Source organism: Chiloscyllium plagiosum, unplaced genomic scaffold, assembly GCF_037043375.1.
Source record: "Chiloscyllium plagiosum isolate Xiang-an unplaced genomic scaffold, Cpla_swu_hap1 HiC_scaffold_27, whole genome shotgun sequence".
In the NCBI taxonomy this organism is placed as follows: domain Eukaryota; kingdom Metazoa; phylum Chordata; class Chondrichthyes; order Orectolobiformes; family Hemiscylliidae; genus Chiloscyllium; species Chiloscyllium plagiosum.
Window position 1 is genome coordinate 15,015,496 of NW_028270165.1, and position 144,179 is coordinate 15,159,674.

Genomic DNA, 144,179 nt, shown 5'->3' on the forward strand with positions numbered 1-144,179 from the left:
CTCAACTCTGATCTGCAGTCCTCACTTTCTCCGAGATATCCTAAATTAATCTAGTCCCATTTGCCAGCACTTGGCTCATATCCCTCTAAACTCTTCCTATTCCTATACCCATCCAGATACCTTTTAAATGTTGTAATTGAACCAGCCTCCACAACTTCCTCCGGCAGCTCCTTCCACGCACGCACCACACTCTGCATGGAAACGTTGCACCTTAGGTACCTTTTATATCTTTCCGCTCTCAACCTAAACCTATGCCCTCTAGTTCTGAACTTTACCGCTACACTGGGGAAAACACAGAGATTGAGCAGCCAGACAAAATGCCAAAACAATAAAATGTCAAGCCATGTGGGGGAAAAAAAAATTGTGGCTCTATCCTTTTTTTTCTCCTCTTGGTATTTGGACACTTAATATCTGTCAGTAACACTAGTATCGCCACAGAGCATATTGCAGGGCGCGTGTTCAGTAGTGTCACCAAAATATTGGGCATGTTCCTTGCTGTCGGCAGAAAAGGCGCAAGATCTTCTTTTGATGGACCGATAAGGGGCACTGGAGAACCTGAAGGTGACTTGTCCTCTTGACAACTAGAGCTCCCCTGCTGTCTGAAAGCAGAAGCTGGACCATGACCTTCTGAAGCTGAAGCTGCTGCTGCTCCACTCTCTCAGAATGAACATTGAGCTTCAGCCCAGACTGCAACTTCCTTCCTCTGTCTAACATCTGTGAATACAACACTCTTTTCTCACCCCTTTTTCTATTTATTTTTCATTCTGGGGTTTAATTGTTGACTTGCAGCAACTGAAAGGAGAGGGAACAAATCCAGAGAGGGGGCAGACTCGGGAAATGTTGGTCCAGGTCTGTGTCTCAATTGGCAAAATAGACCAGCAGGAGGCTGGAAGAATGCAGCAAGCCAGGTAGCTTCAGGAGGTGAAGAAGTTGACGTTTCGGGTGTAACCCTTGTTCCAGACTGAGGATGGGTGTAGGGGAAGGTGCAGAACAAAGGTGTGCTGGGGACAGGGTGGTGAAGTGGAGATAGCTGGAGAGAGGTAGAGGGTACAACCTGGTTGATGAGTGGGTGGAAGGAATCTGGTTGGTGGAAAGGAAGAGTGGAATGGGAGGGACTGGGAAGGGAGTCGGTGATGGAAAGGGAGGTTATTTGAAATTGGAAAACGCGGTGTTGAGGCCTCCGGGCTGTTGGCTGCCCAGGCGGAAGATGAGGTGTTCCTTTAATTTACGGTTTGGTTCGTTGTGGAAATGCAGGAGGCCTAAGGTGATTGTCAGAAAGGGAGTGGGAAAGGGAATTAAAATGGGTGGTGACTGGGAGGTCCATTCGGACTCTGCGGCTTCAGCTGTGGACCATTCCCCAAGTTTACGTTTGGTCTCCCCGATGTAGAGAAGACCACATTTGGCAAACGCATGGCAAATACAGTACCGCAATTTGAAGTTATTGCCTTTGCTGTGAAAAAAAAACAGAAAGGAGGTGCATTGTTTAAATGGTGATATATTGGGATGTGGAGAAGGTGAGGTCTGCAGATACTGGAGATCAGAGTTGAAAAGTGTGGTGCTGGAAAAGCACAGCAGGTTAGGCAGCATCCGAGGAGTAGGACAGTCCACGTTTTGGGCATGAGCCCTTCATCAGGAATGATGTATGGATGTACAAAGGGGGCTCAGCGTCTAGCGATCGCCAGTTGTCAGACAGGTGCAGCAATCAATGAGCAAAGCAAGTGGTACATTAGCAAGAGGAACTGAGTTCAGAATTGGGGATGTCTTCCTGCAGTTAGGGGCTCATTGAATATATTCAAGGCTAGGTTCACTTGATCTTTGAACAACAAAGAAGTGTATGTTTATGGGGGAAAGCAGAAAATGGTTTTAAGATCAGTACAGAACAGTTAGAGTCATATAACACAGAAACAGACCCTTCAGACCAACTACTCCATGCTGACTATGTACTGAAACTAAACTAGTCTCACCTAGATTGGCCCATATCCCTCAGAACCTTTCCTATTCATGTACTTATCCAAATGCCTTTTAAACATTGTAACTGTACCTGCATCCACCACTTCCTCTGGACATTCATTCCACACAAACCACTCTGTTTAAAAAAAAAAAAATCATGCCCCTCATGACTTTTTAAACCTTTGTCCTCTCTCCTTCAAAATTGCTCTCTAATCTTGAAACCCCCACCCAAGGGAAAGGACCCCTGCCTTTCATCTCATCTATCACCTTCATGATTTTGTAAACCTCTATAAGGTCACTTCTCAATCTCCTGTGGTCCAGTAAAAACGAGTGTGGTGCTGGAAAAATACAGCAGGTCAGGCAACATCCGAGCAGCAGGAAAATCTACGTTTTGGGCATAAGCTCTGATGAAGGACATATGCCTGAACCGTCGATTTTCCTGCTTTTCAGATGCTGCCTGACCTGTGCTTTTCTAGCACCGCACTCTGGACTCTGATCTCCAGCATCTGCAGCCCTCACTTACTTCCAGTGAAAACGTCTCAGCCTATCCACCGAAATGGAAGTAGATTCATATCCAGTTATGATCTGTTCAATGCTGGTCCAAGCTCGAAAGACCAAATGGCCTACTCCTGCTCCCAATTCTGACACTGTGTCCAGGACATCAACAGACCACAAGACACAGGAGCAGAAATAATGCTATTCTGCCCATCAGCTCTGCTCCATCATTTTATCATGGCTGATGAGTTTCTCAAACCCATTCTTCCACTTTCTCCCTGTAACGCTCAATCCCCTTGATACTCAAGAACCGATCTGTCTCCGTCTTAAATTTTCTCAGTGACTTGTCCTCCACAGCCTTCTGTGGCAATGAATTCCATAGATTCACTGCTCTCTGGCTGATGAAGTTTCTCCTTGCCTCTATTCTGAAAGGTTTTCCCTTTACTCGAAGGCTGTGCCATCGAGTCCTAGTCTCTCCTACCAGTGGAAACACCTTCCCAATGTCCACTTTGGCCAGGCTGTTCAGTATTCTGTATGTTTCAATTAGATCCTCCGAGTGTGGACCTGTTCATTGGAATGATCCAGACCCTTCAGGATGAGGTTCAGCAAAATAAAAATGGAGGGAGTGTGTGGGGGATGGAGATTTTCAGCTTCTCAGGAATAAGAGAGGAAAGAGAATTCATTACGAATTATAATTTATCGGATAGGCCAATGGGCCGAGGAATGGTAGATGGAGTTTAATTTAGAGAAATGTGAGGTGTTGCATTTTGGAAAGGCAAATTGGGACAGGACTTCTACACTTATACATTAAATGGTCAGGTCCTGGGGAGTGTTCCTGAACCAAGAGACAGGGAGTGTAGGTTCCTTTCCTTGAAAGTGGAGTCACAAGTAGGGATGGTAGTGAAGAAAGTGTTTGGTATGCTTTCCTTTATTGGTCAGTGGATTGAGTATAGGAGTTGGGAGGTTATGTTGAGGCAGTACAGGAGGTCTGGAATACTGTATACAGTTCTGGTCTCTCTACTATAGGAAAGATGTTGTGAAACTTTGAAAGGGTTTTGAAAAGAGTTACAAGGCTGATGTCAGAGTTGGTGAGTTTGAGCTACAGGGAGAGGCTGAGTAGGCCAGCAATGTTTTCCCTGGAGCATTCAAGGCTGAGGTGACCTTTAGAAGTTTAAGGGGCATGGATAGGGTGAATAGGGTTTGTTACCAGGGTAGGGGAGTCCAGAACAGGAGGGGCATAGGTTTAAGGTGGGTGAGGAAAGGGACCTGAGAGGCATTTTTTTCATGCAGAGGGTGGTGTATGTATGGAACAATCTAACAGAGGAAGTGGAGGAGGCTGGTACAATTACAACATTTTAAAAGGCATCTGGCTGAGTACATGAATAGAAAGGGTTTAGAGGGATGTGGCCCAAATGCTAGCAAATGAGACGAGATTAATTAGGATATCTGGTCGGTACGGACGGGTTGGACGGAAGGGTCTGTTTCCTTGCTATATGATTCTAATCGTCTTCGGTGAAAGCAGAAATGTGGTTATGAAGAATGGACTTTTTTGCCCTTAGTGGGAGCAGAAGTTAAAGTAAAATCTTTCAATTGTGAGACTGCAACTGAGTACATCCGGGATTTTGGTGGGAGATGGGAATTCATTGCACTGTGGAATGCAGCCCTACCCTATCCACACATTTCTGCTGGTGGATGAGACCAGTTCTCAAGATTAGGGGGAGTAGATTTAGGACAGACATTAGGAGGAACCACTATTCCCAGAGAGTCATGAATCTATGGAATTCTTTGCCTGTGGAAGCAGTAGAGGCAGCTTCATTAAGTATATTGAAGACACGGTTGGATGGGTTTTGCATGGTCAGGGACTTAAGGGTAGTTGGGACAATGCAGGGAGGAGGAGCTGAGACGATGGATAAATCAGCCATGATCTTAATAAATGGCAGAGTGGACTGGGCGAGCCAAATGGCCTACTCTTGCTTCTATGAAACTATAACCCTGCATTTCCCATGGTTCACCATGGCATGTTGGAACCGGCGACCAATGAGTTGAGCATCCCTGAATACTTCTAAGTGCCCGTCATGTTCCTCCTCATCTGAACAGATCCTGTGTATGCGTAGGACTTGTCCATAAGGGGATGGCTGTTTTGGGTGGAAGCTGGAGAAGTGTAGCATCGTGAGGTTATGTGTGGGTTTGAGGTTGTGTGTGGTGCTGAGTTGCTGCCCATCCTTGATGGAGATGCAGGTGTCCAAGATTGAGACAGATAGTAGAGAATAGTCCAAAATGAGTTTGGTGGGATGGAACACGTTGATATCACTGTATAGCTTTTTCTGTGACTCCTCTCCATGTGTCCAGAAGAAGAAAGTGTCGTCAATGTACCTGGTGTATAGTGTTGGTTGGAGGTCCTGCGTAGAGAAGTCGTCTTGTTCGAACCTGTGCATAAAAATGTTGGCATATTGGGGTGCAAATTTGGCTCCATGGTCTGGATGAAGAACTGGTTGTCAAAGGTGAAGATGTTGTGATCGAGGATAAAGTGGATGAGTTGTAGGACAGTGGTCTGAGATTGGCAGTTGTTGGTATTGAGTAATAAGGCTGTTGCCGTGATGCCAACATTGAGAGTACTGGTCCATGGGTGCTGAGTTTCTGTAAGAAATCTGTAGTGTCGTGACAGAAGCTAGGGGTTCCCTGAATGATGGGTTTCAATGCCTTTGACATTGTGTGAGAACCTCTCCAGCTGAGTCGTATTGCCAGGGATGTGCAAGTTAGGATGGATTAGCCATGGGAAATACGGAGTAAGGGGGTAGGTATGGGTGGGATGCAATATCAAGGGCCAGAATGGAATAGATGGGCCGAATGACCTGCTTCCACGTTGTCAGGATTCTATGACGCCCCCAACGAAGGAAAATTTTTATCTGCATCTATCCTGTCAAGCCCCTTTCAGAATTCTACTGGTTTAGATTAGATTAGATTAGATTACTTACAGTGTGGAAACAGGCCCTTCGGCCCAACAAGTCCACACCGACCCGCCGAAGCGCAACCCACCCATTCCCCTACATTTACCCCTTTTACCTAACACTACGGGCAATTTAGAATGGCCAATTCACCTGACCTGCACATCTTTGGACTGTGGGAGGAAACCGGAGCACCCGGAGGAAACCCACGCGGACACGGGGAGAATGTGCAAACTCCACACAGTCAGTCGTCTGAATCGGGAATTGAACCCAGGTCTCTGTGAATAAGATCATTTCTGGTTCATAGAGGTTTACAGCATGGTCCAACCCCTTCATACCGACCAGAATTCCCAAATTAAACTAGTTCCATTTGCCTGTATTTGGCCCATATCCCTCTAAACCTTTCTCTTCATGTACCCATCTAAATGTCGTTTAAATGTTGTAGCTGTACCTGCATCTACCACATCCTCAGCAAGTTCAATCCACATGCAAACAACACTGTCAAAACGTTGCCCTTCAGGTTCCTTTTAAATCTCCCTCCTCTCACGTTAAAACAATATGCCCCACCGTTTTGAGTATCCCGATGCTAAGGAACAGCCCTTTGCTATAATCCTTACCTCCACTCCTCAGATTTTATAAATCTCAATGAGGTCACCCCTCAACCTCCTGTGCTCCACCCTCTCCTTATAACTCAAACCCTCCAGTCCTGGTAACGTTCTGGTAAATCTTTACCAAACCCTCTCTAATAGAGTTCTTCCTATTACAGGGTCACCAGAACTGTACTCAGTACTCTAAAATGGCCTCACCAACATTCTGTACAATCTCTACATGATGTCTCAACTCAGAAACTCAACAGCGTGAACAATGAAGGCATTTGTGCTAAATGCCTTCTTAGCCACCCTATCTACCAGTGATGCAACTTTCAAAGAACTATGTACCTGAACTCCTGCTCCCCCATGTCTCTCTGTTTTACAACAGGGCCCTACCATTAACTGTACAAGTCCTGCCCACCCTTGTTTTAGCAAGGGATAACATTACAGCTGTGCTGAGGGAGGATATTACCGGAAATACATCTAGGGAAGTTATTTGGGTGGAACCGAGAAATAAGAAAGGGATGATAACGTTATTGGGATTGTATTATAGACCCCCTAATAGTCAGAGGGAAATTGAGAAACAAACTTGTAAGCAGATCTTAGTTATCTATAAGAAAAATAGGGTGGTAATGATAGGGGATTTTAACTTTCCAAACATAGACTGGGATTGCCATAGTGTTAAGTGTTTAGATGGAGAGGAATTTGTCAAGTGTGTACAAGACAATTGTCTGATTCTGTATGCGGATGTACCTACTAGAGAAGGTGCAAACCTTGACTTACTCTTGGGAAATAAGGCAGGGCAGGTGACTGGGGTGTCAGTGGGGGAGCACTTTGGAGCCAGCGACCATAATTCTATTAGATTTAAAATAATGATGGAAAAGGATTGACCAGATTGTAAATTGGAGAAAAGCCAATTGTAACGGCATTAGGCAAGAACTTTTCAAAACTGACTGGGGACAGATGTTCGCAGGTAAAGGGACGGCTGGAAAATGGGAAGCCTTCAGAAATGAGATAGTGAGAATCCAGAGAAAGGATATTCCTGTTAGGGTGAAAGGAAAGGCTGGTAGGTATAAGGAATGCTGGATGACGAAAGAAATTGAGGGTTTGGTTCAGAGAAAGGAAGCATATGTTATGTATAGTGAATCCTTAGAGAATAAAGGAAGTAGAAGTATACTTGAGGGAAATCAGGAGGGCAAAAAGTGGACATGAGATAGCTTTGGCAAGTAAAATTAAGGAGAATTCAAAGAGTTTTTACATATATATATTAAGGACAAAAGGGTAACTAGGGAGAGAATAGGGCCCCGCAAAGATCAGCATGGCGGTCTTTGTGTGGAGCGGCAGAAAATGGGGGAGATACTAAGTTAGTATTTTGCATCAGTATTTACTGTGGAAAAGGATATAGAAGATATAGATTGTAGGGAAATAGATGGTGACATCTTGCAAAATGTCCATATTACAGAGGAGAAAATGCTGCATGTCTTGAAACCACCTAAAAGTGGATAAATTCCCAGGACCTGATCAGGTGTACCCTAGAACTCTGTGGGAAGCTAGAGAAGTGATTGCTGGGCCTCTTGCTGAAATATTTGTACCGTTGATCGTCAACAGGTGAGGTGCCAGAAGACTGGAGGTTGGCTAACGTGTTGCCACTGTTTAAGAAGGGTGGTAAGGACAAGCCAGGGAACTATAGACCAGTGAGCCTGACATCAATGGTGGGCAAGTTGTTGGAGGGAATCCTGAGGGACAGGATGTACATGTATTTGGAAAGGCAATGACTGATTAGGGATAGTCAGATTGAGTTTTTTGAGGAAGTAACAAAGAGGATTGATGAGGGCATAGTGATAGATGTGATGTATATGGACTTCAGTAAGGCATTCGACAAGGTTGCCCATGGGAGACTGATTAGCAAGGTTAGATCTCACAGAATACAGGGAGAACTAGCCATTTGGATACAGAACTGGCTCCAAAGGTAGAAGACGGAGGGTGGTGGTGGAGGATTGTTTTTCAGACTGGAGGCCTGTGACCAGTGGAGTGTCACAAGGATCAGTGCTGGGTCCTCTACTTTTTGTCATTTACATAAATGATTTTGGATGTAAGCATAAGAGGAACAGTTAGTAAGTTTGCAGATGACACCAAAATTGGAGGTGTAGTGGACAGAGAAGAGGGTTACCTCAGATTACAACAGAATCTTGACCAGATGGGCCAATGGACTGAGAAGTGGCAGATGGAGTTTAATTAAAATAAATGTGAGGTGCTGCATTTTGGGAAAACAAATCTTAGCAGGATTATACACTTCATGGTAAGGATCAACTAGGCAAAAGTGAGGACTGCAGATGCTGGAAACCAGAGTTTCGATCAGAGTGGTGCTGGAAAAGCACAGTAAGTCAGGCTGCATCCGAGGAACAGGAAAATCGATGTTTCAGACAAAAGCCCTTCGTCAGGAATAAAGCTGTATTCCTGATGAAGGGCTTTTGCCCGAAACGTTGATTTTCCTGTTCCTTGGATGCTACCTGACCTGCTGTGCTTTTCCAGCGCCACTCTGATCGAAACACTTAATAGTAAGGTCCTAGGGAGTGTTGCTGAACAAAGAGACCTCGGAGTGCAGGTTCATAGCTCCTTGAAAGTGGAGTCGCAGGTAGATAGGATAGTGAAGAGGACATTTGGTATGCTTTCTTTTATTGGTCAGAGTATTGAGTACAGGAGTTGGGAGGTCCTGTTGCGGCTGTACAGGACATTGGTAGGGCATTGTTGGAATATTGCGTGCAATTCTGGTCTCCTTCCTATCGGGAAGATGTTGTGAAACTTGAAAGGGTTCAGAAAAGATTTACAAGCATGTTGCCAAAGTTGGAGGATTTGAGCTATGGGAGAGGCTGAACAGGCTGGGGCTGTTTTCCCCGGAGAGTTGGAGGTTGAGGGGTGTCCTTATAGAGGTTTACAAAATTGAGGGGCATGGATAGGGTAAATAGACTAAGTCTTTTCCCAGGGGTCGGGGAGTCCAAAACTAGAGGGCATAGGTTTAGGGTGAGAGGGGAAAGATATAAAAGAGACCTAAGGGGCAACGTTTTCACGCAGAGAATGGTACGTGTATGGAATGAGCTGCCAGAGGATGTGATGGAGGCTGGTATAATTGCAACATTTAAGAGGCATTTGGAAGGGTATATGAATAGGAAGGGTTTGGTGGGATATGGGCCAGGTGCTGGCAAGTGGGACTAGATTGGGTTAGGATATCTGGTCGGCATGGACAAGTTGGACCGAAGGGTCTGTTTCCATGCTGTACATCTCTGTGACTCTATGTTCTGGGATTTACATATTAATTAACTGAAACCCGCAACCCATTCTAAAAGAGGAAAGACTGAATAGCAACCGAGGGTTGTTCAATATATCCTATCAGTTGCATGACACTCTGATCTTTTGCTATAAAATCTCTGTCTTATGATCATGCACTACAGCTCCCCGATGAAGGAGCAGCGCTCCAAACGCTAGTGCTTCCAAATAAACCTGTTGGACTGTAACCTGGTGTTGTGATTTTTAACTTTACCCACCCCAGTCCAATACCGGCACCTCCACAACATTTCTAGTGAACACAGCCCACACCTCCTGGTGTTGCCAGGAAACATTACAATGCTGATGAAGCGAAGCACTCTGCACTCCTGAAAAACTTACAATTTCAAACAAAACTAGGTACTCATTCACTGCTCCTGCTGATACATGACATTGGAAATTCAGTGCAGGAGGCTGAAAGAAAGGATCAGCTTTAAAACAAAACTCCTTGGAATTCAAAGCTTTCAATGAGAGTCTGAGCCCGGCGATAAGTTCAGGTAACCTTTATTGCAACCCAACTTTGTTACAGCTTCAGATCTCCTCAACAAAAAGGCACAGAAAAGATAGCTGTTTTTTAAACAGCTCAAGGTCAAAGCTCACACACTCCCCACTCACGTTCTTTACTATTGGTCGCCACCGAGTTGTCCCTTTGTAATTGCATCCTTGGTACAACCGTAACCCGGAGGAGGTATTGCCTCACCCAGCAATTTCATCCCATACACTGCATCCGAGTCAGTTTCTCCCCACTCATTTGCCCGGATGGGGCAGTCTTGAGTCAACCATATTGCTGTGGGTCGGCAGGGCACAGGCATGGGTAAAGCCCTTTCCACACTCTGGGCAGCTGAAGGCCTCTCCCTAGTGTGGACCCACTGGTGCCTCAACAGAACAAATAACTTGCTGAAGGCCTTCCTGCACTCTGTGCAGAGGAACAGCCTTTCCCGCAGTTGCCACACTTCCATGGTTTCTCCATGGGGCAGGATTCCTCAGGTTTCTCCATGGCCAAAGCTTCAGCCGCATACAAGTGAGTGAGTGTATAGCAACTTCATGCCGTGAATTCCTCTTTCCGGGCTGTTTCAGGTTCCATACTCCAAGGTCATATTGCGGCTGTATAGGACATTGGTTAGGTCACTGTTGGAATATTGCATGCAGTTCTGGTCTCCTTCCTATCGGGAAGATGTTGTGAAACTTGAAAGGATCCAGAGAAGATTTACAAGGATGTTGCCAGAGCTGGAGGATTTGAGCTTTAGGGAAAGGCTGAACAGGCTGGGGCTGTTTTCCCTGGAGCATCGGAGGTTGAGGGGTGACCTTATAGAAGTTTACAAAATCATGAGGGGCATGGATAGAATTAATAGACAAAGTCTTTTCCCTGGGGTCAGGGAGTCTAAAACTCGAGGGCATAGGTTTAGGGTGAGAGGGGAAAGATATAAAAGAGACCTAAGGGGCAACCTTTTCACGCAGAGGGTGGTACGTGTATGGAATGAACTGCTAGAGGAAGTGGTGGAGGCTGATATAATTGTAACATTTGAAAAGGCATTTGGATGAATAGGAGGGGTTTGGAGGGATATGGGCTGGGTGCTGGTAGGTGGGACTCGATTGTGTTGGGATATCTGGACGGGTTGGACCGAAGGGTCTGTTTCCATGCTGTACATCTCTATGACTCTTATGATAATTGGTAAACAAGTTAAGTCATAAAGGTTAGGTCATCTTTATCTTGAGATACAAAGGACTTGCATCTTGCAGAGTGTGGTTAGTACTTTCTCATTGGTCTACTTCTGCATTCTAGTGATTTTAGTAGTTAGTTGTTTATACAGCTACAGACACAAGCAGCAGCTCGTCACGTAGCAAAGCAGAAGCTATCTTGTGCAGCTCCTTCAGCCATTTTATCCTACCGTCCAGAGGCCCCATATCCCCTCTCACTCCCTCCATTCTCACTTTGTTGAACCTAATCCCTGCTGTACCTCATCCTAAAGTGTCTGGTTCTTGCTGATTAACAGGTGTCACAAAGCTAGTACCTTTTTTTCCTAAAAGATGTTCCTTGGCTCAAGGAGACTGTGTCTTTGACTTTTTTCCCAGAGGGGTAATAAACTGGGTCAATCTCCGATCAGTCTGGTTTGGTATTGAGATGAAAAGGATTTTAAGAGGCCTTTTGTTTATATGTAAACTGATGAGATTTCAGGCCAACATGGTCATATTTTAGAAGTGACCTGTATTAAAAAAAAAAAGGGGGCGTAGTCAGCTTTCAAACTGGTTGGAAATTCAACAGGGAGCTGTGTGGAAACTTTCTCTCTCTTTTCTGCCTCTCAACTTCAATCTGTAGGCATGTGTTCTATTTATACTGGTTTTCAAATTGAGTTTGCTTATTCGGACTGTTGTATATATTCGAACAGCATAATTAAGTCTAGTTGGATAGGCTGAGTTCTGTAGGGGTTCTTTATTCTGATCTTTGTGTTTAATTGTGTAATTTTGTGAATAATTATTGTCTGTTTTAAAATCTAGTAATCAACCAAGCTAACTTACTCCAGGTAATTTTTACTGTACACTTACTGAAACAAATTGCAAAGTTATGGTGTGGGGCTGCCTGCTTAAGAATGTTTTGCATGGTCTGGTTTAGTTCATAACACAGGCCCCCACACAGGGGAGATCTAATTGAAACATACTGAACGGCCAGGGCAGAGTGAACGTTGGGAAGATGTTTCCACTGACAGAAGAGACTAGAGACCGAGGCCCCAGCCTTCGAGTAAAGGGAAGACCTTTTAGAACAGAGATAAGGAGGAACCTTTCAACCAGAGAGAGGCGAATCTATTGAATTCATTGCCACAGAAGGCTGAGCAGGCCAGGTCACTGAGGATATTTAAGACTGAGATAGATAGGCTGTCGAGTATCAAGGGGATCGAGAGTTACAGGGAGAAAGCGGGAGAATGGGATTGAGAAACCTATCAGCCACGATTGAATGGTATGAAGATACCTGATGGGCTGAATAGCCTAATTTTGTGCTCCAATGTTTTATGGTCTCTTGCTGTCCTTAGACTCATGAGGGTGAGAATTGGGAGCAGAGGTAGGCCATTTGGTCTTTCGGGACTGCACCAGCATTGAACAGATCATAACTGGATATGAATATACCTACATCGAGGTGGATATGCTGGGACATTTTTCACTGCAGCACAAGAGGTTGAGAGGTGACCTTAGTTTATAAAGTCAAGAAGGGATATTGATGTGCATGGCAGATGCTGTTTCCTTCGGGTGGAGGTTTCAAGATTAAGGAGTACATTTTTAAGGTGAGAGGAGAAAGATTTAAAAAAAAAAGACATGAAGAGCACCTTTTTCTTTTCGTTTACATGTGGAATCACTCTCTTTCAATGTTCTGAGAAATGGTGGATGCAGGAACTGTCAACATTTAAGACATTTGGATAAGTACATTAATAGGAAAAGTTTGGAGGGATATAGGTCAAACTAGATGGGACTAGGTTCGTTTGTGAATATAGTCAGCATGGACTAGTTGGACTGAAGGGTCTGTTTCTGTTCTGTATTACTTTGGAACTATTCTGTACTGGTCTTAAAAACTTTTTTTTTAAACTTTCCCCCATCACCATCCACTTTGTTCAAAAATCAGATGAATTCAGCCTTGAATATATTCAATGAACCTTCACAACTGCAGGAAGACATCCCCACTTCTGAACTCAACTCCTCTTGCTAATATATCACTTGGGGAGAAAGTGAGGTCTGCAGATGCTGGAGATCAGAGCCGGAGATGTGTTGCTGGAAAAGTGCAGCAGGTCAGGCAGCATCCAAAGAGCAGGAGAATCGCCGTTTCGGGCATGAGCCCTTCTTCAGGAATGAGGAGAGTGTGCCAAGATAAAAGGTAGGGAGGAGGGACTTGGGGGAGGGGCATTGGAAATGCGATAGGTGGAAGGAGGTTAAGGTGAGGGTGATAGACTGGAGTGGGGGCGGAGAGGTCAGGAAGAAGATTGCAGTTTAGGAAGGTGGTGCTGAGTTCGAGGGTTGGGACTGAGACAAGGTGGGGGGAGGAGAAATGAGGAAACTGGAGAAATCTGAATTGATCCCTTTAGGTTGGAGGGTTCCTAGGCAGAAGATGAGGCACTCTTCCTCCAGCTGTCGTGTTGCTATGGTCTGGCGATGGAGGAGTCCATGGACCTGCATGTCCTTGGTGGAGTGGGAGGGGGAGTTAAAGTGTTGAGGCACAGGGTGGTTGGGTTGGTTGGTCCGGGCGTCCCACCAACCCAACCTCCACTCCCGGCACCTTCCCCTGCAACCGCAGGAGGTGCAAGACTTGCGCCCACACCTCCCCCTTCACCTCCCTCCAAGGCCCCAAAGGAAACTTCCATATCCGCCACAGATTCACCTGCACCTCCACACATATCATCTATTGCATCCTCTGCACCCGATGTGGCCTCCTCTATATTGGGGAGACAGACCGGCTACTTGCGGAGCGTTTCAGAGAACACCTCTGGGACACCCGGACCAACCAACCCAACCACCCTGTAGCTCAACATTTCAATTCCCCCTCCCACTCCACCAAGGATATGCAGGTCTTTGGACTCCTCCATCGTCAGACCACAATAAAACGACGGTTGGAGGAAGAACGTCTCATCTTCCAGCTAGGAACCCTCCAACCACAAGGGATGAACTCGGATTTCACCAGTTTCCTCATTTCCCCTCCCCCCACCCTGTCTCAGTCAAATCCATCAAATTCAGCACCGCCTTCCTAACCTGAGATCTTCTTCCCGACCTCTCCGCCTCCACCCCAGTCTGACCTATCACCCTCACCTTGACCTCTTTCCACCTATCACATTTCCGACGCCCCTCCCCCAAGTCCCTCCTCCCTACCTTTTATCCTAGCCTGCTGGACAAACTTTCCTCATTCCTGAAGAAGGGCTTATGCCCGAAACGTCGATTCTCCTGTTCCCTGGATGCTGCCTGACCTGCTGCGCTTTTCCAGTAATATATCACTTGCCTTGCTGATTGCTTCTTTCACCTGTCTGACAATTGGCATTGACTAGTGTAGAAGGACGCTGAGCTGAAAATGTGTTGCTGGAAAAGCACAGCAGGTCAGGCAGCATCCAAAGAGCAGGAGAATCGCCGTTTCGGGCATGAGCCCTTCTTCAGGAATGAGGAGAGTGTGCCAAGATAAAAGGTAGGGAGGAGGGACTTGGGGGAGGGGCATTGGAAATGCGATAGGTGGAAGGAGGTTCAGGTGAGGGTGGACTGGAGTGGAGGCGGAGAGGTCAGGAAGAAGATTGCAGGTTAGGAAGGTGGTGCTGAGTTCGAGGGTTGGGACTGAGACAAGGTGGGAGGAGGGGAAATGAGGAAACTGGAGAAATCTGAATTGATCCCTTTAGGTTGGAGGGTTCCTAGGCAGAAGATGAGGCACTCTTCCTCCAGCTGTCGTGTTGCTATGGTCTGGCGATGGAGGAGTCCAAGGACCTGCATGTCCTTGGTGGAGTGGGAGGGGGAGTTAAAGTGTTGAGGCACAGGGTGGTTGGGTTGGTTGGTCCGGGCGTCCCAGAGGTGTTCTCTGAAACGTTTCGCAAGGAGGCGGCCTGTAGAAGGCCTTTTGTACATCACACATCATTCCTGATGAAGGGCTCATGTCTGAAATGTTGACTCTCCTGGTCCTCGGATACTGTCTGACCTGCTGTGCTTTTCCAGCGCCACACTTTGACTCTTAATCTCTAGCATCTGCAGTCCTCACTTCCTTCACATCCCAATGTGTCACTTTTAACAATGCAACTCCTTTCTGCTTTTTATTCCACAGTAAAGGCTATATTATCACATTTGTGCTAATGCAATTGCCATGTGTTTGCCGACTGAGAACGACCTGGACCAACGTTTCCGTAGTCCGTCCCCTCCCTAGATTCACTTCCTTTCACTTGCTGTAAGTCAACAATTGAAGCCCAGAATGCAAAACAAGAAACGGAAAAGAGAGTGCTGTACTCACAGATGTTGGACAGAGGAATGAAGTTGCAGTCTGGGGTGAAGCTCAACCATTGTTCAGGGAGAGATTAGCAGCTTTCAAAGCTCATTGTCCAACTTCCGCATTCAGAGAATGGGGAGCTCTGAATGGCAGGAGGTCCAGTCTCTTTCCGATTCTCCAGGGCTCTCTATTGGTCCATCAAAAGAAGGTGGCAAACCGTTTGTGCAGAAATCTAGGAGTATGCGCAGATTTTTGCTGACACCGAAGAGCATAAGCGGTCCGTTGCTGACTCTGTGACTCTTGTTCTACATAGTTGGAACCTATATCACAAGACTAGGAATTCACCCATTACAGCCTGTACTCAACTGTGGCCTAACTGCGCATATTTCAATGCAGGTTCAGAAAGGTGCCTGCAGCTTTTTAATAAAATTGAAGATGCTTTAATGATGTTTCTGAATATATCATTTTAGCGATTCTTCATTTTAAAGATCAGCCATTTCTCCTACACCCCCATCTCTCATATAGACTTATCAACATCCATTCTCTCTCTCTTTTCTTAGAAAGTATTGATACAGCAATCAAAGTCGTCTTGAGGCACAAGAAACAACAGGTGCTGGGGGAAGTAAGGAAAGAGAATGGCTGGGGGTCGAGAGAGAGAAAATGGACAAGAGTTGGGGGGACAGGGAGAGAATGGACAGCGGGCAGCGACACCACAAATCCCACCTTTCCCAGGACCACAGCAGTCACTTCTCAATATACACGTGGTCATGGTAGCAGAATCATATAATCCGTGCAGGCTATTTGACCCATCTAATTCACACCAAACTTCCAACCAGCTTCCCACCAGACCAACTCACCTACCATATAGCTCTGCAGCTCCCCCTGGCTTATTACCCTAAACTGCAGATTGTTGGACTGTGGGTAGAAACCACAGCACCCAGAGGTAAACCATGCACAAAGTCCACACAGACAGTCCCCAGAGGCTGGAATCAAACCCAGGTCCCTGGCAATGTGAGGCAGCAGCACTAGCCACAGAGTCACTGTGCTGCCCATAGCTTTGGGGTTCTGCTTTGTCTTTGTAGTTTCTGACTAGCTGTCTCCTCCTGACATTGTTGAACCACACCCACTGCAGCCTCCCTTTCCCACTTCTCCAGCCCTGAGCACGTTGGTTCCTGAATCCTGATGCCATCTGGCCTCCTGCTGCCAACTGCAGAGAACAGAGATGATGTCTGTCACTACTCTGTCCTTCTCAGAGGCTTATACTCCATCACACAGACAAACGTTACCAAGCATACACACTTGCAAACACATACATATGGGTCGATGTGGTGAATTTGCATTTGCAGATACATTCGATGTGCGCTTTGAGCAGAAATCGGCAGGTAGTCAATCCATGTATTATTTTATAAATTCCTACTTTGGTAATAGAACCAGTCTGATTCAAGATTCGGATACAGACACATTCAAACTTCACACCTTTCATACATTGTGAGAGCTGAGATGTCACCTATTTTTATAAAACCTTAAGTCATCTCGAGACTGACTTAAAAAGTGTTCTGGGATTTATACATTAATGAAGCAAAACCTGCAACCCATTCTAAAAGATGAAAGACTTAACAGCAATCCAGGTTTTTTTCAATATATCATTTCTGTTGCATGACACTGTGATCTTTTGCTTTAAATTCTGTGTCTGATGATCCTGCTCCACAGCTACCTGATGAAGGAGCAGTGCTCTGGAAGCTAGTGCATCCAAATAAACCTGTTGGACTATATCTTGGTGCTTTTTAACTTAACTATGATTTTTAACTTTACCCACCCCAGTCCAACACCGGCTCCTCCACGTCGTTTCTAGTGAACACGGCCCACACCCTTTACTGCTGCCAGTAAACTTTACAATGCTGATGAACTGGTGCAGTACTCATTACAGCCTGAAAAATGTACAATTTCTAATGATAGTAGCTACTCATTCACTGCTCCATTGATACACGACATTGGAAACTTAGTGCAGGAGGCTGAAAGAAATGAGCAGCTTTAAAACAAAAACCATTTGGAGCTCAAAGCTTTCAATGAGAACCTGAGCCTGACGTTAAGTTCAGGTAAACTTTACTGTGACCCAACTTTGTTACAGCTTCAGATTCCCCCCAGCAAAAAGGCATAGAAAAAGTAGGTTTTTTTAAAAACAGCTCACGGTCAAAGCGCACACACTCTCCACACCCAACACCGCCACCACCAACCCCTCCAACCCATTGCTCCTTCAATCCTCGTGAACTCGCTGGTGGCTCCGCAGGTTGAAGGAGCGGGTGAAACCCTTCCCACACTGAGAGCAGGTGAAGGGCTTCTCGCCCGTGTGGACCCGCTGGTGGTTCAGCAGGTTGGAGGAATTGCTAAAAGCCTTCCCACACACTGTGCAGGGGAACGGCCTCTCCCCTGTGTGGACCCGCTGATGGGTCAGCAGTTGGGAGGAACTGTTGAAGGCCTTCCCGCACTCGGGACAGCTGAAGGGTTTCTCCTGTGTGTGGACACGCCGGTGGGTCAGCAGGTTAGAGGAATTGCTGAAGGCTTTCCCGCACTCTAAGCAGCTGAAAGGCCTTTCACCCGTGTGAACCCGTTGGTGGTTCAGCCTGTAGGAGGAACTGCTGAAGGCCTTCCCACACTCGGGGCAGCTGAAGGGCCTTTCCCCGGTGTGGACCCGCCGGTGGGCCAGCAAGGCAGAGGAATAGCTGAAGGCCTTCCCACACTCCGGGCAGGAGAACGGCCTCTCCCCCGTGTGGACCCGCTGGTGCTTCAGCAGGTCAGAGGATTTGCTGAAGGCCTTCCCGCAGTTGGGACAGCTGAAGGGCCTTTCCCCTGTGTGGACCCGCCGGTAGGTCAGCAGGGCAGAGGAATCACCGAAGGCCTGTCCGCAGTCAGGGCAAGAGAATGGCCTCTCCCCTGTGTGGACCCGCTGGTGCTTCAGCAGGTCGGAGGAATTGCTGAAGGCCTTCCCACACTCTGAGCAGCTGAAGGGCCTCTCCCCTGCCTGGACCCGCTTGTGGGTTAGCAGGGTGGTGGAATTGCTGAAGGCCTTGCCGTACTCAGGGCAGCTGAATGGCCTCTCCCCTCTGTGGATCTGGTGGTGCTTTAGCAGGTCGGAGGATTTGCTGAAGGCCTTCCTACAGACTGGGCAGGAGAATGGCCTCTCCCCGGTGTTGCTGCGCTGATAAGCCTCTGGGGCAGACGGGGCACAAAAGCCTTTCCCACAGTTACCACACTTCCATGGTTTCTCCACAGTACGGGATTCCTCTGGTTTCTCCATGGCTGAAGCTTCAGCTGTACGCAAACACTTGTACAGCCCCTCCCCACTGTGAATTCCTGTTTTCAGGCCGTATAGCTGTTACACCCTCCACGCTCAGTGCGCTGCAACAGGAGGGTCTCTCATCCAGTCCCACTGATGCTGAAAAAGTACTCAAACAAGAACCAAAAAGCTTGTTTCCTTCTCACAGAATCATAGTTGAAAATTGTTGCGGTCCTGATGGATTGGGTGACTGTCAGACATTGATGTCAAAGTGAGGACTGCAGTCGCTGGAGTCAGAGTCAAAAAGCGCAGCACTGGGAAAGCACAGCAGGTCCGGCAGCATCCGAGGAGCAGAGAGTCAATGTTTCCGGCATAACGCTTCCACCTGTTCATTTTGAAACTTCTGTCTTCAGATCTTCAAATACGCTGCAAAAAGAAATTATAAAATTCATCACTGTCAGTGCAGGGTAGAAATTCAGAACAAGCAATTCTACTTTCTGCAGAATATTCTTTTCTTATTCCACAAAATTGAAAACACCATCCCACTCTCTCTCCCCCTCTGTTTTCACTCCACTCTAACTAATTCTTACGGGGCAACCAACAAGGTGACTTTGTCACTTTATAAGTTCAAAATTAATATGAAAGAAGTCTTCGATAAGCTGTTGGCACTTAGAAGTTGACAAGGCACTGGGACTCGATGAAATGTATCCAAGGATCTTGAAGAAAGGGACGACAGAAATTATGGGAGCACTCGCCATAATTCAACAGTCTTCCATGGAATTGGAGGAAGTGAATGGAAAACTGCAACCATTGCAGCCTTGTTTAAGAAAGGTCGTAAATATATGCTCAGCAATTATAGGGCAGCCAGTTTAAATTTGGTGGAAAAGCAGAAATAGTTATTCTGGTCAAAATTTGTAGTCACACGGAAAAAGGTGGATTAGGAAGAGTCAGCGTGGGATTGCTGAAGGGGACATTGCATTTAACTAACTTGATGGTGTTTTTTGCAGAAGTTACAGGCTTGAGGAGGATAACACCTCAGCTCTCCTGTTTGTTATCCATCCTGGCTGTCCTAGGGAGTCTGGTACACCTATAGCCTTTACGTAATGCTGAATTTGAGGGGATTAAAGCACCAAAGTGTGACTTCAAATTACTTGGCTACACGGGTTTTGCTATCATATCTCTCCCATAAAGGCTGACAGAACAGGTTGTGAGCAGGAGTCTGCTGGGCACCACCTTCATTAATCAAAAGGGTCTTGGCCTCTATGTACATGTTGGGAGGCATGCAAGGAGATGTTTATATTTTGCTTCTGTACTTAGAATTCATAAATTGAAGCCAGTGTACATTTTTAAAATCTTCAAGATTAAAAGTACAGAGATCAATATTATACAACAATCCAACAACCCCGTCCCAAGACAACAGGCGCCTGACCCTCACAAAGTTGGCGGCCGGTTGCCCGGGCAACCCGAGAGCTCCTTCGCCGGTGAAGTAAACGCTGGGCCTGTGGGGCTTCTATTGGAGGCCTGAGGCCTCCCCCTAGGAGTTTATAAACTCCCCAGTCTCCCTCCTCCCGCGGTTCCCAATCCTACCCTGTCTCACTGTCTCCTCTCCCCGGGGGCAGGAGCCAGGTCTTGGCGCTCGGGCCTGGCGACCTCCCCGGGATGTTCCTGAAACCTGGTCCTGTTCTGAAGGAGGATCACCGGACCCGAAACACCTCCTCACATTCCTCCCGACACGAGCTGCCGGACCTGCTCAGCTTTTCCAGCGGCTCCTGTTCTTGCTCCTTCATCCGCCGGCGCCATTCCTCTCCCACACTCAGTAACACTGTCTTTGTCACATTGCACATGCGCCAACTCAAAGGGGGCGGGGTACCTCCTGGTGACGTCATCACCCGCCGAAGTGGCGCGGTCGGAGGAGTTCTCCAAGAATTCGGAGACAATGGGGGCGGGGCGATCGTTTTCCCCGCCCCCAGCCATTTGAAAGGTGAGTTTCTTTTAAGTTTGAACGTATTTTCTTTCAATTTTCAGCAATGTTATTCCAGACCTCTGGAAGGCTGAAGCATTGAGAAACTTTCAGACATAAACAAACGGATATGAATAAAATTCATAAAAATAGGTAAGGTAAATTGCGAAATAAACCCAGCACAAAATATCAAAAAGAATAGCAAGAGCTGGTATTGGTATGCTGAAGGGAACAAAATCGCTGAAGTAAATATTTGTCCCTTGGAAGATGAAACCGCTGAGTTAGTGGGGGGAACACTGAAATAGCAGAGCTGCTAAATCAAAACTTTCCTCAGCTTTCACATTGGAGGACAGCAATACTATCCCTATTGGAACCGGCAAGTCAGAGGCTATCGAAAGGGTAGAACTTAAACAATTAACGTCGATAGGTACACTATCAGGATTGAGGGCAGACAGGTCCCCTGGGCCTAATGGCCTACATTCTAATGTACTAAAGGCAGTGGATACGTTAGTTACAATATTCCAAAATTCCTTGGACATAAAATAAACTCAATGAATCTTTCTTAAGACTGAGATAGGTAGATTCTTGATTGTCAAGGTGATCAAAGGTTACGAAGAGAAAGCGCTAGAAAGGAGTTGACTTCAGCCATGATTGGATGACGGAGCAGACTTGTTGGGCTGAATGGCCTCTGATATCTTATGAATCCACTGGAGTGGAAAAATACTAATGTAACACCTGTATTCAAAAAGGAAGAGAAGCAATACGTGAGAAATTGAAGACCAGTTAGTTCAACAGCTGTTGATGGGCAGCTGTTAGAATCAATTATCAAGAAAGCAATATCAGGATGTTTGGAAAGTCAAAAATCTTTAGATAGCTCCTTTCAAACTACTACCGTTAAGGTCAAGAGCAGCAGTTACATGGGAGACCATTACCTGCAAGTTCTGTTCAAAGACACTCACTATTGGAGCAGCACACTCATCTCAACATACAGAGATTACAAAGATAAAGATGGGAGAAACCATTGGAGAGATTTGAAGACTAAAATGAGAATTTTAAAATTTGGTTGTTGCTTGAATGGGCACCAGCACAGGTCAGTGGACACATGAGCCACAGAGGAATGAGAATTGTTGCCATGAAACAAGAGCAAAGTCTTAGATGATTTCAAGTTTACAGAAGGGCAAAAGCGTAAAATTATTGATTGCAGCAGTGAAGTAGTCAAGCCTGGAGGTAAGGAAGGGACCAAAGATGATTCCGGCAGCAGCAGCTATTTTGAGAATGGGACAGGCTCGAATGAGATGACAGAGGCGGATACAGGAGGCTTTGTGCTGGCACAGGTCAGAAGCTACTCTCAGAATCCAATGCAGCAAGTTATGAACAGCCTGGCTGAATCTGAGAGTTATAAGGGAGAGAGATGGAGGCTGAGGAATGAAGATGGATGCAAAAAATTGGAAACCAGTGGCTTCATTCTTCCCAGTGTTTAATTGGAGTGGATCCATCAATATGAAGAATCTCAGCAACCAGATTGGACCATGAAACTGGTGAGTTTTGAGAAGGTTTGTAGCTCAGGGTGAGGTTCTGGATGTAGGTTTGCTTGCTGAGCTGAAAGGTTCATTTTCCATCACTAGACTAGGTAACATCTGCAGTGAGCCTCCAGATGAAGCACCAGTGGTGTAGCCCACTTTCTATTTAGATGTTTGGGTTTCTTTGGGTTGGTGATGTCATTTCCTGTGGTGGCATCATTTCGTATGGCAATGTCATTTCCTGTTCTTTTTCGGGGGGCGGGGTGTAAATGGGATCCAAGTCAATGTATTTGTTGATAGAATTCTGGTTGGAATGCTATGCTTCGAGGAATTCTCATGCATGTCTCTGTTTGGCTTGTCCTGGGGTGGATGTGTTGTGCCAGTCGAAGTGGTGTCCTTCCTCATGCATCTGTAAGGATACTTGGGATAGTGGGTGATGTCTTTTTGTGGCTAGTTGATGTTCATATATCCTAGTCGCTAGTTTTCTGCCTGTTTGTCCAATGTAGGGAACACCACATCCATCCTCGGATAAGGGTCTGTTTCTGTGCTGTCTGACTTTAATTCTTCTTTTACTGGTCGTCACAACCATTTTCTTGCCTTCCCCAATACCCATCCAATTCATTTTTGTTTAAAATATCAGATGAACTCAGCCTTGAATGTATTCAGTGACCCCATACCTGCAGGAAGACATCCCCACTTCTGAACTCAGTTCCTCTTGCTAATATACCACTTGCCTTGCGCATTGCTTGCTGCAGCTGTCTGACAACTGGCATTGATTGGTGTGGAAGAATATGTTGCTGGAAAAGCACAGCAGGTCAGGCAGCATCCAAGAAGCAGGAGAATCAGCCCAAAACGTCGATTCTCCCGCTCCTCTGATGCTGCCTGAACAGCTGTGCTTTTCCAGCAACACTCTCAACTCTGATCTCCAGCATCTGCAGACCTCAATTTCTCCTGGTGTGAAAAAATGCTGAGACCTCTTTGTCCATCCACACAACATTCCTGATGAAGGGCTAGTGCCTGAAACATCAACTCTCCTGCTCCTCGGATGCTGTCTGACCTGCTGTGCTTCCAGTGCCACATTTTTTGACTCTGATCTCCAGCTTCTGCCATCCCAATAGATGATCATTTAAACAATGCTTTGTGCTGTTTTCTTTTTCCACAACACCGGCTATAACTTCACACTGAGGTAATGCATTTGCCATGTGTTTGCCAATTGAGACACAGACCTGGACCAACTTTTCCAGTCTGTCCCCTCCTGGATTCCCTCCCTTTGCTTTTAGTTGCTTCAAGTCACAAATTGAACCCCTGCATGAAAAAAAGAGAATAGAAGAGGGGGGAGAGAAGAGAGATCGCTGTGCTCACAGATGTTGGACAGAGGAAGTTCCAGTCTGTGGTGAATCTCAATCTTCATTCATAGAGAGAAGCAGCAACAGCTTGAGAAGCTAATGGTCCACTTTCAGACAATAGAGAGGCTGTGTTTAACAAGAAGACTAGACTCCTACCGGTCCTCCAGTACTCCTCATTGGTCCATCAAAACAACATAGCGCCGTTTTTGCGGACAGCTACAAGCATGGGCGGTGTTTTTGCTGACACTGAGGAGCATGTGTGGTAGACTCTGTGGAGATGGAGTTACTGACAGTTTCTAACTATCCAAAGGCCAATGGGAGAAAAAAAGATAGAGCCTCAATGACCACCACCACCACACACACACCTCTCCCACCCCTCCCCCCACCCCACCCCGGTAGCTCGACATATCAACATTTGCACCTCGCTATTTTTGCTAATAATTTTACTACACCTCTCATGATTTTGTATATCTCAATAAGGTCACCCCTCAACCTCCTCTGCTCTAGTGAAAGTCTCAGCCTCCCCTTATAACTCAAATCCTCCAGTCCTGGCAAATCTTTTCCGAACCCTCTCCAATAGTATTCTTCCTATAACAGGACAAACTGTACTCAGTACTCCAATAGTGGCCTCACCATCATCCTGTATAACCTCAACATTATGTCCCAACTCCTATACTCAATGGTGTGAACAATGAAGGCAAGTGTGCTAAATACCTTCTTAACCACCCAGTCTACCAATGATGCAACTTTCAAACTACTGTGTACCTGAACACCCCCAGATCTCTCTGTTCTACAATACAACCCAGGGCTCTCCCATTAACTGTACAAGTCCTGCACATCTTTGTTTTAGCAAAATGCAAGCTCTCGCTTTTATCCATACCTCTCAAACACACACCCCAACACTCTCAACTCCTGAGGCTTGTACTCCAACACACCCACACTTTACAAAGCATGGTACGCGCACTCTGATGCACAAGGTGCAAATTCACAATGGGGTGAATTTGCATTTGCAGAATTACATTTGCAGATACATGCAATTTCACTCAAAAAAGCACACAATCTGCAGCCAGTTAGTGCAGGCAGTCAATCCATGTAGTATTTTATAAATTCCTACTTCAGAAATGAAACCAGTCTGATTCAAGATTGGGATACAGACAGACTCAAGCCTCACACCTGCCATGCATTGTCTGAGCTGAGAAGTCACCTATTTTTATAAAACCTAAGTCATCATGAGATTGTAACTTAAAAGAAATTCTGAGATTTATAAATTAAGGAAACCTGCAACCCATTCAAAAAGATGAAAGACTTAACAGCAATCAAGGTTTGTTCAATATATCCTATCAGTTGCATGACACTGTGATCTTTTGCTATAAAATCTGTGTGCTTTGATCCTGCTCCACAGCTACCTGATGAAGGAGCAGCACTCCGAACGCTAGTGCTTCCAAATAAATGAGTTGGACTATAACCTGGTGTTGCGTGATTTTTAACTTTATCCACCCCAGTTCAAGACCGGCTCCTCAAAACAGTTTCTCGCGAACACATCCCACACCTCCCAGTGCTGCCAGTAAACTTTACAATGCTGCTGAAACAATGCAGTATCTGCACTCCTGAAAAATTTACAATTTCTAATGATACAAGCTCCTCATTCACTGCTCCATCTGATACATGACATTGGAAACTTAGTGCAGGAGGCTGAAAGAAATGAGCAGCTTTAAAACAAAAACTACTTAGAGCTCACAGCTTTCAATGTGAGTCTGAGCCCAACGGTAAATTCAGGTAACCTTTATTGTGACCCAACTTTGTTACAGCTTCAGATCCCCCTAGCAAAATGGCATAGAAAAAAAAGTAACTGATTTTTTTTAAACAGCTCAAGGTCAAAACCCACACACTCCCCCCACTTTAGATTAGATTTCTTACAGTGTGGAAACAGGCCCTTCGGCCCAACAAGTCCACACCGCCCCGCCGAAACGCAATCCACCCATACCCCTACATTTACCCCTTTAACCTAACACTACGGGCAATTTAGCATGGCCAATTCACCTGACCTGCACATCTTTGGACAGTGGGAGGAAACCGGAGCACCCGGAGGAAACCCACGCAGACACGGGGAGAACGTGCAAACTCCACACAGTCAGTCGCCTAAGTCGGGAATTGAACCCGGGTCTCTGGTGCTGTGAGGCAGCAGTGCTAACCGCTGTGCCACCGTTTCTTTACTATTAGTTAGCACCTAGTTGTCCCTTTGTAACTGGATCCTTGGTACAGCCTTTACGCATAGAAAGTATTGCTTAACTCAACAATTTCAATCCATACCCTGTATCCAAGTAAGGTTCTCCCTGTGAATGGGTGGGGGGAGCTGTGTAGAGACAACCACACTGCTGTAGGTCTGGAGTCAGTCATGCGTAGGCCAGACCAGAGAAACAATGCAGCTGGGACGACTGAGTGAATGCTTTCCCCTAACAATAGTTTTCCTTCCCTAAAAAGGACATGAGTCAGTCAGATGGGAGTTTTCTTCGCCCCGAAAAATGATTTCATCATTAAATACTGAACTCCAGGTTTCTGACCGAATTCCAATTCCGTCATCTTCCGTGGCAGGATTCGCCGGAACTGGGTTGTTAGTCCAGTTCACAATGTCACTAGGCTGTCATTCCTTCAACCCCCTGCGATGGCAAATGAACTCGCTGGTGCCTCCGCAGAAGGGAGGAGCAGGTGAAGGCCTTCCCGCACTCGAGGCAACTGAAGGGCCTCTCCCCCGTGTGGACCCGCCGGTGGGTCTGGAGATTAGAGGAATCGCTGAAGGCCTTCCCGCACTCGGGGCACCTGAAAGGCCACTCCCCCGTGTGGACCAGCTGATGTCTCAGCAGGGCAGAGGAATCGCTGAAAGCTTTCCAGCACTCGGGGCAGCTGAATGGCCTCTCCCCGGTGTGGAGCAGCTGGTGCTTCCGCAAGGCGCCCACTTGACTGAATCCCTTCCCACACTCGGGACAGCTGAAGGGCCTTTCCCGCGTGTGGACCCGCTGGTGGGTCAGAAGGTGGGAGGAATTGCTGAAGGCCTTCCCGCATTCGGGGCAGGGGAATGGCCTCTCTCCTGTGTGGACCCGCTGGTGGGTCAGCAGGATGGAGGGCCGGGTAAAGCCCTTCCCACACTCGGGACACCTGAAGGGCCTCTCCCCTGTGTGGCGCCGCTGGTGCCTCAGCATGGAGGCGGCCTGGGTAAAGCCCTTCCTGCACTCAGGGCAGGAGAATGGCCTCTCCCCCGTGTGGACCAGCTGGTGCCTCAGCAGGGTGGAGGCCTGGGTAAAACCCTTCCTGCACTCGGTGCAGGAGAATGGCCTCTCCCTGGTGTGACTGCGCTGATGAATCTCCAGGGCAGACGGGACACGGAAGCCTTTTCCACAGTCGCCACACTTCCACGGTTTCTCCACAGGGTGAGATTCCTCAGGATTCTCCATGGCCAAAGCTTCAGCTGCACACAAACACGTGTATAGCCACTCCCTGCCGTGAATTCCGCATTCCAGGCCGTATCACTCTTCCAGGCTCCACACTCAGTGCGGTTCAACAGTAGAGTCTCTCATCCAGTCCCACTGATGCTGAAAATGTACTGAAAGAGGAACCAAAAAGCTTTGCTCCTTCTCACAGAATCTAAGTTGAAAATTGCTGAGGTCCTAATGGATTGAGTGACTGTCAGATATTGATGTCAAAGCGAGGATTGCAGATGCTGTACAGTGAGTCGAGAAGTGTGCTGGAAAAGCACATCAGGTCAGGCAACATCTGAGGAACAGGAGAGTTGACGTTTTGGGCATAAGCCCTTCATCTGTTGATTTGAAACTTCTATCTTCAAATACTCTGTAAAAAGAGAGATTACAAATGTCATCACTGTCAGTCCAGAATAGAAACTCAGAACAAGCAATTCTACTTTCTGCAGAATATTCCCCAAAATTGAAAGCACCATCCCACTCTCTCTCTCTGTTCTCACTCCATTCTAGCTAATTCTGAAGGTACTGATTCAGGATCTTACAGGGGCAGAAAAGCAAAATATCAAGACTGACACCTCTCTGAAGTTTGGATGACTCCACCTGAAAGTTAATATCTTCCACGACATTGGGATGCTGCTGAGAGCGAGCAGGTCTAATTTTGGGAAGCAAACAAAAATGTTAATTCAGGGTGAACCTGCCATGCAGCTTCTTGAGGAACAACCAGACACAAAATGGTTAACGCACCCAGGAAGAGGGGAACAAAATGAGACATCAAGGCATTAACACTGACACCAGAGAGAAACTGAACATACAGATGTGGCAAACATTAGTAGAAAGCCAGAGTCATACAGCACAGAAACAGACCCTTCAGCCAAAGTCTTCCAGATATCCTAAATTAATCTAGTTGTATTTGCCAGCACTTGGCCCATATGCTTCTTAACCCTTTCTATTCATACACCAACCCAGATGTTTTTTACATGCTGTAATTTTACCAACCTTCATCAGGGAGGGAAGGGGGGGGAAGAGTGGGGGGGGGGGGGGAGGGGGAGGGATTGGGGGGTAGGGATTGGGGGGTAGGGATTGGGGGGTAGGGATTGGGGGGTAGGGCAGACCTAGAGGGGATATGTTTAGGGTGAGAGGGGAAAGATATAAAAAAGAGACCTAAGGGGCAACCTTTTCACATAGAGGGTGGTACATGTACGGAATGAGCTGCAAGAGGAAGAGGTGGAGGCTTGTACAATTGCAACATTTGAAAGGTATCTGGATGGAATATATGAATAGCAAGGGTTTGGAGGGATATGGGCTGGGTGTGAGAAGGTGGGACTAGATAGGTTGGGATATCTAGTCGGCATGGACAAGTTGGATTGCAGGGTCTGTTTCTGTGCTGTACATCTCTACGACTCTATTTCAGCTCAGACAATGCATGAAAGGTGTGAGATCAGAGCCTGTCTGTATCCTAACCTTGAGTCAGGCTGGTTCTATTTTCAAAAGTTGAATTTACATAATACTATATGTATTGACTGCCTGGAGATTGTTCATTTTAGGAGCAAAATAGAATGTATCGGCAAATATAATGCTGCAAATATAAATTCACTGCCATGGACTTGTGTGTACACACACACACGCATGAGAGAAATAAAAAATCTATTTCTGTGCTGCATATCACACAGACATTGAGAAACAGATGCTTTATTTCTGTGGTTGTAAATGTTGTTGTAAATTATAGCTGGGTACTAATAGATGTAAGGGACAGAATTCCTCAAAATAGGGTTCTCCCAGGATTCTTATAGTGCCCTATTCTGGTTTACTTACTAGTGAACAAACATTAAGCACGAGTATCTATTTATTTCTAATTTTGATTCGTTTTTCTTGTTTGATTCCCTGCTATGACAACACTGTATCTTGATGGTTGACAGGCTGAGAGATGGTGGGTTGGGTCTCAATTGACTCAATGTTTTATTGTTCCAAATGGTGTAAAAATGGGTGTCAAAGCTTCAGCAGAAATCCAGCAGAGCTGACAGACCAACATCTTACTCTAAGCGAACAGGGAGATCAACAGAGGACAGAGAAATCAGGACCTGAAATCTGAGCTGACACCAGACTACCCTGTGATCAGTGCTTTGATTAGCAGTGCCAACCCTCCACCTTTACCTAACTTCCCATTTAACTACCCCTTCAATATGTAGGATCCAATCCTTGTCATCCTGAAGCTGGGTTAGCCATGGGAAATGCAGGTTTATAGTTCCATAGTAATAAAAGCAGGAGTAGGCCATTTGTCCTGTCAGGCCTACTCTGCCATTCATTAAGATAATCGCACCATCGCAGCTCCTCCTCCCTGCATTGTCAAAACTACCCTTAATTCACCAACCATGTCTTCAATATACTGAAGTGGCCTCTACTGCTTCACTGGGCAGAGAATTCCATAGATTCACTACTCTCCAGGAAAAACAGTTCCTCCTAATCTTTGTTTGAAAGCTACTCCCCCTAATCTTGAGGTCTAGTCTCACCCAACAGCAGAAATGACTGGATAGGGAAGGGCTGCATCCCCAAAGTGCAATGAATTCCCACTTTCCCCCAAAATCCCGGATGTACTCACTCACTCAGTTGTTTGCTCATAAATGAAAGATTTCACTGTTACAACTTCTGCTCCCAGTCAGGGCAAAACATCTTTGACAGCTGCTCTGAAAGTCCAGTCTTCACAACCACACTTGTGAACCATTCTCCTCTCACCTCAAATATGCACCGTCTAGTTTTGGACTGCACCATCCTGGGGAAAAGATCTTGGGTATTCACCCTATCCATGCCTGTTACAAACGTCCATAAGGTCACCCCTCAGTCCCTGATGCTCCAGGGAACATATCCCTGGCCTATTCTCCCTCTCCCAGTAGTTCAATTCCTCCAAGTCTGGCAACAGCCTTGTAAATCTTTTCCAACCTCTTTCAAAGTTTCACAACATCTTTCCTATATCAAGGAGACTAGAATTGAATGCAGTGTTCCAAAAGTGGCCCAACCAATTTCGTGGACAGCGGCCACATGACCTCCCAACTCCCATACTCAATGCTCTGACCAAGAAAGGAAAGCATACTGAATGCCTTCTTTACTATCCTAGCTACCTGAGACTCCACTTTCAAGGTCTTTATTCAGCAACACTCCCCTTAACTGTGCCAGTTCTGCCTGGATTGCTTGACCAAAATGCAACTCCTCACATTTGTCTAAATTAAACTCCATCTCCCACTCCTCGGCCCAATGACCCATCTGCTAAATTCCCATTTATAGCAAACTCTCTTATTCCCTCGAAGCTGAAAATCTCCATCCCACACACACTCCCTCCATTCTCACTTTGCTGAACCTAATTCCTGCTGCATCTCACCCTGAAGGGTCTGGTTCATGCTGATACACAGTCCCACACTCTAATTGAAACATACAGAATACTGAATGGCATGGACAGACTGGATGTTGGGAAGATGTTTCCATTGGTAGGAGAGACAAGAACCTGAAGGCACAGCCTTTGAGTAAAGGGAAGGCCTTTTGGAACAGAGATAAGGAGAAACTTCTTCAACCAGAAAGTAGTGAATCTTTGGAATTCATTGCCACAGAAGGCTGCAAAGGACAGGTCATTGAGAATATTTAAGACGGAGGTAGACCGGTTCTTGAGTATCAAGGGGATCAAGGGTTACGGGGAGAAAGCAGGAGAATGGGGCTGAGAAACTTATCAGCTGCGATTGTGTGCTATCAGCAGACCTGATGGGCTGAATGGCCTAATCTCAGCTCCTATGTCTTATGGTCTCTTGCTGTCCTGGACACAGAGGGTGAGAATTGGGAGCAGGACTAGGACATTTGGTCTTTCATGCCTGGACCAGTATTGCACAGATCATAACTGGATATGAATATACCTACATTTTGATGGACAGGCTGGGACATTTTTCATTGAAGCATAGGAGGTTGAGAGGTGACCTTACTGAGGTTGATTAAATCATGACAGATATAGCTAACATGAATGGCAGGTGTCCTTTCCCTTGTGTGGGGGTTTCAAGATTAGGGAGCAAATTTTGAAGGAGAGAGGAGAAAGATTTGAAAGACATGAGGGACATTATTTTTCATTTTACACAGAGTGGTTCGCGTGTGGAATGAATGTCCAGAGGAAGTGGTGCAGTTATAGCATTTAAAGGACATTTGGATAAGTATCTGAATAGGAAAGATTCAGAGGATATGGACCAAATACTGGCAAGTGGGACTAGTTCAGTTTGAGAACATAGTCAGCATGGACTAGTTGGACTGAAGGGGCTGTTTCTGTGCTGTCTGACACTGTAACTGTTCTATGCTGGTCTTGAAACCATTTTCTTAATATCCCCCATAAACATCCATTTCATTGTTGTTCAAAATATCACATGAACTCAGCAGTGATTACGTTCAATGACCCCCCCCCCCTAACTGCAGGAAGACATCCCCACTTCTGAACTCAATTCCTCTTGCTAATATACCACTTGCCTTGCTGATAGCTTGCTGCACCTGTCCGACAACTGGCAGTGACTGGTGCAGAAGGACACTGAGGTCCCATTGTACATCTACACATCATTGTTGATGAAGGGCTTGTGCCCAAAACATCAACTCTCATGCTGCCTGACTAGCTGTACTTTTAGGAGAAAGTGAGGACTGCAGATGCTGGAGATCAGAGCTGAAAATATGTTGGTGGAAAAGTGCAGCAAGTCAGGCAGCATCCAAGGAGCATGAGAATCGACGTTTCGGACATGAGCCCTTCTTCAGGAATGAGGAAAGTGTGGCAAGCAGGCTAAGATAAAAGGTAGGGAGGAGGGACTTGGGGGAGGGGTGTTGGAAATGCGATAGGTAGAAGGATGTCAAGGTGAGGGTGATAGGCCGGAGTGGGGGTGGAGTCGGAGAGGTCAGGAAGAAGATTGCAGGTTAGAAAGGTGGTGCTGAGTTTGAGGGTTGGGACTGAGACAAGGTGGGGGGAGGGGAAATGAGGAAACTGGAGAAATCTGAGGTCATCCCTTGCGGTTGGAGGGTTCCTAGGCGGAAGATGAGGCGCTCTTCCTCCAGCCGTCATGTTGCCATGGTCTGGCGAAGGAGGAGTCCAAGGACCTGCATGTCCTTGGTGAAGTGGGAGGGGGAGTTGAAGTGTTGAGCCACGGGGTGGTTGGGTTGGTTGGTCCGGGTGTCCTAGAGGTGATCTCTGAAACGTTCTGCAAGTCGGCGGCCTGTCTCCCCAATGTTGAGGAGGCCACATCGGGTGCAGCGGATGCAGTAAATGATGTGTGTGGAGGTGCCGGTGAATTTGTGGTGGATATGGAAGGATCCCTTGGGGCCTTGGAGGGAAGTAAGGGGGGGGGGGGAAGGTGTGGGCTGAAAATGTGTTGCTGGAAAAGCACAGCAGGTCAGGCAGCATCCAAGGAGCAGGAGAATCGACGTTTTGGGCATGAGCTCTTCTTCAGGAATCTGAAGGTGTGGGTGCAAGTTTTGCATTTCTTGCGGTTGCAGGGGAAGGTGCCGGGAGTGGAGGTTGGGTTGGTGGGGGCTGTGGACCTGACAAGGGAGTCACGGAGGGAGTGGTCTTTTCGGAACGCTGATAGGGGAGGGGAGGGGGTCCGTTTGGAGGTGGCAGAAATGACGACAGATGATACGATGTATATGGAGGTTGGTGGGGTGGTAGGTGAGGACCAGTGGGGTTCTGGCCTGGTAGCGATTGGAGGGACGGGGCTCAAGGGCGGAGGAGCGGGAAGTGGAGGAGATGCGGTGGAGAGCATCGTCGATCATGTCTGGGGGGAAATTGCTGTCTTTGAAGAAGGAGGCCATCTGAGTTGTTCGGTATTGGAACTGGTCCTCCTGGGAGCAGATGCGGCGGAGACGAAGAAATTAGGAATATGGGTGCGACTCTGATCCTCAGCATCTGCAATCCTCACTTTCTCCACATCCCAATGTATCACATTTAAAAACGCACCTCCTTTCTGCTTTTGTTTTGCCACAGCAAAGGCTATAGCTTCACATTGAGGTACTGCATTTGCCATGTGTTTGCCAACTGAGACACAGACCTGGTCCAACATTTCCTGAGTCTGTCTCCACCCCAGAGAATCACTCCCTTTCCTTTCAGCTGCTGCAAATCAACACTATATGAACAGGGATATCGGCTGGGTGCTGGCAAGCGGGACTAGATTAGGTTGCAATATCTGGCCGACATGAACGAGTTGGACCGAAGGGTCTGTTTCCGTACTATCCATCTCTATGACTATAATTGAACACCAAAATGAAAACTAAATGGAATAGGGGGTGAGAAAAGAAAGTGCTGTACTCACAGATGTTGGACAGAAGAAGCAAGTTACAGTCTGGGCTGAAGCTCAATCTTCACAGCAGCTACAGAAGCTTATGGTCCTCCTTCTGCATTCAGACAATAGCGGTGTTCTAACTGGCAGGAGGACCAATCTCCATCCGGTCCTCCAGGCTTTACCATTGGTCCATCAAAAGGAAGTCGCGTGCCGTTCTTCGGACTTCGAGGAGCATGCGTACTACTTTGCTGACACCGGTGAGCATGCGCCTTCCTCGCTGACACCTCGGAGCATGCGCAGTGTGCGCTTTGGTGACTACTGTTACTGACAGATGTAAAGGATCTAAAGGCCAAAAGGAGAAAAAACGGCTGGAGCCACAAGTTTATTTTTCCCTGTAGCTCGACGTTGTATTCTTTTTGCATTTTGTCTGGCTGCTCAACTTTTGTAAGTCTTTTCACCAGGGCAGATGAAGTTGTAAACTGGAGGGCATCGGTTTAAGGTGAGGGGAGAAAGATTTAAAATGGTCCGAAGAAGCAACTTTTTCGCACAGAGGGTGGTGTGTGTACGGAATGAAATGCCAGACGAAGTGGTGGAGGCTGGTGCATTTACAATGTTTAATAGGAATCTGGATGGGTATATGAATAGGAAGGGTTTAGAGGGATATGATTAGGTTCGGATATGATTAGATTAGATTCGATTCACCAAAGTGTGGAAACTGGTCCTTCAGCCCAACCAGTCCACACCAACCCTCCGAAGAGTAACCCACCCAGACCCATTTCTCTCTGACTAATGCACCTAACACTATGGGCAATTTAACATGGACTATTCACCTGGCCTGCACATTTTTGTACTGTGGGAGGAAACCGGAGCACTCTGAGGAAACCCACGCAGACACGGACAACATGCAAATTCCACACTGACAGTCACCAGAGCCTGGAATCGAACCTGGAACTTTGGTGCTATGAAGCAGCAGTGCTAACTACTGAGCCACCGTGCCGTCATTCAAGTAAATTTCTCCCCGGGGGGAGGAGGGACAGTCAAGAGTCAACCATACTGCTACATGTAGGCCAGACTGGGTAAAGAATGCAGCTAGGACAACTGAGTGAATCCTTTCCCACAACGGCAATTTCCTTCCCTAAAAAGGATATGAGTGAATCAGATGTCTTTCCCTCCCTACCAATTCTGAATTCAAGACTTCTGACCGAATTCCAATTCCGCCATCTGCCGTGGCAGGATTCGAACCCATGAGTCCCCAGAACTGGGTTGATCGTCCAGTTGATAATGGCATTCAGCTGTCACTCCTTCAATTGCCCTGCGATGGCACATGAACTCACTGGTGCCTCTGCAGGTGGGAGGAACTGGTGAAGCCCTTCTTGCACTGACAGCAGGTGAATGGCCTCTCCCTGGTGTGGATTCGCTGGCGTGTCCACAGGGTTGCACATCTGACTGAATCCATTCCCACACTCCGGGCAGGTGAATGGTCTCTCCCCAGTGTGGACCTGCTGGTGCATTAGTAAGGTGGAAGAATCGACATATCCTTCCTGCACACACAGCAGGTGGACAGTCTCTGGTGGTGTGGTTTTGATCCCCCAAACTGAGTAAATCATTAAAGTGCCTTTCACAGTCAGTGCCCTGAATCTTCCTCACTTGCGTATCTGTGTCTCAATGTTCTTCCTGCCACACCAGTATCCAAAATCTCTCACGCAGACAAAAACAAACATTTCTTCTCGATTGGTATGGGTGCTGATATTCTAGTCCCAATGAATCAAGTGGCTATGTCAAAAGTCGATGTATCATTTGCTTTCAGATTTCTTTCCGTATGTCTTCCTGCAAAAAAAAAACAAATTGCAAAATAAGTGATCATGGTCAGTACAGTTAAAGAAACATAACATTGGTGGCAATTCTTGTAGATTGCCAGATGCCTGATGATCACATATTATCCAGGACACAAACCTGAAAACCCTCATGCAGCCAGATAGCCCTAAGTGTATATGGAGAACTTCCTAAAGGAGCCAATAGGAGCTACAGTGACAGGTACTGATATTCCATGCTCCAAACAGCTCGTCTGTCATTGGCCAGCTGCCTGGAATCACACAAGACTATTGTTCAGGAATGTAATATTAAACAAATTTAGCTTAAATCTTTCATCTTTTCAAAAGATGAATTAGTTTTGGTTCCTTCATATGTAAATCCCAGAACTTTTTAAAAAGTTACATTCTCAAGATAGCTTTAACAATAGATGCCATCTCAGCTCAGATAATGCATTGAAAGTATGAGGTTAAAGTCTGTGACCCAATATTTCTAACCTACCCATGCCCATCATGATTTTATAATCCCCTATAAGGTCACCCCTCAGCCTCCAACGCTCCAGGGAAAACAGCCCCAGACTTTTCAGCCTCTCACTATAGCTCAAATCCTCCAACCTTGGTTACATCCTTGTAAATCTTTTCTGAATCCTTTCAAGTTTTACAACATTCTTCCAATAGGAAGGAGACCAGAATTGCATGCAATATTCAAAAAGTGGCCTAACCAACATCCTGTACAGCCGCAACACGACCTCCCAACTCCTATACTGAATGCTCTGACCAAAAATGGAAGGCATACCAAACATGTTCTTCACTATCTTATCTACCCGTTTCAAAGGGAGACTCCCTTCCTCTGGGCAACATCTGGGAACAAAGCAATGTCTCCCTCTTTCCATTCCTTATCCTGGGGAGGGGGGGGGGGGGGGTTTGGACTCGCCCACACTGGGGAAACAGCATCAGTATTCACCCTATCCATACCACTCATGATTTTGTAACCTCTATAAAGGTCACCCCTCAACCTTTGATGCTTCAGAGAAAACCAGTCCCAGCCTATTCATCCTCTCTCTTTACCGCAAACCCTTCAACCCTGGCAACAGCCTTGTAAACTTTTTCTGAATCGTTTAAGTGTTAAATCCTTCCCAAAGCAGAGAGACTAGAGCTGAACATAGTATTCCAGAAATGGCCTCATCAATTTGGGATATCTGGTCGGTAAGGACGTGTTGGACTGAAAGGTCTGTTTCTGTGCAGTGGAGTTTTATGGCTCTATGGTAGGGACATAACCCATGTCTACATTCCCCCCTCCATCCTCCACTTGTTGTGTGGTTCAAACCGTGGATCTCAGTTGGTCACCAGACTCTGACAATGTCCAAATACCTTGAGGCATTTCTCACATAAGCTACCAGGATTGTAGCCGCAGTAAGAAAATTTATTTTTTCCTAATTTTAATTATCCAACCTTCAGCACTGGAAGAGCTCTCTCTTTTACCCATGTAATCATCCTGACAGCCTCACTGGGAAGGGAGAAAGTGGAGCCAATCTTTACACGGGCAGATTTCGTCACAGACTCAGAGGCAAGGACTGCAGATACTAGAAGGTCAGTGTCAAAAAGTATGGCGCTGGAATTTGATGAAGGGCTTATGCTCGAAACATCAACTCTCCTGCCCCTCGGATGCTGCCTAACCTGCTGTACTTCTTATAATGCCACACTTTCCAACTCAGATTTCTTCAAAGAGTCAAACATTTCAGGTATATACCTCCTGATGTCACTGCATGTTCCAAATCATTAAGAGACTCTAAATAGATGCTCAACTGACCAGTGAATGTGTGCTATCTTGAATACTAATACAAGTCACACCTACACAAAGAATTAAAAAACTCTCTACTCGGTGTGGCTGAAGAGGTGTCTCAGTCGATGGGACAACCGACTGAAGGCCTTCCCACACACTGAGCAAGTAAATGGCCTTTCTCCGGTGTGAACACACTGGTGTATCTGCAGGGCAGAGGAATCTGTGCTCCCTGCAGGTGGAGCAGGAGAATGGCTTCTCGCTGGTGTGAATGTGCTGGTGAGTTAGCAGGGAAGTCGAATGGGTGAAGTCCTTCCCATAAACTGAGCAAATGAATGACTTCTCCCCGGTGTGAACCCACTGGTGAGTCACCAGGGTGGATAGGTGAACGAATGCCTTCCCACGCACTGAGCAGGTGAATAGCCTCTCCCCGGTGTGACCACGATGATGGGAATCAAGCAGACACAGGAATTTGAATTCTTTCCTGCAATCCTCGCATTTCCACAGTTTCTCCATCACGTGGAAGTCCTGATCTCTCTCCAGGTTTGACAATCAGTTGAAAGACCACTCACATGGAATGTGTTCTGTCTCTTGCCACTGCAAATGGGATGTTGCTATTTCAGGCTGTGTATCCGCTTAGAGCTCTTCCCACAGTCAGTTCACTGGGACACTCTCACTCAGGTCTGTGTGCCTCAGTCTCACTGATGATTGAAACCTTTCGAAGCAGACAGGGCAGCAGAGAAATAATAAATCCTGAGAGATTCAAAGGCTGATTATGATTGTCTTGTTTTGATATTTCAGCCTGCAATTCCTTCCCTTTCTCATACCCTGTAAAAGGAGATTACAGGAAGCATCACCATCTGCACAGGATAGAAATTCAAAACAGACAATTCTGGTTCCTGTGGAACCCTTGGTCTGAATATCATGCATAGGTTGAAGCATTTTATCCATATCTGCCCTGTCAAGATCCCACAGGATGTTTACAAAACCTTCGACCAAAATAATCCATTCAGCCCATTGAATCTGCTCCACCATTCATTACCATAATGTCTAATATTATAATCCACAAATCGACATTAATGCCTTATTATTGATTAAAATTCTGCCCACCATCTGCCTTGACTATACTTAGTGATAGAGCTTCAATAGCCCTGTCAGTCATTACCCTCAGAGAAGATATCCACCTTATCTCCATCATAAATATGCAAACACTTAAGATTAGAGACTATTCCTTCTGGTCTGAGACTCTCCCACAAATGAACACTACCTTTTTGGCAACTAACCTTTCAGGCCCACTAAGATTCTGATATTTATTCATTAAGATCTCCTCTAATTTTTCCAAACTCAAATGAATGTGTAACTAAGCTACTCAACCTTGCATCATTAGCAAACACGTCGATTCCCGGGATTAATTTTGTGAACGTTCTCTCACCAGCATCCAATGTTTCTGTCATCTCCTCTACTTTGAGGGACCAGAAGTACAAAACACGCAAGTTATGGCATAATAAAAGAACAATAAATAATAGACATTTTTCTAGCAGCAATTCAAAGTTATGCAAAAATTTCAGATAGAAAAAGAGTCCAATCATATAGTGTTAAGGAGTCTGATGGCTTGGGGGAAGAAACTGTTGCACAGTCTGGTCGTGAGAGACTGAATTGGGAGGTGGGTGGGGGCTTGGAGTTCCTCGCTGCCACATCATTTTGTGCCTCAAACTATGCATAAAATGTTGTTCAACTCATCCAGCAGTGGGGAGGCACCACCAGCACAACCAGGCAATGCTGTTCGGTGGTTAGTGATGGCTTGGATGCCCTTCCACACGCTCAGTTTATCACTGCTGTCCTGAAAGTGGCTGTGTATTTTCTGTGTATGCACATTTTGACTCTTTGATGCCCGGGTCAGGTTGGCCCTCACTGTTGTTAGGCCCGCCTTATCATCTGCTATGAAGGTAGAATCACAGGTCCTCAGCATTGCACACACCTTTACAGTCATTCATAGCTTCTGGTTGGGGCAAGTAGTGATGGTCTTGGACACAATGACACCGTCAATACACTTGCTAATGTAGGAAATCACCGACATCATGTACTCCTCTAAATTGATGGAATCGCTATCATTTGTCGTCTCCCTGAACACCCACCAGTCAGTGCGCTCAAAACTGTCTTGAAGAGCAGAAATGGCTCCACCTGGCCAGGTTTTCACCTGCTTCAGAACCGGTCTGACATGCCTGTATACTGGGATTAGCATAACAGAGATGTGGTCTGAGGAGCTGAGGTAGGGCAGGGATATCAGTTTAACCCCAGAACGAGAAAAGAAATTGAAAAGGATGGGAAGGGTGTAGAAAGAAAGTGCCATAATCACGGATGCTGGACAGAGGAAGGAAGTTGCAGTCTGGGGTGAAGCTTTATCTTCATTCAGACAAGTAGTAGCAGCTTCCCGAGCTCATTTAGACAATAGGTGAGCTCTGATTGGCAGGAGGACCAGACTCCTTTCGGGTCCTCCAGGGTTTGCAAATGGTCAGTCGCCAAGTATGGTTCATTCTTTGTGCGACGTACGGGCCGTTGGCCAAAAGGACTTGGAACACAGCGACATCACCGGTCGGCGCTGCGATTTCTATTGGCTCCTTCACGACGCCCCGCCCTCCATCGTGAACGTCACAACGCGGGACGAGGCCAGTTTCAGAGGGAAACTCCCTCCCTCTGGGTAACATCTGGGAGCAAATCAATGTCTCCCCTTTCCATTCCTCATCCTGGGTTGGAAATGGGGAGTGAGAGGGGGAGGAGTAAAACCATTCAGTTATAGCAGCTGGAAAAAGAGGAAGTGAATCAAATGGAAAGGGTTTCAGATTCTCTCTGTCTCTCAAGGCTTTCAGGTCCGCAAGGCATTTATCAGGACTGGAACTTGAGAAGGGACAGAGATCTATCTAGTGTTATTTAATGGTTATATATTCAATATGCTAGTCTCCGAGATTCAAATACAATTATATGTTGTATTTTTGTCCTTTAGCTATGTCATATACTTCCAATAGAATTATTGAATGGAACAGTAAGTGACCATTGGACAGAGACCTCCCAATTCATATACTCAATGCTCTGACCAATATAAGGCTACTTTCTCTGGAGTGTCAGAGGGTGAGGGGTGACATTATACAGGTTTATAAAATCATGAGGAGCATGGATGGGGGAAATAGACAAGGTTTTTTTTCCTGGAGTGGGGGAGTCCAGAACTAGCAGGCATAAGGTTACGGTGAGAAAAGGGACCTAAGGGACAACTTTTTCACGCAGAGGGTGGCATGTGTATGGAATGCGCTATTAAAGGAAGTGGTGGAGGCTGCTACAGTGACAACATTCAAAAAGGCATCTGGGTGGGTATATGAATAGGAAGGGTTTGAGGGATATGGGCCAAGTGCTGGCAAATGGGACTAGTTTAGGTTTGGATGTCTAGTCAGCATGGACAATTTGGAATGAATGGTCTGTTTCCATATGTACATCTCCATGATTCTAAGACTCTATGACTCTCCCTAGAGCTCAAACCCTCCAAGCCTGGCAACATCCTTGTACATCTTTTCTGAGCCCTTTCAACTTTAACATCCTCTGATAGCAAGAAGGCCAGAATTGAACACAATATTTCAGAAGTGGCCTCACCAATTTGGGATAACTGGTCAGCATGGATGAGTTGGACGGAAAGGTTTGTTTCCATGCGGTCAGGTTCTATGACTCTATGGTAGGGATATAACCCATGTCTGCACACCCTTCTCCATCCTGCCATTTTTGGTGTGGCTCAGACTCTGGGAACATCAGTGGGTCACACAGACCATGACAATTTCAAAAATACCTCCAAAAGCCACCAGAATTGTGAGACATTATCAGAAACTCTCATTTTTCCAATTTGTCCAACCTTCAGTACTGGACAAGCATTCTCTGTTTCCCATGTCATCGTCCTGACAGCCTCCTGGGGAAGGGACAAACTGAAGCCAATCTTTCCATGGGATAGGCTTTTTCACAGAATAAAACATGACAGGTATACATCTCTCGACTCCACTGCATGTTCCAAATCAGTAAGTGTGTCTTAATAGGTGCTCAACTGACCAGTGAATGTAAGCGCTCTTGAGTACTAATAGTCGAGAGTGCGTTGCTGGAAAAGGACATCAGGTCAGGCAGCATCCCAGGAGCAGGAGAATCGATGTTTTGGGCATAAGCCCTTCATCAGGATCGATGTCCAGGCAGAAGCCCTTCATCAAAATCAGCTATTCCTCCGAACTGCCTATGGAACCATCTGATCTCACATGGACTCTGGACCACATTCAGCCCAACACAGTTTGAACCTGGACAGGATGCCCAGTACACACTACAAATTCGAAACCTTCAGCAACAATTCTCTTTCTGGATCCTCTGCTCCATGCTATCAGCCATGCACCGCCACCTACTCTACCTGCAGTCAGTCCTGCCTCAGCAATACTACCCTTTCTCTTGAATACTAATACAAATCACACCCACAAAGAATCCAAACGTGCTCTACTTGACTGGATTGGTGTCTGAGCAGATGGGATGACTGACTAAATCCCTTTCCGCACACGGAGCAGGTGAAAGGACTTTCCCCAGTTTGAAACCGGTGGTGTCTCTGCAGCTGGAATAATCTGTGAATCCCTTACCATACACAGACCAGGAGAACGGTCTATCCTCAGTGTGGATGCGCCTGTGCGCCAGCAGGATGGCTAAACCCTTTCCCGCAGACGAAGCAGGTGAACAGCCTCTCCCTGGTGTGAATGTGCCGGTTTGTCTGCAGGTCAGAGGAGTTAATGGATCCCTTCCCACACTCGGACCAAGTGAATGACCTCTCCCCGGTGTGAACCAGCTGGTGGGTCACCAGGGTGGATAAATAAAAAAACGCCTTCCTGCACATGGAGCAGGAGAACAGTCTCTCCCTGGTGTGAACCCGAAGGTGCATAAGCAGGGCAGACAAATTAATGAATACCTTCAGGCAGACAGGGCAGGAGGATGGTCTCTTCCCTCGTATGGACCTATTGGTGGATCAGCAAGGCAAATGACTGGGTGAATCCGTTCATGCACTTAGAGCAGGCGAACGGCCTCTCTCTGGTGTGAGCCGGCTGGTGGGTCACCAGGGTGATAAATAAATGAACTCCTTCCCACACAAAGGAGATGAAAGACCTCTTCCCCGTGAAACTCTGCCGGTAGATCACTATCTTAGATAAATGAATTAAGCCCTTGCTGCACATGGAGCAGGCGAACGGCCGCTCCCCGGTGTGACCGTGGCAATGATGTTCAAGCAAAGATGGAATTTTGAATTCCTTCCCACAGTCCTCACATTTCCACGGTTTCACTATGATGTGGGAATCCATGTCTCTGTCCAGCTTCAACAAGGATCACTCACACATGGAACGTGTTAAATCTCTTGCCACTGCCATTCATCAGGCTTACTTTCCATTTAAGAAGATCATGCATGTCCTGCTGTGGCCTTAACTTCATTTGCTACCTGTACTCAATAACTTTTCATTCCCTGTCTCTCAAAATTCAGTTTAATTCAGCCTTGAATACATTCAAAGAGCCAGTCTCTATTACTCTCTGTGTGGGAGCATTGCAATAAAGAAGACAGAATAAATTCCTCATTCTGCCTGATATGGGAAAGCCCTTATTTATAATCTGCGTCATCGAGTTCTAGATTCTCTATCAAGGAAGTATTTTATCGGCATCTATCCTGACATGTTCCCCCCCCCACCCCCCACCCACTCAGAAAGTGCCGTACTCTCATGTTGGACAATGGAAGGAAGTTGCAGTCTGGAGTGAAGCTCTATCTTCATTCAATTTCAGTGTAAAACTCCCTCCTCTAGGCAACATCGAGGAGCAAAGCAATGTCTCCCCTTTTCCATTCTTCATCTTGGGAGGGAGAGATGGGGGAAAACTGTTCACTTATGGCAACTGCAGTGAACCCAGGGAGGGACAAGGTGGTCAGATGCTCTCTGTCCCTCTTAAATGTATTTTCACTTTTTTTCTTAATTTAACACATTCATTTGAATACAATTTGCATTCTAGAAATGGATTGCTTCTTTCCTCAGGTACACAATTAAAAGTGTAGTTTCTCATGGAACTGAGCAGCATTTAAGGGATTAGCACATTGATATAAAAATACATATGTGTTGCTTCATTTTGTGTATATCTAATATTATTCACTGTTGTAAAACTTTCATGGCTAATATGTTTCACCTTATAATAACATTCTATATTTCTTGTCATCTTTTTCATTTATTAGGATAGAAGGAAGTCATTCAGCAACTTAAATGGCTTTCTTTTCTCAAGTAGCCTTGATATTTCATTTTCATGTCCTTGATTCAGCTCCATTTGCAGCATCTTTGACAGCATCTTGTTCCAGGTCATTGTGTATGGAGGAAAGCTTCACTTAGGTGATTCTTAAGGCTGGCTGCATGACAGTTTTCAGGTTTTGGTGTCCTGGATAACATGTGATCAGAAGGCATCGGGCAGTTTGCAAGAATTTGGTGTCTATGCTATTTTCATTTAACTGTACACTTACTTTGTTAATTTTTCTGAAGGATATCAAGTGGAAGACATGCAGAAATAAATCTGAAATCAAGTGTAATATCAACTTCTGACAGAGCCATTTGATTTATTAGAACTTGAATATCAGCAGTCATTTAAATCAAGAATAAATGTTTGTTTCTGTGTGCTTCAGAGATCTTGGACACTGGTGTGGCAGGAAGAACATAGCAGAATAGATACCCAAGTGAGGGAGATTCAGGGCATTGACTGAAAAGCGCTTTACCAAATTACTCAGCTTGGGGTATCAACATCACACCACTAGAGACTGTGTGCTTGTTCTGTTTGCTATTGCAGCTGGCCGGCAAACCCAGAACAACGCCAGAAGAACCCAAGCTCAAACATGAAAAACAAACTATGGAAATGTGGGGACGCTAGGAAAGGATTCCCTTCCCTTTCGGCACTTGAAATCCACAGATGCTTTCACAACGGGGAGTGGCCTTTCACCTGCTCTGTGTGCGGGTAGAGATTCATTGATTCTTCCACCCAACTGACGCACCAGGGGGTTCATACCAGAGAGAGGCTGTTCACCTGCCCCGAGTGCGGGAAAGGCTTCAGTCAGATGTGCAACCTGTGAACACTCCAGCGGGTCCACTCGGGGGGAGAGGACATTCACAGCCCTGCGTGTGGGAGGTGGTTTGCTCAGTTAGCTGCTCTGCTGATCCACCAGCAAGTCCACACTAAGGACAAGCCATTCACTTGCTTTCAGTGTGGGAAAGAGTTCATTGACTCCTCCTACCTGCGCAAGCACTGGTGAGTTCATGTACCATCACGAAGGGATTGAAGTAGCGACAGTCTCGTGCTATTATTGGCTGGATGATTAACCCAGTTCTGGGGACTCCCGGGTTCGAATCCCGCCGTGGCACATGGTGGAATTTTAATCCGGTCAGAGGTCTGAAGCTCAGAATCTAACGATGAAATCACTTTCGGGGGGGGGGGGAGGCCATCTGATTCACTAATGTCTTTTATCGGGAAGGTAAATGTCATCCTTTACCTGGTCTGCCCCACACATGACTCCAGACCCGCAGCAGTGAGTTTGACTTTTGACAGTCCTCGCTCCCGCCGGGCAAGAAATGCTGGTCTAACCAGTGACGCCCTAATCCCACAGAGTTATGGGGTTGTACAGCACTGAAACAGATCCTTCGGTCCAACTCGTCCGTACTGACCAGATATCCGAACCCAATCAAGTCCCATTTGCCAGAATTTGGCCGCGTAAAATTTCCAAAGGACTTATGACGCATGCTCCTCGGCGTCAGCAAGCACTGCGGTTGTGCATTTGTGTCGGCAATGTATTGCGCATGCGCATATCTCTCCGTGGAAGCGCCGCGCGACTAATTTTTACGGACCAATGGAGAACCCTGGAGGACCGGAAGGAGTCTGGTCCTCCTGCCAATTAGAGCCCCGCTATTGTCTAAATGTGGAAGTTGGACTATGAGATTCTGAGGGTAAAAACAATGACTACAGTTGCTGGAAACCAGATTCTGGATCAGTGGTGTTGGAAGAGCACAGCAATTCAGGCAGCATCCGAGGAGCAGCAAAATCGACTTTTCGGGCAAAAGCCCTTCGTCAGGAATAAAGGCAGAGAGCCTGAAGCGTGGAGAGATAAGCCAGAGGAGGGTGGGGGTGGGGAGAAAGTAGCATAGAGTACAATGGGTGAGTGGGGGAGGGGATGAAGGTGATAGGTCGGAGGCGGGGAAGGAGGGTGGAGCGGATAAGTGGAAAAGAAAATAGGCAGGTAGGACAAGTCATGGGGACAGTGCTGAGCTGGAAGTTTGGAACTCGGGTGAGGTGGGGGAAGGGGAAATGAGGAAACTGTTGAAGTCCACATTGATGCCCTGGGATTGAAGTGTTCTGAGGCGGAAGATGAGGCGTTCTTCCTCCAGGCGTCTGGTGATGAGGGAGCAGTGGTGAAGGAGGCCCAGGACCTCCATGTCCTTGGCAGAGTGGGAGGGAGAGTTGAAATGTTGGGCCACAGGGCGGTGTGGTTGATTGGTGCGGGTGTCCCGGAGATGTTCCCTAAAGTGCTCTGCTAGGAGGCGTCCAGTCTCCCAAATGTAGAGGAGACCACATTGGGAGCAACGGATGCAATAAATGATATTAGTGGATGTGCAGGTAAAACTTTGATGGATGTGGAAGGCTCCTTTAGGTCCTTGGATGGAGGTGAGGGAGGAGGTGTGGGTGTAGGTTTTGCAATTCCTGCGGTGGCAGGGGAAGGTACCAGGATGGGAGGGTGGGTTGTAGGGGAGCGTGGACCTGACCAGGTAGTCACGGAGGGAACGGTCTTTGCAGAAAGGGGTGGGGAGGGAAGTATATCCCTGGTGGTGGGGTCTTTTTGGACGTGGTGGAAATGTCGGTGGATGATTTGGTTTATGCGAAGGTTGGTAGGGTGGAAGGTGAGCACCAGGGGCGTTCTGTCCTTGTTACGGTTGGAGGGGTGGGGTCTGAGGGCGGAGGTGCGGGATTTGGACGAGATGTGTTGGAGGGCATCTTTAACCACGTGGGAAGGGAAATTGCGGTCTCTAAAGAAGGAGGCCATCTGGTGTGCCTGGTTCTACCTCTTTCCCAAGATCCACAAGCCTGACCACCCTGGCCAACCCATTGTCTCAGCATGCTCCTGCCCCACTGAACTCATCCCTACCTACCTCAACACTGTCCTATCCCCCCTAGTCCAAGAACTCCCCACAAACGTTCGAGATACCACCCACGCCCTCCACCTCCTCCAAGACTTCCATTTCCCAGGCCCCCAACGCCTTATCTTCACCATGGATATCCAATCCCTCTACACCTTCATCTGCCATGACCAGGGCCTCCAAGCCCTCCGTTTTTTCCTCTCCCGACGTCCCCAACAGTACCATTCCACCGACACTCTTATTCGTTTGGACGAACTGGTCCTCACCCTTAACAATTTCTCCTTCGAATCCTCCCACTTCCTCCAGACCAAAGGGGTAGCCATAGGCACACGTATGCGCCCCAGCTATGCCTGTCTCTTTGTTGGCTACATAGAACAGTCGATCTTCTGTAATTACACCGGCACCACTCCCCACCTCTTCTTCTGCTACATTGAAGACTGCATTGGCACCACCTCATGCTCCCGCGAGGAAGTTGAGCAATTCATCAACTTCACCAACACATTCGACCCTGACCTTAAATGTACCTGGATCATCTCTGAAACCTCCCTCCACGGGCCTCTCTATCTCCATTAATGACGACCGACTTGACACTGACATTTTTTACAAACCCGCCGACTCCCACAGCTACCTGGATTACACCTCTTCCCACCCTACCTCTTGCAAAAATGGCATCCAGTATTCCCAAATCCTCCACCTCCGCCATATCTGCACCCAGGAGGACCAGTTCCACCACAGAACTACACCAGATGGCCTCCTTCTTTAGAGATCGCAATTTCCCTTCCCACATGGTTAAAGATGCCCTCCAACGCAACTCGTCCACATCTCGCACCTCTGCCCTCAGACCCCACCCCTCCAACCATAACAAGGACAGAACGCCCCTGGTCCTCACCTTCCACCCTACCAACCTTCGCATAAACCAAATCATCCGCCGACATTTCCCCACCTCCAAAAAGACCTCACCACCAGGGATATATTTCCCTCCCCACCCCTTTCCGCCTTCCGCAAAGACCGTTCCCTCCGTGACTACCTGGTCAGGTCCACACCCCCCTACGACCCACCCTCACATCCTGGCACCTTCCCCTGCCACCGCAGGAACTGCAAAACCGACGCCCACACCTCCTCCCTCACCTCCATCCAAGGATCTAAAGGAGCCTTCCACATCCATCGAAGTTTTACCTGCACATCCACTAATATCATTTATTGCATCTGTTGCTCCCAATGCGGTCTCCTCTACAAGGGGAGACTGGACGCCTCCTAGCAGAGCGCTTTAGGGAACATCTCCGGGACACCCGCACCAATCAACCACACCACCCTGTGGCCCAACATTTCAACTCCCCCTCACACTCTGCCGAGGACATGGAGATCTTGGGCCTCCTTCACCGCTGCACACTTGGAGGAAGAACGCCTCAACTTCCACCTTAGAACACTTCAACCCCAAGGCATCAATGTGGACTTCAACAGTTTCCTCATTTTCCCTTTCCCCATCTCACCCGAGTTCCAAACTTCCAGCTCAGCACTGTCCCCATGACTTGTCCTACCTGCCTATCTTCTTTTACCACCTATCCACTCCACCCACCTCCCCACCTCCGACCAATCACCTTCATCCCCTTCCCCACTCACCTATTGTACTCTATGCTACTTTCTCCCCATCCCCACCCTCCTCTAGCTTATCTCTCCATGCTTCAGGCTCTCTGCCTTTATTCCTGATGAAGAGCTTTTGCCTGGAACGTCGATTTTGCTGCTTCTCGGATGCTGCCTGAAATGCTGTGCTCTTCCAGCACCACTAATCCAAAATTACGAGATTCTGAACTTGTTGGTGTTGCTTCTATTTCTGAATGAAGATTGAGCTTTACCCCGGACTGCAACTTCCTTCCTCTATCGAACATCTATGAGTACAGCACTCTCTTTTCTCACCACTTTTTATACTTTTTTCATTCTGGGCTTTAGTTGTTTATTTGCAGCAACTGCATGGAAAGGTAGTGAATCCAGGGAGGGGGCAGACTCTGGAAAATTTGGTACAAGTCAGTGTCTCAATCGGCAAACACGTGCCAAATGCTGTACCACAATGAGAAGTTATACCCTTTGCATTGAAAAAAGGATAGAAAGTGAGGGAAGAGAGGAGTGGGAGTTGTATTTTTGATAAGGTATAGTATTCCTGGGAAGGATATTCCTGGGAGTACATCCAGGAAGGTGATTTGGGTGAAGCCTGGAGATAAAAAAGGTATGATCACATTGGGATTGTATTATAGACCATGTAATAGTCAGCAGGAACTGCAAGAAGTATCTGCAAGAATAATAGGGTGGCTATGGTAGGGAATTTTAACTTTCCAAACATAGACTGGGACTGCTTTGTGTGAAAGGTTTAGATGGAGCGAGTATTGTTACAAAGGAATTTAAGGGGCAACTTTTTCATGCAGAAGGTGGTGCATGCAAGGAAAGAGATGGCAGAGGAAGTGGTGGATGCTGGTCCAATTATGACATTTAAAAGACATCTGGATGGGTCTGTGAATAGGAAGGGTTGATAGGGATGTGGGCCCAATGCTGACCAAATGGGATTAGATTAGATTAGATATCTGGTTGGCATGGACAAGCTGGACTGAAGGGGCTGTTTCTGTGCTCTGACTCTGGCTTGCCATTAACATTTGCCATATGCAGGTGTCAATACCTTGAGGTCTCATTCCAACCATCACCCCCACCCCCCCCCCCCCCCCCCCCCCCCTCCACACACACACCTCCCTATCCCAGATTGACAGTGATGAATATTGTGGTGTCTTAGAGTATTTGAAAATCTGAAGACGGAAGTTTCAAAATAAATAGATGAAGGGCTTATGCCTGAAACATTGGCTCTCCTGCTCCTTGGATGCTGTGTGACCTGCTGAGCTTTTCAAGCACCGCCACTCTTCGACTCTGACTCTCCAGCGTCTGCAGTGAAGGAGCAAAGTTTTTTGGTTCTTGTTTCAGTACATTTTCAGCATTTATGGGACTGGATGAGAGACCCTACTGTTGCAGCACACTGAGTGTGGAGTCTGAAACAAGTTATACGGCCTGGGAAGAGGAATCACGGTGGTGAGGGGGCTGTACACACCTTTTGTGTATGGCTGAATCTTTTGCCACGGAGAAACATGAGGAATCCCGCCCCATGGAGAAACCATGGAAGTGTGGCGACTGCGGGAAAGGCTTCCGTGTCCCATCTGCCCTGGAGACTCATCGACACAGTCACACTGGGGAGAGGCCCTTCGGCTGCCTGGAGTGCGGGAATGGCTTCACCCGCTTCTGCAACCTACTGGTCCACTGGCGGGTCCACACTGGGGAGAGGCCATTCAGCTGCCCTGAGTGCGGGAAGAGGTTCACTAGCTCCTCCCACCTGCTGACCCACCAGCGGATCCACATCGGTGAGAGGCCATTCCACTGCCCCGAGTGCAGGAAGGCCTTCAGTGAACCCTCATAAAGCATAGGCAGGTCCACACAGGGGAGAGGCCCTTCAGCTGCCCCGAGTGCGAGAAGGCCTTCAGCCATTCCTCCGACTTGCTGGCCCACCGGCGAATTCACACGGGCGAGAGGCCATTTGCCTGCCCAGGGTGTGGGTGGAGGTTCACGGTGTCCTGCAACTTGCGGGGGCACCAGCGTTCTCAACAATTGGATTCCGCCGGTGATCCTGCTGTGGGTCACCCCCAGGACTGATCCTCCTGCCTGTTCTGACAGTGGGTGCGGTGGTAGAGTCAGTGGGCTTTTTTTTTTCGTTTTGTGCTGGACTGCATTCCCCCCCCGTTGGATTTTGGAATCCAAAGTCGGCAAGCAGTCGGCTGGGAAAACACAGCAAGCTAGACAGCACCAGAAGATGGAGGAATGAGCATTAGTCCTTCTTCTACCAAAACGTTGACTTCTCTATCAGACATGATTTACCAGGATGTTACTGGAGGTTGGAGGATTTGAGCTGCAGGGAGAGGCTGAATAGACTGGGGCTGTTTTCCCTGGAGTGTCGGACGTGGAGGGGTGACCTTATAAAGGATTACAAAATTATGAGGGGCATGGATAGGGTAAATAGACAATGTCTTTTCCCTGGAGGTGGGGAAGGAGCAGTGCTCCAAAAGCTTGTGTCTTCAGATAAACCTGTTAGACTCTCACCTGATGACATGTGACTTCTGACCTTGATCCAGCCCGATCCAACACCAGCACCTCTGCATCAGCGTTGACGAATGAGATCGGATTTTATTTGGCATGATTTAGTGAGATGCTCATCTGGAAACTCAACTGTCAGAGCAACAAAGAGACACGAGTCATAGAGTCTGACAGCACAGTGACAGGCCCTTTAGCCCAAACTGGTCCACGCCAACCAAAACGTCCATCAACACGAATCCCATTTCCCTACTCTTGGCCCATACCCTTCTAAACCTTTCCTATCCATGTATTTGTCCAAATTCCTTTTAAATGTAGTTAATATACCCGCCTCAACCACTTTCACTGGCAGCTCATTCCATATGCACACCACACTGCGTTTAAAAAAAAAGTTACCCCTCAGGTTACCTGTTATTCTTTCCCCTCTAACCATAACCTGATGTCCTCTAGTCCTCGTTTCCCAACTCCAGGAAAAAGACTGAGTGCATTCACACTATCCATGCCTCTCATGATCTTGGACACTTGTATAAGGCTCCCCCCTCAGTCTCCTATGCTCTAAAGAAGGAAGTCCTAACTTGTCAAACCTCGCCCTATAACTCAAACCCTTGAGTCCTAGCAATATCCTTGTAAATTTCTTCTGCAATCTTTCCAGTTTAATACCATCCTTGTTATAGTAAGGTGACCAAAACTGAACACAATACTCCAAGTGTGGCCTCATCGATGTCTTTGATAACTGCAACGTAGCTTCCCAACTGTTATACTCAGTGCCCTGACTGATGAAGGCCAGTATGACAAAAATCTTCTTCACTGTCCTGTCTACCTATGTTGTCAGAAATATAGGATTTGCTCCAAACTGTATTCACAATCCAACTGATGGGACAGGAAACTGCTTCCTTTCTTGAGACTAGTCTCCCAGTGGGAACTTGCTGGCTGACTGTCTGATGTACAGAACCTTACAGTGCTCCATTGCCCTCAGTTATCTGGAAGGGGTCCACACGCAAGCACCCAAGGTGATGCTCGAAACCTTTATCATCTCTTTGGGATTAATCACCATTCGATGCTCTTTAATCATACAGTACGGAAACAGTATGACTCCAACCAGTCCATGATGCCCCATTAAACTAGTACCACCTACTTGCTCCAGGCCTGTATCCAGTAGCAATAGTCAGAGATGCACAGCACAGAAACAGATCCTTCAATCCAACTTGTCCATGCTGATCAGATATGCTAACCCCATTTTGTCTCAGTGTATTTTGAGATTTGTAGCTCGGGTTGAGGTTCTGGATGTAGGTTTGCTCACTGAGCTGCGAGGTTCATTTCCAGACGTTTCGTCACCCTACTAGGTAACATCTTCAGTGGGACTCATACATTGCTTCACCTGAGGCCCAGTGACGATGTTACCTAGTAGGGTGACGAAATTTAGATTAGATTAGATTACATTAGATTACATTACAGTGTGGAAACAGGCCCTTCAGCCCAACAAGTCCACACCGACCCCCCGAAGCGCAACCCACCCATACCCTCTACATTTACCCCTTACCTAACACTACGGGCAATTTAGCATGGCCAATTCACCTGACCTGCACATCTTTGGACTGTGGGAGGAAACCGGAGCACCCGGAGGAAACCCACGCAGACACGGGGAGAATGTGCAAACTCCACACAGTCAGTCGCCTGAGGCAGGAATTGAACCCGGGTCTCTGGTGCTGTGAGGCAGCAGTGCTAACCACTGTGCCACCGTGCCGCCCATTTCTGGAAATAAACCTCCCAGCTCAGCGAGCAAACCTACATCCAGCTCATTTTGACCCATTTACATAGAACATAGAAAAATACAGCGCAGTACAGGCCCTTTGGCCCTCGATGTTGCGCCGATCCAAGCCCACCTCACCTACACTAGCCCACTATCCTCCATATGCCTATCCAATGCCCGTTTAAATGCCCATAAAGAGGGAGAGTCCACCACTGCTACTGGCAGGGCATTCCATGAACTCACGACTCGTTGAGTAAAGAATCTACCCCTAACATCTGTCCTATACCTACCACCCCTTAATTTAAAGCTATGCCCCTCGTCGTAGCTGACTCCATACTTGGAAAAGGTTCTCATGGTCAACCCTATGTAAACCCCTAATCATCTTGTACACCTCTATCAAGTCACCTCTAAACCTTCTTTTCTCCAATGAAAACAGCCCCAAGTGCCTCAGCCTTTCCTCATACGATCTTCCGACCATACCAGGCAACATCCTGGTAAACCTCCTCTGCACCCGTTCCAGTGTCTCTACATCCTTCCTATAGTATGGCGACCAAAACTGCACACAATACTCCAGATGCGGCCGCACCAGAGTCTTTATATCTCTCTAAACTCTTTATATACTTACACACATGAGGATGCCTTTTACATGTTGACATTGTACCAGCCCTTCACCGCTTTCATTGGCAGCTCATTCTGTACACACATCACCCTCTGTGAAAAGGTTGCTCCTCAGGTCCCTTTCGCCTCTCACTTAAAACCTGTTCCCTCTTTTTCTGGACTCCCCCAAACCCAAGAAATGTCCTTGACTTTTTACCCTATCCATGTCCTTCATGGTTTTATAAACCTCTATAAGGCAAACCCTCAGCTGCTGACACCCCAGGGTAAACAACCTCAGCCTATTCAGCCTCTCCCTTTCCCTCCAAACCTTTGCTATTCACGTACTTATCCAAATGTTGTAATTGTACCCATGTCCACCACTTCTGTGTAAAAAAATTGCCCCATGTCTGTTTTTCAATCTCTCTCGTCTCTGTGAGAAACTTACCACTTTGAGATCCCTTTTAAACTTTTCTCCTTTCACCCTAAAACTGCGCCTTCTCGTTCTAAACTCTCCCACCTTGAGGAAACTACCTTGCCTATTTACGCTATCAACGCCCTTTGTGGATTTTATAAACCTCTATAAGCTTAGCCCTCAGCAACCAATGCTCCAGGGAAAATAATCCCAGCCTATTCAGCCTCTTCCTCCCTCAAACACTCCAACACTGGCAACATCATTGCAAATGTTTTTTGAACCCTTTCAAGTTTCACAACTTGTTACAAACATGTCGACTTTACTCGTCTGATGCGGGAGAACTTTCTGCACAATGTGGTCTGTCTGAAAGCACACTCCCCTGTGCTACAACAGAGCTACAGTGACTCTCAAAATCCTGACAAACTCAGTTATCAGTCAAAGATTCATTCGGAGAAGCCTCTCAATCACATCTGTAAATGGAGAAAGTGTGTTTAATAATGAGTTGTGAATAAAGGCTGCATTAATCTTTTATTGTGAGTTTTACTCCTCCATTCAAAACATATCTTACAAATCTGGTCACAAGTAGCGTATGCCATTCGTTTTAAGATGAGGTGAACTTAAGAGGCACTGTTTACAATTGAGAGATCCTTGACACACAAAGAGCTGAAATCATCACTGCGCCACTATTATCAAATTGGAATTAAGGCTGGATCGGCTGGGATGTTTTTCTGCCAGAGCAGAGAAGGTTGAGAGGCGATGTTTATAAAACCACGAGGTGAATAGATAGGGTTAATGATAGTTGCCTCTTCCCAAGGATGGAGGATTTCAAGATCAGGGGACACATTTTTACAGTGAGAGGAGAGAGAGTTTGAAAAACAGACATGGGGCAAATTTTTTACACAAAGGTGGTTCGTGTGTGGCATGAACTTCCAGAGGAAGTGTTGGAGGCTGGTACAATTACAACATTTTAAAAGTATCTGGATGGGTTTATGAGCCAAATGCTGACACATGAGACGAGATTAATTTTGGATTTCTGGTCAGTATAGACGAGTTGGACTGAGGGGTCTGTTTCCCTGCTGAGTATGTCTCCGCCTCTATAACAAGACACATAAGGCCCTCGGGTTCACACACAAATAAACTGTCAGTAACATTGAGTCTGGGAGTTAGGTTGAGTCAATGTGGTAATTTTTGAGGCATACAAATGTACCTCAGGGAGACACACCCTCAGAGGAAAGGGGCGGAGACACGCCGCGATTGCGAACCTCTCCACCAATCACAAAACTTGCAGTCGGTGCGGCATGTAAGGGGCGTGTCTCCGAAAGTCGGCCGCCATTGGTCAGGTGAAGTAAGGTGCGCTCTGATTGGAGGGAGCGCGGAGACGGAAAGAAGAAGAAAAACAAAGATGGCGGCGCGAGGCTGTGGTTTTCTCATCGACTCAGCGGGCGGTTTCTGACGGAGGGAGGGGGCAGACAGGCACCGTTTACCTCAGAAAATACCTTTAAAATACATTTCAAATTAAAGCCGGAACTTTTCAAACAAAAGTTGTGAAGAAAAGGAGACAGTCCCCGGTGGGGTTTATTGTTTATTTGTGTATAATTCCCGGGGCCCGGGAAGGGGGAGGTGACGGTTACCGGGTGAACGAGAAAACAAATTAAAAATGTCGGCGGTGGAGGAGAGAGAGCCGGCGCCCGCGGCTTCTTCGGCGGCGGCCGGAGCCCAGGAGCTCAACAACCCCCCAGAGCTGGAGGAAGGTCCGAGCTCCAAGAAGCGGGGGGTCCGGCTGGAGGCGCTCAAGGCTTGTATCTATTAACTTATTTAAATGGTACCTACTGTATGGGGCTATGGTTTACATTAAAACCGGAGGGTCATGTCAGAGTGTTTGTTTATATTGAGCAGTTGTAGGAGGTAAAATACACTCCGTGGAGGAGCACCTTCTATGATGCTGCATTTCTTGCCTTCTGCCCTTCCCCTATTTGTTATCTCCCATTTGATTTTACATTTTATTTGGTCAAATTTAATTTCACAATAATCGGACATTGTATTCACTGTGTGCTATCAATTTGTTTGTTGGAATATTGTAAGACAAAATTAATGGTGTAATTTCATTTCTGATGTCAGAGTTTGACATTGAATGTGCAGATGTGAATACCAGTAAGATGTGAAAATAAATCAAGAACTCATGCTTTCAACAAATGCAGTTCACTGATATTAATGGCTTTGTCTCATTTCGGGGTGCTGATTCAAGTCTGACCAACAGACTCTTTCATCCCGTCATCCAACTTAATTAAAGTCTGATAGAAAATAACTCTGGCAGGCTAAAATTTATACAATTTATTTATAAGATTTATTTACGTGTCCGTTGTGCTTGACGTGGTCTCCTTTGCATTAGGGAGACTGGACTTGCAGAACGTTTCGGAGAACACCTCTGGGACAAGCGAAGTAAATGATCCACTGTCCTGTGGCTGAACACTTTAACTACCCCTCCCACTCAGGTAAGGCATGTGTGTCCTGGGCTGCCTCCATCGCCAAACTCTAGCCACCTGACACCTGGAGGAAGAACACTTCATCTTCCATTATGGGACCATCCAACAATTGGGATCAGTATAGATTTCACCAGTTTCCTCAATTCCACCCTCCCCCTCCCCCTTAACAAGCTTTATGGGATAGTTAAGTATGGGATCAGAAAAAAAAATGCATTTTCATCTTATACTTTGGTAAACATGGTAACTAGACTTAGTATACAATAATCTATAAAGAGAAAAGGATCATAAGTCACGGTAATGGAAAAATTGATAAGGAATCAAAGGGGGAATGCTAGCTAAGATACAGTGGAAATGGGGGGAATTTCATGCAAAACTAATCTAGAGGTATGTGGGAAAATATAGACACTGCAGTACTGAACATGACAGCAAACTGTCCTTTTCAGAAAGGTGCATTTGCAAGACGTCAGACAGAGATGCATAAAATTCCTACAGTGCAGAAAGAGGCCATTTGTCACATTGAGTCTGCACTGACCCACCAAAGAGCATCCCATTCAGAATCACCCCTTGCCCCTGCATTTACCATGGCTAATCCACCTAGCCTTCACATCATGGAGCAATTTAGCCTGGTCAGTCCACCCACCCTCCATATCTTTGGACTGTGGGAAGAAACGCCTGTAGACAGGGAGAATATCCAAACTCCACACAGTCGGTCACCTGAAGTTGGAATTGAACCTGGGTCCCTGGCGTTGTGAGGTAGCAGTGCTAAGCACCGTACTACCCCAATATGTTATAAAATTTGAATAAACCCACTAAGTTGTAAATTTGTTCGTATGAAGAAATTACTGCAAATGATTGGAAGCAATAGTCCAAATGAAATCTTTTTGAGTGTGATCCAAAACGTAATTCTAATCTAATGACTGAAAATGCTTCGACCTCTGGAATGGTCTGCGAGAGTATGTGTTGGAATTAGATTCAATTATGGCATTCAAAAGAGAGTTGGATCATTAAACTGAAAAGTAAAGTAATTGCAGTGTTCGGTGAAGAGAAATACTAGGTTCTGTGGTGATTATAATGTCAGTTAGGTGGATCGCAAAGAATATGAGTTCCTTGATTGGGGCTGTTAACCTGGTCCAATCGGGGAGCCCTGGCTGACAGAAACAGCCATGTCAGAGGTTCTTTTCACTCTGAGCAAACTGGACCAGTGTGAAGGTTTCTGCACATGTAAATAAAGGGTAACATGGTGACATGCCTCTGTGGGGTTGTTTCAGGTACAATCCCCATATTTCCAGGCTGGCTGTCTCCCATTGGATAGTTGACATGTGAATCTCCTGGTCAAGGAGGCGCATGTCTGGGGATTGACCAATAGGAAGCCCAGAAGGACTGGAAGGTGCCTGCTCCTCCTACCAATCAGAGTTCCCCACCCCCTCCCCATGTCTAAATGCAGAAGTTGGACCATGAGCTTCTGAAGCTGCTGCTGCTCCTCTCTCAATGAAGATTGATCTTCACCTCAAAGTGCAACTTTCTCCCTCTGTCCAATATTTGTTGGTACAACACTTTTTTTTCGAAGGATGCCATCTTTTCTGATCATCACAGTTAAAGGGGTATTTTCCATTTGATATTCAAAGGGACGGTCAGTTAGGAAGGCAGGGTCATGTCTTGTGTTATTGTGTGGTATGTGTGAAAGCTGCAACAAGACATCTCAACTGCGATGCTCATTGCTCTGACTGATGAAAGCAAGCGGGCCAAAAGCCTTTCCTGTCTACCTGTGACTCCACTTTCTAGGAGCTATGAACCTGCACCCTAGATCTCTCGGTTTGAATACTGCATGTGAAACAGATTCGATGCTTATTGGTAGACATTATTAGTTGGTGCTTATCTCGACTATTTCAGTACCTTATCTCGATACATAATTCCTGGCTCTCTAATCGTATACTTTTGTTATTCTTTTCTGCCTTTAATATAGCACTGAATCTATTTCACATGCATGTGACACTGCAGTGTCTCGAAGAAGTCCTAGAAAGTGGAGTCATGGGTAGACAGGGAGGTGAAGAAGACTTTCAGCATGCTTGCTTTCATTGGTCAGAGCATCGAGTATAGGAGTTGGGACATCTTGTTGCAGCTGTACAAGATGTTGGTAAGGAGTACAGCATGCAATTCTAGTCACCCTACTGTTGGAAGGATATTACTAAGTAGAAAGGATGCAGAAAAGATTTACTGGGATGCTACTTGGCTGGAAGGTTGTTATAAGGAGAGGCTGGATAGGCTAGGACTTCTTTTTTCCCCAGGAGCACAGGGGACTGAGACGTGATATAAAATCACGAGAGGCATAGATAAGGTTGACAGCCAAAGCTTTTTCCCCATGTGGGGGTCTAAACTTAGAGGACATAGGTTTAAGGTGAGTGGAGGAGAGATATAAATGGGTCCAGAGGGGCAAACGTTTACACGGAGAGAGTGGAGAATGTCTCGAACAGATTGGCAGAGGTGGTGGTGGAAGCGAATACAATTCTGTCGTAGAGTCATGGAAACAGACCCTTTGGTCCAACCCGTCCATGCTGACCAGATATCCCAACCCAATCTAGTCCCACTTGCCAGCACCGGGTCCATATCACTCCCAACCCTTCCTATTCATATACCCATCCAAATGCCTCTTAAATGTTGCAATTGTACCAGCTTCCATCACATCCTCTGGTAGCTCATTTCATACACGTACCACTCTCTGCGTGAAAAAGTTGCCCCTTAGGTCTCTTTTATATCTTTCCCCTCTCACCCTAAACCTATGCCCTCTAGTTCTGGACTCTCCGACGCTAGGGAAAAGACTTTGCCTATTTATCCTATCCATGCCCCTCATAATTTTGTAAACCTCTATAAGGTCACCCCTCAGCCTCCGACGCTCCAGGGAAAACAGCCCCAGCCTGTTCAGCCTCTCCCTGTAGCTTAGATCCTCCAATCCTGGCAACATCCTTGTAAATCTTTTCTGAACCCTTTCAAGTTTCACAACATCTTTCCGATAGGAAGATCAGAATTGCATGCAATATTCCAACAGTGGCCTAACCAATGTCATGTACAGCCGCAACATGACCTCCCAACTCCTGTACTCAATCCTCTGACCAATAAAGGAAAGCATACCAAACGCCGCCTTCACTATCCTATCTACCTGCGACTCCACTTTCAAGGAACTATGAACCTGCACTCCAAGGTCTCTTTGTTCAGCAACATTCCCTAGGATCTTACCATTAAGTGTATAAGTCCTGCAAAGATTTGCTTTCCCAAATTGCAGCACCTCGCATTTATCTGAATTAAACTCCATCTGCCACGTCACAGCCCATTGGCCCATCTGGTCCAGATCCTGTTGTAATCTGAGGTCACCCTCTTTGCTGTCCACTACACCTCCAATTTTGATGTCATCTGCAAACTTACGAACTGTACCTCTCATGCTCGCATCCAAATCATTTATGTAAATGACAAAAAGTAGAGGGCCCAGCACCGATCCTTGTGGCACTCCACTGGTCACTGGCCTCCAGTCTGAAAAACAACCCTCCACCACCACCCTCTGTCTTCTACTTTTGAGCCAGTTCTTATCCAAATGGCTAGTTCTCCCTATATTCCATGAGATCTAACCTTGCTAATCAGTCTCCCATGGGGAACCTTGTCGAACGCATTATTGAAGTCCATATAGATCACATCTACTGCTCTGCCCTCATCAATCTTCTTTGTTACTTCTTCAAAAAACTCAATCAAATTTGTGAGACTTGATTTCCCAAGCACAAAGCCATGTTGACTATCCCGAATCAGTATTTGCCGTTCCAAATACATGTACTTCCTGTCCCTTAGGATTCCTTCCAACAACTTGCCCACCACCGAGGTCAGGCTCACCAGTCTATAGTTCCCTGGTTTGTCTTTACCCCCCTTCTTAAACAGTGGCACCACGTTTGCCAACCTCTTGTCTTCTGGCACCTCACCTGTGACTATCGATGATACAAATATCCCAGCAAAAGGCCCAGGAATCACTTCTCTAGCTTCCCACAGAGTTCTTGGGTATACCTGATCAGGTCCTGGGGATTTATCCACTTTTAACCGTTTCAAGGCATCCAGCATTTCCTCTTCTGTAATCGGGACATTTTGCAAGATGTCACCATCTATTTCCCTACAGTTTATATCTCCCCCATTTTTTGTGGCTCCACACAAAGGCCCCCTTGCTGTTCTTTGAGGGGCCCTATTCTCTCCCTAGTTACCCTTTTGTCCTTAATATATTTGTAAAAACCTTTTGGATTCTCCTTAATTCTATTTGCCAAAGGTATCTCGTGTCCCCTTTTTGCCCTCCTGATTTCCCTTTTAAGTATACTGCTACTGCCTTTATACTCTTCTAAGGATTCACTCTATCTATCCCTGACATATGCTTCCTTCTTTTTCTTAATCAAACCCTCAATTTCTTTAGTCATCCAGCATTCTCTGTACCTACCAGCCTTCCCTTTCACCCTGACAGGAGTATACTTTCACTGGATTCCCATTTTCCAGCCGTCCCTTTACCTGCGAACATCTGCCTCCAATGAGCTTTCGAAAGTTCTTGCCTAATACCGTCAAAATTGGCATTTCTCCAATTTAGAACTTCAACTTTTAGATCTGGTCTATCCTCTTCCATCACTATTTTAAAACAAATAGAATTATGGTTGGTGGCCCCAAAATGCTCCCCCACTGACACCTCAGTCACCTTCCCTGCCTTATTTCCCAAGAGTAGGTCAAGTTTTCCACCTCCTCTAGTAGGTACATCCACATACTGAATTAGAAAATTGTCTTATACACAATTAAGAAATTCCTCTCCATATAAACCTTTAACACTATGGCAGTCCCAGTCGATGTTTGGAAAGTTAAAATCCCCTACCATAACTACCCTATTATTCTTACAGATAGCTGAGATCTCCTTACAAGTTTGTTTCTCAATTTCCCTCTGACTATTGGGGGCTGTATAATACAATCCCAATAAGATGATCATCCCTTTCTTATTTCTCAGTTCCACCCAAATAACTTCCCTGGATGTATTTCCAGGAATATCCTCCCTCAGCACAGCTGTAATGCTATCCCTTATCAAAAATGCCACGCCCCTTCCTCTCTTGCCTCCCTTTCTATCCTTCCTGTAGCATTTGTATCCTGGAACATTAAGCTGCCAGTCCTGCCCATGCATGAGCCATGTTTCTGTAATTGCTATGATATCCCAGTCCCATGTTCCTAACCATGCCCTGAGTTCATCTGCCTTCCCTGTTCGGCCCCTTGCATTGAAATAAATGCAGTTTAATTTATTAGTCCGACCTTGTCCCTGCTTGCCCTGACTGTTGACCCACTTCTGTTCTCAGCTGTACCCGTCTCAGATCGATCTCTTTCCTCACTATCTCCTTGGGTCCCCCCCCCTCACCTTGCTAGTTTAAATCCTCCCAAGCAGTTCTCGCAAATTACCCTGCCAGTATATTAGTCCCCTTCCAATTTCGGTGCAATCCGTCCTTCTTGTACAGCTCACTTCTACCCCAAAAGAGATTCCAATGATCCAAAAATGTGAATCCTTCTCCCATACACCAGCTCCTCAGCCATGCATTAATCTGCTCTATCCTCCTATTCCTGCCCTCACTAGCTCGTAGCACTGGGAGTAATCCAGATATTACTACCCTTGAGGGCCTCCTTCTTAAATTTCTGCCTAACTCTCTCTAATCTCCCTTCAGAGTCTCAACCTTTTCCCTTCCAATGTCATTGGTTCCAATGTGGACAATGACCTCCTGCTGGCCCATCTCCCCTGTGAGAACATTCTGCACCCTCTCTGGGACAGCCTTGATCCTGGCACCAGGGAAACAACACACCATTCTGCTTTTTCTCCACTGGCCACAGAACGTCTGTCTGTACCTCTGACTACAGAATCCCCTAACACGATTGATCTCTCATTGCATTAGAGCCAGTCTCAATACCAGAAACTTGGCTGTTCATGCTACGTTCCCCTGAGAATCCATCACCTCCTACATTTTCCAAAACAGCATACCTGTTTGAAATGGATATATCCACAAAAGACTCCTGCCCTTGGTGCCGACCTCTCTCACCCTCCCTGGAGTGAACCCATCTATGTGACTGTATCTGAGACTTTCCCCCCTTCCTATAACTGCCATCCATCACATACTGTTGCTGTTGCAAATTCCTCATTGCTTCTATCTGTCTGTCCAACCGATCCACTCAATCTGATAAGATTAGCATCCAACAGCATTTATGGCAGATATAATCCGCAGTAACCCTTGAACTCTCTTTAAACTCCCACATTTGACAAGAAGTACATATCACTGCAAAGGCCATTTTTGCTCCTTCACAATCTACAGACCCAGAAAACAATACCGTTTTATTCCTCTACAAACACTGCTCCAGGTTAAATTAATAGCTATGGCTTATATTTTATGTTTAATCAAAAGACTTGTCTCCAAAAACACATAATCAAGAAAGAATCCACTATACTCACTACTGCAGCTTTTCTCTTGAGACAGACTTAAAACAACAATTAACTTATCTAATTCTGTGCTGTGAACTTCGCCCAACAGTTCCTCCAAGATTAGTTGTGAATTTCACTGTTTGTTAATTTTCCCAGATGCACTCCGATGTCCAGCGATACACGAATTCAAACAGTCATTGAAGAAACATTTAGACAGATACATGGATGGGAGGGGTATGGAGGGATATGGCCTAAATGCAGGGAATGGGACTAAATTAATTGTGAAAACGAGGCATCATAGGAACTGTTTCCATGCTATAGACGTCTATGACTCAATTTCAAGACAGAGGGTTAGAATCGTAGAATCCCTACAATGGGGAAGCAGGCCATTCGGTCCACCAAGTTGCCACTGACCCTCCAAAGAACATCCCACTCAGATCTACCCCAACCCTGCATTTTCCATGGCTAATCCCCTGAGCTTGCTTATCCCTGGACACTGGTAATTTAGCATAGCCAATCCACCTAACCTACACATCCCTGAACACTATGGGTACATCTGCATGGCCAATTCACCCTAACCTGCACCTCTTTGACTGTGGGAGGAAACCGATGCCGACACTGGGGTAATGTTCACACCCCACATGAACATTGCCCAAGGCTGGAATTGAACCTGGTCCCTGGTGCTGTGAGGCAGCAGTGTTAACCACTGAGCCATTGTGCTGTCCCATGGTTATTATGATACTAAAGGTTTTAATTTGATATTTTAAGTTAAGAACAACACCTGTGCCCCCTGTAACCCTGCAAGTTTATTTTTGTTTCAAATACCCATTCAGTTTTGAAATCATTGATCCTTTGACTGGTGGGGAGAGTTTCAAAGAGATTTACCAGATGTTGTTGGGGATGGAGGGTTTGAGCTATGTGGATAGGATGGATCGGTTGGGACTCTTCTCACTGGAGCTTCAGACATTGAAGGTGACCTGGTAGAGGTTTATAAAATCTTGAGGGGTATAGATAAAGTGAATGAGGTGTATTTTCCATAGGCTGGGGGATTTCAAGACTATGGGGCACATTTTTAAGGTGAGAGGAGACAGAAGTGGCAAAGGTCTTTTACACAGTGGTTCATGTGTGGAATGAACTGCCAGAGGGAGTGGTGGTGCTGCTACAATTATAACATTTAAAAGGAGAGGTGTGGGGGGGGATATTGGGTCAGCAGCAGGCAAGTGGGACGAGTTTAGTTTGGGATTATGTTCAGCATGGACTAGTTGAACCGAAGGGTCTGTTTCCATGCCTTACAACTCGAGGAGTCATTCAGGTTACGATGGTCTGACTATCCAGATAACGCATGTGCTCACATCCCTATTAGTCTCTGATCAAATGTTACGGTATATAAGATAACAGAATGTAAAGGAAGATCTTTTGGTTTTGGGAATGTGTAAACCAGAATTGTCTGTTCTAAATCTCTGCACTGACTTTCATAATCTCTTTATACAGGTTACAAGAAGGGAAGGATCTACAGAGAGAAGTCTGAAAGCAAAAGTCATTTCAGGTCTGAAACATACACTCAACTCGCCATGATCTGAAGATCACAAGTCTCTGGACCTCAAATGTGAAACATTTATCTATTCTGTTGGCTTCAAAGGTTTTTAAACATCAGTGCGATTGGAAATGCATGGAGTGTGAGAACACGCACAGATGTGTGTGAAAGTGTTCGACTGACCATCAGAGGAAGTATTCCCAGGAACACTACCTGAGTGAGAGTCTTCCTGTGTACTTGGCTGTGGAAGGAGCTTGAACCAGTTTGACAGATCGAATCCTCACTGCACAATTGTTACGGACCAGACCGGATCCCCGGACAAATACTTTAAGAAGGTAGCCGTGACCCTCATTTTTTCTCATTTTAAAGCCATATGTGAAATGTGACTGCTGGCCGTTAAGCAAAACATGATTTGCTTAAAGGCTGTCATTAAAATACAGCTAAAGAGAGGAATTTAGGATAATTCTGCAGACTGGAAACTTAATAGACACAGAGTAACTGTTACTAACTAACTATTCCGATACAGTAACATCCCTTTAAACACACCCTTTTTGGCAAAAAGGCGAATTCCAACACACATTTTCACATCGTGTTCTCCAGAAGGAACAAACCAACGAGCAAATTCAGAGAGAGTAGCAGCCAAGAGACACTCACTGAAGCTTCCAACTCCTCCTGCTTAAGGCAAAAATCTAAAATAAAAGTAGGAAATGTGGTCGAGGATGCTGGACACACCCAAGCTGCTCCCATTGGTCTGTTCTGAATGTTGTGGTTGTGCTAGCCTCCGCCACTTCCTCTAATGGCACGTTCTGTGTGCGCACCACCCTCTGGGTTGGGGGTGGAGGTTGCCCATTGGGTCCTGTTTGTGTCTTTTCTCTCTCATCTTGGACCTATGCCCCATGGTTCTGGACTCCCCCATTCTTGGGGGTGGGGGGGGGGGGGGAATCCTTAACTATTCACCATACCCACACCCCTCATGATTTTGTAAACCTCTATAAGGTCACCCCTCTTCTTGTAAATCTCATTAATGCAAAGCCAAAGATTCATCAATGTCCAACTGACAGATGTCCAGCTCCCAAAATAGTCTCTCATATTAATTTCCATCAGAAAGTGGTGATGCCAAGACAATGTCTTGCTCCCTCTGAGGTAAGGACTTGGCCACTTCATCCGGCCGATAGTTGTATGAATCGTAGAAGAATCATGGAATCTCTACAGTGCAGAATCAGGCCCTCAGCCCAACAATCCATACTGAGCCTCTGAAGAGTAACCCACCCACACCCATTCTTCTACCCTATTGCTCGACATTTACCCCTGACTAATGCACCGCACCGACACATCCCTGAACACTGTGGGACAATTAAGCATGATCAATTCACCCTAACCAGCACATCTTTGGATTGTGGGAGGGAATGAAGCAACCAGAGGAAACCCACACAGACAGTTGCCCCGAGGGAGGAATCGAACTCTGACTCAGCCAGCAATTAAGACCCTGGCAATTTCCACTTACTTCCAGCCTCTTGTCTCAAAAGTGACTGGAATTGAAAGATTCCATCTGAAGTTTTATTTCTCTTCAGTTCCGACCTTCACTGTCGGTCAACGAATCTCTGTTTCCTTTGTCACAATTCTGACAACCTTACAGAGGGGAGGGAGCAACTGGAGATTTATTTTCAGAGTCTAGATTTATTTTCAGAGCAACTCCAATTCACGCTGTGTCAGTCGGTTTCCCTTCGTATGATCAACCTTACCCATGTCGTCTTTTCCCCAGAGATGGGGAATTGAAGATAAGAGGGGATGGATTTGAGATGTGAGGGGAAAGACTTAGGAAGGACCTGAGGGGAAACGTCTTCATGTAGAGGGTGGTGCAACAGTTCTGGTCGCCACATTACCAAAAGGATATGGGCGCTTTGGACAGAGTTCAGAGAAGGTTTATGAGGATGTTGCCTGGTGTGGAAGGTGCTAGGTATGAAGAGAGGTTAGGTTTGTTTTCATTAGAAAAAAAGGAGATTGAGGGGGGACCTGATTGAGGTTTACAAAATCATGAAATGTATAGACAGGGTGGATAGAGATAAGCTTTTTCCCAGAGTGAAGCCCTTCACCCTGGGAAAGGTCATGCTTTCAAGGTTAGAGGTGGAAAGTTTAAAGGGGATACATGCGGCAAGTACTTTACACAGAGGGTGATGGGCACCTGGAACACATTGCCAGCAGAGGTAGTAAAGGTAGGCATGGTAGATTCATTTAAGATGCATCTAGGCAGATGCATGAGTAGGTGGGGAGCAGAGGGATACAGATGCTTAGGAAGTGGGTAACAGGTTTACACAGTAGGTTTGATCGGCTCAGGCTTGGAGGGCTGAAGGGCCTGTTCCTGGGCTGTAAATTTTCTTTGTTCTTTGTATGTGGCGTTGGCTGCCAGAGAAAGTGGTTGAGACAGATACAATAACAACGTTTAAAAGGCATCTGGATGGGTTTTTGGATCATAGAATTATAGCATCTCTACAGTGTGGCAACAGTCCCTTTGGCCCAAAACATTCACACTGGCCTTCTGAAGAGTATCTCACCCAGACCCATTCCCCTATTACTCTCCATCTTCCTCTATAAGAGTACCCTTCAGTTTCCAGAGAAAAAAATCCCAGTCTATCCAACCTCTCCCTATAACTCAATTTTTCCAGACTCGGTAGCATCCTAGTAAATCTGTTCTGCACCCTTTCTAGTTTAATAATTTCCTTTCAATAGTAGGGTGACTAGAACTGAAGGCAGTATTCTGAAAGTGGTCTCACGAAAATCTTATAAAGCTGCAACAAAATGTCCCAACTCAATAAATACTGAGAAACTGGACATTGGTAATCAGAAACAAAAACAGAAGTTGCTGGAAAAGCTCAGCAGATCTGGCAGCATCTGTGGAGAGAAATCAGAGTGAACATTTTGGGATCAGTTTTGAAGGGCACCAGACCCAAAACGTAAACTCTGATTTCTTTCCATGGGATGCTCCAATGCTCAGTGCTCTGACCAATGAAAGCAAGCGTGCTGAAAGTCATCTTCACCGCCCTGTCTACCTCTGAGTCCACGTTCAAGGAACTATGCACCTGCACCCTCTAGCTCACTTACAATTGACATGTATGTCCTGCCCTGGTTTGACCCACCAAAATGCATTGATCTAAATTAAACTCCATCTGCCAATCTTCAGTCCATGGCCCACTTAGAGTCATAGAGTAAGACAGCATGGAAACAGGCCCTTTGGCCTAAACTGGTCCATGGTGCCCACCCAGCTAGTTCCAATTAGAGTCAGAGAGATATACAGTACAGAAGTGATCCTTCAGTCTAACTCATCCATACTTAGCAGATATCCTAACCTAATCTAGTCCCATTTGCCAGCACTTAGCCCATATCTCTATAAGCACTTCCTTTATTCATATACCCATCCAGATGTCTTTTAAATGCTGCAGTTGTACCAGCCTCTACCACTTCCTATGGCAGCTCATTCCAAACACGCACCACCCTCTGCTTGAAAAAGTTGCTCCTTGGGTCCCTTCCCCTTTCACCCTATACCTATGCCATATAGTTCTGACTTTCCCACCGCAGGGAAAAGACCTTGTATATTTACCCTGTCCATGCTCCTCATGATTTTATCAACCTCTAAAGTCACCCCTCAGCCTCCGATGCTCCAGGGAAAACAGCCCTCTGATTTTGGTGCAGCATCTTGTATAGTTTCAGCTGACCTCAATGTATTTCCAATGAAGTTAATCATTTCACTGAATGATAAAGAGATGGACAGGGTTGTGGTCTGGCCCCGGACCTTTGTGACGTTTCCCAGACTCTGATCTCCCTCCTTGAGGCTTTTTCACACTGGATCCTGTATTCATGTAACATTTACCTGCTGCATCGTGGCAACCGCCAATTCATTGGATACTTGCCCATCGCTTCAGGAACCTTTTAAATTCCTCATTAAAGACGATCCAAATGCATATTGATCTTTGATCAGTTCCATCAAATTTATGGTTACACCTACTGTTAGAATTCTTTAGCTAATAAGTTGTTGCTTCCCATGTTTACCAGTCACCTCTATCTTTATCCTTGGGTGTCTTATGATGTATTCATTCACCTCACATTCCAATGTCTGCTAATTTCTGTATCAATGATTCGTTCCTCTCCGTATGATATGGGGCTGCTTTCACTATCTGAAACTGGTTGGAATCTTTTCTTCTAATGCTTTAATGATTTTTTTGTTGTGCAGGTAGATCTGTAACTACTAAAGGACCTATATCTATAAATATTTGAAGGATCTTCGCGTCATAGAGATGTACAGCACAGAAACAGACCCTTTGGTCCAACCTGTCCATGCCGACCAGATATCCCAACCCAATATAGTCCCACCTGCCAGCACCCGGCCCATATCCCTCCAAACCCTTCCTATTCATATACCCATCCAAATGCCTCGTAAATGTTGCAATTGTACCAGCCTCCACCACGTCCTCTGGCAGCTCATTCCATACACGTACCACCCTCTGCGTGAAAAGGTTGTCCCTTAGGTCTCTTTAATATCTTCCCCTCTCACCCTAAACCTATGCCCTCTAGTTCTGGACTCCCCAACCTCAGGGAAAAGACTTTGTCTGTTTATCCTATCCATGCCCCTCATAATTTTGTAAACCTCTATAAGGTCACCCCTCAGCCTCCGACGCTCCAGGGAAAGCAGCCCCAGCCTGTTCAGCCTCGTCCGATAGCTCAAATCCTCCAACCCTGGCAACATCCTTGTAAATCTTTTCTGAACCCTTTCAAGTTTCACAACATCTTTCTGATAGGAAGGAGACCAGAATTGCACGCGATATTCCAACAGTGGCCTAACCAATGTCCTGTACAGCCGCAACACGACCTCGCAACTCCTGTACTCAATACTCTGACCAATATAGGAAAGCATACCAAATGCCTTCTTCACTATCCTACCTACCTGTGACTCCACTTTCAAGGAGCTATGAACCTGCACTCCAAGGTTTCTTTGTTCAGCAACCTAATCTAAATATTAGAACAGATTGATTAAATAATTAAAGAGTCGACAGAGTTATTATCGTTTTACTTGTCAGAACTATCTTAAGCAAACATTTTTCCCAAGATGTCTAACTCCTGTCAACTATGTTCCGCTGCATTAACCACGGCTAGTTGTCTGTGTCCTGCTCAGTTATGGGCAGTCAGAACAGGAAAAGACCTTGGCTATTCACCCTATCTGTGCCCCTCATCATTTTATAAACTTCTGGAATTGTCTGAAGACAAGTATCTATGATGCTGGAGATCACTGGAGGAGGCCAAGATGGATCATCCATTTGGTACTTCTGGCTGAAGATTGCTGTGAGTGCTTCAGCCTGATTTTTTTGTGCTGATGTGCTGGGCTCTTCCATCACTGAGGATGGGGATATTGGTGGAGCCACCTCCTCCAATGAGTTTGTTAATTGTCCACCACCATTCACTACTGGATAGGGTAGGACTGCAGAGCTTCGATCTGATCCATTGGTTGCATTATTATTATTCACAATTTATAATAATGATTTGGAGTTGGGGATAATGGGTCACAGGTCAAAGTTTGCAGAGGACTGTGAAACTTTGCAGAGGAACATAGATATTTTGAGTGAGTGGGCAAAGGTCTGCAGATGGAAAACAATGTTAATAAATGTGAAGTCATCCATTTTCATGGGAATAGCAGTAAAAAGGACTATGACTTAATGGTGAGAAGTTGCAGCATGCTGCTGTGCAGAGGGACCTGGGTGTCCTTGGACACGAATCAGAGGGTTGGTCTGCAGGTGCAACGAGTAATTAAGACGGCAAATGGAATTTTGTCCATCATTACTAAAGGGATTGAGTTTAAAAGGCGGGAGTTATGTTGGCCGTTCCAACAATCAAGTTTACGCCATTCCCTCCGAAGAACGTTTCTCACAGATCCCCCTCCCACCCTATCCAGTCGTTTCTGCTGGTGGGTGAGACCTGGACTAAGGGTATTGGCCTCAATATGAGGGGGAGTAGAATTCGGACAGAGATGAGGAGGAACTGTTTTTCCGGGAGAGTACTGAATCTTTGGAATTCTCTGCCCAAGGAAGCAGTAGAGGCAGCTTCATTAAGTATATTCAAGACACAACTGGATGGGTTTTTACATAATAGGGGAATTAAGGGTAGTCAGGATCATGCAGATAGGAGGAGCTGAGACAATGAATCGATCAGCCATGATTTTAATGAACGGCAGAGCAGGTTCAATGGGCCAAATGGCCTGCTCCTGCTTCTATTACTATGAAACTATAACCCTACATTTTCCATGGCTAACCCATCTAATCTGCACATCCCTGGACACAATGGGCAATTTAGCATAGCCAATCTAAATTGAGGCTTGTGAGCATTGTAGTGATGTGAATAATGAACATCAGAGAATGATAGAAGGAGACAAGGAGGATAAATGTATCAGCACTCAAAATTGGATTCTAAAAATCACAAAACTTGAAACTAAAGAGTGTGTCTGAATGTGTGCTGCATTGTCACAAAACTGAATGAATTGACTGCACACGTTGAAGAGAATAATTATGATCGGAGACTCTTTACAGCGATGCGGCTTCAGGATGACAAGGATTAGATCCTGAATATTGAGGGGGTGCCATTCAAGTCAAATGGGAAGCTAGGTAAAGGTAGAGAGTTGGCACTGCTCATCAAAGCACTGATAACATGGTAGTGTGGTGTCAGCTTGGATTTCAGGTCCTGATTTCTCGTCCTCTGTTGATCTCCCTGTTCCCACAGAGGAAGATGTCAGCTGTTCTCAGCTCTGCTGAAGCTCTGACCTTCACCCCCACCCCCACCCCCCAGCCCTAACACCTTCTGGAACAATAAAACATTCAGTCGATCAAGGCCCATTCCACAATCTCCCAGCCTTAGGTCGCTTTTAAATCTTTGCCCTCTCACCCTAAACCAATGCCCTCTGGTTTCAGACTCCCCCACCCTGGGGCATAGATGTTACCTATTTCCCCTATCCGTGCCACTCATGATTTGATAAATCTCGACAAGTTCACCCTCTGCTTCTGACGGCCCAAGGGCAACATCCCCATCCTATTCAGTCTCATTTTATACCACAAACCCTCCAACCCTGGCGACATCCTTATCAATCTATTGGAGTTTCACGATATCTTCCTATCCTATAGGAGGGAGACCAGAATCAAATGCAACATTCCAAAGGTGGCCTAACCAATGTCCTGTACAGCTGCAACTTGACCTTCCAACTCCTATACCCAATGCACTCAGTGGGTCAAATGGCCTCTTTCTGCACTGCAGGTGTTTTATGATTTTAATTGATATAATATGTAGATTTATATTAAATATAAATTGCTTCATATGGCGTAAGTCTGATATTCACTGTTGTACAAGCTGCATGGCTATGATCTTTTACCTAATATAGTAATGGAATTACATGCTGTATTTCTTGTCATCAATTTTATTTAATAGGTGAGCAGGAAGTCATTCAGCAACTTTACTGGCTTTATTTTATCAAGCAGCGGAGTTTAATTTAGATAAATGTGAGTTGCTGCATTTTGGGAAAGCAAATCTTAGCAGGACTTATGCACTTAATGGTAAAGTCCCAGAGAGTGTTGCTGAACAAAGACACCTTGGAGTGCAGGTTCATAGCTCCTTGACAGTGGAGTCACAGATAGATAGGATAGTGAAGACGGCGTTTGGTATGCTTTCCTTTATTGGTCAGAGTACAGGAGTTGGGAGGTCATGTTGCTGCTATACAGGACATTGGTTAGGCCACTGTTGAAACATTGCGTGCAGTTCTGGTCTCTTTCCTATCGGAAAGGTGTCGTGAAACTTGAAAGGATTCAGAAAAGATTTACAAGGATGTTGCCAGGGTTGGAGGATTTGAGCTATAGGAAGAGGTTGAATAAGCTGGGGCTGTTTTCCCTGGAGCATCGGAGGCTGAGGGGTGACATTATAGAGGTTTATAAAATCATGAGGGGCACGGATAGGATGAACAGACAAAGTCTTTTCCCTGGGGTCGGGGAGTCCAGAACTAGAGGGCATAGGTTTAGGGTGAGAGGGGAAATATGTAAAAGGAACCTAAGAGGCAACTTTTTCACTCCGGTACATGTATGGAATGAGCTGCCAGAGGAAGTGGTGGGGGCTGGTACAATTGCAACATTTAAAAGGCATCTGGATGGGTATATGAATAGGAAGGGTTTGGAGGGATATGGGCCGGGAGCTGGCAAGTGGGACTAGATTGGGTTGGGATATCTGGTCGGCGTGGACAGGTTGGACTGAAGGGTCTGTTTCTGTGCTGTAACCTGTATGACTCTATGATGTTTCATTTTCATATCCTTATTCAGTTTCATTTCCAAGTCATTGTAACCAAATGAAGTTTTCCTCAATACACACTTAAGGCTATCTGGCTGCCTGATGTGTCCTGGATAATATGTGATCAGCAGGCATCTGGTAATCTACAGGAGTTGTCATTTTTTTTAGATTACTTAGTGTGGAAACAGGCCCTTCAGCCCAACAAGTCCACACCGACCCACCAAAGCGCAACCCACCCAGGTCTATTCTCCTACATTTACCCCTACACCTAACACTACAGGCAATTTAGCATGGCCAATTCACCTAACCTGCACATTTTTGGACTGTGGGAGGAAACCGGAGCACCTGGAGGAAACCCACACAGACATGGGGAGAATGTCCAAACTCCACACAGTCAGTCGCCTAAGGCGGGAATTGAACCCGGGTCTCTGGCGCTGTGAGGTACCAGTGCTAACCACCATGCCGCCCACATTATATTTATTTCACTGTACTGACAGTGATCACTTATTTTGTGAATTTCGTTGCAGGAAGACATGAGGAAAGAACCAAATGTTACATCAACCTCTGATGGAGCCACTTGATTTATTGGGAAAGGAAATCAAGGAAATCGTACCAAACATCATCATCACTATCCTATCTACCTGCAACTCTGAAGGAATCATGAATCTGTACTCCAAAGTCTCTTTGTTCAGCAACACTCCCTAGGACCTTACCATTAAGTGTATAAGTCCTGATCTGATTGGTTTTTCAAAAATGCAGCACTTCGCATTCATCTGAATTAAACTCCATCTGCCACTCCACAGCCCATTGGCCCATCTCATCAAGATCCTGTTTTAATCAGAAGTAAACTTCTTCGCTGTCCACTATACCTCCAATTTTGGTGTCCTCTGCAAACTTACTCCACCTATGTTCATAGCCAAATCACTTATATAAATGATGAATGGACCCAGCACCGATCCTCGTGGCACACACTGGTCATAGGCCTCCTGTCTGAAAAGCACCCCTCCACCACTGTCTTCTACCTTTGAGCTAGAACTGAAAAAAATAATTCTGAGGTCAAAATGCCTTCCCTCGTCGTGGTTCTGTTCGCCGAGCTGGGAATTTGTGTTGCAGCCGTTTCGTCCCCTGTCTACGTGACATCCTCAGTGCTTGGGAGCCTCCTGTGAAGTGCTTTTGTGATCTTTCCTCCGGCATTTATAGTGGTTTGTATTTTCCGCTTCCGGTTGTCAGTTCCAGCTGTCCGCTGCAGTGGACAGATACAAATCACTATAAATGCCGGAGGAAACATCATAGAAGCGCTTCACAGGAGGCTATCAAGCACTGAGGATGTCACCTGGATAGGGGACGAAACGTCTGCAACACAACTTCCCAGCTCGGCGAACAGAACCACAACAACGAGCACCCGAGCTACAAATCTTCTCCCAAACTTTGAATGCCTCTCCTCTTCTTCTCCTGCTCACAGTACGCTGGCTGTAGCCAGCCAGCTGAGAGTCAGTCCTCAACGGAGGAGATTCCAATCTCCTGGTATTTTTTTTTTACTGAGGTAACTAAATCTCTTGGTTAAACTTTTTTTAAAATCCGCTCACATTTTTTTCCCCAGCACCCATGTGTATGTGGAGGTGTGAGATAGCAGATACATTCAATTTTGCTCAAAGCACACAATCTGCAGGCAGTCAATCCATTTTTTATTTGGAAGTAGAACCAGTCTGACTCAACATTAGGAGACAGGCAGGCTCTAACCTCACACCTTAAATACATTCTCTGAGCTGAAATGTCACCTTCAAATTACATCGAGAACGTTCCTTATAAGTAGCTCTGGGATTTACATATTAATGAACTGAAACCTGCAACCCATTCTAAAAGATGAAAGACTTGACAGCAATCTAGATTTGTTCAATTCAGTTGTATGACACAGAATTTGTGCCAAAAAATTACAATGTCTTGTGATCCTGCTCCACAGCTACCTGATGAAGGAGCAGCACTTCGAAAGCTCGTCCTTCCAAATAATACCAGGTTATGTTCCAATACGTTTGTCTGATTTTTACCTTTGTTTCTCGTGAACACAGCCCACACTTTCTGCTGCAGGCAGTAACCTTTACAATGCTGATGAAATGATGCAGTACCTGCAGAGATGAAAAACTTAACAGTTTTAATTTTAATTCTGTCTTATGATCCTGCTCCACAGCTACCCGATGAAGGAGCGGTGCTCCAAAAGCCAGTACTCCCAAATAAACCTGTTGAACTATAACCTGGTGTTGTGAGACTTTTAATCTTTGTTTCTAGTGAATACAGCCCACATCTCCCACTGCTGCCAGTAACCCTTACAATGCTGATGAAACAATGAACCCGAACTCCTGAAAAATTTATAATTTCTCACAATTCTGCCACTCGTTCACTTCTGATCCAGGACATTGGAAACTTAGTGCTGGAGGTTGAAAGAAATGAGTAGCTTTAAAACAAAAACTTGTTGAATCTCTCAGCTTTCAATGAGAGTCTGAGTCTGACGGTGAATTCTGGTAACCTTTATTGCAACCCTGCTTCATTACAGTTTCAATTTTTCCCAGAAAAAAGGTGCACGAAAAGTAGCGTTTTTTAAAAAAACAGTTCAAGGTCAAAGCGCACACACTCCCCATCCCCCACTTTCTTTACTATTGGTCAGCACCAAATTATCCCTGTGTAACTGGATCCTCGGAACAGCCTTCACCTGGAGGAAGTATTGCCTCACTCAGCAGTTTCAGCCTACACTCTGTATACAAGTTAGTTTCTCCAGCTCATTTGCAGGAGGGAGGTGCAATCATGAGTCAACCACACTGCTGTGGGTGTGGAGTCACGGGTAGGCCAGACCGGGTAAAGGATGCAACTGGGATGACAGTGAATTCTTTCCTGCAAAGGTCGCTTCATTCTCTAAAAAAGGACTTGAGTGAATAAGATGGGAGTTTTCTTCCCCTGAAAATGGTTTCATCATTTGATTCTGAACTCCAGATTTCAATTGCGCCATCTACCATGGTGGGATTCAAACCTGGGAGACCCCAGAACTGGGTTGATTGTCTAGTCGAAAATGGTACTTATCCGTCACTCCTTCAATTTCTCTGTGATGGCACGTGAACTCGTTGATGTCTCTGGAGGTAGGAGGAGCAGGTGAAGCCCTTCCTGCACTTGGAGCAGGTGAATGGCCTCTCCCCAGTGTGGATCCGCTGGTGGGTCAGCAGGTGGGAAGAATTGGTAAATCCCTTCCCACACTCAGGGCAGGTGAATGGCCTCTCCCCTGTGTGGACCCGCTTATGCTGCCGCAAATTGCTCAAATGATTGAATCCTTTCCCACACACAGAGCAGGTGAATGGTCTTTCCCCTGTGTGTATCCGCTGGTGGTTCAGCAGGCTGGAAGAATCAATGAATCCTTTCCCACACTCTCGGCAGGTGAACGGCCTCTCCCCCGTGTGGAGCCGTTCATGCTTCCTCAAGTTGCTCACACGACGGAAAGCCTTCCCGCACTCTGAGCAACCGAACAGCCTCTCCCCAGTGTGGACCCGCTGGTGGGTCAGCAGTGCAGATGAATGCGTGAACCCCTTCCCGCACACCAAGCACGTGAACGGCTTCTCTCCCGTGTGGACCCACTGGTGCGCCCGCAGGTTGGAAGAATTTGCGAATCCCTTTCCACACACTGAGCAGATGAACGGCTTCTCCCCGGTGTGAACGCGTCTGTGAATTTCCAGCACTGAGGGGGAAGGGAATCCTTTCCCACAGTCCCCACATTTCCACGGTTTCCCCATGGGGAGAGTGTTCCTTGTGTCACTCTGGGTTTGAAATTACAAACAGAACGGGTACACAGTCTGTCCCGACCGTGAGGGGTGTGATTTTGATTCCCCCAAGCTGAGGAAATGGTTTGAAGCACTTTTTCACAGTCAGCACACTGAATCTCCCTCACTCCCTCACTTAGTATTCTTCCTGCCACACTCGTGTCCAAAACCTCTCAAGCAGACCAAAGCAAACATTTCCTCTCAACTTGAATGGCTGCTGATATTCAAGTCCCAATGAATCAATGAGCTCTGCCAGAAGTTGATGTATCAATTGCTTTCAAATTTCTTTCCCCATGTCTTCCTGCAAAAATAAACTCACAAAATAAGTGATCACGGTCAGTACAGTTAAGTAAAGATACATTGATGGCAATTCCTGTAGATTGCCAGGTCCCTGCTGATCACATTATCCAGGTCACAGAAACCTGAAAACCCTCATGCAGCCAGATAGCCTTAAGTGTGTATGGAGGAAAACTTCATTTAGGGGACAATGACCTAGAACAAGCTGCCTACAAAGGTGCTGGATCAAGATATGAAAATAAACTGTCAAGACTGCTTGCAGAAAGAAAGCCAGGAAAGTTGCTGAATGAGTAAGGTGGGGGATAGGTCCCAGGGAAATAGTGAGGAAAGAGATTAACCCGAGATTCGTACAGTTGGGAAAGGGAGTGAATCAAACAGTCAGGGCAGGAAGGAATAATGCAGAGAACAACGTAGGACTGAAGTTATACTGCATTTACATCAAAGCAAGAGACCTAACAGGGAAGGCAGATGAAATCAGGGTTCATGGTCAAAAACATGGGACTGGGACATCATAGCAATTACAGAAATGTGGCCCAGAGATAGACAGCTCAATGTTCCAGGATACAAATGCCATAGGAAAGATACAGGGGGGACAAGAGAGGTGGGGAGTGGTGTTTTGATAAGGGATAGTATTACAGCTGTACTTAGGGAGGATATTCCTGGGAATACATCCAGGGGAATTATTTGGGTGGAATTGAGAAATAAGAAAGGGATGATCACCTTATTGGGATTGTAATATAAACCTCTAATAATCAGCAAGAAATTGAGATACAAATTTGTAAGGAGATTTCAGTTATCTGTAAGAATAATAGGATGGTTATGGTAGGGAATTTTAACTTTCCAAACATTGACTAGGACTGCCAGCGTTCAGGGTTTAGATCAAGAGGAATTTGTTAAGCGTGGACAAGACAATTTTCTGAGGCAGTATGTGAATGTTCCTACTAGAGAAGTTGCAAAACCTGACCTACTTTTAGGAAATAAGGCAGGGAAGGTGACTGAGGTGTCAGTGCTGGACCACTTTGGGAAAGGGACAGACCGGATCTAAAAGTTGAAGTTCTAAATTGGAGGAAGGCTAATTTTGATGGTATTAGGCAAAAACTTTCAAACATTGATTGGGAGGCAGATGTTCACGGGTAAAGGGATGGCTGAAAAATGGGAAGCCTTCAGATATGAGATAATAAGAGTCCAGAGACAGTATGTTCCTGTTAGGGTGAAAGAAAAGGCTGGTAGGTGCAGGGAATGCTGGATGACTAGAGAAATTGAGGAGCTGGCTAACAACAAGAAGGAAGCATATGACAAGTATGGACAGAACAAATCGAATGAATCCTTAGAAGAGTATAAAGGTGGTAGGAGTATGCTTAAGAGTGAAATCAGGAGGCAAAAAGGGACATGAGATAGTTTTGGCAAATAGGGTTAAGGAGAATTAGAAGGGTTTTTATAAATTAAGGACAAAAGGGTAATTGGGAGAGAATAGGGCCCCTCAAAGATCAACAAGGCAGCCGATGTGTGGAGCCGGAGTAGATGAGGGAAATACTAAATGAGTATTTTGCATCAGTGTTTACTGTGAAGGAGGACATGGAAGATATAGAATGTGGGGACATAGATGGTGACGTCTTGATGGTGACGTCTTGAAAAATGTCCACATTACAGAGGAGGTAGAGCTGGATGTCTTGAAACACATAAAAGTGGATAAATCCTCAGAAGCTAGGCAAGTGACTCTTGGGCCCCTTGCTGAGATATTTGTATCATCGATAGTCACAGGTGAGGTGTCGGAAGACTGGAGTGGCTAACGTGGTGCCACTATTTAAGAACGGTGGTAAGGAAAAGCCAGGGAACTATAGACCAGTGAGCCGGACATCAGTGATAGGCAAGTTGTTGGAGGGAATCCTGAGAAACAGGATTTACATGTATTTGGAAAGGCAAGGACTAATTAGGGATAGTCAGCATGGCTTTGTGCTTGGTAAATTAATCAGACAAAGTTCCTCATGGAAGACTCATTAGCAAGGTAAGATCTTATGAAATACAGGGAGAACTAGTCAACCGGATACTGAACTGGCTTGAAAGTAAAAGAAAGAGGATGGTGGTGGAGAGTTCCTTTTCAGTCTGGAGCCTGTGACCAGTGGTGCCACAACGATCGGTGCTGAATCCACGACTTTTTGTCATTTATATAAATGATTTGGATGTGAACATAGCAGGTATAGTTAATAAGTTTGCAGATGACACCAAAATTGGAGATTCAGTGGACAGCGAAGAAGGTTGCCTCTTATTAAAATAGGATCTTGGGCTGAGGAGTGGCAGATGGAGTTTAATTCAGATAAATGCGAGGTGCTGCATTTTGGAAATGCAAATCAGATCAGGACTTATTCAACCTCAATGTCATGGAGATGTACAGCATGGAAACAGACCCTTCGGTCCAACTTGCCCATGCTGACCAGATATCCAAAATTTATCTAGCTGCATTTACCAGCCCATCTCTCTCTTGACCTTTCCTATTCAAACACCCATCCAGAGGCCTTGTAAATGTTGTCATTGTACCAGCCTCCACCACTTCCTCTGACAGCTCATTCAATACATGCACCACCCTCCGCATGGAACTTTACATCATTCCACTCTCATTCTCAACCTCTGCCCTCTACTTCTGGACTCCCCTACGCCAGGAAAGAGACCTTGTCTATTTACCCTATCTATGCCTCTCATGAATTTACAGTAAGATCACCCCTCAGCCTCCAACACTCCAGGGAAAACAGCCCAATCTATTCAGCCGCTCCCTGTAGCTCAAACCCTCCAACCCTGGAAACTTCCTTGTAAAGCTTTTCTGAACCTTTCCATCCTTGCTACTCAAATACTAATTTTACACAGAGGGTGGTTCATGTGTGGAATGAACTTTCTGTGAAAGTGGTGGATGCCGGTAGAATTAAAAGACATTTGTTTCAGTACATGAATAGGAAAGGTTTAGAGGGATACAGTCCAAGAGCAGGCAGGAGAGACTGGTTTAATGTGGGATTATGGTTGGAATGGACTGGTTGGACTGAAGGTCTGTTTCCATGCTGTATGACTCTATGGCAGGCTTTCAGTTCTTGAAAGTGGAGTCACAGGTAGACAGGACAGTGAAGGTGGTGTTTGGTACACTTCACAGGACATTAGTTAGGCCACTTTTGTAGTATTGCATGCAATTCTGGTACCAGTGATCCCACCCTGACATGCCATGCACTAGAGATAATGACTAAAATTGACTGGGTCACAGAATAAAATCATAAAACCCCTGCAGTGCACAAAAAGGCTATTTGGTCCATTGAATGCATCGGGTATAGGAATTGGGAGGTCATGATGCAGCTGTACAGGACATTTGTTAGGCTACTTTTGGAATATTGCATTCGATTCTGGTCTCCCTGCTACAGGGTAGGAAGGATGTTGTGAAAGTTGGAAGGATGTTGTGAAACTTGAAAGGATGCAGGACAGATTGATAAGGATGTCGCCAAGGTTGGAGGGCTTGTGGTATAAAGAGAGGCTGTTTCCTTGGTGCATCAGAGGCCGAGGGATAACCTTGTCAATGTTTATAAAATCATGAGGGGCATGAATAGAATAAATAGGGAAGCATACTTCCCCAGGGTGGGGGTGTCCAAAACCAGAGGTCATAGGTTTAGGGTGGGAGGGGAAATATTTAAAAGTGACCTAAGGGTCAATGTTTTCACACAGAGGGTGGTGCGTTTATGCACTGAGCTGCCAGAGGAAGTGGTCAGTACAATTATATTTAAAAGGCATCCAGATGGGTATGTGAATAGGAAGGGTTTGGAGGGATAAAGGCCAAATGCTGGCAAATGGACCTAAATTTACATAGGATACCTTGTCTGCAAGGATGTGTTGGATCGCAGTCTATTTCCGTGCTGTATGTCTCGATGTCTATTTGATAACAGATGCTTTATTTCTGTTGATGCAAATATTTTTATCAATCATGCCTGGGTGGTAATACTTAGAGTCATAGAGATGTACAGCATGGAAACAGACCCTTCGGTCCAACCTGTCCATGCCGACTAGACATCCCAACACAATCTAGTCCCACCTGCCAGCACCTGGCATAGATGTAAGGGAGCGAGAATTCCTCAATTAGGGCACTATAAGAACCCTGGGAGACACCGATTTCTGGTTTACGACCTAACGAGCAAACATTAAGTACAAGCACCTATTTATTCTCAATTTTGTTTCATTTTTCTTGTTTTATTCCCTGCTACGATGATTCTCTCTGTCTGGATGGTTGACAGGCTGGGAGATTGTGAGTTGGGCCTTGATTGACTGAATGTTTTATTGTTCCAGAAGGTGTAAAAGGTGGGGGGGGGGGGGAGGAGTCAAGGCTTCCTGCAGAGCTGAGAACAGACTGACATTTTACTCTGTGGAAACAGGGAGATCAACAGACGGCAGAGAAATCAGGACCTGAAATCTGAGCTGACACCAGACTACCCTGTGATCAGTGCTTTGATTGGCAGTGCCTCTACCTTTACCTAGTTTCTCATTTGACTAGAATGCCACGTACCCCTTCAATATTCAGGATCCAATCCTTGGCACCCTGAAGCCATGTCTGTAAGGAGTCTCAGATCAGAATCATTCTGTTCGATGTGTGCAGTCTATTCATTCACTTTTGTTATGATGCAGCACACCTTCAGACACACAGTCTTCAGTTACAATTTTTGTGATCTATAGAATCCAGCTTTGATTGCTGGGACATTTACTCTCCTTGTCCCTTTCTATCATACTCTGATGTTCATTTTCACATCACAACATTGTTCACCTGCCTTGATTTGGACTGGCCATGCTAAATTGCCCAGGGATGTGCAGGTTAGCTGGGTTAGCCATGGGAAATGCAGGGTTATAGTTTCATAGTAATTGAAGCAGGAGTAGGCCATTCGGCCTGTCAAGCCTGCTGTGCCATTCATTAAGATCATAACTGATCTATCCATTGTCTCAGCTCCTCCTACCTGCATTATCCCAACTACCCTTAATTCCCCACCATGCAAATACTTACTCAACTGTGTCTTGAACATTCTTAGTGAAGCTGTCTCTACAGGTTCCATAGGCAGAGAATTTCATGGAGTCACTACTTTCCGGGAAAAGGAGTTCCTCCTCATCTGTGTCTTAAACCGATTCCCTCTAATCTCGAGGCCATGACCTCTAGTCCTAATCTCACCCACCAGCAGAAATTACTGGATTGGTTGGTGGTGGTGATGGTGGGGTGGGGGCGGGATGAGGGGGAAGCATTTCGGAGGGACCAACGTGGACTTGAGGGGCTGAACAGCCTACTTCCACACTGTAGGACTTCTATGATTTACCGCACTTATTTTTGCCTTGGATCACAGCTCCCAGAACCTCCCAGCTTCTGCAAATTAAAAGACAAGTCCCATTCTGCCCTCTCGTATGTCTATTATTTAACTGCTTTATCATTTCTAGTGAATATAGCCCACACCTCTCACTGCTGCCAGTAATGATTAGATTAGATTACTTACAATGTGGAAACAGGCCCTTCGGCCCAACAAGTCCACACCAACCCTCCAAAGAGCAATACAATGCTGATGAAACAATGCAATACCTGCAGTACTGAAATCCGTAAGGCTTCTAACGATACCAGTTACTGATTCACCGCTCCTTCTGATGCACAGCATTGGAAATACAATGTTGAAGGCTGAATGAAATGAGCAGTTTAACTCAAAAATCCACCTAACCCTTCACTAGGCTCCCCGCTCAGCCCACTTTACTTACTGCTGGTAAACCTTAAACCACTTCATCCCCACAGTGCAATGAATTCCCACTTTCCACCGAAATCCTAGACGTACCCATGTACTCAGTTGCTTTCTCACAATTGAAAGATTTCATTGTAACTTCTTCTGCTTCCAGTAAAGGCAAAACATCTTTGAAAGCTGCTCTCAAAGTTCAGTCTTCACAATCACACTTCTGCTTTCACGGAAGATGATTAGAGTCATACAGCACAGAAACTGAGCCCTCAGTCCAACTCATCCATGCCGGCCAGATATCCTAAATTAATCTAGTCCCATTTGCCAGCATTTGGCCCGTATCCCTCTAAACCCTTCTTATTCATGTACCCATCCAGATGCCTTTTAAATGTTGTAATTGTAGCAGCCTCCACCACTTCCTCTGGCAGCTCATTCCAAACATGCACTACCCTCTGTGTGAAAAAGTTGCCCCTCAGGTCCGTTTTAAATCTTTCCCCTCTCACATGAAACCTATGCCTTCCAGTTTTGGATTCGCCTGCCATGGGGAAAAGATTTTGGCTATTCACCCTATCCATACCCCTTATAAAATTCTGTAAGGTCACCCCTCAGCCTCCGATGCTGCAGAGAAATTATCCCTGGCCTATTCAGCATCTCCCTATAGCTCTAACCCTCCAGCTCTGCCAACATCCTTGTAAATTTTTCCTGAACTCTTTCAAGTTTCACAACATTGTTCCATAGGAGGGGGCCCAGAATTGCACACACTATTCCAAAAGTGGCCTAACCAATGTCCTGTGCGGCCATGACAATGACCTCCCACCTCCTATATTCAATGCTCTGACCAGTAAAGGAGAGCGTACCAAATGCTTTCTTCACTATCCTGTCTCCCTGCAATTCCACTTTCAAGGAACTAGAACCTGCAAGGTCTCTTTGTTTAGCAACATTCCCCATTAACTGTGTAAGTCCTGCCCTGATTTGCCTTACAAAATGCAACACCTCATTTATCTAAATTAAACTCATTCTACCACTCCTTGGCCCATCAGCCCATCCTATCAATTCTAATTTATATTGAACTTTCTTTCCTCTCTCAGCCCCGAAAAGCTGAAAAATCTCCATCCAACACACACTCCCTCCATTCTGACTTTGCTGAACGTAATTCCTGCTGTACCTCAACCTGAAGGGTCTGGTTCATGCTGATCAACAGGCCCACACTCGGGAGGGGGGGCAGGGGGTGGAATCTAGTTGAAACAGACAGAACACTGAAAGGCCTGGACAGAATGCACATGGGGAAAATGTTTCCATTGGTAGGAGAGACTAGCACCTGAGGGCACAGCATTAGAATAAAAGGAAAACCTTTTAGAACAAAGATAAAGAGAAATTGTTTCAGCCAGAGAGTGGTGAACATGTGGAAGTGACTGCTACAGAAGGCTGTGGATGCTAGTCACTGAGTATATTTAAGACGGAGGTAGATAGGTTCTTGAGTATCAAGGGGGAAATCGAGGGTTACGGGGAGGAAGTGGGAGAATGGGATTGAGAAACTTACCAGCCATGATTTAATGGCAGAGCAGCCCCAATGGGCTGAGACACCTAATTTATTCTCCTGTGTTTTATGGTCTCTTGCTTTTCTGGACACAGAGAAAGAATTGGGAGCAGGAACAGACTGTTTAGCCTGTCGAGCCTGCACCAACATAAGTGGATATGAAGATACCTACATCTAGGTGGATAGGCTGGAAATATTTCCACTGGAGCAGAGGAGGTTGAGAGGTGACCTTATCGAGGATTATAAAATCATGAGGGGTATAGATAAGGTGAATGGCGGATATCTTTTCCCTTGGTGGGGGTTCAAGATTAGGCAGCAAATTTGAAGGTGAGAGGAGAAAGATTTTAAAAAGGCATAACGGGCACTTATTTTTAAAAACACAAAGTGGTTTGTGTGTGAAATGCATGTCCAGACGAAGGGGTGGACACAGGTACAGTTAGAACATTTAAAAGACATTAGGATAAGTACATGAATGATGAAGTTGAATTCAGATAAATGCGAGGTGCTGCATTTTGGAAAAACAAATCAGTGCAGGACTTATACACTTTATGGTGAGGTCCTGGGGAATGTTGCTGAACAAAGAAACCTTGGAGTGCAGTTCATAGTTCCTTGAAGGTAAAGTCGCAGATAGATAGGATAGTGAAGGCAGTATTTGGTATGCTGTCCTTTATTGGTTAGAGCATTAAGTAAAGGAGTTGGGAGGTGATGTTGCATCTGTACAGGACATTGGTGAGGCCACATTTGAAATATTGCGTGCAACTCTGGTCTTCTTGCCATCAGAAGGATGTTGTGAAACTTGAAAGAGTTCAGAAAAGATTCACCGGGATGTTACCAGGTTTGAAAGATTTGAGCTCTTGGGTGAGGCTAAATAGGCTGAGGGTGTTTTCCTTGGAGTGTCAGAGGCTGAGGGGTGACCTTACAGAGGGGCATGGATAGGGCAAATAGACAATGTCTTCTCTGTGAGGTGGGGAGTCCAGAACTAAAAGTTTAGGGTGAGAGGGGAAAGACATAATAGGGACCGAAGGGGAGCTTTTTCACAGGAGAGTAGTGCGTGTATGGAATGACCAGCCAGAGGAAGTGGAGGAGGCTGGTATAATTACAGCATTTAAAAGGCGTCTGGATTGGTCTATAAATAGGAAGGGTTTAAAGGGATATGGATCAAGTGCTGGCAAATAGGACGAGATTATGATAATTGATCATCATGGACTAGTTGGACTGAAGGGTCTGTTTCTGTAACCAATCTATACTGGTCTTAAAACCATTTTTTTGCCTTCCCCCATAACCATCCACTTCTTTGTTGTTCAAAAATCAGATGAACTCAGCCTTGGACGTATTCAATGACGCCCTAACTGCAGGAAGGCATCCCCACCTCTCAGCTCAATTCCTCCTCCTAATACACCACTTGCCTTGCTTGCTGCATCTGTCTGACAACTGGCACTGACTGGTGTAGAATGACATCTACATCTGTACATCTACACATCATTTCTGATAAAAGGTTCCTGCATTTACCCTGTGTTTTTCAATTGAGACACAGAACTGAACTAACTTTCCCAGAATCTGTCCCCTCCCTGGATTCACTCCATTTCGCTTCAATGTCTGCAAGTCAACAGCTGAACCCCGGAATGGAAAATGGGGTGAGAAAAGAGAACACTGTACTCACAGATGTTGGACAGAGGAAGAAACTTGCAGTCTGGGCTGAAGCTCAATCTTAATTCAGAGAGAGAGAGAGAAACAGCACCAACCTCAGAAGCACATGGTCCTACTTCCGCAGCCAGTCTATAGGTTTGCTGTGATTGGCAGGAGGACCAGTCCCCATCCGGTTCTCCAGAGCGTCCCATTGGCACACCAAAACAAGATCGTGGGGCGTTTCCCCGTGTCGCATGACCAACACGCGAAGTTGCTGACACCGAGTAGCATGCGCAGTATGGAGACGCTGGTTATTACTGACAGATTTTCAAAGTTAAAAACCACACAATGCCAAGTTATAGTCCAACCGTTTATTTATTGATTTCCAATTTATTTGGAATCACTAGCTTTCGAAGCGCTGCTTCCTCATCGGGTGGTTGTGGAGCAGAATCATAATACACAGACTCTTTAGCAACAGGATTGCAGAGTCATGGAATGTAATATTAAACAAATTTAGCTTACCTCTATCATCTTTTAGAATGACCATGTTAGTTTCGATTCCTTCGTATGTAAATCCCAAAACTTTTTAAAAGTTATGTTCTCAAGATAGGTTTTAACAATAGGTGTCATCTCAATCAGATAATGCATTGAAGGTGTTCAGTTAAAGTCAGTCTGTGTCCCAACGTTACGTCAGACTGATTCTATTTCTATCGAGACGCATGTGTCCAAAAATGAGACAGATACTAAAGAGTAGTCCATGGTGAGTGTGATGGTGGGATGAAACTTGTTAATATCAGTGTCATTAGTTCAGTGACTCCTCGCCATGGGGTCCAGAGGAAGAAAGATCATCAATATATCTGGTGTATAGTGTTGGTTGGAGGTCCTGTGCAGGAAAGAAAGACATAAGACTATGGGGTGAATTTGCATTTGCAGAAATATATTTGTAGATACATTTTATTTTGCTCAAAAAATGCACAATCTGCAGGCAATCACTTCATGTAATACTTTATAAATTCCTACTTTGGAAATAGAACCATTCTGGCTCAAACCTCACACCTTTCATGCATTGACAGAGCTGAGATGTCACCTCTTTTTATAAAACCTTCAGTTATCTCGAGACTGTGACTTAAAAGAAGTTCTGGAATTTATATATTAATGAACTGAAATCTGAAACCCATTCTGAAGATGAAACACTTCAAAGCAATCGAGGTTCGTTCAATATATCATTCAATGTCCTTTTGCTACAAATACTGTGTCTTATGATCCTGCTCCACAGCTACCCAATGAAGGAGCAGCGCTCCAAAAGCTAGTGCTTCCAAATAAACCTGTTGGACTATAACTTGGTATTGTGTGATTTTTAACTTTGTTTCTAATGAAAACAGCCCACACCTCCCACTGGTGCCAGTAAACTTTACAATGCTGAGGAAATGATGAACCTGCAGTCCTGAAAATGAACAATTTCGAATAATACGAGCTACACATTGACTGCTCCTTCTAATATATGGCATTAGAAACCTCGCACTGGAGATTGAAAGAAACGAGCAGCTTTCAAAAAAAAAACCTGTTGGATCTCATAGCCTTCCATGTCTGAGTCCTTCAGTAAGTTCAGGTAACCTTTATTGTGGCAAAAGTGAGGATTGCAGATGCTAGAGATCAGAGTTTGGATTAGAGTGGTGCTAGAAAAGCACAGCAGGTCAGGCAGCATCCGAGGAGCATGAAAATCGACATTTCGGGCAAAAGCCCTTCATCAGGAATCAGATTCCTGATGAATGGCTTTTGCCTGGAACGTCGATTTTCCTGCTCCTCAGATGCTGCCTAACTTTTATTGTGACCCACTTTGTTACAGCTTCAGATCTCCCCAGCAAAAAGCCATAGAAAGAGTAGCTTATTTGCATTTTTAACAGCTCAAGGTCAAAGCGTGCACACTCCCCTGCACCCCACTTTCTTCACTGTTGGTCAGCTGAGTTGTCCCTTTGTAATTGGATCCTTGGAACAGCCTTAACCTGGAGGTAGTATTGCTTCACTCAGCAATTGCAACCCATACCCTGTATCCAAGTAAGATTCTCCCTGCTCATTTGCCGAGGGGCTGTCAAGCATCAACCACACTGCTGTGGATCTGGAGTCACGTGTAGACCAGACCAGGTAAAGGATGCAGCTGGGACGACTGAGTGAATCCTTTCCAACAACAGCAGTTTCCTTCCCGAAAACATGAGTGAATCAGATAGGGATGTTTTTCTCATCATGAGGTTCTGAACTCCAGATATTTGACTGAATTCCAATTCCACCATCTGCTATTCAAACCCGGGAGTCCCCAGAACTGGGTTATTAGTCCAGTCAATAATGGCACTCGGCTGAAGCTCCTTCAATCCCCCTGCAATGGCACGTGAACTCACTGGTGTCTCTGCAGGTGGGAGGAGCGGGTGAAACCCTTCCCGCATGGAGAGCAAGTGAATGGCCTCTCCCCGGTTTGAACCTGCTGGTGGGCCAGCAGTGTAGATGATGGAGTGAACTCCCTCCTGCACATGGAGCACTTGAACGGCTTCTCTTCCACATGAACACGCTGGTGCTTCTGCAGATGGCCCATCTCACTAAATCCCTGTCCGCACACGGAGCGGGTGAACAGCCTCTCCCCTTTCCTCCATGTGAACGCGTCTGTAGGTTTCCAGCATCGATAGGAAAGGGAATCTTCTCCCACAGTACCAACATTTCCACATGGGGGAAGCTTTCCTTGTGTCACTCTGTGTTTCAAATTACAAACAGAAAGGGTACACAGTCTCTCCCCACCGTGAGTGGTAAGATTTTGATCCTCCAAGCTGAGTAAATGGTATGAAGCACTTTCCACAGTCAGCGCACTGGATCTCCCTCACTCGGGTGTCTCAGTATTCTTCCTGCCGCACCAGTGTCCAAAATCTCTCAACCAGGCAAAAGGAAACATTTCTTCTCGATGTGAATGGCTGCTGACGTTAAAGTCCCAGTGAATCAAGTGGCTCTGTCAGAAGTTGATGTATCTTTTGGTTTCAGATTTCTTTCCCCATGTCTTCCTGCAAATAAAATCACGAAATAAGTCACAGTCAGTACAGTCAAATGAACATAACATCGGTGACAATTCCTGTAGATTACCAGATGCCTGCTGATCATATATTATCCATGACACAAAAACCCAAAAACCCTCACGCAGCCAGGTAGCGTGAAGTATACATTAAGAGGAAAACTTCATTTAGGTGACAATGACCTGGAACAACCTTTCTATAAAGTTGCTGGAAATGGAGCTGAGTCAAGGTTTTGAAAATGAAATGTCAAGGCTGTTTCAGAAAAGGAAGCCAGTAAAGTTGCTGAATGACTTCCTGCTGACCTATTAAATAAAAATGATTACAAGAAATACAGGATGTAATTCCATTACTATATTAAAAGGTGAAAAATCATAGCCATGCAGCTTGTACAACAGTGAATATCAGATATACACTATATGAAGCAATCATAAAATCCCTGCAGTGCAGAAAAAGGCCATTTGGCCCATTGAATGCATTGGGTGTAGGAGTTGGGAGGTCACGCTGCAGCTGTGTAGGACTCTGGTTCGGCCACTTTTGAAATATTGCATTCGATTCTGGTTTCCCTGCTATAGGATAGGAAGGATGTTGTAAAACTTGAAAGGGTGCAGGACAGATTGATAAGGATGTCGCCAGTGTTGGTGGATTTGTGGTATAAGGAGAGGCTGAATAGGATGGGGCTGTTGCCCCTGGAGTGTCGGAGGCTGAGGGTGACCGGATAGAGGTTCATACAATCCTGAAGGGTGGATAGAGTAAATAGGCCAGAGTGGTGGTGGAGGCTGGTACAATTACAACATTTAAAAGGCATCTGGATGGGTGGGCGAATAGGAAGGGTTTGGAGGGATATGGGCCAAATGCTGGCAAATGGGACACTAGATTTATGTGTTGGATCAAAAAGTCTATTTCCGTGTTGTATATTTCTATGTCTTTTTGATAACAGATGATTTATTTCTGTTGATGAAAATATTGTTATAAATCATAGCTGGGTACTAATACTTAGATGTAAGGGAGTGGGAATTCCACAAGTAGGGCACAATAAGAATCCTGGGAGACCCCAATTCTGGTTTACTATCTAATGAGCAACCTTTAAGCACGAGCACCAAATGTGCATTTATGTCTAATTTTGTTTTATTTTTCTTGTTTTATTCCCTGCTATTGTTAAAGTACAGATTTTACATGGCCGAGGGAAGCCCTTATGGACTCAGACCTGTAAAACCTCTCTCTTGTTTCGTCCCAAAGATCGTACTCTTTGGAAGTCTGGAATAAAAACCTCTTACAGACAGTTTAGTATAATTTTAGTTATGCCCTTTATTCACTAGTAGCATCACTGTTACAACATAACACTGATACCTATACGCTAAACTAACTAGGTTCTAATAACCTAGGAGTGTTGGGTACCAGCTCTTCAAGTGCCCCAACAGGCTACTGCAATGTACTGATACAAAGTGGCTTCCTTTATACAAAAGTTTACAAAAACATTGCATGTTCTTAATTATACAGATAACAGTGAAAGACAATAATTTGCAATGAAGAGAAGTTAATTGACAGATCTGTGTGTGCTTGACTGATCACTCCTAAAGGCCTTGAGCTATCCATCAGGTGGGAAAAACAAATCCAACCGAGTTAGGCGTCTGGTGGCGAGATAAGTTCCTATAAAGAAGTATCAGTCTAAATTAAGTTGGAGATGTCATAAGGTAACCTTGCACAGGTCGCATGTCTGATACAATTGTTTTACAAAATGGCTTTTTAGCAGGGAGGGCAAACTTTTGACCATAAAATGGCTTCCTGACAGATTGTGTCAGAATCTCTTCAATGTTAGGTTTAGAATAGTTTTAAGCTGGGAGCAGATTCCTGCTTTTTATCTTAAGCACAAAATTGTTCTGTACCTGAGGCTCAAACGGTACTGCAAGGTTGTATTTAAAATGATTAGTCTTGAATGAAACATGCCTTCTTTTCAAGTTTGTGATTGAAATTCAAATAAGACATAAGATCTGATTAGTTAGAATTGACAGTGGGGCAGTCTGTAAGGTCTGTAAAAACAGCAAGTAAGTTAAAGCTTTATCAGTATTTCCTTTTAGAGTTTGCATTTCATAACCAGAATTGGCTACTCAAAATCATCATAAATTCTCAAAGTGCAATTAAATTCAATCCATAGCAGCTAAGCACTAAGAGTTAATTGTCTACTGGATTCAACGGCCTCAGCACTAAAATGGTGTCTCTCTCTAGTGTCCTTTTGAACTCTCAAGTCAGGGTTTTGTAACAGCAAAGATTTATTTTCTCTGTGACTGCCCCGCATGCAATGGGTAATAAGAATCCATTATAATTGACAGCAACTGACCATTAATTACAACGTTTTTGATAGTACCAAGTTTTGTTTCAGGGTCAGAATCAAACACTGTCATTAATTTCACAAGGGAATGGCTGTGAATGTTATCACTTGGTGTCTTGTTCACGCAGATTCACCGATGCTGAGGCAAATGTTCTTAATTGTCTTACAGCATCCTTTTATCACTTGGAAAGCCCAGATGTCCCTATCTTTTGCATTCTTTAAGGTCCCCCCTTTTCTGAGCCTTGCTGCCTGTCTATTTTCTAGTGCAGTAAATGTGTTCTATAATTCAGCATTACATTTAGTCTAACTGTTTAAAGACAAGTTTTAAGGCTATAGACTTTCTCACTATGATGACTCTCGCGGTCTGGATGGTTGACAGGCTGGGAGATTGTGGGTTGGGCCTTGATCGACTGAATGTTTTATTGTTCTGGAATGAGTAAAAGGGGCTCAAAATTTCAGCAGAAAGCCAGCTGAGCTGAGGACAGATGACACCTTACTCTGTGGGAACAGGGAGGCCAACAGGAGGACAGAGAAATCAGGACCTGAAATCCGAGCTGACACCAGACTACCATGTTTTTAGAGCTTTGATTAGCAGTGCCAACCCTCTACCTTTACCTAGCTTCCCATTTGACTTGAATGCCATGTAACCCCTCGATATTCAGAATCCAATCCTTGTCATTCATGAAGCCATGTCTCTGGAAGGAGTCTTAGATCATATTCTCTTCAATGTGTGCAGTCAATTCATTCACTTTTGTTACAATGCAGCACACATTCAGCCATACAGTCTTCAGGTTCAATTTTTGTGATTTGTAGAATCCAGTTTTGATTGCTGGTACATTTACTCTCCGTGTCCCTTTCTATCATTCTCTGATGTTCATTTTCCACATCACTACATTGCTCACCTGCCTTGATTCGGATTGCCCATGAGAAATGCAGGTTTATACATTCACAGCAATAGAAGCAGGAGTAAGCCACTTGGCCCATCGAGCCTACTCTGCCATTCTTTAAGATTATGTCTGATCTATCCATCATCTCAGCTCCTCTTTACCTGCATTATCCTGACTACCCTAAATTCACCTACCATACAAAATCCCATCGAACTGTGTCTCGAATATGCCTGCTTCTATTGCTTCCTTGGGCAAAGAATTCCATAGATTCACCACTCTCGAGTTCCTCCTCCTCTGTCTTAAACGTACCCTTAATCTTGTTACCTAGTCTCACCCACCAGCAGAAAGGACTAGATAGGGTGGTCTGGGCGACATGCTGTTTGGATAGGTCAGTGTGGACTTGATGGGATGAATGGCCTGCTTCCACGCTATAGGGATTCCAAGATTTACCACAGTTGTGCTTGCCCCAGACCACAGCACCCAGAACCTCCCACCTTCTGCAAATCGAAAGACAAGTCCTGCCCTGTTTTCTTGTGTGTTATCTAACTGCTTAATGATTTCTAGTGAATACAGCCCACACCTCCCACTGCTGCCAGTAACCTTTACAAAGCTGATGAGACAATGCAATACCTGCAGTACTGAAAATCATAAGGTTTCTAACGATACCAGTTACTGATTCACCGCTCCCAGTGATGGACAGCATTGGAAATAAAATGTCAACACTTCTGTTTTCCCTCAGTCCAAATTGTCCATGCTGACCAGATATCCCAAATTAACATAGTCCCATTTGCCAGCAATTAGCCCATATCCCTCTCAATTCTCCCTATTACCAGATGCCATTTAAAATGCTGTAATTATACCAGCCTCCACCACTTCCTCTGGTAGCATATTCCATACACGCAATACCTCTGTGTGAGAAAGTTGCCCATAAGGTTCCTTTTAAATCTTTCCCCTCTCACCTCAGACCTATACCCGATAGTTTTTGACTCCCCTACTCTGGGGAAATGATTTTGGCTATTCACCCTATCCATGCTCCTTATGAACTTCTATAAAGTCACACCTCAGCCTGCAATGATCCAGAGAAAACAGCCCCAGCCTATTCAGCCTCTCCGTTTCTGCGGTCAACCAAGTGTGCGCAGTGCTTTGCTGACACTGGCGGTCATGTGCATTGCTTGCTGACACCGCGGAGCATGCTCAGTGTGTAGGAATTTGTTACAAACTGTTAAAAATCATAAAACATCTGGTTACAGTCCAACAGGCTTATTTGGAAGCACGGGGTTTTTGGAGCGCTGCTCCTTCATCAGATGATTGTGGAGTATAATATGGTAACACAGAATTTATGATCTTATATTCCATAACCACCTGATGAAGGAGCAGCGCTCCGAAAGTTAGTGCTTCCAAACAAGCCTATTCGACTGTAACCTGGTGTTGTGTGATTTTTAACTTCATACATCAATATGGGCACCTCCAGATCATGACAAATTTCAAGTGTCCAAATGCGAATACGAGAGAAAAATGCCGAAGCCAACTTTTTTTGCCGAAATTTTTTTCCCCTGTGCCTCGATATTTTATTTCATTTGCATTTTGTCTGGCTGCTCAACGTTTCTGTCTTTTCCCCAGGATAGAGGTATTCCAAAACTAGATGGTAAAGGTTTAGGGTGTGGGGAAAGATTTTAAAAGATCAAAAAGACTAGGAATAGAACATTCACCCCTTACTGGGCGAAAGTGAGGACTACAGATGCTGGAGATTAGGGTCGAGTGTGTGGAGCTGGAAAAGCACAGCAGATCAGGCATCATACGAGGAGCAGGAGACTCGACATGTCGGGCAAAACCCTTCGTCAGGAAATAGCCATGGGGAACTGCAGGGCTGTAGCGTAAACGAGTGAGTCTGCATGGGATGCTGTTGGGAAGGTCGGTGTGAATGGCATGTAGGGATGATATGATTCCACTATCTTAGCCACGTGTATATTGAGAAATGATTGCCCCAAGTCTGCTGTGGGAGGAGTACGTTCGTGGGACACTGACACCCTGTCAGCGCTGTCTCTCTCTTCACATTCTGCCCCCCTGTCCATTTTCTCCCCACCCACTGCCCCCTGCCCATTCTCTCTCCTCACACTGCACCCCCTATTCTATCCCCGAACCCTCTGAACCCCAGTCTGACCCCTGTCCATTTCTCTCCCTTCTCCACCACCACCAGCGAACCCACCCCCCCCCCCCCATCCTTTCTCCTGCCTCAGCCCTCTTTGATCGCTGTATGAAGCCCTTCTAAGGAGAGAGAGAGAATGGTTGATGATGACTCTACCTGGGAAACAGGGAATGTGAGAAATAGCTGATTTTTAAAATTGAGAATAACTCAAATCATATATTCAGAAGCTTCGTTAAAATCGGGAAGAATGTTATTTTATTTTTAAAAAGCTGCAGAAATCTTTCTGAAACTTGCATTGATGTATTTGCACAACAACGGACAGGCTGTAAGGAGTGAATGAGTGAATAAAAGACAAGTCCCACCTTGCCCTCGAGGAGAAAGTGAGAACTGCAGATGTTGGAGAGCACAGTTGAGTGTGGTGCTGGAAAAGCACAGCAGGTCCGGCAGCATCCAAGGGGCAGGAGAATCGACGTTTCGTGCATAAGCACTTGGCACTCGGCCATCGCTCCTTCCCTCCCCCTGTGATGGCGCGTGAACGCGCTGGTGCCTCCCCAGGTGGGAGGAGCAGGTGACGCCCTTCCGGCACTTACAGCAGGTGAACGGCCTCTCTCCAGGGTGGACCCGCTGGTGGGTCAGCAGTGCAGCTGACTGAGTGAACCCCCTCCCGTACATGGGGCACGTGAATGGCTTCTCTCCCTTGTGGACTCACTCATGCGTCTCCAGATGGCTGATCCGACTGAACCCCTTCCTACACACTGAGCAGGTGAATGGCCGGTGTGAATGCATCTGTGGGTTTCCAGCAAGGATGGGGAAGGGAATCCTTTCCCATAGACCCCACATTTCCACGGTTTCTCCATTGGGGGAGCTTTACTTTTGTTGCTCTGGGTTTGAAATTACAATCAGAACGGGGTGAGACTTTGATTCCTCCAAGCTGAGTAACTGGTTTGAAGCACTTTGCACAGTCAGCGCACTGAATCTCCCTCACTCCGGTGTCTCAGTATTCTTCCTGCCGCACCAGTGTCCAAAATCCTTCAAGCAAACAAAAGCAAACATGTCTTCTTGATTGGAATGGCTGCTGATATTCAAGTCCCAATGAATCCAGTGGCTCTGTCAGAAGTTGATGTATCATTTGTTTTCAGATTTCTTTCTGCACATCTTCCTGCAAAAAAAACACAAAATAAGTGATCACTGTCAGTACAGTTAATGAACATAACATTGGTGGCAATTCCTGTAGATTGCCAGATGCCTGCTGATCACATAATACTCAGCACACAGAAACCTGAAAACCCTCATGTCGCCAGATAGCCTTAAGTGTGTATGGAGGAAAACTTCATTTCGGCGACAATAACATGGAAAAAAAAAACTGTCCTGTACAGCCGCAACATGACTGCCCAACTCCTGTAATCAATACTCTGACCAATAAACGAAAGCATACCAAACGCCTTCTTCATTTTCCTATCTACCTGTGACTCCACTTTCAAGGAGCTATGAACCTGCACTCCAAGGTCTCTGTTCAGCAACTCTCCCTCGGACCTTACCATTAAGTGTATAAGTCCTGCTAAGATTTGCTTTCCCAAAATGCAGCACCTCGCATTTATCTGAATCAAACTCCTTCTTCAGAAAACTCAATCAAGTTCGTGAGACATGATTTCCCATGCACAAAGCCATGTTGACTATCGCTAACCAATTCTTTCTTTTCCAAATGCACGTAAATCTTATCTCCCAAATTCTCTCCAACAACTCGTCTACCACGGATGTTAGGCTTACTGGTCTTTCATTCCCTGGCTTTTCCTTACCACTTTCTTAAATAGTGGCATCACGATAGCTACCCTCCAGTCCTCCAGCACCTCACCTGTGACTATCTATGATACAAATATCTCAGCAAGAGGCCCAACAATGCTTTCCGTAGCTTTCCACAGAGTTCTAGGGTACAACTGATAAGGTACTGGGGATGTACCCACTTTTATGCATTTCAAGACATCCTTCACCTCCTCCTCTGTAATGTGGACATTTTCCAACATGTCACCATCTGTTTCCCCACAGTCTATATCTTCCATGCCCTTCTCCACATTAAAAACTGACGCAAAATATTCGTTCAGCATCTCCTTCATCTACTGCAGCTCCACACATAATCCGCCTTGCTGATCTTTGAGGGGCCCTATTCTCTCCCTTGCTACCCTTTTGTCCTTAATGTATTTATAAAAACCCTTTGGATTCTCCTGAACTCTATTTGCCAAAGCTATCTCATGTCCCCTTTTTGCCCTCATGACTTCTCTCTTAAGTATGCTCGTATTGCCTTTATACTCTAACGATTCACTCGATTCCTCTGTCTATACCTGACATATGCTTCCTTGTTTTTCTTAACCAAAATCTCATTTTCTCTAGTCATCCAGCATTCCCCAACCTACCAGCCTTTCCTTTCACCCTAACAGGAATATACTGTGTCTGGACACTTGTTATCTCATAAGTGAAGGCTTCCCATTTTCCAGCAGTCCCTTAACCTGCGAACATCTGCCCCCATCAGCTTTTGAAAGATCTTGCCTAATACCTGAATGTTCCTCCAATTTAGAACTTCAACTTTTCGATCTGATATATTATTTTCAATCACTATTCTAATGTTAATAGAATTGTGGTTGTTGGCTCTTAGGTTTTGCACCATCTCTAGTATATACATCCACATTGTGAATTAGAAAATGTCCTTATACACACTTAACAAATTCCTCTATTTGGCAGATAGGTAAATGGGCAGGAGTTATACCTTGGGTCCACTTTTCCTTCACTCCCGTCAACCCTACCCCCATTCCTACCCCAATAGTCCAACGGCTCTTTCCCCTGCAACTGCCGAATGTGTGACACCAGCCCATTTATCTGCTCCCTCCTCACTATCCAAGGGCCCAAACTTACCTTCCAGGTGAAGCAGCACATTACCTGCATTTCCCACAACCCAGTCTACTGCATTTGCTGCTCACAATGTGGTCTCATCTGCAATGGGGAAACCAAAGCATAAACTGAGTGACTGCTTCGCAGAACATCTACGTTCTACCTGCAAAAAAGACCCTGAATTTCCAATTGCCTGCCAATTCCATACCCCACCCTGTTCCCTGGCCAACATCTCTGTCTCAGGTTTGCTGTAGTGTTCCAGCGAAGCTCCGCACCAGCAGAACGAAGAGCACCGAATATTACACTTGGGGACCTTACATCCCTCCGGTCCCAATATCGAATTCAATAATTCTAGGGCCTGAACTCCATAATATCCTCGTCCCAACCACACACACCAAGCCTTGTTATCACATACTGGATTAGTGGTGCTGGAAAAGCACAGCAGTTCAGGCAGCATCCAAGGAGCAGTAAAATCAACGTTTCGGGCAATAGCCCTTCATCAGGAATACAGGTTTCCAGCATCTGCAGTCATTGTTTTCACCTTGTTATCACATAGTCTGTCATTACACACTGCCTTTCTTAGACACGAATAGTCCCCAATAACAGTTATTCACCCTCCCACGCAGATCGTTATCAACTCCCTTTCCTGTCCAACAGTTCTTCCCTCGCTTTGGGCTCTGTCCTGATCTATCATTTACTGCATCCGCCTTCCTCCCACAATATTTTTCGCATATAAACCGACATTTTCCCAATCACCATCAGTTCTGTGGAAGGGTCACCGGCAACTCCTGTTTTTCTTGTTTCTGATATACAGCGTCCGCAGTTCTTTCAGTTTTTTGTTGAGGTAGAGTTGGAAATTGCTTCGAGAGACGCAAGGAGAGGGGGGAGAGACAGAACAGACATGAACTGTTGATCTCCGTTGTTACTCATAACGTAAAATCATTGTAGTGCGATCGCTTCCCTTAACCGTGAATAGAAGGGCGTGGGCCCTTGAGAGCTTGTGGCGCAACGTAAGCGCGTTTGACTCCCGGTCGGAAGGTTGCGCGTTCAAGTCGTGTCAGGCTCTCTGAAGTTAACTTCGCCTAATCCAAATCAAGAAAAGCGTGCGCTCACTCCGGGTATCTGCTGAGTCAAGTCTTCTTTCTGGAAACTTTCGATCACACACGTGAAGCTTTGCTGTCAGTTTGATTTGTCAGCCCTGTGTCAGAGAGGTGGTGTGCCCATTGTTTGGGTAAATGCTCAGCTCCCCCAATGTGAGAAATAAAACTACCCGGTAACTCTCCCACGTCTGCTTATGCGAGAAGTCTCAAAGGTGGAATCATACCCCGAGAACAATGAACAACCTGCCAAGGGTGCAGCGAAGTCCTGAAACAGCTGAGATTGCTCAGTACGGAATACATTGTACATTGCTTCCAGAATTACAAGCAGCAAAGAGTTTCAAGAACATCTGCTTCTCAATCTGTCTCCCTGCTCTCAGGACGCTGCTGTTTGCCCCGACCCCAGTGACCGGGGTCTCTCCACTGGTGGATAATTGAACCATTTTGTTTCTACTTGCAAGCTGTACTGGTGGAAGGCAGAGCCCAGTCGCTCTTCTGCTCTCTCTCTCTCTTTCTCTCCCTATCATTTGGGGTAGGAGACGTCAGTTACAGTAATGCGTAAGAAATGGGCAACTTTGAACTTGTTCCAAAGGTCCTGTTAAGGGAGAGACAGAAAGATGCTGTGCTGCCAGGACAAAGAGAAATTGACACCGGAGACCATTCCCTCAGGTAAATTGGTATGAGTGCATTTTTGTGCAGCCTGCTTGGTGTTCAGAATTTGTCTTGACACAGCAATCCTGCAGAAAGTCTTTTGTTACACGGGCGTTAGTTTCTTTACTGTGGGAAGTGGACAAAAACAGCAAGTCACGTGTTTCAACTTCAGTTCATTGCCATCTGAGAGAAGTGGTTTCACACTTGAGATCAGAACACACCGACAGAGACCAGGACAAGACAACTCAGAGCTCCACAAGCGTGCCACCGCAACTGTGTAAATTTGACTCGTGTATCGAAATGACATATTTAGTTCAGATACCCGAAGTTTTGGGAAGCAAGGTAAGGGAAAGGCAAGGGAAAGAGCAGAGCACCATTGTACGGGAAAGTTGCGAAAGGTGACATTAAGCGAATTGCAGGGGATGGTTATGCTCCATCATATGGTCCCAGCACTCTCCCGCTGCATCACGTTACGACAATGCACCAAAGCACATCCAGAGAAGAATTCAGCTTTTCCTCTGGTGCGTGGCATGCACGTTCGGGAATGATGTCAAAGATGTTGCTGCGCGCACGTGTCATATGCTGTTGAGCGCACGTGTGGAGGCTGTGTAAATATAAACTTTGTCGAAATTCCCATATTCTGTTGGTCGAACTGTGATTTCACTCTGAATCACAACATGTATCACAGCGCAGATGGAAGCCAAGCGGCCCACCTTTTCTCTGCTGGTTCCACATAGGAAGTAAACGAGTGTCTCCACTCGTATCATTCTCTTGGCTGAGAGACATAGACTCATAAGAGATGCACAGCATGGAAACAGACCCTTCGGTCCATCCCGTCCATGCTAACCAGATAGCCCGACCCAATCTCGTCCCACCTGCCAGCGCCCGGCCCATATTCCTCCAAACCCTTCCTATTCATATACCCATCCAAATGCCTTTTAAATGCTGCAATTGTACCAGCCTCCACCACTTCCTCTGGCAGCTCATTCCATACACGTACGTGAAAAGGTTGCCCCTTAGGTCTCTTTTATATCTTTCCCTCTCACCCTAAACCTATGCCCTCGAGTTCTGGACTCCCCCACCCCAGGGAAAAGACTTTGCCTATTTACCCTATCCACGCCCCTCAAAATTTTGTAAACTTCTAGAAGGTCACCCTTCAGCCTCCGACGCTCCAGGGAGAACAGCCCCAGCCTGTTCAGACTCTCCCTGTAGCTCAAATGCTCCAAACCTGGCAAGTCTGCACATTGTTAGGTCGAACACGAAAACCGAATTCCTTCCTCTTTGTCAGTGTCAGACAGGGACTTACTGACCCTAACCACTCCCTGTACGAAAACGTTCTTCCTAATGTCACTTTTACTTCTTTTCCTCGTGACTTTAAAATTCTGCCGTATCGTTGTGGATCCTTTCAGGTGTGGGAGCATGTTCACAACATTATTTCCTGTTTCTAGGTCCCTCATGACTTGGAAAACTTCGGTTCTCCGAGCAGAGCTGTCCCAATTTTCCAATCTCCCTTGATTGCTGACATTCCTCAAACACCGCACCACTCACGTCAACTTGTTCAACACTATCTCCAACCATTTCACTTCCCTGTTCTCTGTCCCATTCGTACTCCAGGGAGCCTAACCTCGTTTCACGAAGGTGTTTTTTGAGAAAATTAACCACGCATTTTTGGACACGTCGAGTTAAGACAGGCGGGCGCATGCGGGATTTGAACACGGGACCTCTCGCAAGTCGGTGCAGCAAAAGACCTTAAGCGAGAATCATACGCCTCGACCAACGAGCCAGACAGCAAACACACACTCAACTCCGCACGCCTCTGAGGCGTGAGACTTGAGACTTGAGACTTGCTCAGTATGAAATACATTTGAGATTGCTCTGAGGATTGCAAGCGGCAAAGAGTTTCCCGAACAGCTGCTTCTCATTCAGTCTCCCTGCTGCTGTTTCATTCCACTGCATTCGCTGCTCACAGCGTCGTTTCCCCAATGTAGCATGAAGCATAAACTGGGTGACTGCTTCGCAGAACATCCCGGTTCTGCCCGCAGGAAAAAGGCCCTGACCTTGCGGTTGCCTGCCACTTTAACACATCACCCTGTTCCCTGGCCAACATCTCTGTCTCAGGCTTGCAGCTGTGCTCTAGCTCCAGATGAAAGAACAACACCGCATTTTCCACTTGGTGACCTGACAGCCCTCCGGTCTTCAATATCGAGTTCCATAACTTTAGGGCCTGAACTCCTCCATGTCCTTGACCCCTACCACACAAACGACTCCTTGTTATCACCTCGTCTGCTATGACATACCACGTATTGTTAGCCGCTAACAGTCTCCATTAACAGTTATTCGCCTCTCACGCGGATCGTTATTCACTCCTACGTCCTCCCTATTGTTCTCTCTCTGAGCTGGCGGCAAACACAGCAATGTCCATCGGAGACTCTGAGCCAGCTGAAACTTGCTCAGTGTGAAGTACATTCCACATTGCTCCAAGAATTGCAAGCAGCAAAGCGTTTCCAGGACATCTGCTTGTCATTCTGTCCCCGGGGCGCTGATATTTGTCTCATCCCCAGGAACTGGACTACCTCCACTGGTGGATAATTAAACCATTTTATTTCTACTTGCACGTTGTTCTGGGGGGTGGGACGGGGTGTAGGCTGGGGGGAGGGCAGAGTACATTCGCTCTTCTGCTATCTCTCTCTCTCTCTCTCTGAAATCCTTGGGGTGAGAGGTATCAGTTACACGAATGCGTGGGTGGGACAGAGAGAAATGGACACCGAAGACTCTTCGCCCAGGTAAATTCACATTGTTGTGCAGCCTTCGTGGTGTTCAGAGTTCGTCGTCACGCAGCAATCTTTGGAAAGTCTATTGCAAAGTGGGCATCGCTTTCTTTGCTGCGACCGCGCAGCAGTTAACCATCTGAGCCCCAAGTGTCCCAGATGAAGAGAATCCGAAAGGAACCTTCACTCACTGAGAGTCATCCCCACGGCCCTGAGCTGAGGGACTGCAGGCAGTCCAACACGGAAGGGACGATAAAAATGAACCAGTTTTTCTCCCTCAGCCTCTCTGTCCCAGAGACAGGCAGTGGGACGGCATAAACATGTAGCATCATTCTCGCGCAGACAGAAGCCGTTCAGCCCATCGAGTCCACGGCGATTCTCTGTCACTTGCCTCTCCCTGAGGTTATTCACAATTGGTGATCTGTCCTAATCGTGGGGGAATGTGTCTGAGTCGTAATGCGGTTTCTGACATGCCGTCCGTCTTATCATTCACGTCCGAACCGGCATGGCGAATTACTGCAGGGAATGGACAAAAACGTAAGGCATGTGTTTCAACTTTATCAGCTCATTGACATCTCAGGAAAGTGGTTTTACAATTCGCTTCAGAGGAACTCGACGGAGAACAGGAGAAGACCACTCAGACCTCCAGGAGCGAATCACTTCGCCTGCGTGAATTTGGCGAGTCTATCAGTATGATACATGTCACTCAGACACTCGAAGTTTTAGGGAGCAGGTGCAATGTGAAGATATAGAACAGAGGCTCATGACAAAGGAAAGCTGCTCAAGGAGAGTTTGAGCAATAGCAATAGAGGATGGTTTCGAGCTATGGGCCTCTGGGTTGTGGGGCCCGCACGCTGTCGTTGCGTCACTCTGTGTTTAGTATGCCGTGCGTTTTCTCAGAACCCTTCAGCTTTTCGACAGGCACCTGGCATGCACGTTCCAGACACATATCAAAGATCTCCACTGCTGTTGTGTAATATACTGCTGCGCAGGGGTGTGGAGGCTGTGTTAATATGAACATTCTGTTGGTCGAACATGACCACCGAATTCAATTTTGTGTCCATTGAATCTGCCTCTTTGTCACTGTCAGAGAGGGATTTACTGACCCTAACCACTCCCTGTACGAAAACGTTCTTCCGAATATCACTTTTACTTCTTTTCCTCATGAATTTAAAACGCTGCCGAATCGTTCTCGATCCTTTCAGGCGTGGGAACACTTTCACGACATTATTTCCAATCTCTAGTCCCCTCATGACTTGGAAAACTTGCCACGCCGGATTTCAAACTTCTGTTCTCCGAGGAGAGCTGTCCCAATTTTCCAAACTACCTTCATTGCTGACCTTCCTCAAACACGGGACCACTCACGTCAACCTGTTCAACACTATCTCCAATCATTTCACTTCCCCGCTTCCTTCCCCATTCGTACTCCAGGGAGCCCAGCATCGTTTAACGAAGGTGCTTTTTGAGAAGTTTAATCGGGCATTTTTGCACAAGTCAAGAAAGCCAGGATCTCTCGCAAGTCTGCCCGTTAGAAGACCCAATGCGAGAATCATACCCCTAGACCAACGAGCCATAGGCCGCTGGCTCCAGCACCTCCTGAACTAGCTGAGACTTGCTCAGTGTGAAATACATTCGCCATTGCTCTCAGAATTGCAAGCAGCAAAAGAGTTTCCAGAACAGTGCTTGTCATTCTGTCTCCCTGCTCATTTCGTTCATATTCAAATGAACAAAACCACCAGGTCTAGTTCTAGTCCATCTGTGGAGAGAAAGGAGAGATAATGTTTTGAGCCCAACGATCCGTCTTCGGAACTGATGGAATGAGTGGGCGGGTAAAGACCGTGGAAGAAGGTGGGCAGGTTCTAAAATGATTGAACTCGGCGTTGGGTCCTGAAGGCAGCGCGGTCTCTCAGGAGAAAATGAGGTTTCGCTCTTCCAGCTTGCGCTGTGCCTTGTGGGAGCACTGCAGCAAATCAGAGACTGAAATGTTGTCATGGGAACACAGTGGGAGGTTGAAGTGACAGGAAACTGGAAACTGACGGTTTATGGGAGAAAGGACACAGAACGGGGGATGTGCGACAAAAGTGTACAGAAAAGCCACACCCCCAGACCAGACCCTGAACTACAACCAACAAAACACAGACAAGAGAAGCTGCATTAGGACGCTATTCAAAAGGGTGACTACACACTGCAGCACTGCCGACCTGTGACTGAAGAAGAACACGTCTACAGAGGCTTCACCAGGAACGGATAAGCCCGCAACTTCATCCACAAGAGCCGAGCAGACAAACAACGGGACAAGGATCTGCCACGACCCAACACACTCACCACTTTACCTTATATAATAAACCTCACAGAACTAATAGCCAGACATCTCCGACCACTCGGATTCATGACAGCCCATAAACTGACAGCCACGCTCAGACAACAACTCACCAGAACAAAAGACCCAAGGACATCATGTGGAAAACAAATATAGTTTACAAGATTCCATGCAAAGGCTGCACGAAAACTAAACAGTACAGGACAAACAGGCAGACAACTAGCAATCTGTAACCATGAACAACATCTACCCATTAAACACTGTCTCTGGTACCCACACAAACACAGATGATAAGGACGATAAAATCGACAGAGACAGCACAACGGTCATAGTACAACTAAACAGAGGTCAGCCAGAGAAATTCAACAAACACGGCACTCATCCAGGAACTCCAGCAATAAACACATTGACATATGCCAATCACTGCGAACGAACAACCAGAACCGTCAAACAAAAGCAACAGAAACAGAACCAAATACATTCCAGAAGACACAGTACAGCAGCGCTTCACAGGTGGCTCCAACGCACTGAAGATGTCACCTAGACAGAGGATGTAACGCCTACAAATCAACGTCCCAGCTCGGCGAGCGACGACAATCGGCAGCCGAGCTACAAAGCTTTCCGCAAATCTTATACGGAAGTGTAATTCCTATCGAAATTTGAGAGCATCCTGTTTATGTCATTCAGTTCCTGCAAGCAAAAACTTTGTTGTGGTTCTGTTCGCCGAGCTGGGAATTTGTGTTGCAGACGTTTCGTCCCCTGTCTAGGTGACATCCTCAGTGCTTGGGAGCCTCCTGTGAAGCGCTTCTGTGATGTTTCCTTCGGCATTTATAGTGATTTGTACCTGCCGCTTCCGGTTGCCAGTTCCAGCTGTCCACTGCAGTGGCAGGTATATTGGGTCCAGGTCGATGTGCTTGTTGATAGAATCTGTGGATGAGTGCCACGCCTCTAGGAATTCCCTGGCTGTTCTCTGTTTCGGTTTGTCCTATAATAGTAGTGTTGTCCCAGTCAAACTCATGTTACTTGTCATCTGAGAGAGATCCCGGGTTCAAATCGCCGTTTCGGACGTGAATGACAAGACGATCCGCATGTCAGAAACCGCAACCCGGGGACAGAATGACAAGCAGATGTTCTGGAAACTCTTTGCTGCTTGCAATTCTTGGAGCAAAGTGGAATGTATTTCACACTGGGCAAGTTTCAGCTGGCTCACAGTCTCCAGTATACATTGCTCTCTTTCCCGCCAGCTCAGAGAGAGAACAATAGGAGGCACAAAGGAGTGAATAACGATCCGTGTGGGAGGGTGAATAACTGTTAATGGAGAGCGTTCGTGGCTAACAATAAGTAGTGTGTCGTAGCAGACTATGTGATAACAAGGGGCTCGTATGTGTGTGGTAGGGGTCAAGGATATGGGGGATTTCAGGCCCTAAAGTCGTGCAGCTCGATCTTGACGACCGGAGGGCTGTAGGGTTTTGAATTGGAATATGAGGCGTTGTTCTTCCATCTGGAGCTGAGCTTTGCTGGAGCACTGCTGCAAGCCTGAGACAGAGATTTTGGCCAGGGAACAGGGTGGCGTGTTAAAGTGGCAGGAAAGCAGAAGCTCAGGTCCGTTTTTTGCGGGCAGAACCGAGGTGTTCTGCGAAGCAGTCATCCAGATTATACTTCATGCTCGGTTGGGGACACGACACTATGAGCGGCGAATGCAGGAGACTAGGTTGCGGCAAAGGAGCAGGTAAAGTGCTACTTCACCTGGAAGGTATGTTCGAGCCTGGAAGGATATTCAGGAGGGAGCGGGTAAATTGTGCTTCTGAGTGAAGTCACGGTTCGTGAAAACAGAATGTGGCAATTTAGACAGAGTTAATATTCGCTTGCCGGCGATATGTCTGCCGGTGCGTGGTGGGAGCATAACCCAGAAGGGAAACCATCTTTCCTATTCACTCAATGTCGTCTTTAGCAGCTTGTTGTGTACCTCGCCTTCTCATCTGCTTCCCAAAAATCTTCGACGTAAATATTTCACATTGATATACTGGCCCAATGTGCACAGCTGAGATGACACACTCGTGGAGGTCTTCGGGGTCTTCTCCTGTTCTCTGTACCCTATGTTGAGGAGGGCAATGCTTGTCACTGGTCACTCCGGTGTCAGAGAAGAGTTTAGAAAGAAAACGGTTTAATTTTCTGCCAGTATAGAGGGCCCTGTTCCTGGGGACGGGCAAACGGCAGCTGAGAGACAGAATGAGAAGCAGCTGTTCATAGAGTCATAGAGATGTACAGCATGGAAACAGACCCTTCGGTCCAGCCCGTCCATGCCGACCAGATATCCCACCCCAATCTAGTCCCACCTGCCAGCACCCGGCCCATATACCTCCAAACCCTTCCTATTCATATATCCATCCAAACGCCACTTAAATGTTGCAATTGTACCAGCCTCCGCCACTTTCTCTGGCAGCTCATTCCATGCACGCACCACCCTCTGCGTGAAAATGTTGCCCCTTAAGTCTCTTTTATATCATTCCCCTCTCACCCTAAATCTATGCCCTCTAGTTCTTGACTCCCCGACCCCAGGGAAAAGACTTTGCCTATTTATCCTATCCATGCCCCTCATAATTTTGTAAACCTCCATAAAGTCACCCTTCAGCCTCCGACGTTGCAGAGAAAACAGCCCCAGCCTGTTCAATGTCAACTATACTTCACTCTGAGCAAGTTTCAGCTGGTTCAAGAGGTAGAGCGAGGGGTGGAGTGGACGCTTGCTGCTGTCTGGCTCGTTGGTCTAGGGGTATGATACTCGCTTTGGGTCTTCGTCGACGCAGATTTGCGAGAGATCCCGGGTTCAAATCCCGGACGAGCCCGCGTTTTATGACTTGTGCAAAAGTGCCTCTTCCATTTTCTCAAAAAGCACCTTCGTTTAACGAGGTTGGGCTCCCTGGAGAACCAATGGGACAGAAAGCAGCGAAGTGAAATGATTGGAGATAGCGTTGAATAGGTTGACGTGAGTGTTGCGGTGTTTGAGGGATGTCAGCGATGAGGGTGGGTTGGAAATTTGGGACAGCTCTCTTCGGAGAACAGAAGTTTGAAATCTGGCCCGATTGAAGCTTTCCAAGTTACGCGAAGTCGAGACAGAGAAAGTAATGTAGTCAAAATGCTCCCACGCCTGAAAGGATCGGCAACGATTCGGCGGAGATTTAAAGTCATGAGGAAAAGAACCAAAAGTGACATTAGGGAGAACGCTTTCGTACAGGGAGTGGTTGGGGTCAGTAAATTCCTAACTGACAGTGACAAAGAGGCAGATTCATGAGACGCAAACGGGAATCCGGTGGTCATGTTTAAAGTAACAATGTGCAGAATTACATGGAGAAGGCAAGAGAATGATACGAATAGAGACCCACGTTTACTTACTGTGTCGACCCAGCAGAGCGAAGGTGGGCCGCATGGCGTCTATCGAGAGTGAAATCACAGTTCGACCAACAGAATGTGGGAAGTTAGAAAAAGTTTATATTTACACAGCCTCCATACGTCTGCGCAACACCATATAAGACGACAGCAGTGGAGATCTTTGACAACAGTCTCGTCAGACGAAAGGCTAAAGGGACCTGTGGAAAACGGCGGCGTGCGTAAGAGCAGAGTGGCGCAGCGGGAGCGTGCTGGGCCCATAACCCAGAGGTCGATGGATCGAAACCATCCTCTGCTATTGTTCAGTGTCTCCTTGAGCGACTTTCCATTGCGATGGGACTCCGTTCGGCATCTTGCCTTTCAAAAGACTTCCTGACTGTCTGAATGCCCCGTATCATACCATATCGTTTGGCGAAACTCACGCCGTTCAAGTGACCGGCTTTTGGAGGTCTGAGTAGTCTTCGCCTGTTCTTCGTTGGTTTCCTATGAACTGAACCGCAAAACCACTTCTCTGAGATGCCAATGAGCTGATAAAGTTGAAACGCATGCCTTGTGGTTTCGTGCCTTCCCTGCAGTAATTCGCCACGCCGGTTCCGACGTGAATGACAAGCAGATGTTCTGGAAACTCTTTGCTGCTTGCAATTCTTGGAGCAAAGTGGAATGTCTTTCACACTGAGCAAGTTTCAGCTGGCTCAGAGTCTCCAGTGTACATTGCTCTCTTTCCCGCCAGCTCAGAGAGAGAACAATAGGAGGGACAAAGGAGTGAACAACGATCCGTGTGGGAGGGTGAATAACTGTTAATGGAGAGCGTTCGTGGCTAACAATAAGTAGTGTGTCGTAGCAGACTATGTGATAACAAGGGGCTCGTATGTGTGTGGTAGGGGTCAAGGATATGGGGGATTTCAGGCCCTAAAGTCGTGCAACTCGATCTTGAAGACCGGAGGGCTGTAGGGTTTTGAATTGGAATATGAGGCGTTGTTCTTCCATCTGGAGCTGAGCTTTGCTGGAGCACTGCTGCAAGCCTGAGACAGAGATGTTGGCCAGGGAACAGGGTGGCGTGTTAAAGTGGCAGGAAAGCAGAAGCTCAGGTCCGTTTTTTGCGGGCAGAACCGAGGTGTTCTGCGAAGCAGTCATCCAGATTATACTTCATGCTCGGTTGGGGACACGACACTATGAGCGGCGAATGCAGGAGACTAGGTTGCGGCAAATGTGCAGGTGAAGTGCTGCTTCACCTTCACCTGGAAGATATGTTCGAGCCTTGAAGGATATTCAGGAGGGAGCAGGTAAATTGTGCTTCTGAGTGAAATCACGGTTCGTAAAAACAGAATGTGGCAATTTAGACAGTTAATATTTGCTTGACGGCGATATGTCTGCCGGTGCGTGATGGGAGCATAACCCAGAAGGGAAACCATCTTTCCTATTCACTCAATGTTGTCTTTAGCAGCTTGTTGTGCACCTCGCCTTCTCATCTGCTTCCCAAAAATCTTCGACGTAAATATTTCACATTGATATACTGGCCCAATATGCACAGTTGAGATGACACACTCGTGGAGGTCTGCGGGGTCTTCTCCTGTTCTCTGTACCCTGTGTTGAGGAGGGTAATGCTTGTCACTGGTCACTCCGGTGTCAGAGAAAAGTTTAGAAAGAAAACGATTTAATTTTCTGCCAGTAGAGAGGGCCCTGTTCCTGGGGACGGGCAAACGGCAGCTGAGAGACAGAATGAGAAGCAGCTGTTCATAGAGTCATAGAGATGTACAGCATGGAAACAGACCCTTCGGTCCAAACCCGTCCATGCCGACCAGATATCCCACCCCAATCTAGTCCCACCTGCCAGCACCCGGCCCATATACCTCCAAACCCTTCCTATTCATATATCCATCCAAACGCCACTTAAATGTTGCAATTGTACCAGCCTCCGCCACTTTCTCTGGCAGCTCATTCCATGCACGCACTACCCTCTGCGTGAAAATGTTGCCGCTTAGGTCTCTTTTATATCTTTCCCCTCTCACCCTAAATCTATGCCCTCTAGTTCTTGACTCCCCGACCCCAGGGAAAAGACTTTGCCTATTTATCCTATCCATGCCCCTCATAATTTTGTAAACCTCCATAAAGTCACCCTTCAGCCTCCGTCGTTGCAGAGAAAACAGCCCCAGCCTGTTCAATGTCAACTATACTTCACTCTGAGCAAGTTTCAGCTGGTTCAAGAGGTAGAGCGGGGGGTGGGGCGGGAGCTCGTTTGCTGTCTGGCTCGTTGGTCTAGGGGTATGATTCTCGCTTTGGGTCTTCGTCGACGCAGGTTTGCGAGAGATCCCGGGTTCAAATCCCGGACGAGCCCGTGTTTTATGACTTGTGCAAAAGTGCCTCTTCCATTTTCTCAAAAAGCACCTTCGTTAAACGAGGTTGGGCTCCCTGGCGTACCAATGGGACAGAAAGCAGCGAAGTGAAATGATTGGAGATAGCGTTGAATAGGTTGACGTGAGTGTTGCGGTGTTTGAGGGATGTCAGCGATGAGGGTGGGTTGGAAATTTGGGACAGCTCTCTTCGGAGAACAGAAGTTTGAAATCTGGCCCGATTGAAGCTTTCCAAGTTACGCGAAGTCGAGACAGAGAAAGTAATGTAGTCAAAATGCTCCCACGCCTGAAAGGATCGGCAACGATTCGGCGGAGATTTAAAGTCATGAGGAAAAGAACCAAAAGTGACATTAGGGAGAACGCTTTCGTACAGGGAGTGGTTGGGGTCAGTAAATTCCTAACTGACAGTGACAAAGAGGCAGATTCATGAGACGCAAACGGGAATCCGGTGGTCATGTTTAAAGTAACAATGTGCAGAATTACATGGAGAAGGCAAGAGAATGATACGAATAGAGACCCACGTTTACTTACTGTGTCGACCCAGCAGAGCGAAGGTGGGCCGCATGGCGTCTATCCAGAGTGAAATCACAGTTCGACCAACAGAATGTGGGAAGTTAGAAAAAGTTTATATTTACACAGCCTCCATACGTCTGCGCAACACCATATAAGACGACAGCAGTGGAGATCTTTGACAACAGTCTCGTCAGACGAAAGGCTAAAGGGACCTGTGGAAAACGGCGCCGTGCCTAAGAGCAGAGTGGCGCAGCGGGAGCGTGCTGGGCCCATAACCCAGAGGTCGATGGATCGAAACCATCCTCTGCTATTGTTCAGTGTCTCCTTGAGCGACTTTCCATTGCGATGGGACTCCGTTCGGCATCTTGCCTTTCAAAAGACTTCCTGACTGTCTGAATGCCCCGTATCGTTTGGCGAAACTCACACCATTCAAGTGACCGGCTTTTGGAGGTCTGAGTAGTCTTCTCCTGTTCTTCGTTGGTTTCCTCTGAACTGAACCGCAAAACCACTTCTCTGAGATGCCAATGAGCTGATAAAGTTGAAACGCATGCCTTGTGGTTTCGTGCCTTCCCTGCATTAATACGCCACGCCGGTTCCGACGTGAATGACAAGCAGATGTTCTGGAAACTCTTTGCTGCTTGCAATTCTTGGAGCAAAGTGGAATGTATTTCACACTGAGCAAGTTTCAGCTGGCTCAGAGTCTCCAGTGTACATTGCTCTCTTTCCCGCCAGCTCAGAGAGAGAACAATAGGAGGGACAAAGGAGTGAATAACGATCCGTGTGGGAGGGTGAATAACTGTTAATGGAGACCGTTAGTGGCTAACAATAAGTAGTGTGTCGTAGCAGACTATGTGATAACAAGGGGCTCGTATGTGTGTGGTAGGGGTCAAGGATATGGGGGATTTCAGGCCCTTCTCCTGTTCTCTGTCCCCTGTGTTGAGGAGGGCAATGCTTGTCACTGGTCACTCTGGTGTCAGCGGATAAAGCTGAAACGCATGCCTTGTGGTTTCCTGCCTTCCCTGCAGTAATTCGCCACGCCGGTTCGTACGTGAATGACAACATGATCAGCATGTCAGTAACTGTGTCACCATTCAGACACAGTCCCTTAGTATTCGGACAGATATCACTGATTGTGAATCACCTCAGAGAGAGACAAGTGGCAGAGAGTCGCCGTGGACACGATGGGCTGGACCGCCTCTGTCGGCGGGAGAACGATGGTACGTGTTTATGCCGTCCCGCTGCCTGTCTCTGGGACAGAGAGGTTGAGGGAGCAACAATGGTTCATTTTTAACCGTCCCTTCCGTGTTGGACTGCCTGCAGTCCCGCAGCTCAGTGCCGTGGGGATGACTCTCAGTGAGTGAAGGTTTCACTCGGATTCTCTTCATCTGGGGCACTTGGGCTCAGATGTTAACTGCTGCGCGGTCGCAGCGATGCAAGTGATGCCCACTTTGCGAAAGATTTTCTGTAAGATTGCTGCGTGAAGACGAATTTTGAACACCAAGCAGACTGCACAACAATGTACTCATATGAATATACTTGAGGGAAGAGTCCTCAGTGTCCATTTCCCTCTGCCACGCCAGCACAGCATCTTTCTATCTCTCCAAGAACAGACGTTTGTAGGAAATTCACAATCAAAGTTACTCACTTCCCACTCATTAGATTACTTACAGTGTGGAAACAGGCCCTTCGCCCTAACAAGTCCACACTGACCCGCCGAAGCCCAGCTCACCCATACCCCTACATTTACCCCTTACCTAACACTACGGGGAATTTAGCATGGCCAATTCACCTGACCTGCACATCTTTGGACTGTGGGAGGAAACCCACGCAGACACGGGGAGAACCTGCAAACTCCACACAGTCAGTCACCTGAGGCGGGAATTTAACCCGGGTCTCTAGCGCTGTGAGGCAGCAGTGCTAACCACTGTGCGACCGTGCCGCCCACAAAGTGTAAGTGATACCTCTCACCCCAAGGGATTGGGAGTTAAAAAGCAGAAGAGCGAATGGACTCTTCCCTCCCTCCAGAAAAGCGGACAAGTAGAAACAAATTGGTTTAATTATCCGCCAGTGGCGATAGAACAGTTCCTGGGGATGAGACCAACATCAGCGCCCCGGGGACAGAATGACAAGCAGATGTTCAGGAAAGACTTTGCTGCTTGCAATTCTTGGAGCAATGTGGAATGTATTTCACACTGAGCAAGTTTCAGCTGGCTCAGAGTCTCTAGTGTACATTGCTCTCTGAGTTTATATTTGCACATCGGCGACATGTCTGCACAACAGCACATGACACTACAGCAGTGAAGATCTTTTGTCGTCATTCTCGAACATGCAAGTCACATGCCAGATGAAAAGCTGAATACTTCTCTGGAAAAGCTACCGTGCAGTGCAGGAGAATGGCACAACGGGTGCATGCTGGGATCATAACCCAGAAGTGAAACCATTTTCTCCTACTCACTTAATGTCTTTAGTAGCTTTCCTGTATAACGGCGCCCTGTTCTTTTCCTTGCCATGTCATTTGTTTCCTAAAACTTCGGGTATCTGAGCTCAATATATCACATCGATGCACAAGTCAAATTTACACAGTTGCGCTGGCACCCTTGTGGAGCTCTGAGTTGTCTTGTCCTGTTCTCTGTCGGTGTGTCCTGATCTCGTGTGAAACCTCTGCTCTCAGATGGCAATGAACCGGCGAAGTTGAAACACATGACTTGCTGTTTTAGTCCATTTCCCGCAGTAAAGAAACCAACGGTGTGAGAAAAGACTTTCTGCAGGATTGTTGTGTTAAGACAAATTCTGAACACCAAGCAGGCTGCACAAAAATGTACCCATATCAATTTACCTGAGGGAAGAGTCTCCGGTGTCCATTTCTCTCTGTCCCGACAGCACAGTATCTTTCTATCTCTCTGTTAACAGGACCTTTGGAACAAGTTCAAAGTTGCCCATTTCCTACGCATGACTGTAACTGACTTATCCTGCCTCACGTAATAGTGTGAGAGAGCAGAAGAGTGAATGGGCTCTGCCTTCCACCAGCACAGCTTGCAAGTAGAAACGAAATGGTTCAATTATCCACCAGTGGAGAGAGCCCGGTCCCTGGGGACGGGACAAACAGCAGCGTCCTGGGAGCAGGGAGACAGATTGAGAAGCAGATGTTCTTGAAACTCTTCCCTACTTGCAATTCTGGGAGCAATGCACAATGTATTTCGTACTGAGCAAGTCTCAGCTGCTTCCGGAGGTGGCTGCACCCATGGCTGGTGGCTCGTTCGTCAGGGATATGATTCTAGCTTTGGGTCTTCGAGCATATGCAGCCGTGTGAGAATTCCCGGGTTCCAATCCCAGGCGAAAACCATCATTCCTTAAATTGACCTGACCAAAAATACCTGATGAATTTTCTCAAAAAGCCGCTTCATTAAATAAGATCGGACTGCCTGAATTAGGGACGGCGCAGAGCTGCCATTGCAGTGAACATGGCGAAGGGAAACACTTGTTCAAAGTGAAAACAAGTATTGCAGATTTTTCGCCCGCGCAATCCGAGTCTGAATAAATCCTCCACTTGTATTACGTTCAATTCTGAGGGTGACACTTCAGGAAGCGGGGAAGTGAAGTGATTACAGACAGCCCTGAACAGGTTAACGTGAATGGTACCGTCCTGAGGAATGTCAGCAATGAAGGGAGATTGGAAAGTTTGGGGCAGCTCTCTTTGGAGAACAGAGGGCTGAAAGCTTGTCTGATTGAAGCTTTCCACGTCATGAGGGTTTTAGACAGAGGAAATAATGCAGTGAAAATGCTCCCAGGCCTGAAAGGATCGAGAACGATTTGGCAGAGATTTAAAGTCATCAGGAAAATAAGTAAAAGTGACATTAGGAAGACCGTTTTCGCACAGGGAGTGGGGTCAGTAAGTCGCTGTCTGACAGTGACAAAGAGGCAGATTCAATGGACACAAAAGGGAATTCGGTGGGCATGTTCAATGTAACAATGTGCAGATTTACAGAGAAAGGCGACAGAATGAGACGCTTATTTACATATTGTGCAGAACCAGCAGAGCTAAGGTGGGCTGCGTAGCCTCAGTCTGCGCTGTCACACATTTTGTGATTCTGAGTGAAATCGGAGTTGGACCAACAGAACGAAGGAAATTTGACAACGGATATATTCTGCCCACCAGGATACTCCATCACAGCAATGAAGGTGTTTTGACATCATTCTCGAAGGTACATGACACAATGCAGATTCAAAACCGAGTATTCCTTTGAATCACGGAGTAATTTGTTTACAGTTATTCAGTTGAGGTGAGCGGAGTTGCGCATTGGGAGCCACTCCAGTTGATAGGTCGAAGCCGTTTTCTCCTGTGTGATAGTCCCACCAGCACTCCAATTTGCTGTGCTTCCAGTCAGTAGATGGAGATTAAAATCCCATTCTGATACACGGACCACGATGACCCAGCTGTGGTGACAAGCTTGTGAAGGGCTGAGTGCTCTTCTCCTGTTCTCTGTCTGGCTGCTATGATCCGAATCATCAAATCTCTCTTCTCCGAGATAGGAATAAACTGGTGAAGGTGAAACACATCAGTTGGGTGTGTCCCATGCGCAGGAGGCCCTGCAGTAATTCCCCACGCTGTTTCACACAGCAGCATCCTCTCGGTGAATTACACTTGGCAAAAAAAAACCGATTGAACCAAATAAGTGTCCGCCACTGGATTTTACTGACACCGTTTATAAAATTCAGGCTCACCGTTAATGTGGAGAGGGGCGGTCAGGCTAGAGTTTCCGCTCCTTCTGTTGAATAAAGATAAATTTATGTGTGTCCAGGGAGAGGAAAGGATTTGCTGTTGGTGGGAAACATTTCCATTAGTTATAACACGACGAGCTGGGACCTCCTGATAGATTGAAACACAAAGCTGGTAATCTCCAGATTATGTTGTAAATATATCGGTATAATGTCACCAACTGAACGAAGCGGCTGTGTGTTTAAATCCCGTGATGAACAGTTTGTGTTTTACTTCTCACATTGTGGGGAGCTGAGCATTTACCCAAACAATGGACACCGCACCACCCTGACACAGTGTTCACAAATCAAACTGACAGCAAAGCTTCACGTGTGATCAAAAGATTCCGCTCAACAGATATCCGGAGTGAGCGGACTCCTTTCTTGATCTGAAATGCAAGAAGCTGTTTGCAGTGAGCCTGTCGTGACTTGAACACGCAACTTCCTGATCTGGTGTAAGACGCTCTACCGTTGCGCCACAATCTCACGGATGGCACCGTGCCTCTATTCATGCTTCAGGGAAGCGATCGTACTGCAATGATTTTACGTTATGAGTCACAACGGAGATCAACAGTTCATGTCTGTTCAGTTTCTCCCACTTCTCTTTCTGTCTCTCGAAACAATTTCCAACTCTCTCTCAATAAAAATCTGAAAGAATTGCGGATGCTGTATATCAGAAACAAAAAACAGGAGTTGCCGGTGACCCTTCCACAGAACTGATGGTGATTGGGAAAATGTCGGTTTATATGCAGGAGATATTGTGGGAGGAAGGCGGAGATCAGGACAGTGCCCAAAGCGAAGGAAGAACTGTTGGACAGAAAAAGGAGTTGATAACGATCTGCGTGGGAGGGTGAATAACTGTTAATGGAGACTGTTCGTGGCTAAGTAGTGTGGAATGACAGACTACGTGATAACAAGGCGAGATGTGCGTGCTAGGGACGAGGATACTATGGAGTTCAAGCTCTAGAATTATTGAATTCGATATTGGGACCGGAGGGATGTATGGTCCCCAAGTGAAATATTCGGTGCTCTTCGTTCTGCTGGTGCTGAGCTTCGCTGGGACAATACAGCAAACCTGAGACAGAGATGTTGGCCAGGGGACAGGGTGGGGTGTGGAATTGGCAGGCAACTGGAAGCTCAGGGTCTTTTTTGCGGGCAGAGCGTAGATATTCTGTGCAGCAGTCACCCAGTTTATGCTTCGTTTTCCCCATTGTAGATGAGACCACATTGTGAGCAGCAAATGCAGTAGATTGGGTTGTGGGTAGTGCGGGTAAAGTGTTGCTTCACCTGGAAGGTAAGTTTGGCCCCTTGTATAGCGAGAAGGGAATAGGTAAATGGGCTGGTGTCACACATTCTGTAGTTGTAGTGGAAAGTGCCGTTGGACTATTGGGGTGGGAATGGGGTTAGGGTTGATGGTAATGAAGGAAGAGTGGAACCAAGGTATAACTCATGCCCATTTACTTATCCGCCAAAAAGAGGAATTTGTTAAGTGTGTACAAGGAAAGTTTCTAATTCACAATGTGGATGTACATACTGGCGAGGGTGCAAAACCTAAGGGCCAGCAACCATAATTCTATTAACATTAGAATAGTGATTGAAAATTATATATCAGATCTAAAAGTTGAACTTCTAAGTTGGAGGAAGACTCAGGTATTAGGCAAGATCTTTCAAAAGATGATTGGGGGCAGATGTTCGCAGGTTAAAGGACTGCTGGAAAATGGGAAGCTTTCAAATATGAGATAACAAGAGTCCAGACAGAGTATTTTCCTGTTAGTCATGTTTTGGAGATGCCGGTGTTGGACTAGGGTGTACAAAGTTAAAAATCACACAACACCAGGTTGTAGTCCAACAGGTTTAATTGGAAGCACACTAGCTTTCAGAGCGACGCTCCTGATGAATCACCTGATGAAGGAGCGTATATCCGAAAGCTAGTGTGCTTCCAATTAAACCTGTTGAACTATAACCTGGTGTTGTGTGATTTTTAACTATATTCCTGTTAGAGTGAAAGGAAAGGCTGGTAAGTTGGGGAGTGCCGAATGATTGGAAAAATTGACAGTTTGGTTAAGACAAACAAGGAAGCATATGTCAGGTATAGACAGAGAGATCGAGTGAATCCTTAGAGTATAAAGGCAGTACGAGCATACTTAAGGGAGAAATCATGAGGGCAAAAAGGGGGCATGAGATAGCTTTGGCAAATAGAGTTAAGGAGAATCCAAATGGTTTTTATAAATACATTAAGGACAAAAGGATAACAAGGGAGAGAATAGGGCCCCTCAAAGATCAGCAAGGCGAACTTTGTGTGGAGCTGCAGGAGATGGGGAGGGGATACTGAACGGATATTGTGCATCAGTGTTTACTGTGGAGAAGGGCATGGAAGATATAGAATGTGAGAAAGTAGATGGTGACATGTTGAAATAATGTCCAAATTACAAACGAGAAATTGCTGGATATCTTGAAATGCATAAAAGTGGATAAATCCCAATGACCTGATCAGGAGTAGCCTAGAACTCTGTGGGAAACTGGGGAAGTGATTGCTGGGCCTCTTACTGAGATATTTGTATCATCACTAGTCACAGGTGAGGTGCCAGAAGGCGAGAGGGTGGCTAATGTGGTGCCAATATTTAAGGAAGGTGGTAAGGAAAAGCCAGGGAACGATAGACCGGTGAGCCAGACATCCGTGATGGGCACGTTTTTAGAGAGTATCCTGAGAGATAGGATTTACATGTATTTGGAAAGGCAAGAATTGATTAGGGGTAGTGAGCATGACACAGTAAGTAAACGTGGGTCTCTATTCGTATCATTCTCTTGCCTTCTCCATGTAATTCTGCACATTGTTACTTTAAACATGACCACCGAATTCACGTTTGTGTCTATTGAATCTGCCTCTTTGTCAATGTCAGTTAGGGATTTACTAACACCAACCACTCCCTGGACGAAAGCGTTCTTCCTCATGTCACTTTTGGTTCTTTTCCTCATGACTTTAAAACTCTGCCGATCCTTTCAGGCGTGGGAGCATTTTGACTACATTACTTTCTCTGTCTTGACTTGGCAAGTTTTAATCGGGCCAGATTTCAAAATTCTGTTCTCCGAGAAGAGCTGTCCCAAATTTTCAATCGACCTTCATCGCTGACATCCCTCAAACACCGCACCACTCACGTCAACCTATTCATCGCTATCTCCAACCATTTCATTTCCCTGCTTTCTGCACCATTTGTTCTCCAGGGTGCCCAACCTCATTTAACGAAGGTGCTTTTTGAGAAAATTATGCAGCCACTTTTACACAAGTCACGAAACGCGGGCTCGTCCGGGATTTGGACCCGGGATCTTTCGCACGTCTGCGTCGACGAAGACCCAAAGCGAGAATCATACCCCTGGACCAACGAGCCACATCGCAAGGGCGCCTGCGCCCCCGCTCTAACTCTTGAACCAGCTGAGTCTTGCTCAGAGTGAAGTATAGTTGACATTGAACAGGCTGGGGCTGTTTTCTCTGGAACGTCGGAGGCTGAAGGGTGACTTTATGGAGGTTTACAAAATTATGAGGGGCATGGATAGCATAAATAGGCAAAGTCTTTTCCCTGGGGTCGGAGAGTCAAGAACTGGAGGGCATAGATTTAGGGTGAGAGGGGAAAGATATAAAAGAGACCTAAGGGGCAACTTTTTCACGCAGACAGTGGTGCGTGCATGGAATGAGCTGCCAGAGAAAGTGGCGGAGGCTGGTACAATTGCAACATTTAAGTGGCGTTTGGATGGATATATGACTAAGAAGGTTTGGAGGTATATGGGCCGGGTGCTGGCAGGTGGGACTAGATTGGGGTGGGATATCTGATCGGCATGGATGGGTTGGACCGAAGGGTCTGTTTCCATGCTGCACATCTCTACGACTCTATGAACAACTGCTTCTCATTCTGTCTCTCAGCTGCCGTTTGCCCGTCCCCAGGAACCGGGCCCTCTCTGCTGGCAGAAAACTAAACCGTTTTCTTTCTAAACTTTTCTCTGACACCGGAGTGACCAGTGACAAGCATTGCCCCCCTCAACATAGGGTACAGAGAACAGGAGAAGACCCCGCAGAGCTCCACGAGTGTGTCATCTCAACTGTGCACATTGGGCCTGTGCATCAATGTGAAATATTTACGTCGAAGTTTTTTGGGAAGCAGATGAGAAGGCGAGATGCACAACAGTGCGCCGTTATACGTGAAAGCTGCTAAAGACGACATTGAGTGAATAGGAAAGATGGTTTCCCTTCTGGGTTATGCTCCCACCACGCACCGGCAGATATATCGCCGACAAGCAAATATTAACTCTGTCTAAATTGCCACATTCTGTTTTTACGAACCGTGACATTCTCTCAGAAGTACAAATTTACCCGCTCCCTCCTGAATATCCTTCCAGGCTCGAACATACCTTCCAGGTGCACATTTGCCGCAACCTAGTCTGCTGAATTCGCTGCTCACAGTGTCGTTTCCCCAACGGAGCAGGAAGTATAAACTGGATGACTGCTTCACAGAGCATCTCGGTTCGGCCAGCAAAAAAAGGTCCTGAGCTTCTGCTTTCCTGCCACTTTAACACGCCACCCTGTTCCCTGGCCAAAATCTCTGTCTCAGGCTTGCAGCAGTGTTCCAGCGAAGCTCAGCTCCAAATGGAAGAACAACGCCTCATATTCCACTTCAAAACCCTCCAGCCCTCCGGTCTTCAAGATCGAGTTGCATGACTTTAGGGCCTGAAATCCCCCAAGTCCTTGACCCCTATCACACACATACCAGCCCTTGTTATCACATGGTCTGCTACGACACACTACTTATTTTAAGCCCCTAACTGTCTCCATTAACAGTTATTCACCCTCCCACACGGATCGTCATTCACTCCTTTGTCCCTCCTGTTGTTCTCTCTCTGAGCTGGCGGGAAAGAGAGCAATGTACACTGGAGACTCTGAGCCAGCTGAAACTTGCTCAGTGTGAAATACATTCCACTTTGCTCCAAGAATTGCAAGCAGCAAAGAGTTTCCAGAACATCTGCTTGTCATTCTGTCCCCGGGATGCGGTTTCTGACATGCGGATCGTCTTGTCATTCACGTCGGAACCGGCGTGGCGAACTACTGCAGGGAAGGCACGAAACCACAAGGTATGCGTTTCAACTTTATCAGCTCATTGGCATCTCAGAGAAGTGGTTTTGCGATTCAGTTCCTAGGAAACCGACGAAGAACAGGAGAAGACCTCTCTCACCCTCAACCATACCCTCCAGTTTGGGAGTCCCCTAACCTGGGGAAAAGATGAGTAGTCAGATAAAATTCGAATGCAATAAAATTTCGGACCGCAGGGTAAATAAAAAATGTCGCTCCAGCCTTTCTTTTCTCCGATTGTCATTTGGGCACAAAACCTGTCAATAACACCAGCAACGTCACACAGCATCTTGCGCATGCTCCTGGGTGACAACAAATCCTGCGCATGTTCGCTGGTGTCAGCAAAACCTGCGCATGCTCTTTGCTGTCTGCTGAAACTGCACGCGACCTTCCTTTGATGGGTCAATAGGAAGTCCTGGAGGACCGGAAGGAGCGTGGTCCTCCTCCCAATCAGAGACCCCCCCCCCCCCCCGCCACCATTGTCTGACTGCGAAGGCCGACCATGAGGTGATGAAGCTGCTGCTTCTGCTGTTGCTTCTCTCTCTTACTGAGTGAAACAGCACAGAAACTGTCCCTTCAGTCCAACTACTCCACGTTATATTCTAATCTTATCCCACCTGCCAGTGTTTGGCCTATATCCCTCTGTCACAAAGCTGGTCATTTTTCTAAAAGCTAGTCCTTCTTCTCAAAGATGCTGTGTCCTTGGATTTTTGTCAGAGTGGTGGTAAAACGACCCGGGCTCTGAAGCGACTGATTTAGTACAGAGATGAAAAAGGGTAGTGGGAGGCATTTTTGATCATATGTGAATATATGAGACTTGAGGCCAAAGCTTTTATGTTTTATAAGTGACCTATATAATGAAAAGGGAGTAATCAGTCCTGAAAGCTGAAGTCTTGTTTGGGTGAGTTAAGCACAGGACTGTGTGGAGAAAGGCTGCTAAACACTCTCTCCTGCTGCCCTTCTAACTTCAACTGTAAGCCTCTGTTTCAGTTTTACTGTATGTTTAAGGGGTTTGGTTTTTTTTTTGGTACTGTGGTGTGCAAGCATTGTGAAAAGTGTTCAGAGTTTCTCCACAGCTTGTATTGAATTTGCTTAAAAAAGTTTAGTTGTTCACAGAACTTGGCATATTGCAGTGGCATCAAGTGTGTAAGAATGTCAAGTAAAAGAACTTAAACTAGGGACCTAAGGGACAAGTCTTTCATGCAGAAAGTGGTGTGTTTAAGGAAAGAGCTGCAAGAGGAAGTGGTGGGTGCTGGTACAATTATGACATTAAAAGACATCTGGATGGGTATACGATTAGGAAGGGTTTAGAGGATATGGGCCAAATGCTGGCAAATCGGCCGAGGTTAGGTTAGGTTTTCTAGTTTGCACGGATGAATTCGACCGAAGTGTCTGTTTCTGTGCTACATTTCTCTATCACTCTGGCTTGCCACTAACATTTGCCACATCTATATGTTCAGTTTCTCTCTGATGTCGTTGTCAATGCCTTGATGTCTCATTCTTAACCGGACTGGCAGTGATGACTATTGTAATCTCTTCTTACAGACTACCTGAAGATCTGAAGACGGAAGTTTCAAAATCAACAGATGAAGGGCTTTTGTCCAAAACGTTAATTCTCCTGCTTCTCGGGTGCTGCTTGACGCACTGCACTTTTCCAGCGACGCACTTTTTGACTCTGACTTTCCAGCGTCCTCACTTTCACGTCAATGTCTAACAGTCACTCAATCCATCAGGACCACACAATTTTCAACTATGATTCTGTGGAAGGAGCAAAGCTTTCTTTTTGGTTCCTGTTTGAGTACGGGTTTCAGCATCAGTGGGACTAGTTGAGAGACCCTACTGTTGCAGAGCACTGAGTGTGGAGCCTGAAACAGTGATACTGCCTGGAAAGAGGAATTCACAGCGGGGAGGGGCTGTACACACGTTTGTGTGCAGCTGAAGCTTCGGCCATGGAGAAACCCGAGGAATCCCGCCCCGTTGAGAAACCATGCAAGTGTGGCGACTGCGGGAAGGGCTTCCGTGTCCCATCTGTCCACGAGGCTCATCAGTGCAAACACACTGGGGAGAGGCCGTTCTCCTGCACCGAGCGGGCGAAGGGCTTTACTTGCTCCTGTTCCTGCTGGCCCACCAGCATATACACACTGGTGAGACGACGTTTTACTGCTCCGTGTGTGAAAGGGTTCATCTGGGTGGACAACCTCCAGACTCACCAGCGATTCCACACAGGAGAAAAGCTCTTCAGTTGCCACGAGTGCGGGAAGGCCTTCAGTAATTCCTCAGACCTGCTGAAGCACCAGCGAGTCCACGCTGGGGAGAGGCCATACAGCTGCCCCAAATGCGGGAAGGCCTTCAGCGACTCCTCCAAACTGCTGAGGCACCGGCGGGTCCACACGGGGGAGAGGCCCTTCAGCTGCCTAGAGTGTGGGAAGGCCTTCAGCGATTCCTCTAAGCTGCTGGCCCAACAGCAGTTCCACACGGGGTAGAGGCCCTTCAGCTGCGTAGAGTGCGGGAAAGCTTTCAGCAATTCTTCTGTCCTGTTGTCCTCTGACCTGGTGGCTCAGGGGTGGCACGGTGACTCAGTGGTTAGCACCACTACCTCATGATGCTGACCTGGGTTCAATTCCACCCTCTGGTTGACAGTCTGTGTGTAGCTTGCACGTTGCACACCCACGTCTGTACGCGTTACCTCCGAGTGCTCCGGTTTCCTCCCACAGTCTAAAGGTGTGCAGTTTAGGATCGGTTGGCCCATCTACATTGTTCCATAGTGTTCAGGGATGTGTAGGTGTGGTGCATTAGTCAGGGGTAAATGTAGAGGAATAGTGATAGGGGAATGGGTCTGGCTGGGTTACTCTGCGGAGGGCTGGTGTGGACTTGTTGGGCCAAAGGACCTGTTTCCATACTGTAGGGAATCTAATCTAATCGAAACAAAAATTTCTCAAAACGATTCAGTTTAAATATGCCGAGTTGGACAAAGTATCCCATCAAGTTTGAGATAAACCCAGAGTTGAAGAAGTCAGAAGTCACACGACCCCATGTTACAGTGCAGCAGGTTTATTTGAAATTGCAAGCTTCGTGAGTGCTGCTGCTTCATCACTTCATCTGGTGCTGTGTGACCTCTGACCTTGTCCACCCCAATTCAGCACCAGCACCTCCGCATCAGAGTTGACGAATGAGATTGGATTTTTTTCGGCTTGATTTAGTGAGATGTTCATCTGGAAATTCAACACTGTCGGAGCGACAAAGAGGCACGTGTCATAGAGTCCTACAGTATGGAGACAGGCCGATCGGCCCAAGCTGGTCCATGACAACCAAAATGTCCATCAACACTAAGCCCATTTCCCTGCACTTGGCCCATTTCCTTCCATACTTCTCCTATCCATGTATTTGTTCAAATGCCTTTTCAATGTTGTTAATGTATCCACCTCAACCACTTCCGCTGGCAGCTCATTCCATATATGTGCCACCGTCTGCGTAAAGAAAACGTTGCCCCTCACATTCCCTTTTATTCTTTCTCCTCACACCTTAAACTGAAGCCCTCTCGCCCTCAATTCCCCAACCCCGGGAAGATTGAGTGCATTCACCCTTTCCATGTCTCTCTTGATCTATTCACTTCTATAGGCCCCCACCCCCGTCAGTCTCTTATGCTCTAAATAAAAACGTCTTAGCTTGTCCAACCTCTCCCTTTTACTCAGAGCCTTGAGTCCTGGCAACATCCTTTTATATGTCTTCAGCATTCTTCCAAATTTAATAACATTTTTGTTATAGAAAGGTGATCAAAATTGATGACAATACTACAAATGCAGCCTCATCAATGTTCTGATTAACTGCAACATAACTTGTCAACTTCTGACTGATGAAGGTCAGTGTGCTTAAAGCCTTCTTCATTGCCCTGTCTACCTGTTTTGTTGGAAATATAGGACTTAATCCAAACTGGGTAATCTGGCTGATGGGCCAGGAAACCACTTCCTTTCTTGAGACAAGTCTCCCAGAGAGAACTTGCTGGCGGACTGTCTGATCTACTGAGCCTCACAGTGCCCCTCAACCCTCAGTTATCTGGATTGAGTCGACACATTTGTCTCAGGTGGTGCTTGAAATCTTTATCGTCTTTGGGATGGATTCCCATTCATTTACTGCTATGGAGTCATGCAGCCTGGAACAGACCCTTCAAACCAGCCAGTCCATGATCCCCAACTAAACTAGTGCCACCTATCTGCTCCTGGCCTGTATCCAATTTGTTAATAGTTTTGTTCATTTGTTCACCGTGAGAGTTAGATAAATAAATTGCTGATTGTTGATTTTAAAGTGTTGGGGATTTATTTTCATCGCTCGAGCAGGTTACACCACTTTTCATGCTAATTTTACAGTTTATAGGGTGATGCGCTCCTCTGGGTGTTTCGGTTTGAGATCTGCGGTGGTGGTGTCAGCCTTTGCTTTATAACAGTATTGGTGTGATGTCCTGCTGAATGCAATGGAGTCAATATTAATCCCAGCCTCCTGCTATGGTTTTGGGTGAATTGCCTTAATTTGGCTCCTGACTCAGAAATTGCACATAGAATCAACTGCTGAAAGAATGATTTACACTTTATTGTACGTCACAACCAAAAATAAAACCTCTCAAGTAACCAAGTTCAACCTCACCCCCAACTTGGCTATCACCCAATCGATGGCAGAATTTAACTGAGTTTCCAACGACAATATCTGTATCTGGAAGTGTCCAGGGATTCACTGCAGTGTTGTTCTTCCAAGTACTGCTGCTGCATCTTTCTGGAGTTAAATTCTAGTGGAGATTCCTCACTTTCAAATCTGTGGTGTGACGATTCTTCAGATTCTAATACCACCTCCCTACACTTCTGGAGATCTCAGGTCTGTAGCTTCCCTTCTTATCCTCGAGGTTTAGTGGTTTGTTTGGTACAGCCTTTCCTGCAAAAAAACCCTTTACGTCAGGGCCTTCCTTCCACAGACAAACTTTATTGTCCTTTTGTCATGAGCTTATTAAACACTTAGCTCATCTGTCCCAGGAAACAACTCGTTGTTTTGCATCCTTCTTCCCAGGGATGGTTAACTCGCAGAAATTCGGCCATTAAGCCCATTGAGTCTGCTCCACTTATTCAATCATGGCTGATAAGTTTCTTAACCCAAACTCGCCATAACCCTTGATACTTAAGAATGATTGTATGGTGGAGCAGACTCAATGGGCTGAATGGCTTAATTTCTGCTTGTGAGGTCTTATTATGTAACAGTTTCTCAGTGGACCTTTTGTTTCTTGGTCCAGAAAGAGTTACTGCTGAATCAGGGAGTTTGGAAAGTTCTGGAGTTTCCAGGACCACACCACATTTCTCTCTGCCTCCTTCTGAGATACTGGCAATTCCCAAGATCCCTTGGTATCCCTGAAAACAATCAATGTGTCTAGAAATCTCTGCTGCTACTCTGGAACACTAAGCCCATTTCCCTGCACTTGGCACATTTCCTTCCATATTTCTCCTATCCATGTATTTGTTCAAATGCCTTTTCAATGTTGTTAATGTACCCACCTCAACCACTTCCGCTGGCAGCTCATTCCATATGTGTGCCACCGTCTGCGTAAAGAAAACGTTGCTCCTCATATTCCCTTTTATTCTTTCTCCTCTCACCTTAAACTGAAGCCCTCTAGCCCTCAATTCCCCAAACCCGGGAAGATTGAGTGCATTCACCCTTTCCATGTCTCTCATAGATCTCTTCACTTCTATAGGCCCCCACCTATAGAGAAAATTCAGAAATCTGATGTGCAAAGGGACTATGGAGTTCTACTCCAGGATTCTCTCAAGGTAAACTTGCAGGTTGAGTCACTAGTTGGGGAGGCAAATGCAATGATGGCATTTATTTTGATCAGACTTGAATATAAAAGCAGGGATGTACTTCTGAGGCGGTCTAAGGCTCCGGTCAGGCCACAATTGGAGTACTATATGCAATTTTGGCGTAAATATCTCAGGAAGGATAGCCCTGGAACGTGTTCAGAGGAGGTTCTTGAGAATGGTCCAGGAATGAAAGATCTAAAATATAAAGACCATTTCTATGGTCTTATGATATGCTGATGTCAGCAGGGCTGGGGGGAGGGGGTAGGGGGAGATGAAGAGAGAAAGACAATGAAGGTGAAGCTGGATAGAGACGAAGGAAATATGAGAATTGTGTGATAAATGGCAGAATTCATAGCAGCATTGGCATACAGAAGGATTTGGGCATATAGATCCGTGGAAGTGGTAATGCAGGTGGGTACGGTGGTCAAGAAGAAACCCAGCACGCTTCCTTGAGTGTAAGAGTTGGCGAGTTATGCTACAGTTATTTATTCTGGCCACATTCGGAATACTACGTGCAGTTCTGGTCGCCACACTACCGAAAGGATGTGGTTGCTCTGGCAGACTGTACAGACAAGGTTCACCAGGACATTGCCTGGTCTGAAGGGCTCTCGTTATGAGGAGAAGTGGCATAAACCTGGATTGTTTTCTCTGGAAAGACAGAGGCTGAGGGGAGACCTCGACAAAACGATGAGACACACAGATTGGCTGGACAGAGGTGGGAGGGTAGCTCAGTGGTTTGCATTGATGCCTCACAGTGCCAGAGACCCGAGTTCGATTTCAGTCTCAGATGACTGTCTGAGTACAGTTTGCACATTGTCCCTGCACTCATCTCTCATGTCTGCATGGGCTTCCTCCTACATTCCAAAAATGTGTAGGTTCGAGTGGATTAGGCATGCTAAATTACCCATAGTGTCCAGTGACAGGCAGGTTAAGTTTGATTGTCTGTGTGTAAATTGCCCCTGTGTTCAGGAATGTGTATGTCAGGTGCATTAGTCGGGGGTAAATATCAAGTAATAAGGGTTGGGGAATGAGTCCCTGTGGTATAATCTTTGGAGGGTCGCTGTTGACTTGTTGGGCTGAATCTTCTGTTTCCACCCTGGAGGGATTCTATGATAGTCAGAGGCATTTTTTGCCTCCAGGATGGAAAGGCCAACTAAAAGAGGGCACAGGTTCGAGACGAGAGGGTACTGTCTGGGGAGAGGTGGTGGTGGTGTGGGGAATTCACACAGAGGGGTGGTGGGGGCTCCTGGAACGCAATGTCATTGGAGGTAGTGGAAGCAGGCACCTTAACAACGTTTAAGGTGTATCTTGATAAACATATGAACGGGAGGTGAACAGAGGAACAGAAACCACACATGGGCAATAAACAGCAGGTTCAGTGTATTAGATTCCCTACAGTATGGAAACACGCTCTTCGGCCCAGCAGGTCTACACCAGCCCTCGGAAGAGTAACCAAGCCTGACCCATTCCCCTATTCTATATTTACCCCTAACTAATGCACCTAATATTATGGGCAATTTAGCATGACCAATTCACCTGACCTGCACATCTTTGGATTGTGGGAGGAAACCCACGCAAACACGGGGAGAATGTGCAAACTCCACAGAAATCGAACCTGGGTCCCTGGTGCTGTGAGGCAGCAGTGCTAACCACTGAGCCACTGTGCAGCCCCATTGCAGGTTTCCCCCACTATCTGAAAGTAGAGCATTCGTACGAAATCTTTCGTAAGCTGACATGGATACAGCGAAGAAGCAATTACCATGAATTAATTTAGATTATGCCTTTCTTTGCAAAAGCGAAAATCGTCTTCGGATTTCTTTTGGTTTGTGAAAACAGTTATTAATGTAGGTCTTTCGTAAAAGTCAAGTAGTGTAAAGGTAATTTTTGAAAAGTGGGGGATACCTTTATGCTGATGGAGGGGAGATGGGAGGCAATGAAGAGGGATGGGTGGAGGCTCAGGTGGAGAATAAACACTGACAGAGTCCAACTAAGCAGCCCGTCCTGGCCCTGTGCTGGAGACTCAATGGGACAGAGACAAATGTATCTATTTCAGGTATACCTGCAGTATGCTCCATCCAGGATTTTCTTTTTTAAATGTCCTTCATCTGCTTCAGTTTTTGGGGCAGATGAACGGTTTCCCCCCGGTGTGGACCAGGAGATGATGCGACTGAGTGAAGCCTTTTCCACGCTGAGTGCAGGTGAACGGCCGCTGCCCAGTGTGTAAATGCTGATGAATGTCCAGTGCAGGCGGGGAAGGGAAACCGTACTTACACTCCCTGCATTTCCACGGTTTCTCCATGGTGCAGGTGTCCTCGTCTTTCTCCAGGTTCAACGATCAGTTGAAAACTCACTCACACTTACAGCATGTGTATGATGTTACTGGTGGACCCTCTGATAATTGGAACACTCTCATTCAGTCTGTAAAGCATGTTCCAGTCACTACTCTGGCGTGTGGGTATGTGCGACTCTGAGTTTCCAGTCACACTGACGTTTACAATCTTACTAAGCAGACAGACCGCCTCATCCTTGTTGTCAAGGCCATCAATATCCACGTCCTGGTGAGTCAAGTGACTGACAGACTTTGATGTGATGTTTGGTCTGAGATTTCTACCTTCAAATTCTTCTCTTATAATATTCCTGTGAAAAGAGATTGCAAAGGTCATCGCTGTCAGTCCACAATAGATAATCAGAACACACAATCCTAGTTTCTGTGGAACATTCTTTCCTGGATATCAAACCTACAGCTCAGCGAGCAAACCTACACCCTAAACATTCTTTCGTCTCTTAATACCCAAGATCTTTGTGCTGATCTATATGTAAAAGTATACCAGCAGGGTAATGTGGTGGATTGCATGCTCCATGAAGAGTTCACATGGACTCAAGTTGCTGAATGGACATCTATCATGCGGTATTGACGTTCTTATTGATGATATACAATATGCTGCAGTACAATATTACGAGACCAGAAACAACTGCAAACCAGGCTTTTAGAGCCACAAACATTCCATCGAAAATGTAGCATATACCCCAGACTTATCTATCTTATATTAACACACGGTTGTCTTAGATTCCCAGAAGAGTCGGATTTATGTCTGAATTTTTGTAAAAGAAGCCGTCGTTTTGGACTCCTTCCATGCCATACTGACTCTATTACTGGAATACATCCATACTACACCAGGATTCATGGATCAATGACATGAGGCTTATCTTTACCCTCTTATAATTGTCTGTTGCATAAATATTTCGACGAATGCCAATACTTTTCACCATTCATAGAGTCAGAGACGTAAAGCACAGAAAAACACCCTTCATTCTAAATTGTCCAAGCCGACCGGATATCCAAAGTTAATCTTGTCCCATTTGCCAACACTTGGCCCATATCCCTCTAAATCCTTTTTATTCATATACCCATCCAGATGCCTCCACTAGCCTCCACCACTTCCTCTGGCAGCTCATTCCATGCATGCACAACCCTCTGCATGAAAAAGTTGACTGCAAGGTCCCTTTTAAATTTTTCCCCTCTTGCCCTCAACCTATGCCCTCTAGTTGTGCACTCCCCCCATCCCAGGGAAAAGACCTTGTCTATTCACACCATCCACGCCCCTCAAGGTTTTATAAACCTCTTTTTAAAAAACATCACTCAGCCTGCGACGCTCCAGGGAAAACAGCCACATCCTATTAAGCCTCTCCCTGTGGTTCAAACCCTCTTACACTGGCAACATCCTTTGAATCTTTTCTGAATCCTTTCAAGTTTCACAACAGTCTTCCTATTGGAGGGAGTCCAGAATTGCACACAATATTCCAGAAGAAGCCAACTGAAACCGATCTTTGCAGAGTCTGCTCCCTGTTTGGATTCATACTCTCTGCCTCCAGTTGCTGCAAGTGAACAGTGCTTACCCCCTTCTCTCGCCCTCCCAGGATGAGGAATGGAAAGGGTGAAACATTGCTTTGCTCCCAGACTTTGCCCAGAACAGACAGTTTCCCTCTGAAGCTCATTGGATAACGTTTACATTGTGATGCCCACAATGGTCTGTGTGTGTGTGTGTGTGTGTGTGTGTGCACGCGCGCACGCGCGTGTGCGCACCACACCTAAGGTAGCCAATTGGATTCGCGGTGGTTGGCAGTGACATTCCTGCATTTCCAGGCTGACTGTCTCTCATTGCTCGCGTCACCCAGTCCAGGCAGTGCCGTGACAGGGGATTGACCAATGGGGAGCCCTGAAGGACCAGAATTTGCCGGGTCCTCTTGCCAATTAGAGCCCCTCTACTTTCTGAATGTGCAAGTTGGACCATGAGCTTCTGAAGCTACTGCTGTTCCTCTCTTTCTGAATGAAGATTGAGCTTCACCCCAGACTGCAACTTCTTTTCTCTGTCCAATCATCTGTGAGTACACCACATTCTTGTTGAAGTAAGGCATCTTTCCTGACCATCACAATTAAAGGGGTGTCTTCCCCCTGATATTCAGAGGGATGGTCAGTCAGAGAAGGGCAGGGTCACATCTTGTGTTGTGTGGCATGTGTGACAGCTGCAACAAGATGTCCAAACTCCTATGCTCAATACTTTGACTGATGAATAGAAGCAAGCTGAAAGGCTTCTTCACCACCCTGTCAACCTGTAACTCGACTTTCTTGGAACTATGAACGTGCAGCCCTAGATCTCTTGGTTCGAAATACTACAAATGAAACAAATGCTTGTCGGAAGAACATTATTATTTGGTACTTATCTCTACTCTAATTCACTATCTTATTTAGATGCATGTTTTATGGCTCTCTAATCAGTATAGGTTTGTTATTCTTTCCTGCCTTCAATATAGCACGGAATCTATTCCATACTCCAAGTGCAGCCTCACTAACATTCTGTATAACTGTAACATAAATTCTCAACTTCTATACTCAACGCTCTAACTGATGAATACCAGTGTGCCGAAATACTTTTACCTATGATTCCACTTTCAGTGAACTGTGAACCTACTCCGAGATCCCTCTGTTCCACTACAGGTCCAACCATTCACCATGAAACTCCTACCTTGATTTGACTATCCAAACTGTGAGACCTCACGGTTATCTATATTAAACTCCATTTGCTATTAACTTTAAATCTGTGCAATTTAGTTTTTGACTCCTTCCCACCCCGGGAAAAAGACCTTTCCTATTTACCCTATCCATGCCCCTCATAATTTTATGAACTTCTATAAAGTCACCCCTCAGCCTCCAAAGCTCCAGGGAAAATAGCCCCAGTCTGTTCAGCCTTTTCCTCGCGCTCAAACTCTCCAACCCTGGCAGCGTCCTTGTAAATCTTTTCTGAACCCTTTCAAATTTCACAACATCCTTCGCTTAGCAGACAGCCAGAATTGCATGCAGTATTCCTACAGTGGTGTAACCTCTGAAGACGATTTTTAAAAATACTTACAATTATGGTATTAATACAAGGAAATCAAATCAGTTGGGCATGACATTCCCACAGCAATTTGTCTTGGCTGTCCTTCATTAATCGATGCTTTTCTTGTAAAACAATTTGTGGCATGTAATTGTTGTAAGCGTGTGCAACATTTTCTCACCGTCCCTCATGTCCCTTGGACCGAGTAATTGACTACATGCAAGAAGGCAGCTGAGGGTCAACCCCACAATGTAATAGGTCTGGAATCACATGGTCCCTGTGCACGCACAGGGTTGATGAATGGTAGATTTTCCTCCATAAAGGAATAATTTCGCAACAATCATTCAATAATGGTTGGAGACACAGAACAGTTCTGGCAGCGTCTATAAAGAGATTAGTGTTAATGTTTTGTGTCCAGTGGTCCTTCAAAAGTGACTGGATTCAAAACATTAACTGTTTTCTCTCCACAGATGCTGCCAGACCTGCTGCGATGCCCCAGTAATTGTGCCTTTTGTTTCCGATCTCCAACATCAGCAGTTCATTGTTTTCATCAATAATGGTTTCCTGGCGGCCAGTACTGAGATAAACTCTCACTTCCAGATCTTTTTATTAGTTGAACATAAATTCCACTAGCTGCCATGATGGGATTTGAATTTTTGTTCTCAGGAGACCTAGATCTCTGGGTTACTCAACCATTATCACTAGATCACAATCTTCACTTCAGTCACAATTTTCTCCTGAATATTTTCCTTTATTCATTCATGGGATGTGGCACTTTATCTCCCAGAAAAGCCAAGTACCATTTCAGAGGGCAGTTACGAGTTAATCACATTACCGCGGATCAAGAGTGACACAATCGCCTAACTGGGTAAGGACTAAAGATTTCCTTCCTTCACAAGATAGGTCGTTATATCAATTGCTAAGATCACCAAAGCAGCGACAAGCTTTATATTCCAGATATATTAATTGATTTCAAAGTGCATCGGGGACATAGCAGCATGAATTTGAAACACGAGATGTTAAATCCAGTAACAATGCCAAAATGCCACCAACTCCGTGTAATCTCTAATTTTCCAACACTGATTGGCCTGTAGTTGCCAGTTGTATCCTTTTCCCCTTTATTATTAACTATTCAATTCAGCCCATTGAATCAATTCTGCCATTTATTCAGATCACGTTTGCTCTGGTAAACATCATCTCGACTTCCCTGCCATTTCCCCATAATCCTCAATTCCCTCACTGATTAAAAAAAATCTGACAGCCTTGAATGTACTTAATGACCCAAGCTCAACAACACTCTGTAGTAACATGTTCCACAGATTTACTGCCCTCAGTAACAATTCCTATCTGTCTTCAACATGCAATCCCTCATTTGCAGGTTATTCCCTCTGGTGCTAGACTCACTCACAAAGGTAAACTTTTCCACATCAACCCTGCCAAGTCTCCTCAGAATCTTTTATGTGAAAATAAGGTTACCTCGAAATCTTCTAAATTTGAATAAGTACAGGCCCAACCTATTCACTTCTCTTCATATGAGATTCTTTCCATCCCTGGTCTCATCCTGGTCAACCTTCTCTGGACAGCATCCAAAGCCAGTATATCTTTCCTGAGTTAAAGGACCCTCCCAGTGCTCAGTTGTGGCTTGACTGGTGCCTGACATAGGTTCACTATAACCTTCCTACGTTTCTACTCTATTTAAAGGGCAACCTCCCATTTCCCTTCCCTATTATTCACTGAACTTGTCTGAAGAGATGCATGGATATGGGCTTCCAAATACCTCTATTCAACAGCTTTCTCCATTTAACATTCAACACTTTTCCTCCTGCCAAAGTGCACAACCTCATTTCCCCACATTCTATTCCATCTGCCAAGGGTTTGCTCATTTGCTTAATCTGTCTATAACCCTCTGCAGATATTTCATGTCATTCTCACCACCTGCCTTCCCATCAACCATCTTTTCTGCAATCTTGGCAATAGTGCATTCATTTTACTTATCCAAGGAATTCATATACATTTTGTAAATAATTTTGGCCCCAGCACTGATCCCTGTGGCACACTACTAGTTACCATTTGCTATCCTGAACATTCCCCTTATCCTAATTGTATCATTGGTTAGCCAATCCTCTATCCATGCCTCTCTGCTTATTATTTCATGAGATGTGAATATCATTGGCTCTGCCAACAATCCTTCCCAAACTGTCCTTGAAAAAGTGGTGCTGAGCTGCCTCTTAAATTGCTTCACAATTATGATTTGGTCTGCAATAATGTTCAGCAGCGAATTCCAGGATTTTGATCAATAACAAAGAAGCAATGCGATATATTTCACAGTTGGAATGCTGTATTCACACTTACGTGCTCTTGGTGGTTGAGGTGGTGGTTGGAAGGTGCTTTTGAAGAGCCACAACTTAATCAAGCCAGACTGACAGATTGTGGCCAGAGATTCTGCTTTTTGACTTTCCTCATCAATCTACATTCTTTCCAGCCAAGTTTTTAGCCTCAAACTGCCACAGAATGCCTCCTGTTATAGCTTCAGTCAACTATAATAATATGACGATTCTTGGGTTGATTTTTCACAGCTGAGTGCAACATAAATACAGATCATTGTTTCCAGCTTTGGTGGAACAAAAAACAGCAAATTGGTGGATAATTACAGTTAGTGCAAACAAAGCTAGCGATCGATAAAGATTAACCCTGTTCACTTCAATGGCTAAATTACATTTTGAAAACCAAGTACATTCAGACAACATGTCAAAGTGATGCATAGGAGGAGAAATGGGGCATTGAAGAGGAGTGAAATGATTGCTTTTGGTCACCGCCACCATTGTCCGAAAAACATTTTGAAAGGATTCTTAAAAGTTGGGCAAAGAAGTGGAGTGGTATAACTCTTCAGACACCGCTAAGTGTAAGACCACTTTCCATTGGAAGAAAAATACATTTCTTATTTCTAGAAGAACGGGGAAACAAACGGGGAATAAACCTGAATTGGGAGCTCTTTCTTATTAAGGACGTTCCTTCACCACAGTCTTGGTTTAGAGCATAGGTTCTTCATCAGGAATGAAGTTGGTCCAAGGGGGCTGAGAGATAATTGGGAAGGGGATGGGGATGGAGGGGAGGTAGCTGTGAATGAAATAGGTCGATGGAGGTGGGGAGAGATCAGGAGAGGTAAGACAGGAGGGTGGAGCGAATAGGTGGGAAGCAAGATGAAAAGATAGGACAGCTCAAGAGGCCCATGCCGAGTTGGAAGGTTGGATATGGGACAAGGCGCGTGGTGTGGGAGTGAGGGTGAGGGGAAATATGGAAGCTGGTGAAATCGCCATTGATCCCATGTAGTTGGTGGGTCCCAAGTCGGAAGACGAAGTGTTCTTCCTACAAACGTCAGGTAGTTGTAGCTTGGAGGGGGATGCGGCCCAGGACTTGCATGCCCTTGACTGATTGGGAGGGGGAGTTAAAGTATTCAGCCACAGGGCGGTGGGGTCGTTTAGTTTTGGAGTTCTAGAGCTGTTCCCTGAAATGTTCTGCAAGTTGGCATCCAGTCTTCCCAATGTGGCAGAGCAATGGACATATAAGTAAATTTTATAAACAAGTTGTATAAATTTTAGCATTCCAGAGTTATTATCTTCAATTAAATTAAAGAAAATTTTAATTAAATTGGGTGACTGCATGAAAAGTTTTGTTGGTCAGGCTCAACTCATCACCTTCAAATGAGACAATGCCATTGATTGCGGTGAACTGCTCTTTTTGCTATAAAACCACAAGTTCTTCATGTGTTTTCACAACTTACTGGTATTCACACCTGCACATTCAATGTCAAATTCTGACCTCAGAAATGAAATTACACCATTAATATTGTCTTACAATATTCAAACAAACAAATTACTAGCACACAGTGAATACCAAGTCTGATTAATATGAAATCAAACTTGAACAAAAATATATAAAATCAAGATGGGAGATAAAAAATGGGGGAAGGGCATAAGGCAAGAAATGCAGCAACACAGAAGGTGCTCCTCCAGGTAGTGTATTTTACCAACGACAACTGCTCAATATAAACAATCACTCTGACATCCTCCGGTTTTAATGTAAACCATAGCCCCACACAGTAGGTAACATTCAAACAAGTTAATAGATACAAGCCTTGAGCAAATCCAGCCTCCAGCTGGGCTCACCGCTTCTTGGAGCTTGGACCTTCCTCCAGCTCCAGGGGGTATTGAGCCCCTGAGCTCCAGCTGCCACTGCCATTCCTCCACTGAAGAAGCTTTGGGAAGCAGATGCAACGGCAAGATACAGAACAGAGCACCTTTGCAAAGGAAAGCAGCTTACGGAGACATTGAGCAATAGCATCACATGGTTTTGACTCATCGACCTCTGGGTTATGTGCCCAGCACACTTATGCTGCACTACTCTGCTTCGGTGCTCCCTGCAGCTGGATTGTGGATCAGTTTAAAGTAGATCCTATATTTCTGATAACATCGCTACACAAGGCAGTGAAGAAAGGTTTAGGCACACTGGCCTTCATCAATTAGGGAATTGAGTATAGATGTTGGCAAGATATGTTGTAGATATGCAGGACGTTGATGAGGCTGAACCTGGAATATTGTGATCAATTTTGGTCCCCTTGGTATCGTGTGACTTCTTTGAGGAGTAAGTGAGGTCAGCAGATGCTGGAGATCAGAGCTGAAAATGTGTTGCTGGAAAAGCACAGCATGTCAGGCAGCATCCAGGGAACAGGAGAATCGACGTTTCGGGCATAAGCCCTTCTTCAGGAATGAGGAAATCGTGTGACTTCTGACTTCTTCAACTCTGGGTTTGTGTTGAACTTGATGGGATACTTTGTGCAACTCAGCATGTTTAAACAGTATCGCTCGGAGGGATTCATTTGAAACTTTTCAGGAGGTGAGCTCAACAAGATTGAACTATTCAAAGTTACTTGGAGTCTATCTTAAACTTACATCAGGACCAGTAGTCAGAGACACGTACAGCATGGAAACAGACCCTTTGGTCCAACTTGTCCCTGATGACCTGAAATCCCAAATTAATCTCGTCCCATTTGACAGCACCTGATCCTGTGTCAGCTCATTTCATATATGTACCACCCTCTGCATGAAGAAGTTGTCCCTTTAATTTATTTCGCTTTTTACCCTAAACCTATGCCCTCTAGTTCTGGACTCCCCCACGCCAGGGAAAAGACCTTGTCTGTTACCCTGTCCATGGCCCTCATGAATTTGTAACCTCTATTAGGTCACTCTTCTGCCTCCGATGCTCCAGTGAAAACAGCCCCAGCCTATTCAGCCTCTCCCTGTAGCTCAAACCCTCCATCCCCCAGCAACATTCCCGTTAATCGTTTCTCATAGAGAAGTCAACGTTTCAGTCCTGAATAAGGGTTAATACCCAAAACGCTGACTACTTCACATCCTAATGCTGCCTGGCTTGCTGTATTCTCCCAACCTCCTGCTTGTCTACTTCGGGTTGCAACATGTCGTGGCTCAGTGGTTACCACTGCAGCCTCACAGCGCCGGGGACCCAGGTTTGACTCCAGCCTTGGGTGGCTGTCTGTGAGGAGTTTATACTTTCTCCCAGTGTCTGCGTGGGTTTTCTCTGGGTGATACTGTTTTCTTCCATAAATCAAAGATGTGCAGGTCATGTGGATGGGCCATGCTTAATTGCCCATAGAGTTAGGTCCATTAGTCAGAGGGAAATGGGTCTGGATGGGTTATTCTTCGGAGGGTCGGTATGGACTTGTTGGGACAAATGGCCTGTTTCCACACTGTAGCTAATCTCTTCTGCACTACTTTTGTCTCTTACGAATGGCAGAGTAGAGTCGACGGGCCGAATGGCCGAACTTCTGCTCCGATGGTCTTGTGGTTTTAGGTTTCTCTGGATCATTTCATTGGCAATGTGCAGTCAATGAGCAGCAGTGTCCACTGACAGCAAAGCTCATAGGATCGTAGAACTCCTACAATATGGAAACAGGTCCTTCAGCCCAACACATCTGCAATGATCTTCAGAAGACTAACCCACTCAGATCCATTTTCCTACCCTCCATAAATTGCACACAGACCCCCAAAGGTGGAATTATTCCTGGGTTCCTGGTGCCATGAGGCTCTCCCCCATGTGGACCACCAATGGGCTAGCAGGTCGGAGGAAAGAGCAAAGCCCTTCCTGCACTCGGGCAGAAGAACGGCCTCTCCTCTGTGTGGACCCACTGGTGTCTCAGCAGGTGGGAAGAACTGCTGAAGCCCATCTTGCACTTGGGGCCGGAAAACAGCCTTCCACGGTGTGGACCAACTGGTGCGTCAGCAGGGCAGAGGAATCACTGAAGGCCTTCCCAAACTCAGGGCAGTAGAAGGGTAGCTTCTCCTCTGTGGGCCCATTGGTGCTTCAGAACCCTTTCAAATTTCACAATATCCTTCTGATAGGAGGGGGACCAGAATTGCACACAATATTCCCAAAGTGGTCTACCCAATGTCCTGTACAGCCACAACATTACTTCCCAACTCCAATACTCAGTCAGAGGATTGCGAAAGTTTTCAAAACCCACAAAAAACAAACAGGAAAGAATGGAGGGACAAACCGAATTTTTGAGAGTCAGCTTGGAAGCATCAATGAGAAATCGGCGGACTGGGTTTATTGGGGACCCGTTCTCCTTAAATACACTATATACGTATTTCTCTTGTGCTCTTCGTAGTTTCTCTGTGCTGCAGTGTGTAGTGGCTCGTTGAAATAATGTCCTGATGCAGCTTCGATTGTGGGTGTTGGGATGATTGCTTCTGAGTTTAAGTATTTGGTTTGTGTGTGTTGTTTTTCTGTAGACGCTAGTTTGAAGTTCCCCATTGATTGTTCGCTCTACTGTGACGTCTAGGAATGGCACTTAGTTGTTGTTCTCCTTCTCTTCAAACCAGGAGCCCCCCTCAGGCCCATAGTCTCACCACTTGGAACACCAATATACAGACAAGTGAAAGGCCTCCAGTGAAGATTAAAACACTAAGTCGCAGATTCACGCCACTCCATTTACTCCATCCAAGAATCCCTGAACACCAAAGACACCAAGATAGAAGATGATGGAATAATGATGCCCTTTGACATAACAACCCTGCTCACATCCATTAACATCAACGTGGCCAAAGAAAACTGTAATCACTACTCGAAGAACCAAAGTCACAAACACAGCACCAACTTCATCAGCAAAGATAACACTGTCAAGCTCGTGGAGCTGTGCCTTACCACCCACTTCATATTCAGTAACAAGCCCGACAAACAAATCAACGAAACACCCATGAAGCCACCAGTATCAGGATTCCGAGCAGAAGCAATAATGCAGAGACTCGAACAAACAGCCCTTTCAATGATCCAACCCAAACTTTGGGTCCGCTACAGTGATGACACTTCTGTCATCCAAAAATGAAACAAAATAGAGGAAACCTACAACACCACCAACAATCTCCTCACCGGCATAAAGTTCACAAAAGAGGAGAACAACAACAAAGTGGCAATTCTAGATGCCACAGTAGAGCGAACAGTCAATGGTAAATTTAAAACAGCCTCTAAAGGAAAACAACGCACGCGAACCAAGAACTTAGCTACAGAAGCAATCATCCCTACACATACAAACAAATCTGTATCAGGACACTATTTCAACGAGCCACTACACACTGGAGCACCCAGGAACTACGAAGACCAATCAATAACTGTACAGCGCATTTCAGAAAAACGGATAGCCAAGAAACCCCCAGAAAAATGCTTCCCTGACCGGGAATCGAACCCAGGCCGCAGCGGTGAGAGCGCTGAATCCTAACCACTAGACCACCAGGGAGATAGTGATGCATGTTTTCAGATCTACTGAAAATGACTTACCTGCCCGGAAATCGAACCCGGGCCGCGGAAGGCAGAAGGCTTTCACCTGTGCATCCACCAATGTCATTTCTTATGAACATTGCTCCCGATGCGGTCTCCTCTACTTTGGGGAGACTGAAGACTGCTCGCAGAGTCAAGTCACAGTGCTTGAGGGAGCATCTCCAGGGCACCCGCACCAATCAACCCCATCGCCCTATGGCCCAACATTTCAACCCCCCCTCCCACTCTGCCGAGGACATGCAGGCCCTGGGCCTTCTACATCGCCGCTCCATCCCCACCCGATGCGTGGAGGAAGAACGCCTCATCTTCCGCCTGGGATACATTCAACCCCCAGGACATCAATGTGGACTTCACCAGTTTCCTCATTTCCCCTCCCCCACCTTACCTCAGTTGCAACCTTACAGCTCAGCGCTGTCGTCATGATCTGTCCTACCTGCCAATCTCCCTGACCACCTATCCGCTCCACCCTCCTCTCTGACCTGTCACCTCTATCCTCAACCCCATTCACCTATTGTACTCTTTGCTACCTTCGGCCCAGCACACACACACCCAACTTATCTCTCCACCCTGGAGGCGACCTGCCTCTATTCCTAATGAAGGGCTTTTGCCTGAAACGTCGATTTTCCTGCTCCTCGGAAGCTGTTTGACCTGCTGTGCTTTTCCAGAACCACTCTGATCTAAACTCTGGTTTCCAGCATCTGCAGTCCTCACTTTTGCCTAACCAGTGAACCCAGTGTGCCGATTTCACATCAACAAACTGACACAAGCAGACGCAACGTGTGCAGAAACCCTAGCCACATTACTTTACATTCAAGACATCTGGGAAATGATGTCCAGACAACTCAGCCCTCTCAGCATCATGGTAGCCCACAAACCTACCAACACACTTAAACAGCGGCTAATGAACCTGAAATACCCGATACAAACAACCAGAAAACGAATGTTATTTACAAAATACCATACAAAGAAATATATACATGAACTCTGCCGCACAGTTCTCTGTAGCAAGAAATGCTGGGATGATATAAGGAAGATTTTTTTCAGCCAAAAAGAATCGGCACTGACTGGACAGTCATTTAAAATCAACGCTGTCAGGCCAGGATGGAAGATCCAAAGGGATGAACAGCTTTCATATTTCCTGAAGATTTACAAAACTGAGACTGGGTTTTGGTGTTTGTTCCCTCTCCACTCCCAGGAGCCGCAGTGGTTGGGGCGGTGAGTTGGGGAAATTGAAATGTGCCCGTGAGCAGCGTGTGGGGCTCTTTCAGCTTCCCCTCCTCTGACAGCGCTGTGGCTTGACTCTGATGTTCTCAGGGACACTTCCTGACGCGAGACAGTGAAAAGATTCTCGTTCCCGCAGATCGGGAATTCAAACCGTATGCCGGCTTCAGGACAATGAGAAAGATTAATTGGGGTGTGTGAAGAAGCTGTGAGCTGCATTTCAAACAGGTAGGTGGAGTCAGATGCGTCATCCATTGCGCCCCTGGCACTGTGCGTATCTAACGCCACCATGCTGCAGAGCTCTGACGTGAACACGGACATGCGCAGCAATGGGAATATTCACAAGGTGAACAGCCAAAGATAATCACCGTCACTGATTCCCTTCCATTGTCTCAACTTTGTAAAGCAGTATCTTTCATTGGGAAATAAAACACCTTTGTTCTTAGGTACCTGCTTCATTTCGATCACGACTTCATGCCCCTCACTGTTCTAGTCTCATTTCCAAACACTTGACTCATTGCCTCAAAAGCAGCTCTGTGGGTATCTGCTTGTTCCACCCTGACAGGCAGTGGGTTGCAGATTCCCGACCAGTCTCAACGTGATTGAAATATTTCAACCCCTCCACTGATGTGCGTCTAAAAAAAACCGTGGAGCAATCTCCCTTTCTTTCTGACGACAGTTCTCAACTGTAGTCGGCAGGGTTCACACCTGCGTGGGGAAACCGCAATGGATTTCAAGTCTGTCGCATTAACCACTCGGCCCACGAATACAGAACCACACTGACAGCTTCATTTCCCAGGTCTCTCTGTCTGTGGAGCTGAGAAAGGGTGAATCATTGCAGAACTTGTTTGAATCCAATCACTTAACAGGTTTCGAAAGTGTTAAATATCTGCAAATGGCGAGTCTGGGTGTTTCATCCCGAAAGATGAAATGGACGTTCAGTTAAAAACAAAAACTGAAATTGCAGGAGCAACTCAGCAGGTCAGGCAGCATCTGTGGAAAGAGAATCAGAGACAACATTTCAGAAATCATTTTTTCCTTATCCAGGTACAGCCAAACCTGCTGAGTTTCTCCAGCCGTTTCTCTTTCTGTTTCGGATTCTCAGCATTCGTAGTCCTTTACGTTCGAAATTAAATCAATTCAGAAACCCCTTTGTGCTTCCTCAGTGGAGAAGATTTCCGTTTGGGAAACATTTTCCTGACACCATTAAAAACGCTCATCTTCGCAGCCAAGAAAGCGGTAGGAGCGAGAACAACAAACACTCCGTGCCTGGGTGGTCTCCAACCACCAACCTTCCGATTAACAACCGAACAGGCTGGCCAATTGCGATAGAGAGATACGTAAACGCCCAGTTGCACAATCTGTTAGAGGAGGCGGTTCGTCAATGCATAATTCTGTCTGTCGTGCCTAGCATGAACACTTCCTCTACAGTTTTACTTTTATATACTAAAGCCTGGGCCATTCATTGTGAAGACATGGGGACAGTCTGATCCCACCATCTGCAGGCACATCCATGTCACTAGAAACTAGCTTTCCTACACCGGGGCCATCGCCCTTTGAGCCTTTCAGTGTTTTGCCTGTTCCCGACTTTTCACAGTGACCCGGAGCCGAGAAGGGGTTTGAATTCCTGATGTGCAGGAACGAGAATTTTTTCAATGTCTCAGTTCAGTTCATGTCCCGAGAATAATAGAGTCAATCTCCCGGCCTCTTAAACGAGGGGACGGTGTCTGGACTGTCTCTGTTTAGTCGGACAGTTCATTCCTTCATTCTCCTCTAATTCCATTTCCCAAAGAGTTTCTAAAGATTCACAAAGCTGGAGACTGGGATCTCTGTTTTACTTCATGAACATTTTTCCACCTGCTAACTGACAATATTTTGCCAAAATCTCTTCCCGATTGTAACACTTGCATCATGTCCAGGCATGAGGTATTTCCACTTTTGGGAATGTTCTCTTTGGAGCAAAGAAGGTTAACTGGAGATGTCCAGGGGCTGTTGGCAATGATGGGAGAAGCAGTGGTGGGAATGGGCAGGTTAATGATCAGAAGAACCTCTTGCCACTGACGAGGGTCAGTTACTAGAGGAAAGGGATTGAAGTTCTTTAATGGAAAGCAGCATTTGTGTTGAACAAACACAGGGAATACTACAGAAAGCCAACGGGTCGAGCAGCATCTGTGGAAAGGTAAACAGAGCCGACGTTTTGAGTGTGCTACGGTTTTTGTTCAGAACACGAGTTTCCTGCATGGCAATAAATTCCCAGACGTGAGAAAACGTGGCTTTATTGAGACGGGTTTTGTGAAGTTTGAGCGATAATGCAACCAATAGGAAGTCATTTAAAATCGCCAGCGAAGAAAGCAGTCAGCAGGTTACCACACTGGGCGGGAGAACCCCAAAGGGTGTCTAAGGCAGCAACGTAAATGTTCGGCCACAAGTGGAGGACTAATATTTCTCATGGAATGTTTCCAACAGGAAAGGTGAGTATTGGGCTTGTCAGCCTATTTCAGCTTCCCCTCCTCTGACAGCGCTGTGACGTGAACAAAATTAAATCTATGGTATTGAATGACATAGCGTCGGATGATGTGGAGTCTGTGTGTGTGGAATTGAGGAACCACAAAGGCAAAAAAAACATAATTGGAGTTGTGTATAGACCTCCTAACAGTGGTCAGGACCAGGGTTGCAACATGTGCCGGGAAATAGAGAAGGCGTGTCAGAAAGGCAAGGTCACAGTGATCATGGGAGACTTCAATATGCCGGTGGACTGGGTAAATAATGTTGCTAGTGGATCTAAAGAAAGGGAATTCATGGAATGCTTACAGGATGGCTTTTTGGAACAGCTTGTCATGGAGCCCACAAGAGAGCAGGCTATTCTGGACCTAGTGCTTTGCAATGAACCAGACTCTCTAAAAAATCTTAAAGTACGGGAACCCTTAGGAAGTAGCGACCATAATATGGTAGAGTTCAGTCTGGAGTTTGAAAGGGAGAAGGCAAAATCTGATGTAATGGTGTTACAGTTGAATAAAGGTAATTATGAGGGCATGAGAGAGGAACTGACTAAAATAGACTGGAAGCAGAGGCTAACCGGGAAGACAGTAGAGCAAAAATGGCAGGAGTTTGTAGGTATAATTGAGGACACTGTACAGAGGTTCATTCCCAAGAAAAGAAAGATTATCCGGGGAGGGATTAGACAACCTTGGCTGACAAAGGAAGTCAGGAAATGTATTAAAGAAAAAGAGAGATCCTATAAAGTGGCTAAGAACAGTGGGAAATCAGAAGATTGGGAAGGATACAAAAGCAAACAGAGTATAACAAAGAGTGTAATAAGAAATGAGAGGATCAAATATGAAGGTAGGATCGCCAGTAATATTAAAAATAATAGTAAAAGTTTCTTTCAGTACATAAGAAACAAATGACAGGCAAAAGTAGACATTGGGCCACTTCAAACTGATGCAGAAAGCCTAGTGATGGGAGATAAGGAAATAGCAGGAAAACTTAACAAGTACTTTACGTCAGTTTTCACAGTGGAAGACATGAGTAATATCCCAAAAATTAAAGGGTGTCACGGGGCTGAGTTGAGTATGGTTGCCATTACGAAAGAGATAGTGCTAGAAAAGTTAAAAAGTCTTAAAATTGATATATCACCTGGCTCCGATGGGATACACCCTAGAGTTCTGAGAGAAGTGGCTGAGGAAATAGCAGAGGCATTGGTTGAGATCTTTCAAGAGTCACTGGAGTCAGGAAAGGTCCCGGATGATTGGAAGATGGCTGTTGTAACCCCCTTGTTCAAGAAAGGATCAAGGCAAAAGATGGAAAATTATAGGCCAATCAGTTTAACCTCGGTTGTTGGTAAAATTCTAGAATCCATCATTAAGGATGAGGTTTCTAAATTCTTGGAAGAGCAGAGTCTGATTAGAACAAGTCAACATGGATTTAGTAAAGGGAGGTCATGCCTGACAAACTTGTTGGAATTTTTTGAAGAGGTAACAAGTAGGTTAGACCAGGGAAACCCAGTGGATGTGGTCTATCTAGACTTTCAAAAGGCCTTTGATAAGGTGCCACACGGGAGGCTGCTGAGCAAGGTGAGGGCCCATGGTGTTCGAGGTGAGCTGCTGGGATGGATTGAGGATTGGCTGTCTAACAGAAGGCAGAGAGTTGCGATAAAAGGTTCTTTTTCAGAATGGCAGCCGGTGACGAGCGGTGTCCCGCAGGGTTCGGTGCTGGGGCCACAGCTGTTCGCATTATATATTAATGATTTGGATGAGGGAACCGAGGGCATTCTAGCGAAGTTTGCCGATGATACGAAGTTAGGTGGACAGGCAGGTAGTACTGAGGAAGTGGAAAGGCTACAGAAGGATCTAGACAGGTTGGGAGAGTGGTCCAGGAAATGGCTGATGGAATTTAACGTGAGCAAGTGCGAGGTCTTGCACTTTGGCAAAAAGAATAAAAGCATAGACTACTTTCTAAATGGTGAGAAAATTAATAAAGCCAAAGCACAAAGGGATCTGGGAGTGCTAGTCGAGGATTCTCTCAAGGTAAACATGCAGGTTGAGTCCGTGATTAAGAAAGCGAATGCAATGTTGTCTCTTATCTCAAGAGAGTTGGAATATAAAAGCAGAGATGTACTACTAAGACTTTATAAAGCTCTGGTTAGGCCCCATTTGGAGTACTGTGTCCAGTTTTGGTCCCCACACCTCAGGAAGGACATACTGGCACTGGAATGTGTCCAGCGGAGATTCACACGGATGATCCCTGGAATGACAGGTCTAACATATGAGGAACGGCTGAGGATACTGGGATTGTATTCGTTGGAGTTTAGAAGATTAAGGGGTGACTTAATAGAGACGTACAAAATAATACATGGCTTGGAAAAGGTGGATGCTAGGAAATTGTTTCCGTTAGACGAGGAGACTAGGACCCGTGGACACAGCCTTAGAATTAGAGGGGGTCATTTCAGAACAGAAATGCGGAGACATTTCTTCAGCCAGAGAGTGGTGGGCCTGTGGAATTCATTGCCACGGAGTGCAGTGGAAGCCGGGACGCTAAATGTCTTCAAGGCCGAGATTGATAGATTCTTGTTGTCTAGAGGAATTTAGGGCTACGGGGAGAACGCTGGTAAGTGGAGCTGAAATGCGCATCAGCCATGATTGAATGGCGGAGTGGACTCGAT

General features: G+C 46.0%; 2 protein-coding genes, 1 long non-coding RNA gene and 3 other non-coding genes across 7 annotated transcripts; 3 read left to right on the forward strand and 3 right to left on the reverse strand.

Annotated features, from left to right (window-relative positions):
* Positions 1–14,485: 14,485 nt before the first annotated feature.
* LOC148143202 (uncharacterized) lies at positions 14,486–34,540 on the reverse strand. Its single transcript, XM_087975787.1, has 3 exons — positions 33,115–34,540; positions 25,973–27,176; positions 14,486–18,603 (listed from the first exon to the last, which is right to left on the reverse strand). The coding sequence occupies exons 2-3, from the start codon at positions 26,780–26,782 to the stop codon at positions 17,488–17,490; spliced, it is 1,926 nt and encodes a 641-aa protein (XP_087831913.1). The 5' UTR covers positions 26,783–27,176; positions 33,115–34,540; the 3' UTR covers positions 14,486–17,487.
* Positions 34,541–54,564: 20,024 nt separating this feature from the next.
* On the forward strand, positions 54,565–84,525 carry LOC148143203 (uncharacterized). Of its 2 annotated transcripts, none has more exons than XR_015751135.1 (3): positions 54,565–55,233; positions 63,170–63,547; positions 84,180–84,525. It is a non-coding gene; the product is annotated as an uncharacterized LOC148143203 (long non-coding RNA). The 2 variants fall into 2 exon arrangements; XR_015751134.1 differs by lacking the exon at positions 84,180–84,525 and adding an exon at positions 72,044–72,797 and having other exon boundaries at positions 54,572–55,233.
* Positions 74,004–75,593, reverse strand: LOC148143204 (uncharacterized). Its single transcript, XM_087974068.1, has one exon. The coding sequence runs from the start codon at positions 75,284–75,286 to the stop codon at positions 74,597–74,599; it is 690 nt and encodes a 229-aa protein (XP_087830194.1). The 5' UTR covers positions 75,287–75,593; the 3' UTR covers positions 74,004–74,596.
* Positions 84,526–105,371: 20,846 nt separating the features above from the next.
* trnap-ugg (transfer RNA proline (anticodon UGG)) lies at positions 105,372–105,461 on the forward strand. Its single transcript is given in 2 exon segments — positions 105,372–105,407; positions 105,426–105,461. It is a non-coding gene; the product is annotated as a tRNA-Pro (tRNA).
* Positions 105,462–108,247: 2,786 nt separating this feature from the next.
* trnap-ugg (transfer RNA proline (anticodon UGG)) lies at positions 108,248–108,337 on the forward strand. The gene is given in 2 exon segments: positions 108,248–108,283; positions 108,302–108,337. It is a non-coding gene; the product is annotated as a tRNA-Pro (tRNA).
* A 29,347-nt stretch (positions 108,338–137,684) lies between these two features.
* Positions 137,685–137,756, reverse strand: trnae-cuc (transfer RNA glutamic acid (anticodon CUC)). Its single transcript has one exon. It is a non-coding gene; the product is annotated as a tRNA-Glu (tRNA).
* Between the last annotated feature and the right edge of the window lie 6,423 nt (positions 137,757–144,179).

Bases quoted from the DNA above. Each gene is read 5' to 3' on its own strand.
- LOC148143202 (XM_087975787.1), bottom strand. From the start codon at position 26,782: ATGGAGAATCCTGAGGAATCTCACCCTGTGGAGAAACCGTGGAAGTGT. The intron at 18,604-25,972 runs GCCTAGTGACAT...AGGGTGTAACAG, and splicing joins AGGGGGTTGAAGGAATGACA to CTATACGGCCTGAAAACAGG.
- LOC148143204 (XM_087974068.1), bottom strand. From the start codon at position 75,286: ATGGGGAAACCGTGGAAATGTGGGGACTGTGGGAAAGGATTCCCTTCC.